This window comes from Pezoporus wallicus, unplaced genomic scaffold (assembly GCF_028554395.1).
Source record: "Pezoporus wallicus isolate ANWC-B61680 ecotype Strahan unplaced genomic scaffold, APGP_CSIRO_Pwel_v1 contig_227, whole genome shotgun sequence".
Lineage (NCBI taxonomy): Eukaryota > Metazoa > Chordata > Aves > Psittaciformes > Psittacidae > Pezoporus > Pezoporus wallicus.
This window is the reverse complement of record NW_026635704.1, coordinates 12,560,023-12,670,312: the sequence shown is the minus strand read 5'-3', so window position 1 is coordinate 12,670,312 and position 110,290 is coordinate 12,560,023. Positions and strand designations below refer to the sequence as shown.

Here is a 110,290-nt window from a genome sequence, read left to right as displayed (position 1 = left end):
ACAAAATTTGTGAGAACATTTTGGAATAGCTCTGGGGAACTTCCAAATGTGGATAAACCATAAGTGCAGAATGTTGGCCTTCACCTTGTTCTAAAAATCTATCAAAGCCAAAATATTTTTTCCTGTAATATTTACCAGCTTTTGGATTACATTCACAGGAGTCAATCCTTAAAAACAGCAATTTATATGGCCTATTGCTTTTTTTCCTTACATTGAAGTAATAACTAATTTTTTTCATTCACAGATGGAGCTGCTGGCCCAATTAATATAGATGAATAAGTTAACACTAATCTCCAAATTGCGGAATTTGTTAGGGAAGACAACTAGATATTATTTTTCTGAGTTTTATTTAGTTTTCAATTAGGATAAATTAGTGTTAATTCTGTAATATCAACTATAAAAATTTACTATTTTTTTTTAAGGTTCTTACACATGAAGATTTACCACGGAAATTAGTTGCACTAATTGAACTGTACTTCTGGCAATGGAAGAAATAATGCGGTTTAGCTTCTTATGCCTTTGTAAATCATGCATCTGAAAAATAATGTGATCTCCCACTGAATCTAAGCAGTAATGTCTCTGCCCCTGACATCTGCATTTAGGAAGGAGTGATCTCAAGTCTTCTCTTAGAATAAGCTCTCTCCTGTACTCACCTGCCTCACTTCAGTAATTTGTAAAAACTTCCTGATGATGATAGTCCTAATACTCAGAAATTGGCTAATGATTTCCAAACTCTGCTGTTGAAATCATGCTCTATTATAGACTTCTGAAGCCTTGATTTCCAAAGACATAAGGGCTTTCTTGTGATGTTTACAAGGGCCCTGTCTTAAGGGCTGTCCCTTGACGCAGTGTTAAAACCCAACCCCACTACAGCACTCTGTATTTGTAAAGAAAGTATTAAAAATTACTCATTCTTAATTGTCATTGATCATCACTGTAGTCTCCCTTCCATGTCACTTCCTCACTCAGGTTACAAATACTTTAGTAGGGGAATCTTCAAAATGAAGCTGTTTTGCATTATTTTAATTTTCTGCATAAAGGAAGACTCAGACTGATTTTGGGTTGGAAGGGACCTTAAAACTCATCCGGCTCCAACCCCCTGCCATGGGCAGGGACACCTTCCACTAGACCAGGTTGCTTTAAGTCCCATCCAGCCTGGCCTTGAACACTGCCAGGGATGGGGCAGCCACAGCTTCTCTGGGCAACCTGTGCCAGTGCCTCAATACCCTTATAATTAAGAATTTCTTTGTAATATCTAATTTAAATCTACTGTCAGCTTAAAGCCATTCCCCATTGGCCTATCACTCCATGCCCTTGTGAAATGTCCCTCTCCAGATTTCCTATAGGCCCCCTTTAGGTACTGGCAGGCTTGACATATCCCAGTTGAGCAGTGACAGGTCTGGTAGAGGAACCCCAAACAATTATTTACTTTTGTTGGCCCCGGCGCCCAGCCCCACCGGGGTTTACTGGGCAGCACAGCTGCCGGCAGCAAAGGCCAAATGCCAGCCCTCGACCTCCCGCAAACCCACTCCCCGGAGTCAGCGGGATCCCCCGGCGCAGCAGCAGCCGCACACCTCAAGCCGGTAGCGGACACTGGAGGCGGCTCCCCACACCCAACCCCACGGAACGCACCAACACCTTCCAGGATGCGGAAGAGAACACACAACCACAACCCCACCCGGCCACCGTCGTCTCCCCCTTCTCGGCCGCTTCCGCCCGTGCGCTCCGAGTTCATCCAGGACTCGTTCGTGCCCTTGGTGGCCGCGCTGTGCAGCGAGGAGGCGGAGAGGCTCACCCGCAAGAACAACCTGAGCTTCGCCGAGCTGGTGAAGCCCTTCTGCCGCCTCACCTCGGAAGGTCGGTGCCGGGAGCGGAGCGGGGCTTGTTTACACGGGGAGGGGAAGGCGGAGCCGTGCCGCTCCCTTCCGCCCGCCGGCCACCTGAGGGGCGAGGGGTCCCAGCCGGCCCGCTGGCGCGGCCACGCCTCCTGCCCTGCGGCACGGGGAGCCTGAGCCTAGCGGAGGCGGGAGGCGAGACCCCTTCCCCGGGCCACTCGGTCGGGAGTTACTAGGAGCTGTGGCTAATGCGTTTGCTGAAGACCCCCGATAGCTATTAAGTCCGTTTAATTTTACTCGATATGTACTCTGTGGAACCTTGGAAGTTAGGCTTCTCCTGGAGACATCAAGGAGCACATGGCTGAAGAGAAAGGGGTCTGTACATCTGGCTTTTCCAAACAGATGTTTTCTTGCTTTAAAATGACTTTATTATTGTCTGGCTAATACTTGTACCTGACTCTTGCTGTAGATCTTGGGTTTGACACTTATAGTAAGGCTGTTAGTGAAGTGCCCAGCCATCAAAAGTATGGTCTGCCTTCCAGAAACGTTAATTGTAATTTTAGTTCCATGTCTGTGCTTTCTCTCACTTGTACTTTCACTGTATATACTTCTTTTGTTGACGTTTCTATAAGCAAGACCTGTGCAAAGAGAAGGTAGGAGCTGAGCTCGTTATGTGGCACAGGTGAAATAACTATGTAAAGTAGCAGCAAAACTGGAAATTAACCACTTGAGAGGTGCAGTAGGGTTCTTTTACTGTGATGCTTTACCTAATTATCTGGATATATATTTTTTTGTTTAAGACATGCTTTCCAAGTCACTGTTCATCAGAGTAGTATGCACGACAGCATTGGGATAGAACTACTTGTCAGAATGGCGGTGCAGTGACACTTGTCAGACTTGGTTTCTGATAGACACCTAGCTCAGACTTGAGTCTCTTCATGTCATGTGTTGAGGAAACAGTGCAAGCAAATGGAGCTTGTACTGTCACTTGAGTGAGATCTTTGAATTGTTGTTTAAAAAAATGGCATCAACTTAAAAACTAGTATGTGTTAAAAATCTGCCTTAATTCTCTGGCAGGTCTTAATAACTTACTAACCCTAACTTGTTTATAAATGTTTGGCTTTAGCAACACTCATGAGCTACGTAAGAATGCAGCAGAGATAAAAATACTAAGCACAGAAGCTCACATCCTTGGAGTTCTGAAGTTTCTTAAATATCTCTTTAGGTTCTTTGGTGAAAGGGTTTCAAAATTTATCTAGCAAACAAAACCAGACAGACTATTCAAAATGCAGCATTTATCTTGAAGAATGCTTTATTCTGTTGTTGCCTTGTTATGACTATTTTTGTTCCAACTATTGTGGCAGTTAAGGAACTTGTGAACCTGAATCATCCCTAGTGTTCCTTGTGTAAATGCAGACCTCAGTAGTATGATTATAAACCAAAGTAGTCATCATCCTCTTTTAATAGAGGAGTTAGTTGTGGCTAAAGATTAGACTCCCTCCCTTGATGTAACATAGGAATTTCAGCTTATTACTTGAGATACTGTCAGGACTTGATTTTGTGTTACTGTAAAAACTCACGGAATGGAGGAAAGCTTCACACTTTGATTTTCATCATTTTGTAGTAGTTTTTCATGTTTGTGTAATTGGTCTTTTGCAGGCTCTGTCATGGAGTAGTATAAGTGAACATCATCATGAACTGCATCTAAGTCCCCAGGATACAGTTTTAATTTCCTGATTTTGCAGCTGTGGCTATTGTAATGAATCTTCGAGAAGGAGCATCCTTGCTGTTCTGTGTAGGCTGCCTGACTTTGGCAGTCTGAACCATCCTGTTCAAAACCTGACCTGAAGGTCAGAGAACCAAGAAGCTGAAGCTGGTTCAGTGGGGTTTTTCACTACTTTTCTTTATTTTGATTCAACAGGCTGCAAGCCTGACTGCAGTTCTTCACTCGAAGTGTGACTCCCTCTTCCAGCTTCATAGAAAAAAAGTTACTTTGTGCTATATGTAACTTCTTGTGGTGAAAGCCAGCATATGTGAGTGTAGGGAAAGCAGTACTAGGCATTTGCTTTGGGCAGAAGAGCAGTTCAGTGCAGTGAAATTTCTCATGAGCTTGTGTAATAGTAAGCAGTTTCTCTGCCTCCAGAATTTGTGGAGCTCTATGGCAGGGGAGCTACTTGTTGGAGTCTGCACATACTATTGCATAGTGACACTGCTAACTGTATCCTCTGCACAAGATGTGGAAATGTAGCATAAATTCTCAAATGGCTTCACCTTAATAGGTTTGGCCAGACTTAGAAGTAAAATTTTTGTGGTGTTTTTCATATTCAGTTAAGAGGAGGAGAGGCATGATTAATGATCAGCATGGTACAGCAGAATGTGTGTACATGCATGTCTCCACAACTGCGTGTTTCAGTGCTTATGATTGTTTTGATGGTTTCACTTGAAAGCACAGCTCTTTCTTAAGAGAACATGAAATGGTGTCCTTCTTTAGTAATATTTCTGCCTTTACTTAGTGGCTATTTGACTGAATTCATAACGTAAAATTGGGTTGATTTAGTATTTCATCTCTCTAGAAATAAGCTGTCCCTTGTAACTGTGCAAAACTTTGTAAAATCCATGTGTTGCTTCCTGAACTCTTCTATAATTTGAAGAGCTTGGTCACTGGTTTGCATTTTTAGTCCTGTTATAATATAGATTTTTTTTTTCCTGAAGTTTAGGATTTACATAGCTTATGAGCTTGTTGAAGGCTGCATGTTTATCGGTAGTCTCACTTAGAGAAGCAGTGCAGTTATGAAATTAATATCCTGTTTATGTGTGAAGCAGTTCCGAGACACAGAAACTAAGTTCTCTACTGTGCATGTGTTGATCATCCTTCACATGTTAACAGAGATGTGAAGGCCCAGGCTGCTGCTTGGTTCTTCAGGTAGTGTTAAACCACATGCTTCTTGTGGTTGCTCAGTCCAAGGAGACCAGATTATATTGAATTTCAAGATTTCAAACTCAATAAATACACATAATGTAGATGGGAGATGGGGCGGGCCCTACACTAATCGGTATTAGCCTACTCATTAACTTTTGCCTATCAGCAACTTGTTGATGTTGGTGTAGCCAAAAATGCCCTTACAATATAGCAGATTGCGATGGTAGGATATCCTGAATGCAGCGTCTAAGTGCTCCATACTTTAATTTTTAGCTTCTTCACTTTCATAAGAAAGTTTCCTTTTATTACTGAAGGACAAAAAGTTAAAAAATTGAGAGAACAACTTTACTGTCCTTCTGAGTCTTGACTTTAGAGGAAAACAAAGCCCTCCCCAAAATTCAGTCCTTCTTTAATAAAGGAAACCGAAAGTATATTGTGGATTTTAGACCTTAACATTTATTTTCAAAGTGGAAGTCCTTCTTAAGTATTATGTTTGTTAGTAACAATTGATGCCTAATTTAACAAATGTATATATTGTAAAGGTAGATTTTCTTTAAAAAACATCCAGGGCTTAAGAATCTTTAAAAAATACTATGTGAACTAATACTGATTATTTTCAGCTTCTGATGAGAAAGAATGTTACTACTTCTGCTTTTGTTGAAATTCTTTCTAAACACTTGATGGAAACGTATAACCATTGAAATTTTGTATTAGGGTTCCAGGTAAGAGTTTTGTGGGTTCGCAGTTAAAGCTTTGTGTGGGGCTTTGGGTATGTTCTTTATGTCCTTAGCATCGCACATGTGCCAGAAATATCATCTATGTCCTGTACAGAAATGTTTGCTCTTCATTCTTACGGCTATTATTTTTTTAGGAGAGACACCTAGGATGAGTTTTACTGTTAGAGCTGCACTGGTAAAGGCAAATTGGCTTCTTAGTTTTTTTTTTTTTTTTGTCTGTCCCTCTTCGTCTACATTTGATCTTTTCAGTAATCATGTGATAGTAGGGTTGATAATGTACCTATATGATGGGATGGAAAAACAGTTCCTCCCCTTCAGCTTTCTGACAGAAAGGTTGAACTGGATGAATTAAGTTTAGCCAGCACAATTGCCCTTGACTGCATTGATGAACCGTTTGAATCTGAAAGTTACAGCTGAAAAAAACGTGTTTTCTGGTCATTTTGGGCAGGATCAGTTTTCTAAACTCGTTCACTATGTTTTTCCATGGGCTTCACTGCTGGCTAAAGGTTGGGAGTGAATGTGTGAGTGAGGAGGGCAGAAGTACACCAGTCCAAACTTGAACTGTGACAGGCACCTGCTTTAACAGCTAAGGTGGACTGTAAACACATCTAGTGTTATCTGTCTGACTTGCATAGTTGTTACTTCTGAAAAGGCTTGTGTAAAAGGTGTGGAGTGCTCTCCAGGCTACTCAGTCCAAGACCTGCACAGTGTAAATTTTGTGGTTGGTTGCAAGGTAAGGAGAAGATGAATTTTCCTTCATGCTGCCCTTTATATGCTAAACAGGGATATGTGAAAATAAAATGCAAAAGAGTCAAGGGCTGTACACCTGCTGTCGCCAGGTGTCTTAGGTAGCTATACTCCGTCTGTCCCGCTTGCATTTGCAGTCTGGATGGCTTGGTGATGCTTGTGGTTTGAAATAGGGAAAATATTACTTTTTGCTCTCTACAACTACCTGAAAGGAGGACAGAGAAAGGAGGTGGCTGGTCTCTTCCCCCCACCCCTGAGTACCAGGTTGATAGGACAAGAGGTAACAGCCTCAAGCTGTGCCATGGGAGGTTTAGATTGGATATTGGGAAACCTTTCTTCACCAGAAAGGTCATCAGGCATTGGAACAGGCTTCCCAGTGAAGTGGTGGAATCACTGTCCCTGAAAGTGTTCAGATAATATGTAAATGAGGCCCTCAGTGTTATAGCTTAGTGATGGACTTGGCAGACCTGGAGTGAAGGTTGGACTTGATGGTCTTAAAGGTCTTTTCCAACCTAGTTGATTCTATGACATGAAAAGTCAGAGCAGACCTAAAATTGTAACATCTGCTGAAAATATCATGCATGCTTTTTTTTTTTTTTTAATGTGTCTTGAGGCAGCAGGTTTCACAAAGATTCTACAAAGGAAGCTCTGCATTTACAAGTCATGTGAAGCTCCAATTATTGCTTATGGTAAAATGTAACTTTGTTGTAAGATAACTTTGGGCTGCAATCTCTTCTTTTAGTGAAAAGATTGCAGAGCTAGGCCTTAAGTAGAAAGGTGGGGCAGTACACAAAAGTGTAAAAAAAAAAAACAAAAAAACAAAACAAAAACAAACCAAAAAACCAACCTTAGTTTTCTTCTGATTAATAATATTTTGCTCTTCAGGGGACTGAGACTATATTTATGAAAAACAACAAAAACACTGAAACAAAACCGGGGACTTAGGGATCAAAAGCCATCTCATATTATTAAAGAAAAAAGTGAAATTTGCCAGGGGTATTTTCTAAACATAGAAAATAAAGGCCCCCTTCTTATAGCTGTCTCAGTTATGTGGAATTTCAGCTTTACCTTTCAGTTAAATGCCATTGTTCATTAATCATCTTCCCAGATTTGCTGCTGCTTTATCCTTTAGGATTGATATTGACCCCTTTGCATGGGCTTGGGACTCTTTTTGGTGATACTTTCTGTGTGATGGCTTTCTTCAGGAAGTTGGTCTTAATGGAAGAAAAATATTTAATTTCTTTTTCTTTTTATAAGTAGCACAAAGCCAAAACAGTGTAAATTACTGTATGCTAATTACATTGGTAATTAGCAAATTGGTTGGTATCATCCTTTTCAAGGCTTAGCTTAATAAAGTATATTTCCTTTTTTGAGTGTTATCTTGATGGGTAACAGTCCACTTCTAAAAAAGCAGCATCTTCACAGTAGCAGCTTAGATGCTTGCCAGCTGCTTGTAGTTCTGTTAGAAACTTCAGGTCCATGGACACTTTCACTGCATTGTCGGGATTGTTTTTGAGGCTGCTTGCAACAGTCGAGTATTCATAGGCAAAACTCTCATGCCTAATTCTGAAATAGGTATTTAATACTCGTAAGGCTTTTTCTGATTTTTAAACAAGTATTTAGGAGTGAACAAATACTGGTGTTACCAACCTTGACTTTGATAAATTTTAACCAAAAGCTTGTCACTCAAGAAATGTAACTTCAACTACATTGTTGTAAAATAAAAGAGTTGGGTGATGCTGTTTGGAGAAGAGTGGTGTTCTAAAACCATTTCTTATAACAACAAAAAAAAATTGAAACAAACATAAGATAATCACACATAATTAAAACTGGTCATGTTCATTTTGGGTGAACTAATCTTATGCTATCCTTGTCAAATTTCTTGAATGCTGTTGGGTACAGAGTTTTTTCTCGGAAACTGGTGACTTGTGGGAAGATGAGATGTTATGTGAAATCCATATGTGGTTACTACAGGCTTTCTGCGTGAGTACGTTCCACAATGAAGGGGCTGCAGCAGTATAGAGCATGCATTTTTGAGTACATTGTTATTCTGAGTTAATATTCTTACAAGCTAAGATACTGTGCTGTGTTTTCATCGGTCTGCCTAGATGAGCTTGATGTTGAACACGAGTAAATTTTTTGTCCTTGCCTTCTCCCCCTCTCTGTTTTTAATATTCAGGTGTTGTGGACTGTGACCTAAAAATGATGATAGAAGGGTTTAGTAAAGAAAGTAACTTTTAAAGAAAAAAAAACTGTTGGAGAAATCCTAATGTATGGTAACTGTTTTAACTCTGTTATATTCCTCAACAATTTTTTTTGTTTTTTTTTTTTGTGTTTTTCAGTTCACATGAGAGATCCTAATAATCAGCTTCACATAATTAAAAATTTGAAGATTGCTGTCAACAACATTATTACTCACCCACCTCAACCTGCTGCCATTCGAAAGCTTTTAAATGATGTCGTGTCTGTCAGTCAGCCTGCTGAAGGACTGGTAGCTAATGTGATCACAGCTGGAGATTATGATCTCAACATAAGTGGTATGTAATAATATTGAATTTTTCATAACTTATCTGGAATATACTGTAAGGTTTCTAACCTTGATTTCAACTTCATGGCATGTATTAAAATTGCTCTGAGAGTTGATCAGTTTTGAGTCATTATTTTTACTGAAATTTCAGAGTTATCAAATAGTTTTGGTTTTGTATCATGCCACAAGAGTGGTTAAACTTAATAATTCTTAATGTGTCATAATGTAATTTTCTGAACTTGTGTTAAGTCATATTACTTTAATGTAGAAAATACTCATGCTTTGGTTGTTTTAATAGCACATCAAATGAAAAGTTTTCTTGTTACAAAACTGATAATACTGACTTGTTGCACTTGGCTGAATAAATATCAGAGCTTATTTATAATGTTGGTACCAAAGTACAGATTTATGTTGAAGCCAGTCCTGCTGACTTCTCCTGTTTTTATTTTTACTTAGTTCTTAATCCATAGAGTTCATGAAGTTGTTATAGCAAGTGTCAGGGGAAAAAAGGTTTTTGAGGCAAGGTGTGTGATTCCTTGTCTTCTTGTTTTTTTTTTTTTTTTTTTTTTTTTTGCCATGAATCTCAGTGCTTCATATTTCACTGTCAAAATGGCTAGAATATACTAAACATGTTGGTTTTATATCTCCAAAGGATGGCGTGTTGTGAATAATTCTAAATGAGACCTGATCTTGAGAGCTGGGAAGATTAAACTCCTCCCAGCTAAGACCATAATCCATTAAAGCCTTTGAGTACATACTTAATTCAAACATGTATGCATTGCTCTGTTTAAACATGAGTAATTTCAGCATGCAGTAAGGAATTTGGCAAAAGACTGATGAAACTTCAAGAGAATTAGTAACTGATGATGTTGGTTTGTATTTTATGTTGATGAAAAATTGCATAGTTCTGCATATTTGATACCTAATTTATAAGGCACATCCTCAACTTGATGTGAAATATTGATAGTAAAGGAAAAGACTTGAGCCTGGAAATTCTAATTTTTAAGGGCTATTTTAAACTGCACCTTTTTCCAGTTTCCATGCCCTTGTTTATCTGTGACAGTGGTGAATTGCCTTTATTTTTTTGTGAATTTTTTTTGAGGGGAAGTCTGCTTCAATTCTAGAGATTGGAAGACCCTAAGAAAGCAGAATGGTTTCAGTGAAGAGACTTTTCCACAGTATTTCTAATGATCTCAATTTAAAAGTGAGGTATTGGAAGAAGGGAAGAAAAAGAGTGGCTATATCAAGCTGTGCTTTGTAGCTGTAGAAGCAAGTAACTACTTTTGTTTTCCTTGTTAGCTGCTGGAGCCTCAGATGTGCATATTGTCATACTTGACTATCTTCTGTCTCTCAATGATTAGATTTTTATTTCCATATGGACTGGCTATATGCTTATTTGACGAAAGGAGAGATGTGTAAGATCATGGAGAATGACAAAATCACGTAACAACTTTCTAGTTTTGTGGTACCCGTTTTAGGACTTCAGCACAAAATACTGGTACAGTGTTATTGATGATGAAACTTGGATCTCATTACATTGTAGGAGGACATGAGGAAGTCCCTAGCTTTTTGGCTAGAAATTTTTTTTTTTTCCTACTTAGAAAACTGTGAGTGTTTACTAAGAAACTTACTTTTCTCAACTTTGTTAGAGCATTTTATTGAAAACCAATGGAAGCATTCATTCCTGGCAACAAAACAATCTTTTGGCATAGAAACGTGTAATACTCTATTTTTTAATTTCCTCTTTTGGTGGATTAATTTTCTAGGGTAGCAGTGTTAAAACATATTTCCTTAATCTTTAACGATGATCAAGTGCAATCTAATTTGAAGGTTTTGAAGGAGGACATAGTCTTTAAGAAGCTCACATCTGAGTGTTTCTAGCACTGGGAACATGACCTGCTCCCTTTTAGAAAAGGTTTAGAACTACTGTAGTGAATTGGTTTCATTGTTAGTAATCCCTCTTTATTGCACTTGTTTAATAAGAGTCTCATAATTCCATATCCTTGGACTGAGAGACCTGGCTGGTTGCTGAAGGGGTGCTGATGTACAGCCGTGGCTGCTTTTTCCATCTGCTGGTGGATGTAGAGAGTGAGGAAAAGTGACTCCACTAAAAACTGATTTTTTTTCTCTCGGATAGCCAGGGAAGTGATCCAGCTGAAAACCTGTGTTTGTTCAGGGCTGCATGATGCTAATGCTAGCATGCAGCAATGCAGGAATATGATGTAGATAAGGGAGAATGGTGGGACAGCCACTTTTGGCACCTAACATCTTCAGTTATTTTAAGTGTGGTACTACAGGCTGAGAAATCTTAGAAACAACTGTTTTATTTATAGTATCTTCCAACTAGAGAAATAAAATAGTATCTAAGTATAAACTTAATTATTGACTACTTTATAGATTTCCATTTTTATTCAAGCCCAGAGTTCTGGCTGAACCAGAAATTAGTATTGAATTCTGTTAAAGTACACTGTCAAATGTTGAGGATCCTGAAATGTTCATGATTAAGGTTAGCTGGAATCAAATATCTTCAGTCCCTGATAGGCCTGCATGGTATAGATTTTCTGCTTCATGCTACCAGAGCGTAAAAGCCAACAGTGTGTTTTTAGTATAATAATATCGTGTTTTTTCTATCAGATCGCTCTGTTAAAGCTAGTGTTCCTTGGTACAATAATTGGAAAGAGACACTGATGGAACTGAACACATCCACGTTTTATTCAGGTATTTTTTTGTGGTTGGTGCCAACTTGCCAAATTGCCCTTTATTCCTTTTCCATGTGCCCCATCTACCTTTCCTTACCATCTGCTACAACCGTTTAGCCCTCTTCTTGGCGTAGATGTGTGTTCCTCCATTTTTTCCCCCCTAAATGAAAAATTGTTGGTGATGGTTGTTTAATTTTTCTTTTAGTCACATTTCTACTGCTGTTAATCTAAATCATTTGGTCTTTCCATACAATCAGTAAGTCCAGAGTGGTGGTGGGAACTGACCTGATGCTGTAAAAGCACTGTCTTGTTTGATCTTATGGAACTGTTTTCCGTCACTGTTACGTATTTCAAATGTAAATACTTCCTGCTTCTCCATAGAACTTCCCTCTCAGGGTATAGTAGTGCTTTTCAAATTGGAATTTAAGTGCTGACTGCACTTAGAGCACCTGTGCCTCTATTATATTGACGTTCTTTCTGGAGAATGACTCTTCCCAACAAACAAAAAAAATCTTTCTAATACATTTCCACTTGGTTTATAAGACTTGCTGCTACCAAAATGCATTGTTTTTTGATCTGTCTTCTTAGAGTGAAGCTCTGTGTTATGGGCTATAAGCCAGATCTTTATGATTTTCAGTTTTAGGTAGTAAAGTTTATGCCTTTGGTTAGTAATAACTGTCCTTTCAATAATATCTGTCCAGATGCTGCTAAATGCCCTCCTTTTTGAATGTGCTAGAGTACTCTTATCTATGAAATTCATCTCCGTCAGTCAGGTAGCTGAAAACTACAAAACTTCATGAAATAGACTTTGCATTCTAAAGCTGTTATATATAAATATTACTTACCAGATTTTTTTCTTAGCAATTTCCGAACATATCAACAAGTTTCCTATTATACTTCAGTTATGCTTGTTTAGTATAATGGAAATATACTAGTGGAAAAAAGCAAAACATAAGATCTGTGTGCCTAAATGACAGTGTTGCTGTGCACTACAATAATGTGTTATGAAATATGAATTTTTAAAATATTTTGAATATGGTGCATGTTTATTATTTTAAGTATGATAAATGCTCGAGTGAATACTGTTACATGTGTTGTGGTTGTGTAGAGAGGATTCAGTTGCCTCTGTATCCCCTTTCAAGGTTCTTAATAGGCTGAAAGAGAAACAAGAGGGGAGTAACTCCATCCCACAAAACAAAGTAGTGGTTCCCTGTTTATAGCTGTGTTAGATTTTTAAAAGCTTTTTTGCTGTAGTTCATCTGTAAAACAGAAACAAAACTGAAAACAGCTTGAAACTAAAATGTGGTTGGAATTTCGGCCTTAAGCAGTTTATCATTGTTTTGAATCTGAGTTACTACAAGGCTCGGTTATACTTGTGAAAAATGTGTATGAGAGTCACTTTCTCATGGTTTGTTTTTAATAATAAGCTGTTTTCCTTGATTTAAGTAGTTGTCATATTTACATGTAGGACTCGGTAAAGCCAAGGGCTTTTTATACCCTAGATGAATGCTGAGAGCAGTTGCAAAAGAGGCTATAATAAAAAACCAGAAGTTTGCCATGTATAGATCTTTTTTTTTTAATGTAAGATGTCCTAACTGCCAGGCTGAGTTCAGTTATGAAGTGTGACTGTATCTGACTTCTGTGTGGATGAAGCTGATGTAAGAAGTCCTGAATATGTAGGATTAAACAAAATGTGTTAGCTTAATGTATGGTAAAATGCAATGTGAAAGTGAAACTCAATTTACTGAAGTCAGTTAAGAAATTGAGATAGTGTGTTAGGGGGGCATTGGAGTGGGGGCTTACAAGGCATTAGAAATTCTGACATGAATTAAATCAAGAAATATGTTTCTTGGGGCCATATAAAGAAGATATCTTCGTGATTTCTCAATGCAATTTTTTTCTGTTTAAAAATTGTTGTTGTCTAGTTTGCAGGTGAGTTTACACTGGATTTTAGTTAACTTCAGTGTCAAATCAGGTTGATTTTGCTCTGGGGTCTTTTTTTTTCCACTCGAGGGAAGGAATTGCATTATTGAGATGGCATAAAACAGGCTTGAAAGAAAAAATACTTCATTACTTGAATGAAAGTTGGATTGCAAAGAAACAGACAAGATTTTTAAGTTCATATTTCTTTGAATGTCCCAGGCATACTTGGTTCCTCTTGATTTGTCCATATTGGAAGAGGGCATTTGAACATGGCAGGTTAACATTGTAAGGCATTGCATGGCTCATCTTAAATGGGAGCTTTCAGCTTTTTTGATCACTGCTTTGCCAGCTGTGCTATTTTAGCAGGGCAGAGGAAAGGGGCTACTGTCAAGTCACAACACTTGTAAAAAGCTTTAGACAGAATGGCAGGCTAGGGTTTTAATAATCCTTAATTCCTCTACATACTCTAAAATCAAGTTTGCTTTTCAGTCAATTTTACATCCCTAGTGAGGCAAATTCAATGAATCTTCAAAGAAATTTTAGGTTTTCTTTATCTTTCCGAAGTGTGTGTGTGTGTGTGTTAAAGAGGTGGTAGTTACTCTAGCAAGGACTGAATACATGTGAGCTTATATTGAGGAAGTTGGTACTTAAGATACAATTCAGTTTTATAGGATTTTATTCGAGTGTTACTGTTTCTCCCACTTGTGTATATTTTAGGTGCTTTCTCCTTAAACTGTTTCCCCTTCTTTGCTCTGCCCTTGTCAGAGTTTACAAGCTGTGCTTTTAGGTGAAGCCTTTCATATTTCCTTTTCATAGAAGAGTACATAGAAGTGTTGCCAAATATTCTAATTTGACCTGTCTTATTGTGTATTCCAGCTACTACTCCTTGGTTTGAGAATTACAGAGAGTGTTTTCTTCAGTCCATGCCTGCATCAGATCATGAATTCTTAAACCACTATGTTGCATGTATCCTTTGGGTGTTAGAGATCTCTAGTGAAGGCTGTAACAGCTGGCTGTAGAAATGGAGGCTTTGAAATTTTGCAATAACTCTTTTTGACAATAAGATTTGAAATATATCTCCCCCCATTATGTCCATGCTAATTTAATAAGGCAAGTCAGGGTTTTCCTTTTTGATAATCTTCTTTTTTTTTAAACCAAAACGTTTTTGGTTTGTGGGTCTTTTTATTTTTTTTTAATTTGTTTGGTTGTTTTTTTTCTTTTTTTTTTTTTTTGTCCCAAACTTAACTCTAACCTAATACCTGTAAACTAAACTTCCTCATCCTAAAATGCTTTCTGCTGTAGATCTTAAGGTAGCTGTTGACTTTACCTTACGTACAACAGAGACTTATCTGTTTGGGGTGCACCTGCTGCTTTTGCTAGCTTTTTCTAGCAGATGGAGAGGGGAGGCTGGGGAGGGTGTTTTGGAAAATCGGTGAACTTTGAGCTATTTTGGATGAAAAGGAGCCTGGAAAGATGCCTAAATGCTTTAACTTCCCTTCCCTACCCCACCTCCCCCCATGAAAACTTGTGCCTTATTTACTTGTCTACAGGGAAAATAAAAATATGTACTGTTTCATGATGTTTAGCTTTACAAAAATTATAGCACTGCACGTTTCATAACACCTGCTCTGTTCTTAACCCTTTACTGTACTTTATCATTTCAGTATGGTGGAACAGGTAGGTATATTAGTAGCCATTACAGAGAACCATTTGCGCAGAATTAACTTGACAAAATATTGATTCTGGCCTTTGATGTCTAAATTTTCATGACATTTAAAGTACAACTTGCTTTCTGGGTTCTCTGAATTAATGTCTTTGGTTTGGTGAGTATATGTACCAGAGCAGAATGTTCCTTGTTAATAATTGTGTAGTTGCAGGGAGGTAAAAATCTGAACACTTGTTTTTTTTACTCAGATCTATTACTGTGTTTATAAATACCAGCTGTTATTATTTCTCAAGTGATACCTTGAAGTCCCAACTCTCATTGGAAGTTGAAGACTGGAGGTTAATTTCAGCTACTGTTTCATATGTGAACAGTTGATCGATATCTAAAATCTTGGATGGACTATTAGCTATTATGTATCAGCTTAAGCTTGGATTCAGTGCAGACTCTTGTTTCATCTCATGTTCGGATATTAGTTAAAGGAGTGCTTAATAGTGTTTGTTTTATAGTGACTAAGGCCAAAATCTAGTTACACAGACTTTTGTGAAAGCGTGTTTCACAAGCTTAAACATTGTACTCATCTGTCTCATTTTATGCACTATTTTATTATATGATCAGAGGTTTTTCCTGGATTCTTTTGGTAAGTGTCCTTAACAATGAATTTAGGTATGCTTGTAGTTTCCTCTAGTGAACCAGAGCCAGTGGAGCAATTTCTGAAGCTGTCTCAAGAACAACATCGAATTCAACATAGTACTGAATACTTATATCCCAAGTGGTTTATACCAAACACGCTCAAATACTATGTGTTATTGCATGATGTAAGCACAGGAGAAGAGCAAAGGTGGGTCTTCTACCTTTACTGAACTTATAGATGAAAGTTTTCACTGAAATGTTTGTGTTATAAATTCTGTTGAGATTAGACATATGGTAGGATCCAGTAACCTAGTATGCTGGCTGTTATCAAGGCAGATATCATTATTTTTGGATCTATTGTTTGTGTTCATATAAAATGAAAAGAGTTAGTCTTAGCTTCTTGAGGCAGGTGCTTTCTTTGCTAGCTCACTCATTCTCAAAGATTCTCAACTTCACTCTTGCATAAAACACTGCTTTAAAAATAGGATAGTTTTCCTTTTAATCCCTGTGAATAATAGTCTAAAATAGCTTGTTGCAGTATGCAGTTAGAATAGAATTGTTTTGATATCAAGGTAGGGTAAGTGTTTTATTTTTTCAGAGCTGTATCCATTTATGAAATGATGAAGCAAAACTGATTCTCAAAGATTTTCAGTTTTACCCTTTCATAAAGGAGTGTTTTAAAAACAGGAGAGTTTTCCTTTTAATCCCCCTGGAAGATAGTCTGAAATAGCTTGTTGCAGTACACACTTAGGATAGAATTGTTTGATATCAAGACAGGACAAATATTGTGTGGTTTTTGATTTTTTGATTTTTCCTCAGGGCTGACTCCATTTATGAAGAGATGAAGCAGAGGTATGGAACTCAGGGTTGCTATTTGCTGAAAATAAATTCTCGGGTGTCTAATAGAGGAACAGATGAACAGATACCAGATCCTTGGAGTCAGTACCTTCAGAAAAACACTATCCAGAACCAGGTATTACAGTATTATAAAAACAATTTGTAAGGTGCATATGAAAGCCTTAATTGTGTTAAACTTTGCAATAGTATTATGTGTGTGTTTCTACAGAATGTGCTAATAGGCAGTCAAGATACTTCTAACATAGCTGTTAATTTTTCTGAGGGCATAAGATGAGTCCTCTCTAAGAGCTTTCCTCCATGCTGCTTAAGTTGACAGTAAGGAGTGCTGAACTGCTAGTCTGTCTAAAATAGACTGACAGGAGCCCTGAAATAAGAGACTTGTGTTTTATGCACTGACGAAAGTGAGTAATCTCAGCAGTATACTATTCATAGTAACTTTTTACCTTCTTTTTGATTAATTCATTCTTAAATCTCTCCCTTCTTCCCCCATTATCTTCTGTACTTCACTAAATAGTGAAGTTTGAGAGTGTGGCTTTTTATGGAGCTGTATGTGTGTTTTCTGGTACCTTGCTGCAGTCCAGTCTGTTCTGTCATGTGCTAAGATGGCAAATGTGTGTGTGTGTTAGCTCAAACTCTTGAGTTCAGTTTGGCATAAATGTCTGTCTTTGGCTTCAGGACCAAAAATATACCTCCTTGAGTTTGCTTTTGACTGACCTGCAGTTTTAACTGCCTCTGATTAAAAGGTTGGTTTGTGGAATTATAATTCTTTACCAAATCTAGCTGGCACTGGGAAGTCAAAACATCCTCTTCTGAAAGCTAAGAGGACCACCAAGTAATGTTCTGCCATAAACTGTTTTCTTTTTTCTGTCCCATGTCAATTGTCCGACGTAGGTGATTTTTTTTGTATGAGCTTTTTCAGGTATTGCTTTAGGGAGCATATTTTCACCGCTGTAGGCGTGGCTATGTAAGAGCTGCTTGCTTTAGTTGATAGCAAAGCTATCTGAGCAAGCCAGAAGATATTTGCTTCATTTGGTGAATTTAACTTGGCTCTTTACAGTAGTACAACTTTTTAAAGCCTTACAAACCACTTAAAAACAAACCTGCTTTTGTAATAATTCAGTTAACTGCTCTGAAAGTTAACAACTACTGTTGACCAACTCTTGCATGTGCTCTAGTATTCTTAAAATTGTAACTTTTTTTCTTTTCCCCCTGGCAGGATTGTTATGAAGACTGTCCTTATACTGTCATTTCAAACAAGAGTAGTGATCACTTAATATCAGATGGCTTAGACAATGAAATTGAAGGTATACTTACAGCTTCTGTCAAAACACTGGTATGATAGCATTTACACAGTGGTCTCATGGCTTGGACTGTAATCAAGTGATTTTTGTGGGAACTTTGAAGTAAATTTTCTAAATGCTCAAAGATAGTGTAACCTGGTGTTCAAAGAAAAATGCTGTGGTGCTGATCTGCTGGAGTGGTGGTAACTGGTTGATACACTTTTAATGAGATGGCTCTTAATGTATTTGGCTTATCTTTTGTACAATGAAGCTTATTGTCTGAAAACTCTGACAATGAAATAACACAGGTTTAAATGTTTAATTTTCATCATAATAGAAGTTGTGGTTAGTGTGAATGATGAGAAGCACTATTGAATAGGGAAGAAGTGACGTATCACGCACTGCCTGGCCTGACTCGGCCCAGACCCTTCATACCTGATTTGAAAGGCATGGTGAGACCTAGCATATGTAGGAGACTCTGCAGTTGCCTAAAAAGGCATTTTTTTTATAGGGCCTTACAGCTTGGATGTAGTCTGCAAGCTGCTGTTTGAACTTCACATACTGAGCTTTACATTTCATGAGTAAAATCCTTCAAAGATTTCTTTCATGACTCAGCTTTGCTCAGTGCTAACTAGGGCCAGATAAAGCAAGCTGATTTTCTTATATAGAAACAGCTACAACAGTTACAGCTACAGCTAGGTGAACAAAGGAAATAATAAATAGAGAACTACTTAAGTCTTAAACTGAGACACAGTTTCACTGTAGTTTGGATAGCTAGATGCAGTAGTGGTCAACAGCCATTCTCACTGAACTAACCGGACTTTGGAGAAGGTTGTTTTACATTGTGATTGCTTGGAAGGCCATGGAAAATGAGGTGTGTTTTTTTTGTTTGCTTGGTTGTTTTTTTTTTCTCTTTTTTCCCTTTAAATCTTTAAACATAAACAGAAAAGAGTGAATAGATCCAATGGAGCCATTGTAATTGCTGCATTTCTGACTTTTATGAATGTTTGACTTTGAGTTTAATGTTTACATAGTTTCCTTCAATGTTGTTGTGATACAAGTCAGTGTATTTGGGGATTCTTTGCACTGTAGTTCAGAACCAATATACATATTTGGTTATGTTGTTTCTGAGGTTCACTGAGCTTTCTGAAGAATTTCAGGAGTGATGCAATGCTGGGGTAGTGCTTTGGTGCTGTCTGCTCTGCATTGATCTGTATTGCAGAATAACTGGTGAATAGCTTTGCTTTTTAAGAGTTCTGAATAAGAACTACTTTGAGGGAGGGTAATAAAAATTACATTTAAAACAAAATTGTTTAAATAACATTATGTTTACTGGAGGTTTTGTTTCAATCTTTCAACAGATGGCCTGCCAAATAACTTTAAGACTCACCCACTTCAACTGGATCATCCCAGCGGCAGTTTAGATAGCACTGATTACACAAAGGCTGCCACATCATCACAAGACTCAAAGAAATCAAATTCTGGAACACCTCATGGTGCTTGTTTAACACTCACAGATCACGATCGAATTAGGCAATTCATACAGGAATTCACATTTAGGGGACTTTTGCCACATATAGAGAAGACAATTCGGCAGCTTAATGATCAGGTCAGTTTACTCTTAAAAACACCTTGTGCCATAGTAAGAAAAAAACAGTTGGGGTATAAATCCAGTTATACAAAAATCTGGTCTGAAATTAGTACTCCCTTCTGCATCTAATGCTCTTATTGAAAACTGTAGGTAAACTTAAGAGAAAAACACAGGTTATCATTTTTGCTTAATTTGTCTTAAAAAAAAAAAAAACCAAAAAGCAGTTTGTATCAGCAAAGCTTCAGTGCAAGGTGGCTTCTTTGTGAAAGCCTGTGTGAACTATTATCAGGGATATTTGTCTTCTCTTCTAAAAAAGGTAATGTTTTATGCTTTTGGGTGGTTCTAGTCCAGGAAACAAAATGTACTTGCTGTGTTTTAGCATAAGAATGCACAACTAAAGTTGTGTACCTCAGTTGTTAGTTTTTGACAGGAGAGAAGTGCATGGACTCCCAAAATCAAGCAGTTCTGTTGTGATCTCAGCAGTTTTTGCAACTGAATATTCTGCTATCGAACTATGATATTTTGGAAGTATGATAGTATCATGCCCATGTTAAGTCAAGGACATGCATTAGTCTTATTTCTATCACAGTACGGTCCTAAGTGTTCTTCTCTATGGTCTTAAACAGTGGAAAGATGAATTTGCTTCCATTAGTACAATGAAATTAGTATATTTAGCATTAGACTTGGACCCAAATACCAGTTTATTGCCTAAACTCTGTATTTCCATTTAATTGTCCATTCAGGTTATAGCTTTAAGTATGAGAAGTTTTGATTCATCATATGTCGTAAGGAACACCTCCCAGAATTGACATTTGGGAGTTAGTGTTTGCTGACCATGTTTACACTTGGAAAATTTTATAAACAAACTGAGAAGTGAATATAAGGTGTAGCAAACAGCATTACCATTAGGACTTAGGTTTTTGTATTAGTTTAACTTAGTATCTTTCTTGGAGTGTGGTGCTCTAATTTAGTATCCCTTTGCAGTTAATATCCAGGAAGGGCTTGAGTCGATCACTGTTTTCTGCTACTAAAAAATGGTTTAGCGGCAGCAAGGTTCCAGAGAAAAGTATAAATGAACTGAAGAATACTTCTGGGTTGCTGTAAGTAATGTCAGTCCTTACCTTTAGATCTAAACTGAAAATGTACCTGTTTTTTGCGGGGAGAGAGGGCCTGTGTTGTTTTGCTGGTGTACTGCAAAGGTCTAAATCAGCAATATTGTAAAAGACTTTAACTGGAGAAATCGTGAAAAGTACTATGCCTAAATATGTACAAGAAAGAATTAGCAGAACTTAAAGGGTTTAAAAGGAACTGTTTGCAGAGTGATCTTCCTTTTATATTTATAGTGAAACTTTCGAAGTTAAGAATGTAATTTTAAGGAGTAATAGTAATAAAAAGAAGCTATGGTCTGTTGTAAGGGTTTGTTTTTTGTTTTTTTTTTTTTTTAAATTAGTACAAGCTTTTTCTTTTCTTATTTAAGCCAGATTAAAGACACCTATATAAAGGTGTGTATTTTGGTTTGTGGGGTTTTTTTTGTTTGTTTAGGTAACTATGTAATTTAATGTAGTTAACAGTTAAGTATATTGCTTTTGTAGGTGCGTTTCAGAGCTCAATTAAGGGGAATTTTGTACTTTTTGTACTTGCAGTTTACACTAAGACCAGGTTTTAAATTTCACCAGAATATTCATTTTGTATGCTTTGTAATTTCCCTCTGTGAATGAGGATGTATAATCATGTAAAGCACTCTTCAGCTGTCATAACCACAAAAGTCTAAATAGTTCCTGGACATTGTTACTGTCCCTGACACTTACATACAGCTGCAAATTTGCATGTTGTGTGTCTTTGGATTCATAATAAATGTTGTTAATTTCTGCTTTCTGTATTGAACTTGTAAGCATGGTTTATCTCCTACTAAGTTTGACTGACAAGTGTTTGTGGAACTGTATTTGGTATTCATTGAAGTGATGCATATATATTTGACTAAGTGAAAGTTAGACTGGTGCCTGCAGAGGAGAGGTACATGCCCAGTGTTTTTGCGTAAGGCATAGTATTTTTAGTGTTCTTCTTTTTTTCTTTGAAGAGAAATGGGCAGAAATAACTACAGCTAGGTGAACAGTCCAAGTCTTACTTTTCCTTCACATACAGCTCTTTTGCTCTAACACTTAACCTTACTGAGCAGTTTCAGCAATAGCTGCATCCTTTTTCCAGTATTTCTTGGCTTAGAAGAATCCCTGCTTTGAATATTAGTGGAACAGTGAATCTCATTAATCAGAAAAGGCGTGAAACTAAGTTATATAAGGCAGAAAGGCTGCAGTTTTTTTTTTGGGTGAGGCTGAAGCAGTGCTGTTTCTATTTCTACTTTGTGAACAGAAATTAAAACAACTTTATAGAGCATGTGTGGCTATAGTTATTAAAATTATTACTTTGAATTTAAATATTTGCATTTATAGGTATCCACCTGAAGCACCAGAGCTTCAAATCCGGAAAATGGCAGACTTGTGCTTTTTGGTGCAGCACTATGAACTTGCATATAGCTGTTACCATACAGCAAAGAAAGACTTCTTAAACGATCAGGCAATGCTGTATGCAGCTGGAGCGCTGGTTGGTACTATACATAACATAACCATTCTGTGAACTCTTCCTAATAATTTCTAGTATTTGTCTGAAGGTAACAAAATGCAATCTCTTCCCTCCACCTCCATATTTATAAGTGCCTTGACAAATTTGCTGAGTATCTTTAGCAAATCCTACAGTGTTCTCAAATCTATTTGCTGCTGTTTTGTGAAGGGAATGAAGGTGTGAATAAAAATTGAAGAGTTAATTCAATTCTTAAAATGTGAAATATGAAAAGGAGAATACCTGGAATGCAACCTGCAGCAAAATTTATCTTTAAACTTCTAGTCTGATAACTCAAAACCAGGTGTGATATAGTTTTATCGTATTTAAGATTTTGACGAAATACTTATTTGCCAGGAAGTCAAGACTATGTCACTATAAATATGGTGCTGTACCTTTTTTTTAAGACTCTTTGAGGTATATATTTTGAGTATGTCACTGCTGAACATCACTGTAAACACTTATTCATTAGTTTATCTTGACATTGAAGGTATGAGTGACAAATAATTTTCAGCAAGGTAAAGGGAAGCACTGGGAAAAATAAGCTTGGTTTAATACTTTATAGAAGCTGTGTTTTGTGGGGTGTAGTCTGGTTAACTTGACGAAATTTAAAACTGCTTTATAGAGCTATGGAAGCATTCTATGGAAGCACTGTGCCATCTTGATGTAAAACCTTTGTAAAAATACACATTTATTTAGTACAGAGAGTTGCTCAGCATTTAGATTACCTGAAATGTTACCAAGTTCTTAATGAATGGTTTGTAGAGGAGTTAATTATGAATTCTTACAACCTGCAAGTCTTAGCCTTACTGCAGGAAAAAAGTAAAACTTCAGAGTGCATGTTTACTAAAGTTCCCTTGGAAGCTGTGAATGTAAATTAATTTAAGCGAAACTTGAAAACCAGTAATCTTAAATTAGATAGTACTCCTACTATATCAGAAAGATTATTCCTGCAACAGGGAATTATCTTTGACTTGTAAAGCTGTACTGAATCAATGCTTCTGCATAGTGTTCAGGTTATTCTGTGAGTGTGTATAACTCTTATTGCTATCTGGCTAATTACAAACAGAGCTGTAAATAAGCTATTGTATTAAATCTGTTATCAGTTAGTGTATTGTACACTTTTATATGTTGGTAACTGTTTAGATGAAGATCTTGAACTAGTTGCTGTTGAAATATATTCTTCAGCATTTTGAGGCTTGCAATATGTTGAAAACGCTACAGTGACAGTACTGACTTTCTGTTGCAGGAAATGGCAGCAGTATCAGCTTTTCTTCAGCCTGGAGCTCCTAGACCATATCCTGCTCATTATATGGAAACAGCAATTCAGACCTATCGAGATATCTGCAAGTATGTTGTTTACTTTCGTATTGATCCAATGAAAGTTGAAAGTCCTGGTGGCTTAACTTTCTTCTGTACAGTGGTAGTGTCAGATGACTACAAGAACACAGAATGATGGTAACTTTTTAAAGAGTAAGGTATGTTAGTTGATCTAGGGTAAGATGGAAGGGGATCTATGCTGTTCGTAGCAAAGTGCTTACTAATCTTGTAGGTTGAATTTACATGATAAGATTTTGGTAATGGGGTGAAGACAGCAAGAGCTGCCCCTGTGTTGGGCAGAGCCAGTTTTCACCTGGCTCTGGATATACCTGCTGCCCAAAGCTCATCTTGTCAGCAATGGTGGTGGTGCTTCTGTGGTAACATACTTAAGGGTAAAAGCATCTGTGAGAGAGGAGTGAGAAACTTGCCTGCACATACCAAGGTCAATGAGGAAGGAGGAGGTGGAGGTGCATCATTGCAGCCTGTGGAGAAGACCATGGTGAAGCAGCCCATGGAGGACCACAGTGGAGCAGGGATGCACATTGCAGCTATTGGAGTACCCAGTGTCAGAGCAGGTGGATATGCCCATAAGGTAGCAGCAGCCTGTGGAGAGCCTTTGCCAGAGCAGGTTCCTGGCAGGAGCTGTGGTGCGTGGGGAACCCACACTGGAGCAGTCTGTTCCTGATGGACTGTACCCTGTGGAAGGGGCCCCATGCTGTACCAGGGGAATAGCATGAGGAGAAACTAGTGGCAGCAATGAAATGTTACATACTGACCAGAGCTCCTTTTTCCTGCTCCCCTCCCCTTCTTGGGGGGAGTAAGAGACGGACCAGTTAGAAGTGAAGTTGAGCCTGGGAAGACGGAGTCAGGGGAAGGAGTTTTAGTTCTGTTTTTATTTATCACTGTCCCATTCTGTTATTAATTTGCAATAAATTAATCGTCCCCAAATTAGGTTTCTTTTGCATGTAGCTGTAATTGGTGAGTGATCGCCTTGTACTTATTTTTAATCTAGTTTTCTCCCCTGTTGTGCTGTGGTAGAGTTGTGATAGAGTAGCTTGGTGGACACCTAATACCCACCAAGGTCACAGCACATCTTGTTTCTGACTGTCATTTATCATATTATTTTAGTTGACATTTTATAAATACACTACTGTCCACAAAAATGCTCTCTAGCTTTGACTTCTGAAAAGCTCCTTTTATAGTAGGATAGCACAAGAGGAGTCAATCTGTATGGGGTTGTTTTGCAGAGGATGAACTTTCATGTATTTTACTTTAGGAAGGATAAATAACAGAACATCAGTCTGATGTGATGTGGAGAAAATTAGTCAGATTTGTGGTGAAAAGTTTTCCATGCCTCGCTTTGATAAACATTTATTAATACATCTATATTTTTCCTTTAGGAACATGGTTCTGGCTGAGCGCTGTGTGCTGCTTAGTGCTGAAATCTTAAAAAGTCAAAGCAAATACTCAGAGGCAGCTGCTCTTCTGATTCGTTTAACAAGTGAGGTAAAACAGTAGCTTTTTCCACTCTTGTCCTCCCCTTACTTACCCAAGCACTTCTAGGTTACATTCTAATTCTTGTTGTATGATACTTTCTAGCAAAAGGTAGCAAATTAGCAGGTGTAAAGCATGAAGTGAGGAAAACTGCTTTTGCTACAATGAAGAACCCAGTACTGTTAAGTCTTCTTTCTGGTCAGGTGACTTGCTTGACTGCTTTAAACATGCCAAATATACATTTGTTATCTTTGGCTTTATGACAGTTTTTTGTTGACATGTGTTGACTCTTGTATGGAATACTTTCAGATTAAGGATTCAGGGGTTAAGAAAATTAGCATGGCTTGCCAGAGCCATAATGGATACTAGTCTGCATATGACCAGCAGCACCCAATAGTTTAAGTAACAAAGGTGTTTACTGTAGCTTAGGTGGTATGAATCCTCAGAATCAGTAAGTGAAAGCTAGAACACTTCTGTAATATTGATGGAAATTAAGCATTAAGTTAACTTCTAACAGCCCAGAAAGCATCTTGTTTGAAAAGGAAACAAATATCTACCAGTAATAGCATACTATGTAGCTTGGAGGAAAGCCTAAATGGTAATTTGTTCTGGCTTTGTGGACAGCTTGCACCAGTGTGATGCTTAGGACAGATGAAGCATGGAGTAAATTTGCTTAGTTAGTAAGTTTCTCTCTCAAGTGTCTTTGTAGCTTTATTCTTGCCCTTTCAACTTAGCTTGCTACTAACTTTTGTGAGCAGTATGTTATTTAAGCAAACTAAATACTGTTGGCTCTGCATCATATTTATATGTAGTATGCTTGTTTGTATGTAAAAGAATCTTCAACTTCACAGCTCTTACAGCTTACTGCCCTTGTTAGCATTAAACAAGGCCACTGATATCTTTGTATTCAACTTTGAGGCTAATTCTCCTTTTTGCTTTTAAATAGGATTCAGATCTTCGCAGTGCACTTCTGTTGGAGCAGGCAGCCCATTGCTTTATAAACATGAAAAGTCCCATGGTTAGAAAGTTTGCATTTTATATGATATTGGCTGGCCATAGGTTTAGTAAAGCAGGCCAGGTAAGTATTATCTTTCCATGTGGAAAATATACCCGGAATTTGATACTTAGTCTGGAAACCATGTTAAATGTGTCATTAGTCTGGAAAAAATGTTTGGCTTCTAATGCTTTTGTGTTAGTCAGCAGTATATACAACTCTGTGATCTTCTGAAAATGACTTCTGCATTGATCAGCTTAGTCTTTTACTTTCGAATTAGAAGTAATGCTGAAGATCACTGACTTAGGCTTCAAGTGTGTTTTCATTTCTCTGTCTTCAATTTTATACACTGAAATACAAGGCTTTTTTTATGTGGGTAAAAGAGCATTTTTACTCTTGAGTGAGCTTGCCGGAGTTAGGGATTTCTTAAACTCCTAATTTATTAAAATAATAGCAAAATTTAGATAACCTGTGTTTCCTGGTGCCTCAACTACACGCTTTTTAGTGGATGTGCAGGTGTGTGAGCAGTTACTACAGTTACTGAAGTTCAGGTGCTTGCTGTAATACCTTATTTTAAAGCGTCAGTAGTACCTGCTGATGTTAAGGATTTACTGCTCATACTCTGCTGTGATCACCATACCAATTTGAACACATCTTAGATTTTTATTCCCCCCTCCTCCCCCATTTCCTCTATAAATGAGGGAATGCTGTTCCCTTTTTTTAGAACCTGAGACTTGCCTGTGAATTACTATGCAGATGTTCAATACCTAGACTTGGGATTCAATGCCCAAGTCCTGATACATGTGTAGGAAAGGAAGTGTGGAGCTGAGTGGAAGCAGAGCAGCTGTCTCCAATGGCTGATGCAATTGGTAATTTTGTCTTGTATGTACTGTAGGGCTGTGTTTTTGTTGGTTTGCTTGGCATGGATTTTGTGCCAGGTGTGTCTATGAAACAGCAATTGACTGGAAGTGTCAGAAAGTTCAGTGAAATGAAATGTGTTAAATCTCTTATCTCCTGAGGCCTTTGCAGAAGAGCTCTGTAGACTTCAGCAGTCAGTCCTAAAGCAACACAACACAGTTTTAAAAGTAGTCTTCTCTTGTTATTTGCTCTTTTAACTTAACTGCCTGTTAGACCAGTCTGAAAACATGAACTTAACTTGCAGGCTAGGCTTTATACTGTAGGAACCAACACTTCTGTGTTTAGGTAATATTGACCAGATGCCATGAGGTATAGTTCTGCAAACATGACAGTTAGCATTGTGGGGGTGGTGGTAGAGACTTCAGTGAATTTTCTGACTTACTGTTCAGTCTTACTGTTATTACAATTACAAGGGCATTATTTGAGAAATCAGCTTGTTTTTTTTCTTGCAGAAAAAACATGCCTTGCGTTGCTACTGTCAAGCCATGCAGGTTTACAAAGGGAAAGGCTGGTCTCTTGCAGAAGACCATATTAACTTCACGATTGGTCGCCAGTCCTTTACGCTTCATCAGCTTGACAATGCTGTGTCTGCCTTCAGGCATATTTTGATCAATGATAGTAAACAACCTCCAGCTCAGCAAGGAGCCTTTTTAAGAGAGTATCTTTATGTATATAAAGTAAGTGACTTCCATTTGTATTTATCCCTTGAGTAATCGGTGATTTTTATTGCCAGTAATTTTCTGTTAAGTCATTGAATTATTTTTGTTGAACCTGCTTTGTTCCAGGATTGTGTTTTTTATCTAGTTGATGTTTTAATTTTTTAATTAGGCTTGAAGAAACCAAATACGCTGCATTTTGTGTGTGTAATAAGTGTAGTTCCACTGATAGGTATTAGTGTGACTCTTTGTATGTATTTTTATTACAGTAAAATGAACTCTTCCTTTTGAGGGTCATGGCTGAATTGCAGTCTATAATATTTCAGTTTCTTCTAGAGTTAGTGGATCTCTCTTGATCGACTTATAATGATTTTAAGGCTTTTGATGATAAATCTTTAATAAAGACTTGGTAGCTCTGTCACCTTTCCTGGTTCTATAAAGTACTTCCCATCCATGTTGTAGTGAATATTGTTTTTTAATACGAGTTTCTGTTGATCAAGTGACTCATCAAATTGGCTGTAAATTCATGACTGATTCTGGATTGTAGTATACCATATATATTGTGGGGTGTTTAGTACTGATACCACCACACAACTCATAGCTGTGTAGTTAGTTACTGTATTAAAGTTTGCAAGCAGAATTCCTGTGCTGTTTGCTACGATATAGGAGACTTTACTTGAGACTTGTGTTCAGGTCCACAGCTCAGCTGTGGTGAGTCTTGTATAATGGTGGTGGTGTGGTGAATGTAGTTTATCAAATTCTGAGTTAGAGAGTAAAGCTTTGCATCAAATAAAGCTTGTAACAGCCATGCAGCCACAATAGTGATTAGAGTGTTGGATTAAAATCATTATTCTCCCTTTTTCCATAAAGATTTCACAAACTTTAATCTCTTATTGAAGAAAATATACTACTTCAGAATGTCAAAGCAGAAGAAACAATCAAAAAAATTAATTGAAATTATTGATTCCATCTTAAAAATATTACTTATTCAAGCACTGAGTGCTTATAACTTGGCTTCCGCATCATTCAGATGTTGGTAATGTGTAGCATGGACATCATGTATTTGCATAATGGCATGACACTCTTGTTTTTCGTCTTTGCTTCAGAATGTAACCCAGCTATCACCTGATGGTCCCTTACCACAGCTTCCTTTACCATATATTAACAGCTCAGCAACCCGTGTTTTCTTTGGGCATGATCGAAGACCAGCAGAAGGTTAGAAAATTTTATGTAAACAGATTGAAGTCTCTTTTTTACAGAAATAAAATATTTGCAAGAGCTGGTGTAATTAAAAAAAAAAATAAAATTAATCTATCATTACGTAAAATTAATGTGACCAGGTAACTTCTTAAAAAAAGATTTCAAAAGAAAAGCTTAAGCTTAGTATCTACTCACTAGATGCTTCCAGACTTCCCTGTAAATATGAAATCTGCATATGCGATGGGCTGACTTCCACTGTTTTTCACAGTTGGAAAGCTTCAATGCAAGTCTGTAATGAACTTCATGAAAGAGATTATTAATGCTAAACTCCAGTGCCAATGCTTGAAATTAGCTTTACAGTTAACTTTCTCTTGGTGTTTGAAACGCTGTGATTCTTGAATATAAAGTAAGCTGAGTGGAAATTCTTAGATAAACCAGGGCTGTATTGTGGGGCTGTAGTCTGTCATAAAGTAAAAATAATGTGTAAAATGGGAATACCATGTAGCATTTTATAATCTTGGAATTCCACAATTTGCAAATAGACTTATACTCCATGTATGTAATTTGAAATGTCTTGCAGTTCACTGACTTAGTGTCATTTTAATGTTATAATTTATGTAACTGAGAATTTAAAGTATTTTAACAATACTTATCAAACTTCCAGTCCTGCCCTCTGTTGCAACTGTTGCATGCCACTGTTCTCATCTTCTAAGACTGCCTTACTCGTACTAGGTGAAAAGCAGGCAGCTACGCATGTAAGTCTGGATCAAGAGTATGACTCCGAATCATCACAACAATGGAAGGAACTTGAGGAGCAAGTTGTTTCTGTGGTAAATAAAGGAATGATACCTTCAAACTTTCAACCAACACAGTTCTGTTTAAATCGCTACTCGGATAACTCCAAATTTCCACTTGCTGTGATAGAAGGTAAAGTTATAGTTGTATAAACTTCAGAAATGAGTTAGATTTGTACAATAATTCCTGTGTTATTGTAGATTTAAACCAGTGTTCTTCTGCAGGTTGTTTGCACAAAAATCCTTTGAGTTAGGTGAGCCTTCAGATTGTGGTGGGGATAGCCTGTTGTCATTATTTTCTTGCACTATTTAACAGAACCAATAACTGTAGAAGTGTCCTTCCGAAACCCTCTGAAAGTTCCGCTTCTTTTGACTGACCTTTCGTTGCTGTGGAAGTTTCAACCTAAAGACTTCAATACAAAGCATGAAGGAGAAACAAAAGAGCTGGTAAGGAAAGCTTCATCCTTCTTCAACCAAAACCACACAGTTCCAGTTGTGGAGTATATGTTAAGTCTTAAATGCTGTAGTATGAAAACAGCTGGTTTAAGTGTAAATCTGAAAAAAGGGAGGGGTAGGGGGAGGAGGAAATGACCACTGAATTTTCTTATGCATTGTTTAGATTTTCCTGGATCCATAGGGCATGAAGCAGCCAAGTTAACAAGCATACTGAACTGAGTATTGTAAAGCTTAATGCAAAGAAAAATACTTCCAACATCTCACTGTATGTGTAGTACATCTATTTTGAGTCACTCTAGCCTTCACCAGCAGAAATCACTTGCAGTGTCAGTAAGAGTATTATCAAATACCTATAGCTACTTGTATGTAGTGAAATGTGTGATCTGAAAAACTGTGCTGGTATGGTGTAGAAACATCGTGGTATCTTAATTAGAAGGAAAAAGAAAACTTATCATATTAAAATGAATGTTTTGAATACTTTAGATGAACTACTTAGTACTGTTTAATCTAACACTTCAATTGATACTGCCAAAACTTCCCTCTGAAGGACTCTTCTCACATTCGTAATTTTAAGGTCTTAATGTGTTCTGATACTGAATATTACAGTAAATTCCTTAAGAGTTTGGTTTCCTAGCCAAAAGCATTTGAAACATAGTGATCTCTAAAGGTGCTGTGTTTGCCAGAGTTATAAACATAGTTTTATGTAACTAAGTCTCAAGGATTACCACCTGCTTTCCCTTCTGGTCTGAAGTGCTACTTTAATGATGTGATAAATACTTCTGTGGGTATCAATGAAACTGATTGGGAGTGGTTCCAATATAGAGTGATAAATCTTAGATTTCTCTCAAATAAATGTTTACTGAGCTCTCTGGCTGTTTCTTTAATTTGGAAAGCCTGAGAAACCGGGCATATAGCATCTGCTGGTCCTAACTGCCTGCAGTTTGAGAGTTGTATGCTTTTAACCTCGAACACTGTAGGAAAGTTGTGGGAAGTAATATTTATGGCACTTTTTCTGCCTGGGAGTAATAGTATCTGAAAAGCTGTTTCTTCTTTTCAGGGAATGTGTGATGGTGCCATGATAGGAACTGAAGCAATAGCAGAATTTTTAATTAATAGTGAGGAGACAAAAGTGGTAAGTACTGTATTTTGTTTCAAAAATTATCTTCTTAGTGTTGAACTTCAGGGTGGAGTTCAGATTTGTGATCTGAACTTAAACTCTCAGAAGATGTTATTTATATGAAGTACTTGAATTTCTGAATCTCAGTGTGTATAAATATCTGAAGGGAGGATGTGACGGGGCAAAGGCAGCGGGCACAAACTGAAACACAGCTGTCCAGAGATTGTGGAGTCCCCATCCATGGAGTTTTTTAAAGCCATTTGGACATGGTTCTGAGCAGCTGGCTGTAGGTGGCCCTGCTTGAGCAGGCAAGTTGGACAAGATGACCTTCAGAGGTCCTTTCCAACCTCAACCATACTGTGATTCTGTCTCTGTTAAAGTTAATTTTTGTTATAATTTAGGGTTTTTTCGTAATGTAATGAGCACCTCTTGGCTGTGGATTGGTTTGGTAAATTCTGTGTATATGAAATTTTGAATCCAGTAAATAACTTGTAGTTACTGTATACAGTTATATCTGACGTGACTGTAAAGTAAATGTAGCTGTGAGTGTCTTTAACAGTTGGGCATAAAAATGTAATAATACTTTTTTTTCTAGTAGCAACAACAACAAAAATTTAACATATCTCCACAGGCAAGACTAAAGCTCTTTCCCCATCAAACAGGGGAGCTACATATTCTGGGAGTCGTTTATGATCTCGGCACTGTTCAGGGTGCTGTGACATTAGATGGGATAGATCCTTCTGTTGGACTGCAGACAGGTAAGTGTATTATTCCCTTAAACTGTGTGTCACTGAAAGGGGGAGACATGGTTTCTGCAGATTAGAATTAAATTCTAGTGTTTAATGTTTAACTATTGTGATGCAAGGCTTTCTTTCAAGTAAGAACGTAGAAACAAGGAAAACAACTGAAACAGGAAAAGAACGAATTGGCGCCTGTATGAATCTCATAAGAAAGGAAATAATCACTACCAAACCCATACTTACTCTTCCTTTTAAAATCTAGAAATTATGAAACTATTTAAAAAAATAAAATCAAAATTTAAGTATTCTGTCTATTGCTGTGTTGAATGTATAACAACCTTCACTGATTTTTGCCATTCACTTCTGGGTCTTGTTGCTTTGTTAGCTTTCAGTTTTTGTCTAAATGTTGCACTTCAGTTCTTAGATTTCCAAATTTAAACTTGGCTGATAGAACTTCTTTTAGCATCTTGACTTTATTTTAGTTCTCTTTCCTTCATATTAACATACAAATGCCTTAGTAATTGCACGTTACTTGATCTGTTTTGTTGAGTCATTAATCTAAAACTGTCTCTCACAGGGAAAATTTAGAAGTTGGGGGAAGTGGGGATTAAAGCATGTTTGACAGTGTCTAAAAGAAATAATGAAGCGTGTTTAGCTATCTATGAACTGTAAACCTTTTGACTAAAAAAAAAAAGTTTGGAGAGTAGTGGCCTGTCTTTTGAAGGAAATAAAAATCTTTTGACTTTTCCAGTTTGACAAAAATTGGGAAAGGAAATAAATATTTCACCTTCATGCTCCATGTCCTTCCCTAAGCCCCCCACTCATCCTGCTGCACTTGTAGGGACCTAAAGGGCAGTAAGTCCACATCATCAGAATGATTTTTGAGATTGAGTAGGGAGCTTTGGCTCACTTAGGAAAAAAGAATTATTAAAAAAACACGAACTTTTTATAAATTGTTTTAGGAAAGTTTGTCTCCAATGGATTATCTGTACGAGGACGACAAGATTTAGAAATCCAAGGGCCTCGACTTAATAACACAAAAGAGGAAAAAACATCTATTAGATATGGACCTGATCGACGTTTAGATCCCATTATTACAGAAGAAATGCCTTTGTTGGAGGTATGTAGCTACTTTCTATTGGCAGTTTTGAGCAAATGTCTGAATCTAGAGTTTATAAATTAATTTCTAACAGTGAAGTCATAGGCTTTGTTAATGTCTAAATCTTTTGAGTTAATTTCTGATCTGTCAGTGTCAGACATGTATGTTGGGGGTTTGAGGTGTTTTTCTTGGGTTGGTGTTTTTTTGTTGGTTTTTTTTGGGTGATTTGTTTTGTTTGTTTGGTTTTGGTTTTGTTCTTTTTAAGTGGAACTTGAAGCCTCCAAATTAATACCATTTGGAGGTTGTTAAATTCCCTTTTAAATTTTAGTTGGCAACAGCTTTTTTTTTCAGCCAGATATCAAGGTGAGGGGGAACAGGCAAAGGAACTTTTTTCTGTTGCTTGCCATTTATCTAGAATAGTTCTTCAAGTTAAGCTTAGTAAGTAAAATCACTGTTTTATGAAATTGGTCTGCTTAATGACAACACTTCGTAGAACAGAATTTTTTCATTTGGGAGAGACCTACATCAATCATCTAGTCCAACTGCCTGACTACTCCACGGCAGATAAAGTTAAAAAGTTAAAAGTATGTTAAGGGCATTGTCGAAATGCTTCTTAAACACTGAGTCTGGGGGCATTGACCACCTTTGCAGAAAGCCTGTTCTGGTGTTTATCCACCCTCTTAGTAGAGACATGCCTTCTAATGTCCAGTCTAAATCTCCCCTAGCACAGCTACAAACCATTCGTATCTGTCCTATTGCTGGATACCAGGGAGAAGAGATCAGCACCTCACCCTCCGCTTGTCCTCCTCAAGAAGCTGTAGAGAGCAATGTAGTTTAAATAAGTTGATTGCTCTTTTCATGTGCATTTGTAAATTGGCTCAATGTTCAGGTTTTTCATTTCTCCTGTTCTCTCCCATACAGGTGTTCTTTATAAATTTTCCTACAGGGCTTCTCTGTGGAGAAATCAGAAAAGCATATGTAGAATTTGTGAATGTAAGCAAGTGTCCTCTTACCGCACTGAAGGTTGTGTCCAAGCATCCAGAATTTTTTACGTTCGGTGGAAATACTGCTGTTTTAACACCACTAAGTCCTTCAGCTTCTGAAAACTGTAGTGCTTACAAGACTGTTGTGACAGATCCTACCTCTGTGCGTACAGCACTGCTATCTTCAGCTTCTTCTGTAGACTTTGGGGTTGGCCCAGGAGGTCAGCCTGAAGTAATAAACGTCCCACTTCCTGATGCTGTTCTTCTTCCTGGGGCTTCAGTGCAGCTGCCAATGTGGTTACGGGGACCAGATGAAGAAGGTGTTCATGAAATTAACTTTTTGTTTTACTATGAAAGTATTAAAAGACACTCAAAAATGTGGTAAGTTTTACTTACTTTTGTCATAATTGTAAGACGCACTATAAACATTGTAACCATAAATGTGAATTTCTTTCCGTTTCTGTGGTGATATAGAAATGTCCTGTTAACTGCTGTTTTAAACAGTATTTTTTTCTGCTATCCAGTCTAATCTCTGTATGAAATTACATAGTGTACACTGCTTCTATCAAAGTATCACTTGCTGTTAATGCAAACTCTGTGTTTAGTTTATTTGGAAGCACATCTTTGACATTTTTTCCAGTATTTCAAGCTGGCTAAGAGACTGAATGCTTGAACAGCACTGGCCCGTGCAGCATGATTGTTAAATACAATATTTTTTTGATAGGAAGCTAGAAAGAAAAGTATCTCTTTGGTAGTTGAAAGCAATAATTTGTCTAATAGGTTTGATACTGTTAAAAGCTAAACTTCTTAATGACAGATTCTGGACAGCAGTCTTGGTTGTTCAGAATGTTTTGTTGTTTTGTTTTTTTTCTTTCTTTTTTCCTTCTCCCTCCTTCCTAGTCATAGAGTATTAAGGCACACTGCAGTTATTTGTACTAGCCGGTCTCTGCATATTCGAGCTACTGTCTGCAGAAGTAATGCACTTGAAGACGAAGAAGGCAGAGGGGGCAATATGTTGGTGTTTGTGGATGTAGAAAATATCAATACTGTAAGTTCTTATTTTTTAACAATAATGTTATAAAGCTCAAGAGATGTCGAAGTGTCATCAGTAGAACCAAGACTTAAGTATAAGCGTTTTGGCAACTATTTTATGAACACCAAGTAAACCTTGTGTATAGGATCAGATATTGCTGGAAAGAGAGTACTAACATCAGGTTTTATCTCGACCCACTGGAAGTCTGCTATACCTTACCTATCTCTTCCAGTACTGTAGCTTAGATTTATTTTTTTTTTCTTTTATGAAGATTTGTTCTAAAATCCTGAATGATCTTGATGATCAGAACTTCTAAGATAGTTCTAAATAAGCCAACCAGGTTTCCCACTCCAGCCTTTCAGTGAAAACACTGATAGAATTAGTGGTAATGTGAAGTCAAAATTTAAGCTCTAACTTAAAGAAAGCTTCTGTGTTTATATTTATTGCCAAACTCTAAAAGACATTGTTTGCTGATGTACTCCAAATACAAGTATATCTGTTGTAGTCTGTTGGCTTAGCAAGGCAGATGAAAATATTTTAGTTCTTTTTACTGTGCTAATCTAAGTTTACTCATTTTCTTGGTAAAGCTGCTCCCATTTTTTCAACTGCAAAGCAAGGTAATTGAATCCTCTGTTTATAAAATTTCTAACCACTTAGCTGGTAGTGGAAACACTAAGCTAATTTGTCATTTTGTTTTAAAGGTGTATACACTCTATTTTTTTTTGAGTGAACAGTGTCTACTAAAGTGAATATTGTCCACCCCTTCTTTGACAGGGAAGGAATATTTTTGTAAAGCACTTACCAAGGTAACAGTTAACCTTGTATGAGACTTAATTTTCCACTACCACCTCACTCTTTCCAAGAAATGAAACCACCCCCAAAAGCTACTTTTCATTGTGTATATATATAAAACAAAAAAGTTTCTAAAATTACTTTAGGAACATTGCTAGGTCATAAATCCCAAGAAGGGAAGAATTTTTACTAAGTGGCTTTGCACACAGTGTTCTGCATTGGAGTTAAAAGCCTAGCTTTTATTATAGTCCTCTTTATCCAAAATACTAATTTCCAGGTATTTTTGGGGGGATCTTTGTTTTTTGTGTGGCTTTGTTTGCTGGAATTGGAAGTTGCTGTGAACTGGGACTTGTTTTACATTACAGTGGGTCTTAATTCTCTTGTCTCTCCTTAATACTGTGTTTTGGAAGGTGTGAATAATGAGTTAAGATTCTAACAGTGCTGCCTTGCAGTGAACACTTATGATGTGAATGTAGGATGTTATGACTGTGATTGGTCTTGACTTTTTTTTTCTCTTCCTTAGAGTGAGACTGGCGTTAAAGAATTTCATATAGTGCAAGTTTCAAGTAACAGCAAGCACTGGAAGCTTCAAAAATCTGTTAATATCTCTGAAGACAAAGGTGTGTGTCACCAATAGCATGGCAAGTCTAGCTTCTGCTTGACAAGAACAGTTAAAAAGAATCTTACAAATAGCTTAATTTGGCTCTCAAATAAGTAATTTCTAAAAGCTCTGTCACTTTCAAGCGTGCTACAATCTTTCTTTTGCTACTGTTTCAAGAAACATATTGAAAGGGAACTTTCAGACTTCATCAGTTTTAAAAATGGCCTTAATTTACAGGTAAAATTAATTTCTGTGATGTAGAGAAATCCATGTCACGGATTTGTTTTAACAGACAAATTTCAGTGTTCTCTTAGTTATATATCAGTGTTGAATTTAACTGATAAACAGTATTTGACAAGTGCTTTTTATTATTAGAAATTAGAAATGCACCAGAATTGCTAGTGCAGTATCCTGCCTTCACTAATAGAAGCTGCTAATTTTTGAAAAGGCTAACTATACCAGGCAAAAAGAAAGTGCTGTTAGATACAATAACAAATGTAATCTTTACTTGTATGCTGACATTTAAGTACTTAGAAATTAATCTAGTCTTAGTATTCCTCTTTTGTAATATTTGGGGTGAGCCAGTCAGGTAAACTGAATCTTGTGTTCTGTTCCTTCTTTTTCTGTATCTCCTCATTGTGTTATGACTTGCTTACTGCTCAAGTAATAGATGGAAGGGCTCAACAGATGTGTCTTCCTGACTAGCATACAGTTGCACTGCTTGATCAGTTATGCTTTTTGAGTATTATCAGTGTGGTTCTTACTTGTGAAGTTTAAAGGCTGAATTTTGGCTAATGACTCACAATGTTGGGGGTGGGGGGAAAATCTTGCAAAAAAAAAATCTTGCCATTTTTTAATTTTTTTTTTCCAGATACTAAACTTGCTAGCAGAGAGAGAGCAAAGTTATGTTTTAAAGCAGTAAGATGCAAAAACTCGGAAGGTAGGTTCTCTCCTGAATGTGGTGACCTTTGGAAGAAAATACTATTTGGATACTGTATGCTGGAATTGTGACTCCTCATAATGCTGAAATAATTCTTTCTCTTTTTATCCTTTAGAAAATTACACATTTGCAGACATTGTCTTTGGAAATGAGCAGGTAGGTGAACTGGTGTGACTGCATTCTGTCTTGTACAGGGTATCCCTGTCATGTGCAGGGAGGAGACCCTGCCTTCTAGACAGTATGAGTATTTTGCAAATGCAGCAGCAGCTCTGCAGTAGCACATTCTGGAAAGGCTAACCTTTTTGAAAAGGAGAGGTTAGGAAGCTCAAGTTTGTTACTCATCCTGGTGCCTCCAAGTATCACTGTTGTTGGTCTTGAAACCACTACTTCCTTATCAAGCTTTGGTGTTGGAGAAGTGCAGCACAACGACAGACTTGACAAACAGCACAGTACTTCTGTCTATGCCAGTTATATGCAGGGAATATCCTGTGCAATCTGTTATCTGTGCTATTGCTAGCAAAATGTATACTCCTATCATGATAAGTAACTGTAGCAAACCTGAGGAAAGTTATTCATAAGAGTGATTTGCACATGAATCTTGTGAGTTAGTTGGGACGCATCAGCTCTCACCACTACAGTTAATGTATCACAGTAGTCTGTCTTGTAATAATCAAAGCTCTTACTTCCAAGTCTGTTATTCACAGTTTTAGGCCGATATTCTGTTGCTTTGTTTCCCTGTGTTACCTTAGCTTATTAGGTAGGGCTGATCTTTAACAAGACAAGCATGGAAACCAAGATGTGTGGCATCCTGCAGGTTTGCAAAGGGAAACAAAGCAAGATAATACTACAGTGATGAGTTCTGTTAAGAGTAACTTGTGTCAGCTTGAATCCTTTTGTGAAAACACTTTCTGGCTTTTGTTTTTCTTGCAGATAATAAGCTCAGCCAGTCCATGTGCAGACTTTTTTTTTCAAAGCTTGTTCACTGAATTTAAAAGAACGCATGTGCAGTCTCATACTCACGCATCTCAAAGGGCTGGGAAACAATCAGTTGATGAGACAGTCAGATTGATACAAAGGTGCAGCGAAGTTGATTTGAACATTGTCGTACTGTGGAAGGTACGTATGGTTATGGCCTTTGTGGTAATTTAGCCATGAAATTACTGTTACAAAAATAATTTAATACAGCATCCTAAACATCTAAGTGTACTCGTACAAAATTTGAATGAATTTTATTTTTTCTGAAAACAGGCAAATGAACTAAAATGGTGTTAAGAAGCAAAGACAGTCTTAACAGCTGTTACTGTAATAAGTATGCTTAAGTGGTTTTACATTACTCTGGATGCACCCAGTTCTTTTAAGTTCTTTTCTTAAAAGAGAAAAATCTGAAATCTTGGACATTTGTGCTTTCTTTTATCATAGACCTGTAACAGTGATCCCGGCTGTCTTTGAAGGAAGATCTCGTTTGCCATAACACAAATATTAAATAGCGGAAATTGGCAGTCTAAACTTCAGCAGTTGTCTGTGCTTGCAAAATTAAAGGCATACACATAAAGTCAATATGTGTCATGCTAGCCTTTAAATTTTGAACAGTACATGTTGTACTGTTGTACTTCCACTTAAGTCAGAGGGAAAGACAGTAATTCTGTATTATGATGCTTATGATAGTTTCTGGTCTGCTGATGTCTTTGTATTATGTTCTGTAGGCATATGTTGTGGAAGACAACAAGCAGCTTATTTTGGAGGGCCAGCATCATGTTGCCCTTAATACAGTTGGGAAGGAGGCTTTTTCATTTCCTCAGAAGCAGGTAATCCAGTGTGAAGTTTTCCTTTACAACTGCTTCTTTCTGAAAATAGATTTGATGTGTTTTCTGATAAATGGAATAGCGTTGGGTGCTTTTGTAGAATCTAACATCAGATTTGTTATTACTGAATAATCCAGGCTGACTTCAACTTTGATTAGTCATCTATATTGGAATAGCTAAGCTCAGTTTAAAGATGAGAAAAGCAATATACAAGTAAGTATGCTGCTATGCAGTTGGACTGAATTGTTCTGTGGCATTTCATGGTAGAATTAGGAGCTTATTAATAGTATGAAGACAAAGCTAACAATTATTTCATAGCAGAGTCAATAGTAAAGTGGTGAAATTGGTTTTGAGTCATACAAAATCACTTTTATAAATTCTGCTACTCGTCACAACTTTTAAGTGACGAGCCTTAGTGTAAAATGTTAGAAAAGCAGAAACACTGGAGCAGTTAAAGACATTGAAAGCTTCACTGGAACTGATCAACTAACAGTATATTTTCTCACTCTGAAGTTTTGTAGCCTGTTTGATTGTTCAAAGAAAACAGTGTCTGTAAGAAACTGATGGATGTCTCCTGTTACATGAATCAGAAACATCAATGGAAGCTATAGACAAGTTTCTATAAAAACACCTGTCTTAGATGCAGTGCAAGTGTTTAAAGAAGAATGTGCAAAATGAAGTACAAGTTTTGTACTTTTTTAGTCTTCTGCTGAACAGTACACTGCTGTTCTTGCTTTGGTGCTGATACTGTTGTTTTTACTAATGTTGCAAGCATCATATATAGTTTTTAGTGAGCTCTTGCTCAAAGTTGAAGCAAAAAGTACTACTATACGTTGTATTTGTGAAGAAAGCAATATAGGACAAATGTGTCTTTTTATAAATGCTGTAGCATTTTGTGAATTACTCTGAAGTTTTGTGCTCTTGACTTTGGTTCATAAGCCTTTAAGTATTTGCACATCATTAAGATGTTTTTTCCATTTAGTTCTTTGCGCTGTGAAATAGATGAGAATAGATCAAAAGGGGAGTGTAGTTTGAGCTGAACTGGTTGGTGTTCATTAGTACTGAAAAATAGGAAAATTCAAGTACTAATGTTTGAAAACTGTGTTTTCACTTAACACACACCCCAAAAAGAAACCTTTTCACATGTGAGCTCAAGATATGCTGAGCAGTGCTATGTGTATTAGTCTAGTGACAGCTGCCCACTCTGGTACATACACCTTAAGGCAGAAAAAATAATACAACAGTAGATCATTCTGTAGACGTCTAAAGTCAGGAGAGAAAACACTGTGGACTTCTGATCTCCTGGAGGTCTAGTTCTAGCAACTGGGTGGGAAGAGAAGTAGGATTGAACTGTAACTGCATCCTAAAGTAGACAAACAAGTGAACATGCTAGAGGTAGAAATTTACATTTCTTGTTGACTGCACTGAAACTCTAGTTGTTTCCCTCAAATTCAGTTTCAAACTAAAAACTGAATCCTGCCACCAGCAACAAGGATGATCCAGATGTACTCTCAATTTGTTTTAAGGAATACATGCTATATTAGTATTCTGTCTATAATCTTTCAAATCTGTTATTACAGCTGTAATCAGATGCTGTATTGTTTATGGTATTCACTTGAGCATAAGGAACATGCTTCCTTTGAAGTATTCTGTAGCTTGGTTAGAAGCCAAAATACCTCTGTGTTGTGATGCACTTAAAAACAACCACTATTACTCTTGCACCAGATTTCAATAAATCTGTAGATTCTGTATCCTTATAATAAGCAAAGCCCAGATTTAACTTGGATTTTCAGAGCTTGCAGTCTTAGGACTGTTAAGGATTGAGAAATTGCATGTGCTCATGTACTACTTCCTTTTAATTGGCACTTTATACTGTGAGGAGAGTAGATACCTCCCATGTCAGAGGGGTTTGAGGAATAACAAATTAATTGTTTTGCAGCAGTTTACTTTGTTCATGTTTAAAAATTAAAAGAATCCCCAAAATAGGATTAAATGAGGCTAGGTAGAAAAAAATGAACAGTTAAGGACTGTGTATTGTCTTGGAATGATCTTGCTCGAGTTAAATTTTCACAAGTAGTGAAAAGCTGGGAGTGGAGCGGGGGGAGTGGGAATCCCAAACCCAAACTTTACTTCTAACAGTGTTTTTAGTATGTTGTTTTGAAGCTTGTAACATAACATTCACATAATTTCTTACAAAAATCTGTATTTATTCTCTAAATCATAAATGGGACTGGTAACTAGACTGTTCCTGACTGTCTTGTGCTGTCAGTATGGAAGTTAGTTGTTTTCTGTGGTCTAGACAGCAGAGGGAGATGGAGATGTGTGCCTTTTACCCAATGCATGTTGGTTAACAGTTCTTACATGATAAAGGGCTGCTCAGATCTGGGGAAAAAATAAATAAATTATTTGCAGATTCTGAACAGGGTGTCACCTAGGATGCAAGAGTCTGCTCTCTATATTGCTTCATGTGTTCTATTTGTTGCAGCCCTTCAGTGACTTTCTTCTTGACTTGTGCTGCTTCTGCTTCATGCTGTTGCAGCCAGCAAAGGAATTTTTGTCTGCCTGGCAATATAGCCATCATCAGCCAAGAACGGGGTCTCGTACACTTGGGAAAAACATGAACAAGTTTTCTTTCTGCATCTTTATTTCTTCTAGCCCACTGAGAAATTACTCAAATCTTAGGTGAATTCATCAAATAACTACATTGAACGGATCAAGGTAGCTTGCTTTGTATTTTGTTTAAATTCTGTGTGCTGGTTGATTTCTACTGCTTTGTCAGTTCTGGAGTATCTCACTAATTCTTTGACAGCTTTTAAGGATTTAGTTTGGATTTATGGAAACTTCCAGAACTGTTCAGGGAAACAAAGCTGCAGTAAAGCACTGAGGAGAGGAGCGGTAGATCAGTATTCATTGTCAGAGTAATGTTGAAGTTCTTCCAGTCTACCAGCAACTGCTGGTAGTTGGGTACACTGATATAAAGTCATCTTTATCATATGTTTAAGCCAGGATGTGAGACTACTGACTGAGATGCAAGGACAGGTTACTTCTGCTTGGTTCATTGTGGAACATGGTAATGTTTGTAACAGGGATGAGGAACAGATAGCAGGTCAACTTAGATTGCATCCAGAATAGTTCGTCTCTTGTTCATGATCCCTCTACCTTCACTTAATAATAGGACAAAAACTTCAAATACTTCAAACATCCATTCACATTTGGGGCTGTTCATCAGTATTCTTATTGCTGTCTCCTGTATTTTTCTACTCTGGTGAATTCAAAAGATTCCAAAGGAAAAGCACGGTGTAATACAGTGGCATGGAAGTGGTAGTGTGGAGCTGGGGCATTTGCCATACTTCTGACTGGCAAAGACTTCATTCTTATGGAAGTTGAGATGCAGTCTAGTAGAGGCTTTTTCACTTGGGCATGCCAGCATGTTTTGGAATAGTGCATCCATACTTCTAAAACATATTCGAGAATGTAAACTTAGTTTTGACTGAAGTCTAGATGAGAGAAAGTGCCTACGACTGTGTTTTAGATCAGGTTGCTTTTTTCAACATGCTGTCCCCATTAAAGCCCTTTGTTTTCATTGTGAAGTGGTTGTGTATTGCACAAAGTGTGTACCTTCCAGGTAGATTAATCCAGGTATGCTCCGTGATGGCACATGATGTGCTTCTGGGCTGTTTGTTCAGTCCTGTGGATTAGACTGTGGTAGCCTGAAGTAAAAACCCATAAAATGCATACTGCGTGGATGCAGGTGTTTTGGCAATGTTTCACTTCAGAGATGACAATTTTTGGTAACACTGCTTCTTAATAGAGTTGGAATTAAGAAGATCTTAAAAGTAGGAGAGGGTAGGATTTAAATAACTGTATTTTTCCAAACAGTGAATTACTGGAAGTAACAACCTGTGCTAGTTCAGGAATTTCTGGGTTTTTTTACAGAATTAAAAAAAAAGGGAAGGAGTACTTAAATCGAATACAGATTGTTGGAATGGATTGAAGACTTCGCTTACCCTCCACTAATCTGATTTAAAGAAAATTCTTATGGGTAATTAAACATAAAGAGCTGAAGTGGACATTTTCCACTCTGTATTAATTGATGTACTTATTCCTGTACCAGTTTTGGAGGACTGGCCTATGTTATTGCCATGAATGAAACATTTCAGATAGCAAAAAAGAAATCTGCTGCTTTGCCCATTGATAGACTGATGATATTTTGTGTTTTCAAATGCATTATTGCTGGTGTTTTAGCAAAATGTTGTTCCTGGAGTCATCATTTCTATGGTTAGGAGCTAGAATGAATATAGATGAATCACATGGTGAAAGTAACCAACTTAAAATTGAGGTTTTAAAATGGAAATTGCCTGATCTAAAATGAGAGAAGGAGAAAGGCACATCAGTTTCTCTCCCTCTTGCTCTGCTGCTTTCATGTACTCTGCTTTTATTTATGCTTTAGTGGTGTTCCAAAGTTTCCTGTTTGGGTTTTATTTCTTGCTGTGCATATTTGTCCCTCATACTTGACTGGGCATGTCAATAATTATTCTGGCTATGAGTAACTTGAGATTTATGGGGCAGATATGCTGAATTTCCATACAACTTGGAAATCAAATTGTGTTGTTCAGGTTTGTGTGTTTAAGAGCACATTGACCCAGTTATTAACAAGAGTGTTTTTGAAATTGAAAACTTTTAAGTTGTCTAATATCACAGAGAAAAGTCCTTTAAAATGACTGCATGTGAGGGTATCATTATTTCCATCTGTCTGGTAGAAAGGAAGAACTTTACAGTTTGCTGCAGTGTGTTCTAAGAAATTAAGGAATGTATTATGAGCAGACCTGTCTATTAAATCTATTAGATAATGGAAAAGCTGCTTTGAATGGTGAAAATTTTGACTTTTCCAACTTTAGCTTAGTACAGTTGCAGGAGATATCTGAACAAGCGTGAACAAGTAATACGCAATTTCAGACATATAAGTAGGGATGATATGTAACTTTGTTTTGAAATAGCAAAACGCCGAAGGTCATGGCTCTTTTGTACCTACTGAATAAGAGATAATGTTGAGATTATTCTATTGGAACAGCAGACTTATGTCTAGTTTCAAGTGTATTTGTTTGAAGCTGGCCTTTTTAGATGTCTTTGGGCAATAGAAAGCTTTATGAAAATAGTAACAACTTTCCTAGCACCAGTTGCACAGTTCATAGCTCTTGGAAGGTAACTGTGGGAGTGCTGTGGTTCTGGTGCTACTGCATGGTGTGTGTTTCTAGTTACAAATCAAAAGCTTAAAAATACAGCTGTGTAATTTAAAATGACAGCAAAAAGCACTTCCCTTTCCTCCCTACCCAGTTCTTCCAAACTCTTCTTATGATGAAGTTTCTTAGAGTTAAGCTTTTTGTATCTCTACCAGTATGTTTGGATGAGGCCTTAAAGTTACACCTTAATCATTTTTTTTAAAGGGAACATCTTAACTATTGTTGTTGCCTTCTTGTATGCAGTATATGGTGTTTGCTGTCTAGTGGAGCCTGTGGTATTGCTAGAAGCAGACTTCAGGTGTCAGAACTTCAGTATTTGTCCATTTGGGCTGCTGTTCTGGGAGTTCAGCGACAGAATACCACCTGTTTGATTCTTGATTTTGCTTTACTCTGTTTCGAAGTGTAACCACAAGTCTTGAGGCTGTTACCTGCTTGATCCATGTTCTTGAAGAGAGGGTACAGGTGTCCAAGTAGGCATGGGCATTTTTTTTTTTTTATATAGGCTAGATCCAGTTTCCCAATTTCCAGAGCAGAGCAGAAATTTAATGCATCCTAAAACTTAGTATTTATTAGATGTTTCTAGGTAACTCCCTGATCTGTATGTGTATCTTCTTGGTTACCATTTGCAAGTGCTTCATTTTGTCCAGAACCACTAGGTAGGAGAATCATGTACTGAATGTCAAGTCTTAGGCTTTGTTTTAGGTACACAATTACAATAAACCTAGACTTTGAGCATCTGAAGTTGGAGGCAAAGACATCTTTTATGACTGGGACACACCTAGGCTGGCTGGAACTAAGGTTTAGCTCTGTGATGGTAAATGGTTTAATCTTGCTGTTTTCCAGTCCTTCAGCAGAGCTGTAATATTAGAACTAAAGGTTTGAAATATTAACGTCACTCTGCACTTTCACCAGTAAATGTTCCTGCTGCATTTTATGATGCTTTTGTCTGTAGAGATAAACGTTCATATTTGTCTTTTGTAGGGTTTAAAAAAAATACTCTGGAATTCTGATTGGGAGGACTTGGAACAGGTAATTGACTCTAGGGCAAACTACAGTGTGTAGGATATTGATATGTGGTTGAAGAGGCCATTGAATAATTGGTTGACTGTGACTTGAAGGGAAAGATCAATTAAAATGAAAGCCTGTAATCTCATCTCTTGTGCATTTCATGCTGTCATAAGGTAGGGTGGAAATGCCAGATGCATTCAATGCTTAAAATACATTTCATTGTTACTGTGAAATATCTTTTTTTTCTTCTTAAATTACTTTTTAAGAAAACTACTCTTCCTTTCAAGAAGAAAGAATCACAAGCATTATAAAACATTTGATGTCTTCCTGGTATTACCAGCACAGGTGAACAGTGATTGAGATGTTCATACATACTGCAGAACACCCAGCATGTCTGTTACTGAGTCAGGTTTTGTTGCCTGTAGTATTTCTTTTCAACTTACAAGGTACAATCCATCACTGTTAAAGTATTTGTTACATTTTACTGACTTTACGTGGCTTTCTAAAATCTTCTTTCACATCCTTTCAGCAGTCGGTCACGCTTGTTGCTGCAAATTGTTTTCTTCTAAAGGTAGACTTTTTGCAGAATAGATTTGTAAAGGAATACTAAAAGGCAGCCCCTTCCTGAATAAATCCGGCTCATGAAAGAGACTTGTGTTTTGTCCAACAAAACCATCCAGATGATGTTGGACAGTGACAGTAGTGCTGTAGTGCTGGGCCAGATGAAGCCCGATTGCTTCGTTTGGTGTTGCATCTTCCTATGTCATCTAATTTCTTCTGCTTCAGAGACTGATTCTGCCCACAGGCTTAGGATGAATCCCAAGTAGTGTGTCAGTGCTTGACTTGGGTTTTCAGCCAGGGACAGTTAGCTTGTATCTCTGCAAGAGCTTGCTATACAATTTTTAAGATATTTTGCTTTATAAATTCTTCTGTCACTGCTAGCATGTTCCTGTACACTTCTGTTTGCTTTACTTTGGATCTGTTTTGGGAAACCTTGGTGTTTTCTTTCCTGTTGTGAACTTCCCAGGGTAGGCGATGGATTGTTTGGGGTTTGTTTTTTTTTTTTAGGTACAGCTGCTGTATATGGAGCTGTGTAAAGGCTGTCCCTTTTTCTTAGAAACCAAACACTAATAAACTCCTGCAACAATGGCATGCTTTTCTTAAACTTTTACACATAGCGTTTTCACAAGCAGCTGTGAAATCTGTCTCAAAGGAAGGTAGCAGATAAATCATATCAGTTCTTCATCTACCACGCTTAAATACAAAACACATAGGAAAAATCCGAGCTTCATGGTGCTGTAGATGTACTTCCCTGGAGTTACAGTTCATAGTGGTGAATTGTAGCTTCTATGGTTGGATTTCTTGTGTTGCATTGCACAGTACCTTATGTCAGTATTTTAAATGTAATTCTGAATTTGTTTCAGGAATTACCAGAAATGGTTCTCCTGAAGTTTTTTCGACCGGAAAACACACCAGCACCTGCAAGACCAACACCAGAGCAGCTTTCTAATCTTATCAAGACAAGTCTTCATTATCCAGAGTCTTTCAGTCATTCTTTTCACCAAAAAAGGTTAGTACAACATTCATTAGGAACTTCTGAAATACTGTTACATTTGACGTAAATGCCATGATGCTATGTGGGTTATGGTGCCTGAGATGCAGTTTGGGTTATGATATGAAAGATAAAAGTCTGATAAGCAAGGGTGTAATCTTACTCAATTCTTAAATTCACTGCTGCAGAATTTTGAAGGTAAAATAAAAGTTTCATGTAGGGCAAAATACTGTAATACCACAGTTTACAGTTTTGATATTAAATACTAATGTGATCAAACTTACTGAAAGGAAAATAAATACTTTCCTGCATTTGTGTGTATTTTTGATGCCAGTGTAAACAATGTGACTACTTTGAGAAGCTAGACAGAAAGTAAGAGGTACTTTTAAGTGCAAAGAACTATTATATCTACAGCATCTGACTTGCCAAGATTAGCTGCACATGGCTCTGATTTATGTCAGGATGGAAGGCGGTAACAGTTTAGATCACTGGGGCTTGTCTCGTGGAAGTATACCAGAATTAACCTGTCAAAAAGCAGACTGCTAGAGTGAATTAATTTGAGCCTGTAAGATCTATGAGTCTTTCAAAGTTAGCATGATGTGAACAAAGCCCTCTGGGTTCATTTCCAGATATGGAAGGGTTTGTGTTTGAAACAAAGATATCTATTTAGGTTTGAGGTGTTTTATTTGAGAACTCTACTGTTAAAATTTTTCTAAAATTTCAGTTGATATAAGTAAGTTGTTGAAAGAAGTGGATTTCTTCTTTTAAAAAACCCTAACATTTAAACACTTTGTAAGGTGGCATATTTTTAATTGACAGTTACAAAGCATGCATCGTTCCAGTAACAAGTTCATATCTTATTTGTTACAGTTGCTAATTGTTCTTTTCTTGTTAGTCTAGCTTAGGATATTTAAGGTGATAAGCAATGGCAAGGAATAGGAGTGATACGAATCACTTGCTATATACATAGATCTGTTTCAACTCTGGTAGTTTGGTTACCTGCCTGTAAATATCTTGGGGTCTTTCTTGCTGCAGCATTATTTATAAAAACAGTCATACTAATTGTGAGCAAGCAACTAACTCTATTAGTTTTATTCAGGGTAAAGTCTTAAATTAACACGAATGTGTATGTGCTGTCTGATTTGGGCACTGCTCTGGCAAAAACTTTAGGCCAGATGCCAGCAATTCCTCTATAGGAGGCAGTGCAGAAGAAAAGTATCTAGGCAAAATGTGCTGAACACCATACTGGATCATGTTATCCCATTCTGAAATATCTGTTGTCATAATAGACAACTTTATGCTTTTGCTAGCCTTCCTCTGCTGGATGAGGGGAAATGGGTACTTCATTTGGCTCAGTTGAGCCAATGCTGTTTGCCTCAATCAATAGCTTTTATTAAAAGTAACTCTAGTCAGTGTGATTATATTGCTCTGTACTCTGACATGTTGCATAATAGCTACATGTTACATTATGTGAAAGTCATTTTAGCTATTTAAGAGTATAATTAAAACTGTCAAGGATAAGACTTCTTTGTTCATTATGGAACTATTTCCTTTTGCAGCCTCTGTCTGGTTCCTGTCACTCTCCTACTTTCCAATTGTTCCCAGGCTGTTGTAGATGTGATGATTGATTTGCGGCATAAAACAACAAGGTAATGTGTGAATATTAATGAAACAGTATTTTCTGAGAGGGCTTTCTAGTTTGGGGAGTCTTGTAATGAATTTCTAGAATAGGATTGTTTTTTCAACAGTGGCTTCTTTGAGGGGATAAAGGCTTCATACAGTCAAATGGGAGTCTTCAGTTAGGGCTCAATTTTACTTTTGACTGTTGCTAAGACAGGACCTTGAATTGTGATTTCTGAGTAGTTTAACTCTGCAGTTTTTTTTCTAAAAAAGCAGAAATGCTTTTGAACTAGTGAAATATGGGCTTCAGCAACCTTACTTTGTTAAAATTATGTTGTTGGGGTTTCATTTTTATATGTAAAGTAACTTGTAGAAAACTACTTTTGAAGTTCAAGTCCTTCCTCCTGCAATTTGGCATAGTATAAAATGTCATATAACCTTAGGTATTTTTAAGAATTCCTGTAGGTTTATCAGCTGATTCTTAATGCCTGGCTGTTTGCTTAGTAGTATTTGTAGTATTATGTGCAGAAATATTAGCACTGAGGAAATATTTCGTGAATTGCTTTTAAGAGTTTTACTAAGGATTTCTGTAGGAGAGAATTGAGAACCATGAGATACCGTTGTTATTTCTTCCACTTCTGTTAAAACAAGGCAATTTAACTCATGTAATTCAGGGGACAATTCCATCATGCTACTTGGTATGCTTACCACAAAATAGACTGTAGGATTCTTGACTGAGTATTCTAGGGGGATTGTGAAGACAGATTGTGAGGAATTGAGGTACACTTGGTCATGGGAAACATTGGCTTTTTGCCAGCAGTCCATTCATGCAAGTAAGAAATTAAAAGCCCAGGGCCTAATACACACATTGAGAAATAGAGAATAGAAGGCTTAAGTATGTTTTGGTTCTCAGTTAACATTAGGAATCTATTCACTGAACTGATATTTTTTAGGAGATGATCATGTCTTGTAATAGTACTGTTAAAACATGTCTTTGGAAGGATAGTGTAGTTAGTTGTGCCTTGAAATGTGTTTAAAAACAAGTACACCCCCCCCCCCCCCAGTTACTAATGCGGTGTGTCTAAAGCAGTGTCTGTCTATGCTGACTCTGTGTGTGACATGCATGCTGATTTAACTGTAGCTCAAGGGAGAGGCCTAAGAATGCCTTATGTAGGAATTCCTAAAACTGTGACAGTTTGGGTTTTGTTACTGTGTCTATTGTTAGTGTATCTGATGGTTCTGTAGAAAGCTGGGAGTACGCTGGAATTTATCAATAAACATACATGTATAATTGATGTTCTGTATGTAGTATACACTGTATTAGGAATCAAAGAAATACTTTAAGTATCTATACTGATTCATCTGAACCAAGGGGAGAGCTGCTGTAACGAGTGTTAAGCGTGGGAACATTAAGACGTATTTGGTAAGAAGTAAGGACCCAGAGTTAAATTGGGTGGACATAGGATCCATAAAGGTACACAGGGATAACTTAGGTACTCTGTCTCAGAGCATGTAAATCCTTGTACAGATGGGTGTGTGTGGATATAATAGGAAAGGGAAAAAGGGGCATATAGACTTCTTTTTTGAAGTTGCATTTAGAATCTTGATAGAATGTTAAGCACAATTCTGTCTATACCTATGATTGCTACTGTTATCCTTTCAAAGTCTGGCTTTGTCGTGCTATAGAAAAACTTTAATCTCTTAGAGATAAAGACTAGGGAGGATGTGTGAAACACAGCACCATGCATTTGGGGAAGGCATTGACTTAAGGGAAATTATTGTAGGCAAGCAGTCAAAAAGACGTGGCAATTCCTAAGACAAATGGCAGTGGGCACTCTCACATTCAGAGCCTGCCAAAGTAGTAGCTTCATTTCCCAGTTCCTGACTTCTGAAGTTTTCAGAAACAAGCCTATCTCTGTAAGGGGAGGGGGGAAGTGGGGGGAGGTGGTGGACACACAGTAGTTTCTGAAATCTTGGGAAAACTTGAATTTGGAGGGAATCATGTAAACTGGCAATACATGTTTCAAGTGCAAAGAAATAATGTTGTATCCTTCTTTTTCAGCCCAGAAGCACTAGAAATCCATGGATCTTTTACATGGCTTGGGCAAACACAGTACAAGCTTCAACTTAAAAGCCAGGAGGTCTATAGCTTGCAGCTGAAAGCTTGCTTTGTTCATACAGGTGTCTATAATCTTGGAACTCCCAGAGTATTTGCCAAGCTAGTGGACCAAGTTACTTTGTTTGAAACGAGTCAGCAGAACTCCATGCCTGCACTGATTATTATCAATAATGTCTGACCACTTTCTGAAAAAAATCACGCTAAAAGACAAAATAAATGGGATTCTTTTCTTATATTGCTGGTTGACATTTTGCTGCAGTTTTTGGAAATAGCACCTCAAACATCTAACTTGTTACTAAAGATTGCGTAGGAAAGGAAATAGCAAAATATTTGGGCGACTTGTCGATTTGTTTCTCAATGCAATGCACGTTGGACTGAAAATAAGTTTATCCTTTTATAATGTATTTCTTCTCTGGTAATTAAGGTATTCATAACACAAAATACTCTAACTCGAGGTCTGAACTTATTTGTATGTCATATGCCCTGTCAGAAATGCAGCTTAACTGCTGTTACAACTTCCAGCATGGTGTGTTTAATATTTGTGGCTGTATTAGGATATGGCTCAGGAAGAAACCCTCATTGGCTTTTTCCTGTCTGAAGCCATTAGTCATGATAAATCCCAACCTTACTGTGAAGCTCAAGAAGGTCGCTCAAATCCACTTCTGTTTCTCAGTTCTTTAGTTCCAGATTTTGTTTTAAGTTTTCATGTTTATGGAAACCAGTGACCTTTAAAGGTTTATATACACGTCCACCTAAGGTGTTTAAAAAAAAAAACCCACAATGATTTCTTCAACCAGTTTGAGTATTTTCCCATTCATCTCAACACAGAATGCACTATTTCACAACCATGAGATCATCACTGAAGTTGTCACGTACTTTATTATGTAACTATAACAATTGATCTGTTTAAAAAAATCTACTCAAGATTTTCAAGAAATGTATTATATTTATAACAAATGTACTGTAAATAGAATAAAACATACACCATATTCACTGTATGGACATGTGGCCTTTTTTATTTCCTATACAGCTGTAGCTACCTACAGGTGTTGGTACTGTGTATATATCCTGCACTGTCTTCATTGTGGTCTCTGCTCATGTGAAGCTCCTGTTGTGCTGCCATATGTTGTGTTGGGTGTACACTGAAACATGTAGTGGCTGCTGTATTTGCCTTTGGAATCCCATTCCCAGGTACAGTGCAGAATTCAGATGTCTGGAAACTCTTGATTACTTGCTGCATGCTGGGGATTGTTAATTTGAGTAACAGCAGCTAAATGTAGGGCAGGCTGTGTGAAGCAACTGAGCACAGCCATCCAGGTAAGTTAGGAGTTATGGTTTAGGATGGGTTAGCTGAGTACAAGGAATACTGAGCACCTAGAGCAGACTGACACAAGCCTCGGGTTTCTTGTGGCTGAAGGAAATACTTTCATAGGACAACACTGGCTTATGAAACAGCACATCTACCATTTTAGGTGAATTTTCCAGTTTTACTCATGTTCAGCACTACTGTGTGACTGTCTCCAGGACTTAAGACTTCTTGAAGAGTCTTAAAACCGCTTCACAGCATGTGACCTTTCATAGTTGTATTCACTGTGACTCTGGATCAGGTTGATAAAGTAATGGAATACTTGAGTATTATCTAACAATGATTATGTTGCTTCAGGGGTTGAGTTTTCTGCTTTTTGGGCAGATTGGACGGCTGACCTTTCTAAATGATTCATGGCATTATGACCTTATGCTATGTCATCAGCCCTTTTTCTGTCTTGACACTCTTTTAGAGAAAGAAAAGTCATTATTGATGCTATTCAGCTGTCCAGCTGTAGGCCACTCTTCTAAGTAACAATTAGTGTATTTTTAAGACTTCCTCAAATACTCGAGTGGCATAAGTCACATTATTCTCATAGAGGGTGTTTCCACAAGAGTTCTGTGAGATACGGGTTAGAAAGTTAACTGATTTTCAGTCTATCAGAAGAAACTGATAAGAAATGGTATCTCCTGTGATTTTGAAGTTGTGCTGCTGTAAAGAGCAGGCTTGCTGAAGGCTTGACTAACTGCAGAAACTACCAGACTGTGCTATCCTGTTGATGGGATCACTTGTCAGTGATCCTAACTTTCATATTAAGTAAACCAATGCTTGGCATGTCCATTATTGCTAATGTATGTAAAAACCTGTGATAACACACATTATGTAGCTTGGCTTCAAGGAAACACTGTGTCTAGATGAAACCTTCTTCATGTTTCTGAGAATGCTTATAGGATTATGGTGAGCTAATGATGTGGCTGGAGGCTAGAACAGTTGAAGTTATGTTTTATTCAGCATGGCTAAAAATAGCAGCCTCTTCAGCGTGCAGTTTTGAGATGTGTTTCTATGTCTGTGTATCTAGACATGAGGTTAGATGGTACAGATACTAAGTGTTCCCAAAGAGTTCTGCGAAGCTCAGCAGTGTAGGCTGTCAACCCTACAAATAAGCCAACTGGTTATGCTATAGACAGAGTATCGCATACCTAAAAATACCCCCAAACCAACACGCTTGAACAAACCAAACTTGCTTTCTCTTCAGTGAAATTCTGTGCATGATGGAGGATTTGGGAATAATTTAACCTTGTATTTTTTATAAACCACAGAAATAATTCCATACATTAGTAGACTAAGAAAATAAAAGTAAGCTTTTTATTTGAGCTCAGTCACCAATAAACTTGCTCCTGAAATGAGGTAAATTCTGTCATCACTTTGATACTTCAGGGCATGCACTGCTCCATCCTGTGCTGTGGGAATTCAGGTGGTTCTAGGCTGCTTTGCTGAAAATTGGTGAAATGCTTCACTGGGAGAGTATCTTGTGCAACACAAATCTGGAGTAATAGGATTTATAGTATCTTCAGTAGGCTGTAGATGTGATACAGAAAGCATGCAAAGTTTCTAAAGGTATAGTTTGAGAATGAGACGATCTGTCGGTCTGCAGCTGACTTCTACACTTCCTATCATTTAAGTTTCTAATACTCGAGTCCATTTTATGTAATAAATGTAATTCAAGATGTTTATTTGTGCTACTTCTACTTTCTTTAGTAGTTCAGCCAACCTGAATTCTAACTCTCTCCCACAGATCAGCAAAATAATCTTCCTTGTTTAGTTTTCATATTTTTAAAGTAGGATGCCTAATACTCCATGTGGTTTGGTTACAGAACTTGCGTACATTTATTAGTATGTGTGACTTCAGTATCTAGTGGTGTGCTGCTTGTATGAATGGTCATCTCCAAAGTACTTAGAAAGCTGCTTAAGACTATTAAGAGAAGAATGCCACCTGGGGTAACAGGATAGGTGCCTGGGACAAAAATTCAGCTTAAGTTGCTCTCAGCCTTGTGTGTAGTGACACTATGACAAAGCTGCATGCCGTAAAGAGTGGAAGAGGGAATGCAGGAAGTGCACAGAGGGAACAGGTGTGGAGTAGTCTCGTGAAAGAGCAATAGGAAACTCGGCCACTGGGAGGGAAAGGAGGAAGAGAGGAGTGAGCACAGTTGGATAGAGCTTTCCAAGTGAAAACTGAGGTCCTTCGCTGTAATGGGAAACAAGATCATGTCCATATGATGCCTGTAGGCAGAATGATTACCAAGGGAATGAACTCGATTGCTGCTGCTTTGAACCAAGAGGACCAAAATTTGGCGTTTAAAAAGAGGTTTGCTGTCATTCAGGCAACCTCATGAAAGCATGCAAGCTTGGCAGGAGTACTGAAAAGGAAGGGGAAGTTTAGAGAAACTGGGAAGAAAGATAGCACTTTTCTGGTTGGAAACCAGGCAAGAAGGAAGAAACAGCAGAGCAGCCCAAGGGACAGCCTCAGGAGACAAGAGGCAATACCTGTTTGCAAAAAGTGTGTAAAAGTCTGCGTGCATTTTGAAGCTCCGTTGAATTTGTTGTTTGGGCTCTCGGTTGCAAATTATGGAGTTATCCTAGTTGGTGGTTGCTGAGAGAGATGAAATCTTTAACTGTGTTTTTGGGCAAGCAAAGGGTGCTTTAAGTGATTCTCATACGATCAGGCTGGCCACTAGTATAGCAGCAGGAATGCCCAGAAACTCCTAGGTAAGCTTGACAAAACAGCCCCATTTTGTGCTTCAGTTACATTTACCTGGAGGGAGATTTCTTTGATTCCCTCTTACTATTATAGGAGATGACTGTGATGTTACAGCAAGATCTTGTGCCATTTGTAATCTGAAGCGTCAATCCCATCTGCCTTCTCAGAAATAGTATAAATCGTACTGAATGCTGTATTGCCCTTGAATTGTGTACTTTAGTCTTCAAATTCTTCAGAAGGACTGGTTATGCTGCTGTACCTGTGGAGTTTTCAGAACTTGTCACCTTATCTTGTAAACTAAACTCTTCTGTGCATCAAAACAGGAAAAATAATCTTTGCTTTAAAGTTTAAATCACAACAGAATCACCTATAATGTTTATTTTCATCCTGTTTAAACATGCTGTTTACTTCTTACAGTAGTCAGAAGTTGGAAGATTGCTTGATTCTGCTGTCTACTGTGTTCACAGCACTTTTTCAACAGCTTTGTGGTATTTATTTATGCTGTCTTCAGTATTGAATTCCTGTCTTAAGTGCCATGGGAAAGACATTGAAATCGCATTGCAGAGTATAGGGGGCTACATTTGTCTTCAAATGAAACGAGTTGAACACTGCTGCCATCTAGTGCGATCTACTTCTAAATGTCTGTTCTTCTGTCTCATCAGTAAGTGGACATCATTTTCTTTTCTTCAGAGCTGGGTACTGCAGGTGCCAAGAGGTCCAAGCCAGCTACAGGAGAGACCATGGAATCTATGAGTCTCTCAGTCAACCTCTGTGTGACAGACAGCTGTAGGAGTTGGCTAATTGGAGGGACCAGGAGGTCTAGGCCTTCTGCTTTAAGACTGTGGGGTCCCTTGGTCAACCAATTCACTTTCAGTTTTGACAGTGACTAGTTATTGCTGAGATACAAATTCTCCAGTGAACTGTGCCTTGAAACATCAGCTTTTCTGTAATTATGAGCATTATGTGTTTCTTGCTTGGTTAATACACTTTCTAAGACTTTAGTCCTGGCTTTGCTTACTAAGTAGCTTGGGACTTCTTCTGGAATTACATGTCTTCCTTCTGGGCAGGGATGGTCCCCAAACTGTACGTACAATTTCTTGATATTTGGGAAAAGTTCTTAGTATATCACTTCCTAATACTTTCTTGAAACATGGAATCAAAGTGCAGTTGAGTTAGCCCTTTGCAAAGTTCAGTAGCAGAACATGGTTTTGAAGTAACTGTTCTTAAGTAGTTACTTATATCATGTGCTGCTCCAGAAGAAATGCCCAAGATGCCAATATAAGAAATAGAATTATTTAGTGTTTATATCTGTTGACAAGAGTTCCAGTTCAGTAGAAACAATACTAATATCCACAGCCTGTGTGGGTCCCACTGCATAGCTGTTTTTTGAGCTGTTACCAAAGATACTCTATGTGTAATACAGAGCCATTTATGTATAGCATAAACTGTGCATAGACAAAGAGATAAATATAATAAGTTGGTTTAGGTTGTGAGAAACATTGTCAAAGTGCTAAAAAGGGAGAAGAAAATACCTATGCCTTGAGGAGGGCGATAGTGTCTAAATAATATGGTGAAAAGGAAAAAGGAAATTGTTTTCATTATTTAAACTGAGGTCCCAATAGCTACGTAATGAGAGGAACCTCAGTAATATACCAATGCTTTCGTATTGATCTAAAGTAAGTTTTCCTTCCATTGACTAAACAAAATTAACATTTATGTTACTCTTCAGTTGTAAGAAACAAGTACTGATGCCTTACTGAAAGCAGTCACCCTGCCAGTGAGATTGTACCACATAATTCCACTCCCCCAAGCAATCACAACTATGCTCACATTAATATGGAAAGAATTTCTCTTCAACTCTCTTCCCAAAGATCATCATAAAATATAAAGCCACAAGTCCAAATTCACTCAAAAGATTTAACTTTAAATCTCATCTTCTAATTCATCTTCTATCTACTGTGATGTACAGCTGTCTACACTAAAGTGTCATGTAGCCCATGTATCAAAAGTCAGCTCTCTGAATTGCGGTGGGTACAGTAGGGATTCCAGGATGTTTTTCACTTACTCCAGTGAGACAAGGGATTATTTCTGAGTATATTAAAATATAAAGATGTCTACAGTAATGGAAACCCATGGAGGGAACTTCAGCCTGCCTTCATATGTGCATTGTTGCTATTTCAGTCACTTGAAATCTTAATGTTTGCTGTCTTTTCAGAATTACCCTTGAATAATTTCATGGACAAAATTAATTCTGTAGAGTAAAATCTAGGCTGGAACATAATTTTTTCAACACTTCTGTTGTTTTTTTTTAAAATCCATGAATGCTGATTAAACATATTCCAGGACTGAGTGATTTCCTGATCCCATTTAAGTCAAGATTGATTGACTATGCATTTCTGTCAGTTCACAGGAGTAAATCATTAATTTGTAAAATGTCACTTGGCTAATGAGTCCTGCTAATTGCTTTAGTGGTAGCTGGAAAACAAATGAAAAATTAACATGGCTTTAAAATGTTGCTTATAGACTATAGCAGTCTACTAAATCAGTTCAGCTGATGCTTGCAAGCGTTATTCTTTTGGGTATTCCTCTTTTAGAACAGCTGTGGTGTTTTTCTCATGATAATTGTGGCATAGTTCCTTACCCTGTTTTCTCCAGGACAATGGAGTAACTTAGTGATAGTCTTTAAACAGGTGCCTTATGATCCCTAGGTATCTTGAAGCCCTAGGATGAAGGGGGTATTTCTGTATGTTGAGGAGGTTGCAGGTGAAAGTAACAGATGCTTCTGACCAAGAATATAAATACTTTTTGAAGTTCACAGGCAAAATGTTTCTTTCTTCCTTCCTACCCTTGTGAAGAGGCCATTGGGTGATGTGCCAGCTTTCCCCACCTCCCCCTGCAGATGCTATTGTCAGGGCGTGCCAGATGGGAGACAAGAATGTGCGTGGGACATGGGCTCCGCTTCCTGTAGTTGCTGACACTGAGTTGTATTAGTGACATTTGCTGTTGCAGCTAAAGCTTGAGCTCTTGGGGCCAGATGACAATTTGAGACTCTCAGCTTTTTGTAATGTGCACTGCTAGCTCTCATGGTGTCAGGGAAATACTTCAGTGTGCCAAAAGCTCTGCTGCCATAAGACAAGTTTTTAAACAAAATAAATGAAAAGGATCATCCCTATTGCAATGCCATAGGGAGCTGCTGAGGAAGGAAAGGACAGTGGCAGCTCAGAGCTCTGCTTATGAGGAATGGTGGGAGGCTGATTAAGGAAGACTGCCCCAGAAAGTTTTCCTACTGTGACAGAACTAATTGAATGTATCAGTCAAGTTAAAGGCTCAGAAATCACAGCTAATACCATTCTCCATCTTAACATCTGTCCTTAAAGATCACAGTTTCTATTATCCAGACCACAAAGTGGAGATGTCACTGCCTTTGAGGTTCATGTTGTGTTTCTGGCTGCTTTTCAAAGTCACTCTCTTCATCTGTAGGTCAAATGAGTTCTAAGCCTTCTGGATGAGTTGTGTCCTCAGCTACAGTAAAAACACTAACAAATGTAACTATTTTTATAGATGCAAATTAGAGCAGAAACATCCTAATTGAATGACATTGTTAACTTACTGAAATGCCAGTTAAAAATGTATATGTTTAGATTAATATGTAGAAGTATTTCAATAACAGAGCCATAAAAGAGTACAGTGAGATCAGCAATATTTTATTGTTGCTTGTCCTACATCTTTTCCTATCAAGTAAGATTTTTATTTCCCTCTGCAAGCCAGAGTTCGGAGAACATGAAAGGGTGCTGAACATACTCCTCAGAACAGTTTCCTTCTGTCCAATGCAATACTATAGGTTTTTTTCAGCATGCTTTGAACATAGTCACTACTGGCTAGGATTTTTCTGAAGACTTGGTAGGCATTTTTAGCATTTTACAATGCCCTTTCTAGGATGTGAAACTTGGACATGGATGAAGATTGCCATGAAAATACATTCATTTTCTTAGCATTGAGAAATTCCCATTAAAAACGGGATGTTCAAACCCCTTTTGGTGAAGGTCTTTGCACGGGCTATCTTCTGTTACACAAAACAAATGAGAATGCATGCATTAGGATGACAGTGGAAAGGTGCATATGTAATGGAAACCTTCACTGTGCGGCCATTGTCTTCCTTGCTTTGGCTGCTAGGTGTTGGCGGAAATGAGGGGCATTTGTGAAGGAGCAGCTTTGTTGCCTTCCTTTTCTGGTCTTGAAAAGAATCTTTACAATAAAAACTTGTAAATTTAAGTGTGGGTTTGAATCAACAACCTTTATGTGAGCTGATGGTTTGCCTGAACTGTCAGTCCCATGCGCCTCAGTGTGAGTGAGGACACTGCCTGATGGGGAGGTGCTAGCCTTTGGAAGCCCTTCAGTGCCCAGTAGCTGTGGAAGAAGGGTATGGGAACAAGAGCTCAAGAGGCTGCTCCTTCATTGACCACATGAAACAATCTCAGAAACAGCTGTGGGACCAACATATCAGCTTTAGCATCCTAAGGAGCAGATGGGACAGGGGCCAGAACCCCCTGCTTGCTGAAAGAGCTATGTTCCCATGCTGTCTGGTGGTAAATAAAAAGTGGACTGTGCTTTCCATATTCTCAATTAGAGCAGTTTAGTAAGTGGAATTGTCTCTGCAAGGGTATTTGGTCCTGCTCATTATGAATGCCCTGCATCAACTACCTTAGTAAAAATCCTACAGGCTGCTGTAGACAGTTAAGTTTGTTAAACAGGTAATTGTTCTTGTCAGGAGTGTTTAGTCAGGTATGGCTACTTAAGAATGATTGATAATACAATTTCAGCACAGTGTTACTTATGGAGTAGCTATATGTGGATGCATTGACCAATGTAGCATTTCCAAAGAGACTGAAACAAGGAATAGATCCAACATTGAAAGCACCACAGTGGGTACTGGCTTTTGCCTGAGGGGAAAAAAGTCAATGTCTTGATTTCAAAATGCTGCTTTTATGCATGAAGAATACAAACCCAACTGTTTGACACACTACTATGGTTTGACACTGGATGCTACTCATTAGTAGAGTCTCTGTGTTTATGAAATTAAGTTTGTCATATTTCTTTAAGTAGCAAGGACATAAATACCCAGCTTCTTTTGGGTTCAAATTTTGTCGAAGTCCAGGAGAGAGATATCTGAATAAAACCAGAATAAAAATCTTTTGGTTTTGGACTAATAAGCAGACATCATCATTCCCTTCCCTCCAGCAACTTTCTTTCCCCAATATTTTTATGGGATGTTTTTCTGCTCGTAATTCTTCATTTTTGTTGGGTTTTTTTTTAATCATGGTTCCAATCCATGCTTTAAGTGATAAAACAATCCTAACAACACTTGTTTTACTCAATGTACAAGGCAGAGGCTGAGATTAAAAGCAACTGTAGTCAAGTACTTTTAATCTTTCACTAGCTTAGGCTGCTTTTCTTCATGTTGTTTGGGGATGCAATTTTGTAAACAGATGAGGCTCTCTGAAAAAATCAGCCACAGTATTTGTAAGTTTCTTTGAGGAAAAGAAACCTTGCTGCAACCAAGGTCTTTCATAGGAAAAATTGTGCAAGAATATAACAAAGCACAAAAAATAACATATTCTGAGCATAAATAATAAAATAGACAAATCTGTTGTTTAATCAAACTGTAATTTTTATTCCAAATTGGTATCTTTCGTTTTATGAGTGCAGTTGGGGCACAGGAGAAAAGTCTAGAAGTGATAATTCAGATCCCTGACTTTAGGATCAATGAGATACCTCAAAGAGAGTAAGTACAGTATTGGTTTCTTAATCATTATCTTGAGTAATGAATTGACATTTACTTAGTCGACTTAATTTACATCTGAAAATCATCGCTTCGGACACCAAATGTCTCTTCATTTGCTGCATTTGGCAGAGACACATACTCTGCTAGTGAAAGTACAATAACTCAGGTAAAAGACTGCTCCAATAATGTCCTCCTGAACATAAATAGACTAAAAATTAATTGGATTTGACTGTAAAATATCTTACATATCTTGTGTTGTCTTACTTGATCTAGAAAGGAAGCTACAACCCCAGTGAATAAAAGGGTCTTCACTCTCATGGATTTTAAAAGCCAAAAGTGAAACGCCCAAGAGGGATAACCAATGGCTTTGAGTGTGGATATCCTTCCATAGAAAAAGCTAACAAATATTAATTACAAAGGGGAAAGGCAAATTCATAAATATACCTGGGCTAATAAGCGTGAGGTCAGTTATGCTCAGTTTAATGAAACTGCCAGACATACAACAGTGTTGGGTCTATGATGACTTCATGGTCTGCAAAGTAGAAAACCAATGGCACTCTCCACTGCCATGGCCTCAGGGCTATGCATTGCTGTTTTGAGGGCAATTTTTATTTGCAGAGACACCTTGGGTTTGGCTTGTGCTGATTGTGTGACAAATCCAGCTGTCAGATGTAGATGTGTGTGCATTACTTCTATAGCTGTCTTGTATTGTACATGATGGCATCCTATGGAGCCTGGGAAGGTGAGAAGAGTTTGACTCTAACATAGCCTGGTGTACTTCTGCTCAAGTGTTTGTGGAGACCTGGGTCCCTGCTGAAGCTGTGGAGCAGCCCCAGTTCCACTGCAATGGTCCTGAGGTGTGGGAGTACCAGAGCTCTTTGTATCAATTGGGAGAGTCAAAATCTGAAGTAAGCGTTCTTTAGATCTGCCTTGGTTATTTTAAACAGCTAGGCTGCCTCTTCACCTCCCTGTGTACAGGAGATTTTCAGGGATGGGCTTTTAAAAAGTACTGAGAATACACCAGTTTTTATGGTGAAGATAAAGGGGTTTGTTTTGGTTTGTTTTGTTATTTTTACCCCAGTGCTGTGGAGTCCAGGGCTGAGATTTTTCGCAGTGAGACACAAACAGCTACAGCTCTGTGTTGTGTGTGTGTCACATTGTGTGGATATAGAAGCAAAGGGTCCCATCAGTCTGGGAGAAGCTGGGACCTCAGGCAGCTGTAATTGGCCAGCTTTTGCTCAGCCAGCTGAATGCTGTTTTCTTCCTCTCGCAGCAACTCGGAGGACTTCGTGTGCTGCCTCACTCGGTGGCAGTGCTGCACCCAAGCTTCACCTCGCCAAGGTCAGGGGATGCATGGGGAGTGAAAGGGGGGTACGGGGTGGAAAGAGGGCATGGGGTGAGCAGCACAAAGCAGTAGGTGCCGTGGTGGGGGCTGCCCAGCTCCCCAGCCTTGAGGGTGGCAGCCAGGAGGGAAACGCTTTGGGTGCTGACACTTGTGGGGTTTAGTGATTGTTAGGGGATCTGCGCACCAGGACTGGATCTGAGTGAGTACCTCTTCTTCTTTTTTCCTTCTCCCCCCCTCCCTGACTGCCTCAAACCCTGCGAGTTCCAGCTACTCAGCCTCAGCCAGGCTCAGGACACAAGAAGGGTGTTCTGTGAGCAGTTTTTCTTCTTTAGGTTAGGGAATGTAAAAGTACTCATTCTGGGAAAGAAACCAGCTTGTAAAACAAGAGTGAGGAAAGAAACTGCTATATAAAGGAGAATTAGCTGAGGTGGCTAAAGTCATCTGTTGAGGAGATAAAACCCAATGTTAAGTTATTCCCTCCTTTGTTTCACCATCCTCCTCTTCCCACAAAACTGAGGAAGTAATTCTTCAAGGAATAGGTATGGAAATACCTGGGAGGAGATATAATCTAGATGGCATTAACTTTGCTGAAAATGTATTTATGTGGTTCAATATAGGTCTGTGGCAGATTTCCTTTAGCACCCTGTAGAGTTTCCCTATGGTATTGTACATAGAATCACTGAAGTCTCAAGAGCCTCTTAGAGCTCCAGAAACTGCCATTAGTGAGAAAAACCTTGAAGCAGCTTTTCAAGTGTCCCGCAAGACCTCAGAAATACCATATGAAACATAAGAAATGCTATCTTTAGTCACAATTAGAATCCATATAGTAAGGATTTACTTTAGGCAGCAAATGCCTCTAAGCCTGATGCCATGGAGATGATCTGGGAGCTCTTAGAGCTGCCTGGGAGGAAAGTCATGAAAGAAGAGTTCTTACGGGTTTTCTTCTGTGACTTGATGCAAGTCCTATAATGTCACAGCCACAAAAAGCTGTAACAAAGGAATGTTACCATTACTTTCTGTGGGGAAAAAAGCCAGGACAAGGAAACTTCTAGAGAGCCATTATTTGTGAACTGATTTGCTGGTTTGAGGTTATGGACCACTGAGCTGGGCCTGCTTCATGATTAATTTGTGCTTTCTGCAAGTGCCTTCAAATGATGTCTTTTGCAACTGTAGAGGGACTGTACCAGATGCCTGTTGAGAACAGTTAGGTGTTCTTGTGGTGCTTCCTATCTCTCACACTTCAGGAGCTTTCCCAGCCCTGATAGAACAGTATGCAGAGGCAGCTAGGTGTAGTGTGCACAGTTAGTAAACAGGGTGATTTGGATATCGTCATGCCCTTTATATTTCATTTGGGTAAAGAAGAGGAGATTGTCGACTGCAGAGTTTTGTCTCACTGGTAGTGGTGGCATAGAGTAACTCATGGGATGTGATGGGTATAGAAGGGAAAAGCAGTCCGACTGTGAGTGTGAGTTGTTAAATTCTCATTTAGACAAAAACAGCCCAAAAGGCTTGCTGTTCAGAGAAAATGGCCTTGTTTGGTTGGGCCATTGGCACCTGTTTTGCCTGTTCTCTGAGCTCTGCACAGTGTTTATCTGTCAGCAGTGTGACTGCTGAGAGGGATGGCAAATAGATCAGTGCATGAGGTACTAACATTTATAACCCGCTGTGTCTTTTAATGATCTTTGTTACACATAAGGGAAAAAAAATCTGATGAAAGAGTGGAACGTCTATAAAACTACCCATTTCCAAAGCCACCGATGGCTGCAGAGAGATTCCAGTTTTTACAATCAGAATAAAAGAAGCAAGCAGACCTTTTCCTGAATTTGTGCCTGGGTAAGGAGCAATGCCAGTGTAACAAGGATTTTATAGTGCACAAAGAGACGGTATGGATACAGTGTAAAAACTGTAAAATGAAAAGAGGATTTGGCTGAAGGTAACTAACTCCCAGACTAGAATTTTGCCTATGTAGAGTTGGCAGTTCCTGCTCCCTGGCATCCTCAAAAGTGCTGTGTATTCCTGGTCATTTTTTTAAAAGGATGACAACACGAGGGCGCAGCGCGTCCTACGTTTTGACTTTGCTTTTGTTAGTGATTCAGATCAGGAAGAGTGGTCTGACATTGCTGCAATTACAAGGGAATGCACTTACTGACAGACACTGCGACCAAGCTTAGTGCCTGCACTCTCATAGACAGAATGAATGCAGTGTGTTTTAAGGTAGAATCACACGCTCACATGGAAGCAGAAACACACTTTGCTGCCTAAGATTTTCATTAAGTGTTCTCATAACACTGTATAAATGCCAAAAGCAAAATCTGGGGAACTTGGCATGTTAGCTCAGATGATACTTGAAGGAAGTTGTTTTACTGTCCAGTTTTAGTGGGATATTTTTCCCAAGTATAGGCATTCTGATTCTCGTTTCCACAAGAGAGTGCCTAATGCTTATCTGCAACTAATGAGCTAGAAACATTTTTATGGGCCTAACTTCGTAAGTTGTAGATATCTTCAAACAAAACAAATTTGAGCTAAACATTCTGCTTAGTGAGGTTAACGTACCAAAGAAGTGAAGGAAAAACACAGGGACTGATTCAACCAAAATGGGTTTTCCCATTTATTATCTAGAGTTATTAGTATAAAATGTTCTTTGAAATTTGTGTTTTTTTATTCATAGAATAAGACAAGGGTGTGTTTTTTCTGTTTTTAATTCATTACAGTAACGGCCAGAGGGAAAGGAACACAAAATCTTTGCCAGTCCAGGCTAACACAGTCTAATGACAGGAGTTTGAAATTGTCCTTCCAAACATCCTGCCTCTCCACATTGCTGCCGCAGTGCCTGAAGTGTGGCAAGAGTAGGGCTTCCAGGTAAACACTTCTGCGCTCTTTTTCTCTGTGTATTGTTTCAAAGGGTAAATGGTAAAACCTCACTGGAATCGGTGCTTACTGGCTGGGTTGATCTGAGATCTGTTTAACTGTACTTGTTTATTCTTTAACAAATAGTTCCTTTTACAGGCTTTGAACACAAATTATTTGAATCTGAGTCTGGAGTAGATTTGCCAAACTTACTTAGTGTTTTATTCATATGCTGGGAAAAACGGATAAGCATTGGAAGTCTGAAGAAGTCTTTGCTGCCCTCACCTGCCAAAACTGAATTGCACTGAAACAGAATGAGATTGCACTATACCTCATCCAGAGTTGAAAACTAATAAAGTTGAAATTAAGGATAAATTTAAGAAACTGTAACTGGGTGTCAGGTTTCAGTGACCAACACTGTTACAAAACAGGGGGTATAGCCCTGAAGGAGTACTTCAGAAACTGCAGTGTGAAGTATAAACTTGTCACTCCCATAAGAAATGCAAGCTTGGCTTGATTCACAGTGCGGGTGGGTGAAAGTATTGGTCTAAACTAGCCCCATTTAGGATGCTAACGTGGTTTATGACATAAAAGGGTTAGGGTAAAAAATAAAAGTAAAGATGTAAATGAAATCTTGGATGCTTTGTAAATCTAGGGCATACATTGTGTCAGACCAGACAGAGCAGCAGTGAGGTAGGAAATTGGCTACACTGGATGTATTTCCAGCTACCGTCTTGTAAATGAAAAGATAATAGTTTATTGTTGCCTTGATATGACTTTCTGCCTAAGCCATAGTGACAACAGCAAAAGAGGTGTCAGGCTTGTGTCTTGGTTTCAGCTGGTTGGCACTTAGTTGAGAGCTGGGGTTAAATCATGACAACTTGCTAGTTCAGCTGTAGTGGGACAGATATCCCGAGGTTTTGAAAGAGCAGTGCTGTTAAGCAAAGATGCATGTGCAATGGGAAAGAACTGATAGTGGAGCAAAAGGTGCGGTTACATAAAGTCTTATGAAGAAGATAAGTGTACACTATTCTAAGTGTAAATGTGAGGAAAAAAATTAATGAGAAGAAAATAGCTTAATATATGTAACAGACCATAATAGCAAGACCTGATGTGCAGCTTGGATTACTCTTTCAGGGTCGTAAGGAGGCGCAATATTTCTACTATCTGTAGCAAGCAACTTTGTCAGCCACCTTCTTCAGTGCCTTGATCACCTCAGCCCTATACATGTAGCTACTGCCTTTTCCCTTTCTTCAGTTTGATTTGATCTCTCCTGGAGAAACAGTGCTGACAGAATAAAATTCTGCAGCAACTCACAGTGTTTAGTTGTTCTGAGCTTTTGCACATTCAGCTTACTTGTTTGCAAATAATAAAGTTACAATAAGACCTGGTTATTTACTTCATTTATTCAACAATATAGTAATATGCTTCTTTATAGTGTGCCTAGATTAACTGAATCTGTAAATCAGTCTTTCTTTGGTTATAGAGAAATTGAAAGGCTGAAAACATTCTAATTTTGGAAACCAAGGACAGACTGTTCCAACATAGATTTATAGAACCATTGCATGGTTTGGGTTGGAAGGGACCTTAAAGATCATCTAGTTCCACCACCCCTGCCATGAGCAGGGACACCTTCCGCTAGACGAGGTTGCTCAAAGCCCCATCCAGTTTGGCCTGGAAAATAATGGGATAAGTTCCTAAACAGTCTGTAGATAACGCTGCATTTCCAGAAGAATGCTTCTTGAAATGTACTCCACATCCATCAATGTTCCTGGCAGAGGTAAGGGCTCAGATTCCGTGCTTTTCTGAATTTGCAAGATTTTGATCAAGCGTTTCCTCAAGAAAATTTAGAGTGTAGAGTTTAATAATAAGGCAGCACTATCGGACATATTGAAAACAAAGGCTGGTGGACCCAAAGCTCCTAAGAGATGGTGATGATCTCAATAAGTTCTAGATAATGGATTGGTCTGTTGTAGAAGGTGGAAGGCAACAGCCTCTGTCTTAAACCTCTGGAGTTCATTCTATTTAAATTGTCAAGGAAAGGTTAAGAGTGACTTATTTTTTGTACTTTTGTGCCGATGTGGGAATTGTGTTTGGAAATTTGGGTAAGACAAATGACAGAACTAAAGCTTCATCTCCTCCTTCCCCAGCTAGCCTTCTGAGTGGCTTCCTAAGGCTTGTGCTGGACCTTGTGTTTTAGGTCAAGCTTACGTGATTGCTTCAATGTTGTGAAGTACAATATCTTATGTCAGATGGTGATCATGTTGTGACCTCCATTAGTCTATTATGAGAGGTTGTTTAGGAGAGGTCTCTTATGTGGTCACTTGTATCTCTGAATCTGGGATAAATTCTCAGTACAGAGAAGCTTGGTGGAAAATTTGTTTTGATTTTTGGGGGTGGAAATGTAGAAATACTTACTCTGGTCTTAGCAATGTAGACAGCGGGTTTGTTTTGGGGGTTTGGGTTGGTTTTATTTTTGAGTTTTTTTTCTTCTCTATTTTATTCTGTTCTTATTTATTAAATTCAACAGATCTACTTAAAATTGCCCTCTTCTTTCAAGCTGTTCTCCCTTTCTGTAGTATGGTGCATATGTAGCAGTACTGCTACACTGGGGCTTAGGGATTTCTCCTGATATGCCTCATTGCAAGCATATAGGTTGTCATTCTCTTTGTACAACTTTTCGCATCATAATGTATTTGATTCATGTGGATGCCTTTAATGTGGTTAGAAGGACAAATAGAAGCTTATTATCTGACATTCAGCATTAAAAAAAAAAGAGTAATTCAAGGTAATTTATTGATATTAGAACTTTTGAAATGTATCCTTGTTTTTTCTTGCAGAACAAGCCCTTGTGCATTCGTGGATAAGATTCTGCACACAAGGCACAATGCTCTTTGACTTCTAATTAGTCCTTCCAGCAATTGTTATTTATAGATAGTGGAATGACATGATGTCGGAGATGCGCATGATTGCAGTCCTGTGCTCAAAAAATATGACTTTCTATAACCAGAGTGAAAACTAAATTAATTTCCAAAAGAATTTGCCATAAAGCTGAGCAATGATAGGACCTCGCATGTGCATGCAGAACCAGCCCACCTACATACTGAAATGGCAATGGGAGTGAGCAAAAAGACAGAGTAGAAATCTGTATACAGAAATTTTTATTCATCCATGTGAACGGGTAATTGTTGTCTAATACAGTTCTACAGCAGTCGGTATGATGACTTCCAAAGTCTTCACAAGCATGGCTGTAGCAGAAGAAGAAAACAATCCCATGTTTGTTGGTAACAGCTTCTTTTGTGCTACTTATTTCGGGACTTTCATGCACTATGAAATCATCAAAGTTGAAGTGTGTATCTTCTGTTGGCTCATTCTTTTGGGTCAGAGATACTAAGAAGTAAACCTTTCTTTATAAAAAAATGAGATTTCTGACATTTTTTTAACTGGAGCAGAATAGTTTGGCTTTATGTCTTGTGTTTAATAGATAGAGGTGATTGAAGAGAGTTCAGAACCCATTTTGAAATGGGTTTTTTGAAAAAGCTTCATACAAGTCTGAATGTAATACTTCTTTAGTATAAAAATAAAATTATTACTGAAAGTGCATTTGGAAATTTTTCTACTTGTAGTTCTTCTGTAGTCATATGTTGATGGCAGTAGCCTGATTTGAAGTAAAATAGTAACTACCAATTATCACAAATGCTTTGCGCGTAAAGATGAATTATTGTTTGTATTAATTTCTTAGAGTGAAATAGGCTACAACGACCTTGAAGTGACTTTCATTTAAGAGATTTTCAGTGGCAGGTGAAAAGTGTGATATTACTGGAGCAGGGGAAAAGTAAATGAGAAAAGCAAGAGCCATATTATCAGTGAAAACAAAAAAACATCTTGGCATTTCTGAGTGAGAGCTTTCTTATCTACTGAGGGAAGTGGGGGCTACTCTCATCAAAGCTAAGTTAAGAGTAGGGTTGGATGCTTTCTTGATGAGGGACACTGCGTATACCAGGGATATCAGTCCAGTTTTGTCATTTCTGAATGAATCTCATGAAATATGGAAGCTCTGGCTTAAATGCTCCTCCGCCTACATCCAGCCAGCACTGGGCACTTGGAATAAAACTTGTTTTTTCTCAGCATGGGATTTGATTCTCCAAAATTCATTCAAAGAACAACACAGGTAAACCCCAAGAAAGTCAACCTCTGACAAGGCAACAGACTGCTTTGGAAAATCAGGATCTAAAGTAGCTTTCCAGAGCTCATGATAAGCTGAAGAACTGTGCTCTCTACAGTAGAATATCTTTCCTTTTAACAAATATGAAATTTGCCTTTGATAAGAGAGAGCATTGAAACCCCAGCACTAACGTCTGATATGAGCTCAGCCTTTGTTTGTGAATAGGTTGCCTCATGAAAAAAGTAGATGGATGTCCTGTCACTATTTTTGTTACTGTCTCTTGAGGGCAGTCACATGCTGGCAGCACTGGCCACTGGGAAAATGCTAGATCTGTCTTTTCGTGTGGAATCTTGCTGTTACTGCTTTTCTTAATGAATGCAACAAATATTGGTATAAAGGTTAAAATATAATTATCTGTAATGTTTTGCATGAGTCTTGAACTTTTTCCTTTGTGAACACTTGGTGAGCAAACATTTAGCCCCTTTGGTTTCAGTGGGGGTGTCTTGTATTATAGCAATTGAGCAAAGAGGTTTTTGTGTAGAAACAAGTGATGGACCACTGGGAGAATAAGCAGCTTATAGGAAAGTGTAAGGAAGATGAACAAGCTGAATTTAGATACTGTGGCTTATTACACTCCAGGAAAGAAATGCAGCTATGAGATTATTATTTAATGTGGATGCACAGCAGTCAGCTAAAACACAGTTGGTTTAAGTGCTGTGTGAATTGGGTGCTCTAGCTGTTTGCAAAGATTACTTCATTTCTCCAGGTTCTTTTAATTTGACATTTCCCATGGTGCCTTCAAGCTAAACATGTAAAGCTGTGCTGCATCCTGTTTTGTTTTTCAGATGGGCCCATCTTTTGGAAACGCAACATTCCAGTCGAAAATAACGGAGACAGCTGATATATTTGTCGGAGTATGTTATATGGTTTTTGGTAAGTGTGATTTCATGATATAGAGGTATGGCCGTATCTGAAGTGGTAAGGAGACTTGACTGTAAAAGTAAAGTTTGTTTCTTTCTAAAAGAGAAATTACACTCTTAAAATGGAAAAAACCTGTTTCAGATAAAACCTGTTCCCATCTCTCCCTTCAGGAATTTCACAGTGGAAACATGTGAAAAGGGATGGCTTTGACCATATAGACAATCAGATCCTGGAGTGACTATAATGTCAGTTGATGAATGCTAGAAAACTGTATATGGACTTGAGCTAGTAATCCAGGCAAGAACAGACACCGTGGGAAATAAGCTCCCAAAATGAAATAGAGGTTTTTCTAGGAAAAGTTGATTAATTCTTCTGTAATATAGCCACTGATGATATTTAGTATAACTGATATGTCTGATATGGCTACAACTTTTATGTTCTAGTTAAAATTAATCTTACTCAGAGCAGTAAGAGAGCATATTCTGGTAGTCTGATGATCTGTGCTGCTTGATCTCAGCTAACCTGATTCTACTTAGGAAACGTTCATTTTAGAGACACCAAGTGATAATCAGACTGAAATGTAACTGAAAGGTTAAAAAAATACAAAATATGGAAAAAAAAAAGGAAATCATCATTTAAACAAAATTTTTGTCTTTTACTGTCTTTTTATTGTTATTTTTTGAAGTCTTGGGAAAAAAAAATCTTTGGGACAAAACTATTACACATTTCTAAGAGTAGAATTCAGGAATATCTTTTCTCTCTCCAGAAGATTTTAAATTGTAAATATCTTAAATGGGTTTAAGGAGATCAGTGATGGAAAGAAATTGTATCACTGTCTAACATTACTTCCTAATCTGCCATTTCCTTATGAAGAATTATAATCTGTAGAATATTTGGGAAATTATGCCTTTTTTTCCCTACACAAGTATGATTAAATGAGGCATATTCTCTTATGGGCATAATCCAAAACCAATGTTGGTTTGCGAGCTCTGTGCAATTTGTTTACCTCAGTCAAAGTGCTGCTTTTTCCAAAGATATGCAAGAACAGGCAGTAAGGTTCACAAAAGCACTTGGTTTTTCTTCAACAGTTCGATTTCACATTGCATTATTTAAGGGACCCTCCCATTCAGTCGGCATTCTCTTGTCCTCTGAAACTTTTACGTTTGAAAGTGTTCTTGTGCATCTATGAAAGGCTGCCTAAAATTCTGGGTTTTGATTGTTGTCTGACCTTCTAAACTGATGGTCACCTAACTCTTGACTAAGTTTGTTTAACCACTGTAGGTTTTGATACTGGTAGTTTAAAGGAAGAAATAACTGCAAATATAAGAGAGAGATAAGTTTATCTGATGAATGCTACCTATGATGACAGCACATTATTTTCTGCAGGGAAAAAAACACAGATGGCTGACAATAACTTTTTCTCCGTATTCTATGTTTCTCTGCAGGAATATGCTCCGTGTGTGGGAACAGTATTCTCCTATATGTCTCCAACAAGAAAAGGAGTTTATTGAAACCAGCAGAATATTTAATTATTAATCTTGCCATCAGCGACCTTGGCATGACTCTGACATTGTACCCTCTAGCTGTAACCTCCAGCCTTTCACACAGGTTTGTTCACTATGCACGTGATATTTAACACCCTCTGCAGGCTTTGGGGGGCTGTGTCAGCAATGAAGACTGAATTACTCTGCCACTTTGCTTGTCATAAAAGTGGGAATTAATTATAGGGATTGAAAGCAGCATGCTCAGTAACAGGAGATTTATGGGCTGCTGTTGTTAATTAGTGTTCATGTCTATTTGAGGTTATTATCTTTCTGATTTCTGCAGGGCTGAAAGGACTTTATTTCAAACATCCGCTTCCTACTGCATTTATCCTTTGTGGGTAGTATTACTCAAGTGATGGTTAAATGCTTCATTTTCTTTCTTTCATAACTGGACAGTGAAATTTAGTACTATATCAAGAAAACCCTGAATTTACTCATTATGTCCAAAAGTAGTGGTAGTGATGGTGTGTAGAAATGTAGAGTTCTGGATTAATTTTTGGGGCAGCACTTTGAATGTGGAGCTTCATCTTTCCTTCCACACTCTCTCCCCTCTATCCACATGAATGCAGCTTTATATCATTATGCAAGATCTATTTGTTGTGATCTTCTTTTAAAATCAGGGAGGCTTAGGAGCTCATTACTAGACCTCAGATAGTATTTGTGCTATGCAGGCAGTATGAAAGCCTTTGAAAGAAGAGAAATAGGTAGGAAAGGTGAAGGAAGACCAGAACTGGCTTTTACTAGTTGTTCAGCAGGGTTTGGGATAGGATGGTGTTGGTAATATTTTGGTATTAATTCATGACCTAGGCCTACTAATGACAGGAATTTTTGTTTTTTTTTCTTTTCAGAATGATTCTTATTAAGATAGAATTTGGTTTATAAAAATAGCTTAAATGTGAATCATAAAAATAAAGCAGATCATGATTACTTTAGTGGCTGTTTTTCAAATGAGAATATCCTTTGTAGTTGATCATTGACCAAAATATAACTTTATCACGCAGTTTTATTGAATTTTTAAGGCTACAACTTTATTTCTACAATTTAACATTACATTTAAGAAAGAAGCATTGCATACAATAATTAACTTTCTTGGCTGTTTGCTAGGTGGCTGTATGGGAAACAGATTTGCTTGTTCTATGCATTTTGTGGAGTGCTGTTTGGGATCTGTAGTCTCTCAACACTGACATTACTGAGCACTGTTTGCTGCCTCAAAATTTGTTTTCCACCTTATGGTAAGCTAATATTTATGTCTTATGTACTCGATTTTTTCACACATATATAGACCGCTATTTTTAGGTTGTATATCCTAGAGAGTATTTTTATAGAAGAGACTTTTTACATCCAGTCAAACAATTCTTATTTCTATGATCACTGAAAATAAACTGTAGGGTTAGGTGTATGCAGGTGGTTATTTATAAGCTCTTTTAAGTCAGATTGATAATTTGGAAACATGGAATAAGAGTTCTGATCTGAAACCAAAGCTAGCCTGAATAAAATAAGTTTTTCAGAACTTAGTGGTACATTTTGATATGTATTTATAAGGTCTTCTGTTGTGCTAAGTGTTCTAGATGTATCAGCAAATTCAGCTACTTGATGTTTTTGCAAATTGTTGCAAACCATGCCCTTTTCTTACAAACCTTCCATATGGTATAGTATTTTGAACATCTAGTAAAGTTAACCTACTTACTTACACTGCTCAGTCGCCTGCTTATGGGAAACTCCATTCAGACACGTCAGCAATGCTGGTCTTCACTGATTATTTTGTGTCTTCTAGGGAACAGGTTCAAGAGAGAACATGGACAAATCTTGATAGCCTGTGCTTGGACTTACGCAGCAGTTTTTGCCTGTTCTCCCTTAGCTCACTGGGGAGAATATGGAGCAGAGCCATATGGCACAGCCTGCTGCATTGACTGGCGTTCCACCAATGTAGACGCCATGGCCATGTCTTACACATTAGTCCTCTTTGTTTTCTGTTTTGTTCTCCCTTGCGGAGTAATTGTGACTTCCTACTCTCTTATTCTGGTAACTGTGAAAGAATCCAGGAAAGCAGTGGAACAGCATGTCTCCGGCCCTGCCAGGATGAGCAGTGTGCAAACCATTACTATCAAGGTATTTGAAAGTTAGTCTTTGGCAAGCTGGTTTTGGCACAGCTGGGCAGCACCATTTAAAGACCATGAAAGTTCCTGAGAAGGGAATAAGAATGGAAAAGAAAATTAGTCCTTAATGCATTTTCATTTTGGACAACAGCATTGTCTTGTGCAGTTTTGGTGACACATTTGGTGTGGGAGCGTTATCCTTGTGCTTGATTGACAGACAGGGAAATTTTTTTTGTCATTTTTAATTGTTTTTATTTGCCTGTTCAGGAGATATTTTGAAGAAGTTTTTGTATATAGGATTTGCCTACACACAAGGGCAAACTTTAAAAAGATTTTTGAAAGCTCCTTCATGCCAAATCATCTTGTTCACAAGCTACAGTAAAGTCCTGTCTAGGCTAAGAGGCAGAGCAAGGGTGAATCACAGTTCTTGCCTCACCTTGGGAAGTTATTATGTTACTGTATCCCTACACTTACATAAATTTTTACGTGTTATGAAATTATTTATATTTTGCAAAGTACATAATTTACGTTAAAATTCTCAGTCATAATGTGTGCTGGATGTATAGAAGACACTATGTATCCTGTGATCAGATTTTTCTCACATCCCTGTAGAATGAGTAAGGCTATAGGGATTCTTCTTGTCAGTGAGACCTTTGAGTGGAAATACAAATGATAAAAATCTGGCTTGCAAGATGTGGGAAGAAGTCATTCCCTTTTCTTCATACTGCTGCAGAGCACAGGACTAGATGGTCACTTCGATAAGAAACAGTGTTAGAAATTTCCATGCATATGTGCAGTTATGAAAAGACATCTCTCAGCTGTCTTTCTACTTCCATGGTAAAATAAATAATTACTGAGAGTCCATTACAGTTCATTAAAATAATCTTCTTGTTAACTCTAAGGGATTTGAACTGTAAACCTTTGGCTGTACTTGCTATAAACTGTAATGAGTTACTTTAGTGCCTTTTGGAATAGTGTCCATAGCAACATTTGTTTTGTTGTTGTTTTTTTTTGTTTTTTTTTATTTTTCTTTTATGAGTCCTGAACATATTTTTTTAAGTCACATCATCACGCTGTTCAGACACGCAACTTTATGCTTGATTTCCTTGTGTTCTATACACTTTGCTGTTAGTGCAGTTTTAGTAGCTGCGTGTTTATGGGCTGAGGCTAAAAGTAGGCAATATGACTCTTCTTCACTTTTATTAGGGATGCTGGGCTCAAGCTTAGAGTGAAATTACAGAAAGGCTTGGCTGTAATCCAGCATGCCTGTTGTCCTCTCCAGATCTCATTGTGTAGTGGTGCACAGGTGGCTGCTGCCTTAGGTGGTATCACCTTCATAGGCGGAAATCCAAGGCCAGAACTGACATCTGTCCATCATGTACAGCATAGAGATAATTGAATCAATCACACAGAGATGTAATGAAATTGTGTAGTTAAACCGTTTCACAGTGTGAAAGTCATATTCACTTATGAACCTTTCTCCTTGCTGTTGATGTGTGGCTTTTTTCTCTGAATGTTTCAGGTAGAAGTAGGTTTCAGACAGAATTAAGTTGCTAGAAAATGCACATTTGGGGAGCAGCTGAGCTGTCGTGAAGACTTGGGGGAGACTTTTAACAAAGGGGTTCAATCAGATGGTATTTTTATTAATATATTATTTTGTTGGCTATTTTCTTTATGTGTGCAAATTTTAACTTGCTGTTTTGTCCTTTTCTCTGCAAGCTGAGTGTTGCTGTCTGCATTGGGTTTTTTGCTGCCTGGAGCCCTTATGCAGTCATTGCCATGTGGGCGGTTTTTGGATCAATAGATAAGATTCCTCCATTAGCCTTTGCTGTGCCAGCTGTCTTTGCAAAGTCCTCCACACTCTACAATCCAGTTATCTATCTTCTCCTGAAGCCCAGTTTCCGAAAGACCATTGCCAAAGATTTCACAGTTCTTCAACAGTTGCTCACCAGGAGCTGGTTTTCTGTCAAGGCCCCGCAGAATTACAGATCAGCTATGAACACCACCCACAGAACTTTTAAGGGCAAAACCGAATCCACTTGTAATTCTCTGCCAATTGTGGAAGAATGTTCTTATTTCTCCCATGCAAAGTGCAGCGATAGTTTCAGATGCTTTCTAAGCTATCCAAAATGCTGCCAGGGAAGCCTAAGTGATATGGAATGCCCTCCTCAAGAAACTGTGGCCTTGGAGAGCAACCTCCAAGCAAAAGTGAGACAGAGCAATAGGAAGTCAGTAAAGTTGGTTGTGTCGGGAGGAAAAAGCACTGAAATCGATTCCTTGGAGATTGCCTTGGAAGCAGTACCTGTGTGTCATACATTCACAGACCTCTAGAGCTCCTTGCATGAAGCCCTCTGGCAGTGCTGTTCTTATATTTTCCTCATACTCTTTCATGGGACACGTGCTATGGCATTGACATGGTATAAATGCTGTATGACTCTTTCTATGCCAAACATTGTGCTGTGTTCACATGGTGAACTATGTCAGACAAATCCTCTCTGCATTTCATAACATCTTTTTACTCCGTTTTCAAGAGAATACACTAACCATTGAGAAGTTCTTCATTAAGTGTTATTACCCTTACTAGACTATGTACATCTTGTATTCTGTCTGGTTAAAAGAAATAATTCAATATAGAGTTTTAAAAGGGCAAGCTCCTGTTGATTAGATTGTTACAGCAACTGAAAAGAAAAATCCTGAATAAAAGGCCTGTTTTCCAACAAGTGATGCTGAATGGCAGCATATGTTGCATTTGCTGGGAGGTATAGGTCACTTTGTTCCTTGCTTTGAGATGAACAGGCAGGTTCTGACCTTGTTCCACATGAATAAAATCAAAATATTTCTAGTGAGTCAAGACAGTATGTAAGTTTTGTTTACATTTTTATGTAATTTTAGAACTTGCCCTGGGACATTATTTATTATTCTGAGTTTCCTGAATAGGAACTTGAAATTAAGAGGGTGAAAGTCTGGCCCAGAAATACCTTATAAGGGGAAAAATCTCTGCTGGTGCAAACCACCGAAACCTGTGAAAACTACCCTATATGAAGATCACAATCTTCCAGGAATTCTTGAATTTGGCTTACAAGGACAATGCTGCAGAGTAAGAATAGGCATGTCTCTTATTTCCCTTGTTCTTGGGCTCCTTTTTCCTCCCTTGTAAGAAGAAGGAGAAGAAAATGAAGTGGTGTTGGAGAAAGAGCTTTTGAAATGGCTGCTTTTACTGGTTAGGGAGGACTTGTTTGAACTGCTGCTCTGTTTTGTGGCTTGCCAGAAGCACCATATCCTCTGCTGCTGCCGTGAGAGCAAGGACATGCTGGAAGTGCCAGGCTCTCATCTGGGCCAGGCTACAGCAAAAATTACCATATCTTGGTTATTAAAATGATTGTAGCTTTGTTTTCCATCTGGGGTTACTTTGGGAAATAAGGCAGTCTTCCCCTCAAGGCCATCTGCAGAGCCAGTGCATCCTATGCTCCCTGAGAGACAGTACCGAAACCTCGGGGGAATACCTGTATCTTTGTAGTCATAATGATTCATCAACAATGCATTTTGCTGCTGTTTCTGTGGTGACTTGAAGGAGATGTACCTGATTGATTGAAAAAAGGATAGCTGTGTTAAACTCTATGAGAATCCCCAATTAACCACTTTAATGGAATTTTGGTTGCTATTTGACATATTTACTTGGGATATACCTTGCTCTTACCTGCCCACCACGCCTCCTTTAATCCTCAATGATTTTGTGTATGAGCAATAATTGGTACATTTAATTGTATTTCCACAGATGAATATATGTTCAAAATATATGACCTGATGAAGAGCACAAAATGTTTACAGAGCATTACAGAAAAGACATACACCCTAAGACAAAAACTACGGTGTTTGTTCAGGAACTCTGAAAAAACCCTAACATAAAAGACAGGTGGACCAAAGAAAGTCCTCTAGTGTGTGCTTTCTCTAAGACTTCCCAAGACATAGAGGTCAGCAGTGCAGCAGAAACAGGAACTTATTTCTGTGGAGCTGTGAGTATTGTGACTGCTGTCTCTGATTTCAGATGAGGAGGGATCAAGCTTTGAGGGCCTTTAGGCAATGCTGACCTTTTCAGGTGGTGAATCAGTGAAAAATAAGAGTAGAAGCTACATTCAGAGGTCATCTGGTCCTTCCCACTTCAAGTCCCATTGATGTCAGTACACAAAGCTAGATAAATCTCTGGAGGACTTACGAAGGTGTGTGTTCGGGGATTTTAACTGGTGTATCCTTGCAAAACCTAAAAATGCCACACTATCAAAAGACTAGAGGTTATAACCTGCATTGTCAGGGGGGACTGCATGCCCAGCTACCATACAGATTCTTGAAATCCCAGCTGTACCATGCATCTGTGGTGGGTGCCCACTAAAGCCACTCTGTCACTTCCCTCATCAGCTGGACAGGGGAGAGAAAATATAATGAAAGGTTCATGGGTTGAGTTAAGAACAGGGAGAGATCATCCAGCAATAGCTGTCACAGGCAAAATAGAGTCAAAATGGGAAAAAAATAATTTATTACTAATCAGATCAGAGTGAGATAATGAGAAAAAACCCAATTCTTAAAACACCTTCAACCCACCCCTCCCTTCTTCCTGGGTTTAACATTACTCCTATTTTTTTTCTACCTCCTCCCCTCACAGTGGGATGAGGAATGGGAGTTGTGGTCAGTTCATTATGAACTAGTAGTCTAAGCCACAAACATAATATTTCTAATGCATCTACATAGGGAAATCAGGAAGTTTGGAGTCTCCATGCCTAGATTTATAGTGACTTTCAACTTAGCGTTCCCTATAGTGGGAGCCAAGGCTGACTTGTACTTGATGTGAGCATGTATTTTTGTAATTTCTGTTAGTGTGAGGAAAAAAACCTGTATTGTCTTAGGTTCCTTCAACTTGGCAGTGGGCTGTCTGAACCTGGCTCTCAGCTCCAAGTATAGAGTAAAACATTTGCAGAGAAGGTTACATTCAACTTTGACTAGAACATGTAATGTTTTAAGGATGACTGTTGAATCCATGCCAGCTCCTTTTATAAATTAATGGGAAGAACACTGTGCCTGGACAATTAAAATGGCAGGCACTCGGACCAGGTTCCCACTATGTGGAAGGGAAAGGTTTCCCTCTTGTACAGATAATTTTTTTGTAGCAAACAAAGTCTCCAAAAAGCTTTTCAAACCTGCCAGTTTGTTGTTTGTCAGAATTAGTAATAAATTACTTCCAGTAAGTGCATGCATCAAATATCACTGATTGTGGAGACTCTATTATTATACATTAGGGTCTGATGAAAGAATTAAAGGATTGTTGGAATTTAAAAAAATATATAAACATAATACTTGTTTTTAAAGGTTAAACAATAAAACTTATTCTCACCTCGATAATGAACTTGTTTTTGTTGCTAACAATATATTTAAGTACACTGAGTACAACACTTAAAGTGGGAGGGCTGGTGATACTTGCATGCTAACAGGTAACTTGACTTCATTGCATGCACACTACTTACCAAAGACCTAGTACTGAAAGTGTGCAAAAGAATCCCTCTTTTCTCAGACTTATGGAATGAAGGGGCTCGGATGGCTGAGCTGAGGAGAGCAGGGCAGAGCTGGTGGCTCTGGGTTGGGGACAGCTAATTCTTGGCCCAGAACAGCAGGAATTGGAAGTGTCTATACCTGTGCTCCATGATCACAGCACCTTTGCTCCACTCTGTAGATACCTGTCTTGCGTTAATTTATGGCTTTGTCTTACAGGATGGTATGTTCTGTGGTGGAAAATGCTTTGTCTTGTGCATGTGAAGGATTTCAAACCAGGTGGGAGATGCTAAGTCTTTTCTCACTGCTGCAGGAAAGCTGAGGAACTTGCCTGGAGTCAGTGTGGAGAGGCTTGTGCTGCTCTTGGCTTTGCTCTGTATCCACTGTGCACAGGCAATGTGTGCTGCAGGCTGTTGATTTGACATGCCTGGGGAGCATTATGCTTGCTGTTTAAGCCATGGGCTGGACAGTGATGGAAGGAGAGTTCTGCCAGGGGTTGTAGAAAGCAAGTGAGCTAGCTGGCCTACCTCTACCAAAAAAGCTCTTCATAATCTCCCTGCCACTTTCTTGCTCCTCCTGTGGCACTTTTACTCCCTTCCACTGTGTCCTTCCCTGCTGTGCTCTCTCTCCTTCCTCTCTGCTCCACTCTCTGCCTTCCCCCAGCTTTCTGTTTCTTTTCCCAGTCTTTCTTCCCTTCCTCCCCACTCCCTGGCACTCAGAGCACCCCTGGGGAGCTCTGCAGCAGGAAGCTGGCACTCTTATTGCACCCAACATAGTAGTAAAAAGCTGTGAGCAGCCCAGTTTCTGTGTGCAGTGTCAAACCTCTGTGATTGATGGCTCTTGTTTTTCCAGTCATCATCAGAACTGAGCTGGTCTGTGGAGGCCAGAAGCGCATGCTATGTGTTGTGTTGTTTTGTTTTTCTTGTTGACTCTGGCTCTATTTTAGTAAGGTGCCATGAAAGCTTTCCTCTAGCACATCTGCCAAGGTGACATGTTCTTGCAACAGGGTTGGAAGGGAGGCTAGGATTTCCCTATTATTTTTTCCCCTTTAGACAAAAATACCACCTGTAGAGAGAAGCAGTAAAGGCATTACTGCACTATAAGCTTCTCCTGCTGTTGTCCCTCTGTAAGAGAAATATGCCTTTTCCAAGAGATGAGTTTTTAACAAGGACCTCAGCGATGTTTCTCCTGTCATATCACGGGTAAAGGACATCTGGAAAGAAAAACCAAGAGAGGCTCTTTAGACAGGAAATCTATGATTGGCATGATGGGGCACTACATAGGGCATCATGTAGTGCTCTCTGTAGGGGCACTACAACTTTAGTGCCCCTAGGAAGGCTAGAAATAGACTTTTTGCATACAGTCTTTGTATAAGCAAGTGGGAGCTGTAGTTTCTATCAGTTCTGTGTGCTCAAACAATGCAAGTAATGTGACAATGAGACAGAAGGGTACTTCGTCGCCAAAAAAAGAGACCATAATGTATGGGATATATTTTGCAGTGAATTACAAAATCCAACTGTGAGATAGATGAAAGCAATAAATGTTTTGGGTGATGCTGGGGAAACACTGTTGTATATGTCAAAACTGTTTAATACAGCAGTTTTTCAGGGAAAGGCTTTGGCTTTGCCCATCTGGAATCATAAGGGTGTTTTGGTACCATTCAGAAGATGTCAAGCCAGATGAACCCTTTGTCCTTGAGTGATGTCTGAAGGTGTCTGGGAGGGTGGTGGGGGCAGCTGCACAGTGGCCCTGCCATCCAGTAACCTGCAGCACTCACCAAACTGGGGGGGTCTGGCAGGGGAAGGGTTAAGACTGCACTATCTGCTGCATGCTCCTTCCTCCAAAGGACACCTCACAGGTCACAGGAGCAGAGCTAGCCATAACCCTCCCCAGCTAGCTGAAGGATGCCCCAGTGCTCTTTGGTAAGACCCACTGAGACCACTGGACTCCTAGAGATTTAGAGGTGATGCTCCTCTGCTGAAGAACAGCTCCTCTGCTGGTGCACCAGTGCTGGGGAGAAGCAGACAACTGCTGAGGCCAGCAGAGTTGAAGAGCCACGCTGTGATGTGGCCTTGTCCCTGGTTGTCCTGGGTTCAGCAGTAGCAGTCATTTTTTCTCCTTCTTGGTAGCTGGTGCAGTGCTGTGTTTTGACTTTAGGCCTGGGCACAGAGCTGATAACAATGATGTTTTGGTCTGGCCAAGGACTTTGTGAGCCTCATGCTCTGCCAGGGAGGAGGGGAGGCTGGGAGGAAGCAGAGACAGGACACCTGACCCAAACTGACCAAAGAGCTATTCCATACCACAGCACGTCATGCCCAGGAGGTAACTGGGAGTTACCCGGGAGGGCTGGGGGCTGCAGGGTTGGAGGAGGTATCGGTCGGTGCTTGGTCAGGATGGGGAGGGGAGTTACCGGTCTGCTGGTGGTGAGGGGTTGTATTCTCTTCCCTTGTTATTTCCTTTATCATTATTATTATTGGTGGTAGCAGTAGTGATTTGTGTTATACCTCAGTTACTAAACTGTTCTTATCTCAACCCATGGGAGTTGCATTCTTTTCGATTCTCCTCTCCGTCCCTCCGGGAGTAGGGGGAGGGAAAGAAGGGGGGGGAATGAGTGAACAAGCTGTCTGTCTGGGTTTAAACCACAACACTGGTCCATAGTCTTCTTAGTGCAATCAGTATATTTTTTTTTCCAGATGTAAAATATCTGGGACCAATCCTGTCCTTCTTGCGCTGTGGTGATTGCATTGTTATTGCCAATTACACTTTGCAGTTACTCATGGATTTTAATCTTATTGTTTTATGAACTGCAACTAATTAATCCTCTCGTTCCTCTCAGCTCAACAGACGCTATTGAGAATCGTCTGCATTTTTGTTTCAGATGAAGAACCACAGCAGAGATTTCAGGAGACTTGGTGGTGTAATTAAAGGAGTCAAGGTGCTGGAAATTGGTCTCCCGTCACTTGGAATCTGGGCACAGCTCTGGCTATGCATCTGTTATTTGGAGGAGTCACACTGTAAAATTAATAGCGGTGAGCTGAAATGAGGATGAGTCTTGTTGCCTTTTGTTTGATGTGTCTCAATTTCTGAAAAGGGTCAGGGCCAACTTATTCCATTGACAGAGAGACACTGGCAGACACTGTCTGCCAGTCAGTTGTTGAGATTTAGTTCAGAAAGACTGACAGAAGTCATCCTTAGTGCAGAAACATTTTCCTTTTCAATTATCTTATTTCTCTGCTATGACACTCTGCTTCCTATCAGGCTTCATGCCAAGACAAGGCTGCTGCTGAATGCTGATTATCTGCTGTTCGGGGAGAAGGATGCTTTTCCTTCAGGTAATTTTTCCAATTCTACATGCATGAACACAGCTTCTCTATGGACTGTGGTTGCAGTCGGGGTAATCTCTGGTGCACAGAAGTGTACAACAGAAATGACTAGCCTGTTTTAAAAAAAAACTAGTTAAGTGTAGCTTAAAAACACTTCATTTTTCATTCACTGTCCAGTCTGTGGTTCCCCTACTCCAACTCACCACAGGTGGGTTTTAAACATCTTTCTACATCTGGCCAACCCCAAATAGCCTAATTGCCGGGGGAGGGGGTTCCTGCAGCCCTGGCTCCATTTCCAGCAGTCAGGCAGAGCCAGAAAGCTGGAAGACAAAAAATCCGTATAAATTCTTTTTCAGGGAACATTTGGTCCAGGCCCAGCATTTCAGGAAGCATTCTGCACAGCTTGAGGTAGGTGATTTCTCCTCCCAAAATATTTTATTCTTTTCAGTTCTTATTTCTATTGGTTCCACTCCCAATTACAAATGGATTTTCTCCATCTTTCCTTACAAAATCTGTAGTCCTGAGTCAGGATATCTGTGGTATTAAAACTGCATAACAGTTTCGTCATGCTATTCTTTCCAGTTTTCTTGGTGCAGTGACATTGTGAAGTCTTCTCTGAATGTGGCTTTTCCAGGTGAATTTTGCCCACCTTGCCAGCTGGCTGCTTTGTGAGGCAGCTCCTGCAATGCCCACACCAGAGCATTGCCTGCTCAGCAGATCAAAATGAAGAGCACTCCCAGATAAACTCAGTTTGACCAGGCCAGTGAAACCAAGTTGTTAACCAAATCATAAGCCAGACTGATTTCCTAGAGAGTACACTATTAGGTCCCATTTTCTTTTCAGTCTGGTCCCTACCCAGCCCAGCTGAGTGAGACCTGATTTTGTTCTGCATCTTTCGATTATCATCTCCCCACCTACAGCATGTTAAAAGAAGGGCAGCAAAGCTGGTGCAAGGTCTAAAGCACAGCCCTGATGGGGGAGTGACTGAGGGAAGTGGGGTGTTTTAGCCTGGAGGAAAGGAGACTCAAGGGAGACATTATCACCCTCTACAACTGCCTGAAAGGAGGTTGTACCAAGGAGGTGTCAGCCTCTTTTCCTAGGTACCAAGTGATAGGACACAAGGAAATGGCTTCAAGTTGCACCGGGGGAGGTTTAGATTGGATATTAGGAAAAATTTATTCACTGAAAGAGTCTTCAGTCACAGGCTGAAGTGGAACAGGCTGCAGTGGGCAGTGGTTGAGTCACCATCCCAGGAGGTATTTAAAAAATGTGTAGACGTAGCACTTAGAGACTTGGGTGGATTTGGCAGTGCTGGGTTAATGGTTGGATTTTATGATGTTAAAGGTCTTTTCCAACCTAAACAATTCTGTGATCCTATTTGTGGTCTTGTTCTTGCAACTCACTCTGCACTGACAGATTGCTGTGTTGGCACAAATGCATTCATTGGTGCCAGCTTTCTTGTATCAGTATTCGATGGATTTAGATTAGAAAAAGAAAAAGAGAATTGAAAGGAAGGAAGGATGTTCTCACTGTACAGACTGTACTGTCTGACATAAGACAGACTCATTATGACTTGTGTTACAAAACTGTTATTTCCCTTTTTTGTAACACTATGTCTTCTGAATGTTTCCATAGTGAACTTAAGTATCACCTAATATTAAAAAGCTATATAGTCTGTGATACATGAGAGTGGTCACAGCTAGTTAGAAAGGTGAAGCAAACCATTAAGCTGCTGAGTGATCTATGTAATACACTGCAACAAGACTGAAAAAAAGAAAACCATTTTAGTTATGTATTCATTATTTATCTAGTTGCAATAACAAAAAGTAGAAGAACATGGTTTTCCTCTGTGAATTCCTTTGGAAAATGACTCAGTAGTCAGTGTTTGAATACTGAGTTAGAGAAATTAAGACAATGTCTTCTATTTCAGTACGAGTGAAGGATTTAAAATCTCTATCCTTGTTAGGTGGGCTGTTATGTATAAAGAAGGAATATGTGAAATCTGAAAGGAGATCAACAGGAATTTTTTTCTTGGCAAGAGCTGCAGACTGCCTAAGCTAAGTACAAAACCCCTCTGCCTTTAAGGTCTGCCACAAAAGCTTGATTCATCTCTTGTATTTGTTAAAACTTTAGCAATGCATTTCTGATTTGAAAGCCTGAGGATTTTATGTGCCTAGAAAATCCCAACACTTGCATGCTGGGAAAACTAGAAGACTTGGCTAGTCCATTTCAGTGGTAAAGAGGATGAACATATCCTCACTGACTTCCAAAGACTCACGAGAGTGGAAACCAGGGCTGTAGAATTGTTATCTGCATCTTCAATGACTGTACATTTACCCTGCCTCTGAGATGTGTTCCTGAACTGGTTACCTCTGCATAGAGTGACTGTTTCAAGCTGCTATGTTAAATAAGCGTGGATTTGGTATGCAGTTCTAGGTATGTGAATAGATGTTAAGTATTGGGGTGGCTTAATTTACTCTGGAGATTTCAAAGGTTATCACAGGCTCATTGGAGATTAAATTACTCATCTATTTCAGACCTCTGCAGAACTATATTTTCCACATCATTCTACCTATCACAGATTTTAAATCAGGGTTATACTGCAGGTAATCCAAAGAGGCTGAATTGTACGTTATTAGCAGTGTTAATTACTTTTGTTTCCACTATACTTCAAAGGATATGTTGACATTTTAGAAGTGAAGAAAGAGGAAGAACCTTTTCCATTATTATGCTTTTCTGGCTTTAGGCAATTGTAATTCCCCTGGCAGTAAAATAGGGTGGAAGAAAGGGCTCAGAAGCTGTGCGTTTTCACCGATCCATCACAATCCTTTAGTCTGGTACACAGGAATGGTCCAAGGCTCTGGCATCAGTATCTGCATAGCACAGGAAGGGAGGGATGCCTTTTCAGCCCTTTGGATATACTGATCCTCCTTAATTTGGAAAGAGCTTGGAGCATCTTGGAAGCTTGTCTGAATTATGTTGGTTAGCTCTGACCATTGCAGGACTCTTGGCCACTGGCTTGAGTTAACCAACATTTAAAGCAACCTTGATGCGGGTCTAAAAATTCTCCAGTAACTTATGCAGCATGTAAATGTATTTACACCAGGTGGGCTATTACTCTAAATGGGACAGCTGAAGCTCAGCTCCTCTGAAAAGCCATATTTACATGAACGTTTCCTTGGGAAATTGGTGGTCTCCCTCTACCACTGCAGTGTGCCCTGAAGTATAAGCTTTTAATTGTCCTTAGAGGAAAACAATAGCAATTATCTACAACAAACATCATTGCCAAAATGTAACTCTGCCAAATTCTACCAACAGGTACTAAATTAGTATAATAATAAAAATACAGCTTGAAGTTCTTTTTGAAGGATTCACTTCTGTGTGAAATGGTTCATAGAACATACAGGTATTTGCATCTTCTGAGGAAACAGGGGAAGATGGAATAGAAATGTACACAACCTGAGGTGATGTGGTAGGATAATGCATGCACTGTAAAGGATGGAGTACCTAAGTCTGCTGAAACTGCAGATGTTGAACTAATTCTGTGGCACGGACAATCTGTAACTCTTACTTCTTTGTAACCTTAATTTGGAAACCACTTATGCTAAGTGACTTCAATCTCTCTTAAACCTTGTACTGAATATCATTTCTTGGAAATTATATGATGGTTTTACTAGTACAAAATTCAACTTTGCTGGTATAACAATGCCTGTCTGAGCAACACTTTGTGTACTGATATTACTACAAAAGTAAATTGCCTTGGACACAAATAACAGCCTCTGTCTTGAGGTTTTGAGGTGTACTGAGAGTACCTCTCTGCTGCTCTTCAGTGTCAGCCTTGGGAGTGCAAAGGATCACAGCATTCTCTCACATCCATCTGTTGTCAACCTATATTTCTTTGATGGTTCATCACAGAAACATCTGTGCAGAGCTTGCAGACAGACAGGCTGAGTGGTGCTGGGAGCATCCAGGCTGTCTAGTACCCCACTACTGGTGTGCCCCAATGCAAGAGCAAATGCTCCAACATGCAGCATTTTGCATGCTGTGTGAGATGCCATGCATCCAGGTTTGCCTTATGTCTTACTTAAAAAGCAGCATGGGCATTCCTAGAGCACTATGCACTTTTCAAAGCAGACTTTTTTCAATACCATGTTAAATGTGGACATTAGAAGCTAGTGGATGTTCAAACTACTTTGTATGTTTAATATACTGAACACTGGATGTTTTCATGTAGTGAAAAAGAACCTCCTCAGACACTGTTTTCTCACTGTTAGCTAAATGGAAATCTAGGCCCAACCACTGGGGGAAAACTGGAGATGGGAATTGCAGGCAGCTCCCCTGGTTCCCTCATGGGATAAACCCCTCATTCCTGTAGGTGTTATTCTCAGTGTGTGTAGATGCTTCTACAAACACTGGGGAATGAGAAGAATCCAGAATGAAAGGTATGACATAACTGGATCACAGAGAAGTGGCACAATCAGTCTGCAGGACTAGATATCAGCATAAAAATGTGATGCTTTTGGGGGAAGGAATGACAGAAGAATAAGAGAAATTTGTGCTCTGTGTCAAGATTAACAATATCTGCTTTGTATCTCAGTGAGAAAAGGCTTGTTGATAGCACTGAATGAAGGTAGATAGAAATGAACATGTATAAGGTTGTGGTAAGAAACTGGCTACAAGTCACCTATTTGGGAAGAAGTGGAAGGTGTTTGATTTAGCTTGAACTGACAGACCTACAGCACTAAGTGAATTAAAGGCTTTGAACCAGTTGGGAAATAAAAAAATTAAGAGAACACATTTTTCAAAACAAGTTAGCCATAAAGTCTTTTTCAAACTATGGAGGAAATTTTATGAGGTTAAGCTATTTTCTGTGTGGTCTTAAGTAATAAGCAGGAATTAATTAAAGTACCACAGGGGAAGAAAGTGTAGGTTGAACATAATGGGTTTCTAGTCATTATTTTTTGGCTTTTTAACAGAATTTTACATAGGAATAACAATAGGATAAGGAGAATGGGTTTTAAAAAAGCAGCACATCTATGAGATTGTCAGGGAGGGAACTTTTGGCGTAAATCTGAACCTGACAGACCTAAAAATAAAAAAGATATGTCAGAAGTTAAAATAAGCTGTGTTTATGAAGGAATAATTCAAGAATGTAAAGAAAGCAGAGATGTGTAATAGACCTCAGATAGTAAGAGAAGAACAAATAGAAAAGATCCTGTTGGACGTGAAAAAGAAGCAAAAGAAGTACCAGTCCTTAGCAAAAAGAAAAGCACATATAAGAGGGGAAGCAAAGATTGTTGAAGAATTCAATTATTTCTTCGCTTCAGTCTTCACAAAAATTAAATGCAGTCAGATACTTTTAAATGAATGGTTATGGAAGCAGATAAGTTCACAAGAAGCTGAAGAGCAGAATCAAGTACATTTAGCTAATGGACATGTGTTACAGTTTATTGGCAAAGCAATATTAAAAAGCATCTTATAAAGGAATTTAAAGAAGAAGCCAATATAGTCTGTGAACCACTAGCACTTATCTGGAGAATTATCAGAGGACAGAGAAGGTCTTGGAAGACTGGAAAAGGATCATCATAATGCATTTTTAAAAGGCAGAAGGTCCATAACTTTCTGTGTTTTTTAGGCAGAAAAGATTTTGCTCAAATTACTAATCTTGATTTGCAAGGTGATAAAATGGGTTTATTGAGAACAAAGCATAACAAAATGATCTAATTTCCTGACAAGGTGGCTGTCCTGGTGAATTAGAGAAATGTGGCTGATGGACTCGGACTTGACTTAGTATAGTTTTTAGCAGTGTCTTCCATGATATTCTTGAAAGGAAACATTCTTAAATGCAGGCAAAGTACATAAAAAGGTACTAACCAAAACTTACCATCACTATATGGAAGAATATAGTTTTCAAAGAGAAACAGTTATTTTATGTCAAACTGGGAAGGTATTTAAAATATGTAAAGACCTGTCAAAATATTTGGACATTTTAAGTATTTTCATTCCCAGGTTGTACATCAGTTACAGATGACATAGTGTTTTGGAAAGCTATGAATCGGCCCTGCTGAGATGTTTACTGAGTTTGTGACTCCTCTGAAGTATGAAAAAAGAGTAAATTGGTATCATGCCATTGCAGATGTTCTTCCCAGTTAAATTATCTAATTATCTTTATAAAGGATGTGCCTTACAGTTTTAAAACATGACAGTTAAATCTAGAGGCTGCTGATTAATTTCTACAGTCACACTTGTAATTTCCCCCCCCCAGAGAATGAAACACATGTTCTTTGATATCCACCAAAACTTACTGTATCCAAAAGGCCAGTAGCCATGAATAAAGTCTCCAGTCCAGGACATTTGTGTATCAATCACTCTAGAATGAGTTTTTTCTGAATTGACTTTGGCTAATTGTCCTGCTTTTTCTTCTCCATGGGCTGCAGAGGCACAGCCTGCTCACCATTGCCTGCACCATGGGGAACTTCTGCTCTGGAGCACTTCCTCCCCTCCTTCTGCACTGATGTTGGTTTCTGCAGGGCTGTTGCTCTCAAATATTCCCACTCCTCTGTGAAGTTGCACAGGCTTTCCCCCCCTTTTTAGCTATGTAATCCCAGAGGCATTACCACTGTTGCTGATGAGCTTGGCCTTGGCCAGTGGTGAGTTTGTCTTGGAGCCAGCTGGCATTGGCTCTATCTGACATGGGGAAATCTGACAGCTTCTCCTGAAGCCACTCCTGTAGGCCTCCTGCTACCAAAACCTGGTCATGCAAACACAATACAGCTTTTCTCCGGGTACCAAAACTGTGCCACATAAACCCAATACATAGGCCTACAGACGGCTTTTTCAAGTAACAGATACTCATATCAGAGATGAAAGTGAAAAATGGAGCGAATAGGATGCTAATTTCTCTTCATGGTCGTTTTCCAGAAGGCATTCACAATAGCTCTGCAATTCTCAGTGAAATGACATTTCTCATTTTTCCTGGAGTTGGGGACTAGAGAATTTGATGCGCTTCAGGTCCAAAGCAGTTCAGATGGTTGGTTTATCTGGATACATAACATCAGAAATCTTCCAGTCTCTCTGCAGTTCTTTACCCTGCCAAGTATGTTGGCAGAAAACAAGGTGGAGTATGAAAGATGTCTGTAAAGCACATTTCCACAGGTAACCTGCCTGACTTTTAGCCTTGAAGTAACTGAAGTTGACAGTCTTCCGTAAGGTGTTTTGATTTAAAAAATATGTGGCTGTAGAACATCTAATTGGAATTTTTCAAGAGTGGCAGCTGGGAAGGAACATAAGAAATCTTCTCATTTCCATTCCGTTTGTTGCCCTATGCCTTTGTCTGAGACTTCTGATGTACAAGCTTGAAGTGATGAGAGAACCAGTTCATCTTAAATTGCCATTGCCCTTTTCCAGGGGTGAGAAGATCTAGGACTCGGTCTCTTCTAAAAGCATAATAAGCAGGTAAAGTACACGGATACAAGTTAAAAAAATCATGTGTAAGAGTGAGGCTTTCACAGGTAAGGGAATTATCAACCTAAACAAAGGTGCGTTTTTTTTTCCCAATGTCCCATATGAATTTAGAGAATTTGCTAGAAATGGGTAGTTAGGTACTGCCTAGCTCTTCTTCTATAGCAGAACTTTTAATGTGAGAAGAATAGTATAATCTACCATAGTGCCACGGTGGCTGGTATAAGGAAACAGGAGAAAGTAAATTCTCTGGGGCAAGGCAGACTTTATTTTATATATACTGCCCATGGATTAATGAAGTCAAAACATCTGAGTGCTGAAGAGGAAAGGAATTGTTCAGGTTGATTCAAGGCAGTGCATTTTATGAGAAAAGAGGTTAACTAAAACACTCATAACAGTGAGACTGAGTGACTTGGAGGAAATATATTAGAGGGAAAGAGGCAGTTCTTTGCATGAATCAACTAATCAGAATACTTGTGAGTGACCTGGAGGATTACACATGGAGAGCTTGGCTATGGAGGATTTTATTCAACAATAGCAAGTTAAAAAAAGGAAGAAAAGTGCAACCAACTGTCTTTCCATCCCCTCTCACAGATTTTTCCATCCCCCCTTTCAGATTTTTTATGAGGCTGAGGGGTCAGAGCAGGGTCAATTTGGCAAGCTAAACCTTACCAAACTCAAATTTCTCTGAACTAACTAACAGATCATAAAAGATGGTGGTGTTTTGTGTGAAAACCTTGTTTCTTTCTGTTTTTCCCTTTCTTTTTTTTCATCAGACATAGAATCATAGAATCATAGAACAGTTAGGGTTTGAAAGGACCTTAAGATCATCTAGTTCCAACTCCCCTGCCGTGGGCAGGGACACCTCACACTAAACCATGCCACCCAAGATTCTGTCCAACCTGGCCTTGAACACTGCCAGGGATGGAGCATTCACAACTTCTTTGGGCAACCCATTCCAGAATCCCTTAAGATTCTTTAAGAGATTACACAAACCACAACAAACCACCCCTCAAGATCTATTCTGCATAACAGATTTTGTATGTTAGCTCAAGTATAAAAGAAAACCTCTATTATACATGCAAAAGGATTTGTCAAGCTTGCACAAACTCACTTTGCTTAAATGTATAGAAATTCCCAGTTCTAAATTGTGACCTTTCCATATATAACTAAACTGGGCATGATTAGAGACACCCAAAAATCTCACAGTGTTTATCATTTCCACACAAACTCTGTCTTCACTTTTCTTATTAGATTTAAGGTAGCAGTTTCCAAGGCTCTCTTTCCCATCATTCTTTGACTGGGTTGCTAGTTTTTGTCCCAGAATAAACATATACCTGTTTATCTCTTTCCTTTATGTCAATAAGTGACAGCTGTATTTGTAAATCAGGGCAAATGACTTCTGTCAGCACTCAAACGCTGCTGTATTTGTATGGCTTTGTCACTTCTCAGTATTTTGCCATATATGCTCTTTACAAAAATTGCCCCATTTAAATATCTATTAGTGGATACTGCTAGAGTAATATTTGGACAACAGTCTCATGGTTGAGAAGATATCAAGAGCTAATCTTTCAATGAATCACCTTAAAATCTACTTGGCCAGAGGGACAAACCTATAGGAAGTTATATATTCACAGGGAAGTGTTATGATGGAATGCATGTGCCTGGGAGCAAGGGACATACTCTTTGATTTTACTGCCTTAGCATTTATCACGTGATATATCTTGAGTGGCAGCGAGTTCTCAGTTATAGTAAAACACTGACATCCATTTCTCACTTGTCACTGTTGTCTGTCATTCACACTGAAGACAAACAAGGTCTTTTTTGTTCCTTTAAAACTTGAAATCATTCAAAAATGTTCAAAAGAATTTGTAGGGAAGAGCCTACTGAGGAATCACTTAGGAGACATCAGTCTCTAATCAAGTACGAGGCTTTGCAGAGCCTCTGGAATATGACTTCATAGTAATATAAAAGAACATATGTGTATTTGCAAAATGGAGTAATTATGACTGATTTCCCCAGTGCCCTGTAGCCTATAAACACAGTAACACATTTTGAATAGTCATATTCATTAAAGTTCAAGCCTGAGAGTTGCTTCTGGAGGCAGGGACATTGACTGTCATAACAACAATCCCCCCCGCAGAGGGCCTTGGAGGCTTCTCTAGGCTATGGGAAATGAACAGGGAGAGTAAGGGTTGCTGGCCCCAAGTGAGGTGTTGGTGTCTGAGATATGATGGAGGGTATCATTTCACAAAACAGGAACCCAGCATCTCAGTCAGTCCTTTGGATGTTTAATGAACCACAAGAAATATGGCAATAAGGTATTTTCCTTAATACTAGCAGCAAATTAAGGGCCCTGGTGCAATGAGCGCTGTCAGGTTTCAGTGTCTCCCTACCTGGTGGGAACTTTTGACAAAAGGTGTGGGGAAGGTGCACTGAAATCAGTTCCAGCAACTCTTGGACAAACCTGCCGAAGTCAGTCATTATGGTAAGCACTCTTTCAGCCCTGGCAGAAGGAATACCTACAGTCCTTTTGCCTTAAAAACCTCTTTTTAGTAGTGACTAAAAACTTGGCCCAGTCTGGCAACTTACCCTGGGGAGTATTTGGGCAATTGTAGTTGTATTAAATTCTTCCCTGCTAGTTTTGCATTCAAATGGTGCTACTTTTGTAGATAACATTGGCAGGAAGGGAAGAACACCACTTAAGAATGGCCCTTCTAATTGCTACTTTGGGATAGAGAACATGGGAAACCTGCATCTCTGCAGGTTCATCTGCCTGAAGTCTGAGTGGGGTCAGCAATGGCCTCCAGCTGCCTAATGCACACAACTGGTCTGCTGAGAATGGAAATCTTCATGCCAGCTTTACAAAGGGATGTTTTCTCAAAGAACTGAACAGTCTTTCTTTATTAGGATTTTAGTCGCCTGGGCAGGTGCAATAATGTAGTAATAATACAATAAATAGGAAAATAATGTAGGAATCCTGACTGGGACAGATATAAGCTTTTGTTTATGTAAGCAAATACATAATTCTGACAAAGAAGAGGCATATGCGTGTTCAGATACCTGAAAGCATGCTGGAAATGCTTTCCTGGCTCTTGGACTCATATTCACAATTGGCTCTGTGCATTTACATTTGAAATATCAAGTTAGAGGATTTTAATTCTGGTATTTTAAAATTGAAATTAATTCATTGATTTAGAACAGCAGTGAGGAGAAAAAGTAAAAAGATGTGGTAGGGAAGATACACAGGAACCATGTTGTTTGCTCCACATCTTCGTGTACCCGTGTGAAGTACCTCTCATCTGAATCTGAGTTTGATGCTCTGAAGCTGAAGAGTGGATGAAGTATTTGAGGTCTGTGTGTATCCACTATGTGTGACATAGCTGTTTCATGATTTTGTCACTGTATCATACTAGTAAGCCAATTTTTATGATGTGTTAACATTAATAACCATGCCTGCCAGAACCAACATACTGTAACTAAGCCTCCAATGAAACTCATAGAGCATATAATGACTTGCTACCAGTCATCCTGAAACAAAGAGTCTATCCAATAGCCATTCAGGGGGAAGCTGGCAGAGATGATAGGCTGAGATACCCTCTTCAACCTTGTAGAGACAAACTGCAGTCTTAGTTTCAGTTAAAGGTGACAGAATGATCCGTAATGCTTTGCTGCTAACCTTTACTCTGTGCAAAAGTGCAGTTCAAGCAGGCCAAGTTAGTCCAGCCAGAATGTCCCAGTGTCACTGCTCTACAGTGTCTGTAATTACATAGAGCTCCTGATGATCTAGGCTTGACCCAGAGAAAATCCTGGGAGAGATTTCTATGTGAGATACTGTGCTATCTTCAGCATCTTATCATTCCTCAGGGTCTGGTTCTACCTTGCATCCCACATAAGTTTTAGGAAACTAGCAAGTCTTGGTATATAAAATTATGGAGTGCCAGAAACTCCATCAAGAATGCCAGAGAACATTAGGGAAGTATTTCCACTGAATTAAATTAATGGGAAATAAAACTTATTATTAGAATCATACCTAACACTCTCTGATAACCTCAAGAAAAGCCTATCATTGTGATATGATTAAAGAGGTGATGGAAAAATCCAAGCCACACAATTTTTTGCTACTGAAGTTTTAAAATTAGATGGAATCTAATTAGTCCTTAATTGAATGAGAGGTAATGAATTATTCTGCTTAATTGTTAGTATTAGAAACAATTACAAGTCAGAAGGAATTATATAGAATATAAGGTACTTGCAAGGTGTTTGACTGGGGACTAGGTTTTTGTTCTGTGCTTGTTTGGTCTTTACCTAAAATGGGGGGATTCAACTGCTACAGGAATATAGATTCGTAGTAATAATGGATTCTTTATTTTCTTCAGTGTTATGAAGATTCATGGTAGATCCTTTTAAACTGAAGCAAAGTTACCAGAGCTGAGTATATGGGTTCAGTTCCAGCAGCTTAGACTAACTCCCTGTTAATGCTGCTCAGCTGATAAAACTAGTTATTACTGTGCTCTGTTCTAGTGAGTGCCACCAGATTAAATATTCATTAGAAGCTCAGCAGTATCTTTACAGCTTTGCTGACCTGAGAAACTGCAGGCTCCTATAAACCTGCACTGCCTGCAGACTGCACCACAAGGATGCAAGCCAGTGCTAAACTATAATGCAAGGGGTTGTGATGCCCTGATATTGAGTCTGAGCTGCTAACTCCATGCAAGGTTTATAATTTTAAAATGGGTGCTGTACTATTATCGTGGATTTGCTTATCTTAGAGAAAAGCAGACTAAGAAGAGGTGGGCTTAAATGCAATCTTCAGTGACCTAAAGAGATTTTATAGTGAAGACAGACTCTTCTTGGAAGTATAAATGACTCAGTTCAAGAAGGACAGGGACCTGCTGGAGAGAGTCCAGCGCAGGGCAACTAAGATGATTAAGGGAGTGGAGCATCTCCCTTATGAGGAAAGACTGAGGGAGCTGGGTCTCTATAGTTTGGAGAAGAGGAGACTGAGGGGTGACCTTATTAGTGTATATAAATATATAAAGGGGGAGTGTCACGAGGACGGAGCCAGGCTCTACTCAGTGGCAAACAATGATAGGACAAGGGGTAATGGGTACAAACTGGAACACAAGAGGTTCCACTTACACTTGAGAAGAAACTTCTTCTCAGTGAGGGTGACGGAACACTGGAACAGGCTGCCCAGGGAGGTTGTGGAGTCTCCTTCCCTGGAGACATTCAAAACTCACCTGGACACATTCCTGTGTAACCTTATCTAGGTGTTCCTGCTCCGGCAGGGGGATTGGACTAGATGATCTTTTGAGGTCCCTTCCAATCTCTAGCATACTGTGATACTGTGTGACAAGGGTCAATGAGCACACACAGCAGCAAGGAGCAAACGAAATCCCAGCTGGATGTAAGGTAAAAAAAGTTATTCACTGTGAAAGGGGGTCAGCACTGAAAGAGGAGGCATCTCCACCCCTGGGGACATTCAAAGGTAGACTGGACAAGATGTGAGCAACCTACTCTTACTTTGAAGTTGGTCCTGTTTGAAATAGGAGATTGAACTGGGGGACTTCATAGGTCCGTTCCAATCTCAACAGCTCAGTGAGAAGAGGCCACATCCTACAGATCCTGATGTTATACACATTCTTTTTTCCTCTGTGTCCCTCTGACATATTATTTTTTTTGCAAAAATATATCTTTCAGCATTGCGGGATTTAATTTAGAAATTGTTCTGTAAGAGAAACTTCCTTCTTACTAGTTGTTAAGTGCAAAATACCACTCTAATCCTCAGGTTACTGCATTTGGGAGGAAAAGGTGTTCTTGACCCTCCTGTCATGCTACAGAATTTTGAGCTGGACAGCAAAATAATAAAATAATACAATAATTCTTTGCTGCATGTAGTGCATAGAAGCAGGAGGGCTGAAGTTGGTACAAGAATGGTTTTTCTCTTAGGTCAAACAAGGAGAGAGGCTGTTTCATAGCAAACCTTCCTCTTCTCACAATGATAATTGTCTGGCATTAGGTTCCCTGTGCAAAAATATAACTCTTTTCCCTGACTGCAGTCCGTATGAGAGGTTAGGCCCCACAGCTGGGAGGCTTTTCTCTCTCCTTGATAATACTTGATGGTTTATCCCCCTTATTTTCTGTGGTACATAGAGCTAGTTTGCAGAGCATTACTACATGTATATGTGTGTTTGTAAGTATATATATATATATATATATATACAAATATATGTACAAAAATACACACATGTATTTGAATAATGACCATCTAATCAGATCAGGTTTTCTTTCACCATCCCCTTTATGACCCTTTTGGCCTACATCTTCTGAAAACTGCCACCAGCAGTTTTCTGTTCATATCTAGAAAGCTAATTGTTGCATCCTACTGTGCCAGGCCAAAAGGCCAACCTGGAGGCCCTTCTGCTTACAAGCAGATTCTGTGATTGTTGATGAGGTCTGGCCTCCTGGAAAACCTGTTGTCTAGCAGCCATGATAATTTTAGCCTTTAATAATTTTTTATAGACAAATTACTGTTACACTACCTGACTTAAGACCTAGCTAGACTCACAGGTTTGAATTTGCTAGCCATTTTTTTTTCCCAAACTTCATTTACTATATGCCAATATCTATTGTAGAATGTTCATTCTACTCCCTAAACTTATTTCACCCATACTAATTTTCTGAATTACTTGTTTCAGCTTCCATGTCTCCTTTTAGCCGGGATGGCTGCTTCTACATTGCAATCCCACTGTGGCTTTTTTGAAGGCAATTGGTAGTGTATCTAGGAACAAGTCTTGTGTTTCACTAACACTTCTTAACAGACATATGTATTCCCAGTCACTTATGCCAGAATGGGGTTTCAGAGAATGGTTTTTCTGAAGTCCCAAGCATGTATATTACAATGGGGGCACGCTTAAGAAATGTAATCATCACCAGGAGACCAGTGCAATGACTGATTTTAAGTTTTGTATTAATGGTCTTTCGACAGTCAGCATGGATTCAATAAGCAGTTACTACAAAGTGCAGGACTTCTTATGTTTACAATTAATCATCTACTACTTTTTGAAACTGTACAAAAGCCACATGAAATCTCTATGAATGCCTCCAGGTTGATGTCATTTCAAAGTACACTGCTTTTTTTCTGTTCTCATACAGGAAAGTACATATAGTGAATGTCCAGTAGCAGATCATTTTTTTTTAGTTAATGAAGTGAGGTGGACAGTAAAGATGCTTTCTAGTTTCCCATGTAATTAATTTATTTAGAAATTTTTTCCATGGTCATTAAAATTCCTGAGATCTGGAATTGTCAATGTCTCTGTAGAAGGGAATAGTATTTTTTATTTTAAAACTTTTTGTCCCCCATTTATACATATGTATCTGAAATAGATGTAGATACATAACACTCCATCCCACTTTTCTGTTCTAGTAGAACAACTTCTAACCATCAATGAACTTCAGGTAACCAGTTTTCTTTTCAGATCTGTTTCTACTGTCTTGTTTGTCTTCCTCATATGTTAATTACATAGACTTGTAAATATTCTGTTCTTTCTGTGCCCTTTTTTACTTGCCATTGTTACAAGCAAATGTGTCAGTATTTCAATGCAGAAACTGTGGCTTACATCAACACAAATATGGAAGAGAACTGGAGACCCTGGTGAAAATTGATTGGAAGGCAAAGAAATGGAATTGCAAAATTCTGCCCTTTATATTTAAGCATCCAGTAAACCTTTTAATCTTAATCCAGTTTAATGAAGAAAGGTTTTGGTTTTGCTTAGAGGCAACACTGATGCGCTTTGCACAGTGCAAATTTGTACTGCTATCCCCAAGAGCTAGAGTCTGCTGGAATGACCACAATGTGCAATGCCATATGGAGATAATATCACAGGTCCTAAGAGATGTACATTTAGGCTAATTAGCTCATGACTTTACTGCTTGTGCTGCAAAATGTGCTTCCAGCTTTAGCCATAGCTCATCTGGTGACCTTTGTCTTATGCTACATCATGCATGTATTCTGCACACATAGTCAGTTGTAAAGCAAACTTCTTCAAGAAGTTGCATCTTATCCAAAGAATCACCAGTGAAAGTTGTTCAACTGTGTTTGACTTTGGTCAGTAGCAAAATATATAATGAGAACAGGGCTCAAATCACAAAACAGTATGTCTTTCAGTTTCATCCAAAGCCAAATTTGATTCTGCTGTTTAATTATCAACAAGATATAGAGGTCTTTAATTCAGAACTTTGTTATATTAAAATGAACCAACTCATTAAGATTTCAACTGGACCTTATTCAAAGGTCAGTATGAATATTTATATTCATTTCAGTGGACTATACACAAAGTCAGCCAAGAAACATTTATCTACTAATTTTATGTGTCTTTCTCATCTGAAATAACCTTTTTTCCTGCCAGCTTAACTGATCATTATCAGTAAAATGTCAGACATTAGCCACAATTAGCAAAGTGGAGCACAGCTACATTAATTTCTAGCTAAGTAATATCTTTTCTATGTATTTTCATGCAAACTGCTTTCATTTTAAGGTAGTTACAATTTGCAATGCATATTTTATAAACTGCATTAAATGCTGTTGGCCTGTCTGGCAAGAAATCATGTTTGTTTACATAACAAGAGGGTGGAGGCAAGTAGTTATGAAAGGGAAATGGAGAGGTAGCTGGAAACCCCAGCGAAAATAAATTTGGATATGAGTGTGTGAGTTTCCATTCCTCCATAAACCATCAATCACAATCTGTACTAGTAAATCGAAATTCCCAGAGAAGTATCAAACACCTATACTGAATTTATTAGAAGTTTTGTGAAAGACTTCACTGTGACAGCACTCCAGGCTGGGCTTTTGGAGTCGTCTTGGATCTGTTCCATGCAAGCACCTTGACTCTACCATCTTGTTTCTGAGTGCCTTATGTCACTACCCAGTGGTTGTGGTTGTGCTATGCTACTGCATGGCATACTACATTAAGCAAGAGATGAATTTTAAAAGCTGCACCTTTCTGTGGGCTTTTCTGATTTTTACATGTACTTTTAAGTACGACAGTTTTATAACTTAACACCCTAAGTCTGTGTGGATGCAAAATAGATTAAGCCAAAGTAATCTCACCAGAATAATGTTTTACTTCTCCCTACATTGGTACATTTTACCAATAACTTGAAAAGCATTGTACCTTGGCTGGAGATGCAACCAAAGTAGAGGTATTGCCCCATTTTGCACGTGTTCTCTCTAAAGTTGGGCTGGACATGCAGGTGGATGCAGACAGAGAAGATGGGCAGAACTTCTTCTAAATTGAAGGTAGCAGATAGCTGCCTGGAATGGAAAACCATTTAATTAACTACAGAAAAACAGAATTACTAGTAAAATTATTGAGGTAAACAGTACCTTGACTTCAGGGAGACACTATGCTCCCTTGCTAAAGGATTAGCTCTGTAATGCAACTGAGGGCAATGGGCTTTTTATCTTAGTACCGTGTTTTTGGCAGTGCTCAAGAGCATATATTTTGAGAAAAACATGGCAAGGTGAATATACACTTCTTTTCCACTTCTGTTTCATGTGGTCTGCCTCTAAAGCAGTTCCTAAGCCAGAGTTTGGATTTCTATCATAGAGTTTCACAGCTCTTGATGGACTCTTCTTCCATGAATTTGTCCAGTCTTTCTGGAACACTGCATGAGCAGGTAAAAACGATTTCCTTTGCTTTCTTTTAAATCCATTACTCAATAAAATGAGCTTCTGTGCCAAACTCATGTTTCAAAAAATTAGCTTGGTTGCAAAAAGAGGTTCTGTGTAGGGAGTACTTCATAACTGTCTCCTATGCAGGGAGAGATTTTGGTTTTCTTAAATGAGTCACTGGACTTATCTGGGAAGGCAAAAGTTTCTTTTTTGACCAACAAAACTAGACAGTTCCAGTGCTCTTTCATATCAGCAGTTCCATGGCAGAATTTTATGTAACTTAATGCATTCTCTTAACACATGCTGAGCTTTTCACTGTTTCTCATTAGTCCACAGTGGTTTCTGGGGTGAGTAGAACAACTATACCAGTCCCAGATCACTTATACACAAATAGTACAGTATTTGGCTGAATAGCTGTTAGTCTTAATTGAGTTTCTGTTGATGGAAGGTGATATCAATTCTTTACACTTTTCATCCTTTTAGCAAAGTAGGAACCAACCTGGGGATTCTTTCTGTTCTTTTCATTTTGTCTGTCTCTAGCTCAAGCATGAGCATCTACAAGGGAAAATGCCAGAGAAATAAGATCAGGGTTTTTGCCACTTTCATGTCGCAACAGAAAAATAAATGCATGGGGAGAAGATCCTTCTACATATCTTCTTATACAAGAAATGCAGTTCTTCATTGCCCTAAGCATTGAGTTGAATGCCTACTCTAACAGACTGAAATTACTACTATGACTCCTTAAAAATTCCAGTACACCTTTGGGTACTTGATATCATTAAACTAATATTTGTTTATTTGACTCTGTCCCCTTGTTTGGCTGCAACCCATTCACGAATCAAGAATGAATGTGGAGACATGGCTGGTTAATACCAGTCCAATGTTTGTACACACTGCTTTCCTTCCGACATTCAGGCTTAATAAAAATGTTTGCATTATAACTCATCTCTGTGAAGTAATTATGTGTAATTGCATAATTACCCGTTACAGCTGTTTGACTTACTGGCACTTACACTAATTAAACTAATGTGGTGCACAACCACAAGTTAATTTAAAACAATGAAACCATAGAACGATCCCTCTTGAGGATGTCTACACAGACATAGGTACTGTGGTTGAACAAAAAGTGGAATGTTGAGCTTACATCTTTATCTTCAACCTATTACACAGTGTACATTTAACAAGTGATAAAATATAGAATTAAATAATAAACTGGGTTATAATTAAAAAAAAACAAAACAAAATACAAGGCTTTTGAATGGAAATAAACTCTCTTGCTCAGTAACACTTGCCACACTGACTAGTATGAAGTAAAATTACTTGCAGACAATTAATCTTACCTTGGTTAATTATATTTCTCAGTGGTTGTCAAAGCTAAACTTGGATTTAGCTCAGTACCTGCAGGTATGTTTTATTTCTCTCCAGATTAAAATCCACTATTTGAGTCTTGTGCTCAGTCACTATTCTGATATGCAAATTACCTTAATGGACTGACTTTTTGCTTATACAGTGAACAACCAAATCATACAGACAGGAATAATATTCAGTATAGGAACTTAAATGAAGGAAAATTCTCCAAAATTATCACTCTCTTGCAGCATGGTTATTGTAAACAAGTTAGTGCAGCCCTGAGAACAATAAATGTTCTCCTAAGAAAATTCTGACACCCAAACCCACTGTATCACATCCAAACCTTGCAAGAAAGAGCAACAAAATTTATGTGGCTTTTTTTTGCAAAGCTCTCACGGGTTTTGCACAAAGAAACTCCAGAGCTGGCACAGCTGTTTCCTATAACTCCTCTTTTTAAATGTCCTTGATAAGCAACCCCTTTTCTGGGACATATCAGAGACTTGACTGGCTATTACATTACTCCAATGGTGCTCCAGAAGCTGAAATGGAGGTTGGATCACCTCTATCAGAAAACCATAAAGGTAAAAAGAGGTCAAGTACTTTGAAATTGAATTTACCAGCATCTTAAGCCAAGAAAAAAATGTTTCAGCATCATTCACAATATTTGATTGCACAAATGCTGTCGGCAGAATGCCGGCAAATCTAATGCAGTCTTCTCCATTAGTGTTCAGGACTGGATTTTTAGAATTTGAGCTTACTAGAAATTTTGTGAGTTGTAGGGATTGCACCACCAAAGCAAATGCAAAAATGTTACTGAGTCCTGCTACTTACATTGGTTTTAATAGCAGACAGCCCATTCCGTGATACAGCACTGAAATGTTTTACACAGGACTCATGATTTTGACTACACAGTGCTTTTTCCAGATGGTTGGGCAAAGGCCAGTACATTTGAAGTTGTAGTTGCTCCTTTACATGCAGTTAAGTTTAACAATATGCATTGGAATTAATTAGCATTAAAGCATCAATTTATTTATGTTAAAACCCTTATTAGCAATTCATTCCCATATAAACTAGGAATTCCTTCTTGTCAATAAAGTTCCTGTTACTGGTATCCTTTTATATTTTATGTTAAATGATGTGGAACCTCATACAGTTTTAATGGGATTGTAATCAGCCATTCTCACGACTTGAATTTAGTCATACATACTGAGAATGAATCTTCTACCGATGTATAACTCTATAGTTTGACCAACACAAAAATCTTTTTTGCTTTGAGAAACTGCTAACCACTGGCTTTTTAAAATCACATCATACTTCTTTCTTTGAGTCACAGATTTACTTTTCAAAGCACTTCATTATGCATATGGAGTTTAAGCATGAGAATCATTCTACTAAAGTTGTTACCTAAACTAGCATGTGCTCAAGTGTTTTTCTGAATGTCATTATAATTAGGAGAGCAGTACATACAGGAGCTATGTGACAGATGTACATTTCTTTGCTGCTAGCATCCCATTTCTTATTCATCGCCACACCAAACATAGGGCTTTTTCTAGTAATCACAAACATAGGGCTTTGCTTTGGCCTACAGGTGTTAAAAATCTGACATGGCCTGGGTGTTATAAATGCCAACAGTCATGTACTGAGGTTGCTGTCCTCATTGACATATCTATCAGACACAGAGAGGATGTGAATGAACCTGCTTTTCCTTTTTCAGATCTGAAACTCCTAAAATTTTCAAATTTATTGTGTGTTTTGTCTTTAAGTGTTCCAGAGTAAATTCTTCTTTACACCTATCAGCTTTAGGTTTTACACAGATCTAAACATTCACGATAACGTTCTGGTCTCCTTATAAATAGTAGGCAACAGGCCAACGATTTCAAAAGGGCCATGATCTTACCTGTACAACACACAATCCTGTTCAAACTGAAAGACTTCTATGCTTCAATATTTAATCTATTGAAAATAGATTTCAGTAGTAGCACATTAAAATAAAAATCAGTCCATCATTTTTGTTCTCTCTATAGATGAAATTCACTCATGGAATATGAAAAGCATAAGTTTTCACTTTTTTATACACAATTTTATAACAGTGGGAATCATAAAAATAGCTTTTCTCATATTTGCGGATCTGCTGTGAGCATGTGCTTTTCATGAGGATCTCTAACAGATAAGGATCTTTTGTGGATATATTCTTCTGTGTAAAAAAACCACTCCTGAAGTTTGAATATATTACCAAACATACTCTTCCTCCCGAAAATGTCTTCAAGCTTCAGGTGTCATGTGTGCCTATTGGCAAGCATTTCTTTTGTTATGCCCACCAACTGTAACAGGCTTATTTGTGGATTAGCTGTGTCTCAGCTGTAAAATTAATTCAGGAGCACAGCCTGCAGTTCCAAATGAAATTGCAACAGAAGGAAATGTTGTTTCCAGGAGTTTGTCTTTTAAAGATTTGTATAATTGGTTAATGCTGTTTTGTCTTTTTGGTTTTTTGGAGACAATTAATCAATACTTTGTCATGCATAACTTTTATTTTGTATTTTCAGTACATTGCAGTATACAAACAGCAAAGTCAAATGATCGTGTCCTCTAGTGCTCAAGGAACCAGAGAGCCCTAATTAACTGATCTTATTGTGGTAGCAGTTTTAGCAATTAATTTTGAGCTACAGACCCATGAACCAAAGCCTTCAGTTTTCAGCTTTCTGGATTCTTAAAAGTTTAAATCCATTTTTTCAGAATAAATGTATATTCATTTTCACCGTTTTCTCACTATCAGTTAAATAGAAGACAAATGGTGCAATGCCTAAAGCCCTGCTTTTGCACGTGGCAGGCTTGGCTCTTTGGTCAGCCTTTATGCCTGACTGTAAGGAGACCCACAAGATGTGAGGAGACAGTTCAGACTTCTTTTATGGATGGCTTCTTAATGAACCTGATATAACTTTTTTGGACACACTGAGTCTGCCTCAGTTTGTCAAATATTGCTTTTAGCTGGAAAACAGTAGTTCTCTGACAAAGGCAGTGAGGGGCCTTTCAGCTGTAACTGAGTGTGAGTACCCCAAGCCAATTTCAGTGAAAAATCCAAGAGATGAGTTTAAAGCACTTTCAATTTACATAGTTGAACAGTTTTGTGCTCTGTGGACACCACCAGGCTGAAGCAGCGTGTGCTGCGTAGCAGCATGTGCAGGGTAGCTGCAGTGCTGATGGCCTGTTCTGTCTGGAAGGAGATACTGTGAATTAGCCTGTATGCACATGGTTTGCCCTCAGCTGGGTGAGATCAGGCTGCTCAGCTGCATAACTCAACATGGTGACTGTCAGCAAATGCTTCCCTCAGCTGAAGCAGTGGAAAGCTATGTGTTTAAAATAAACACGACTGTTTTTTGTCTCTGTTGGCAGAGCTAATTTAGTGCAGAATAATAGCAGCTGAAGTCTTTAGATGGCTAAAGGATTACCACTGGGTAAACGGCTTCCTTTTCCTTCTGCCAGTGGTCAAACCAGTTTTTCATGCGAGTTTCTAGCACAATAGAAGACAAATGTATTGCAAATTAAAGTAACTGCACTATGAAGGCTCTTTCTTCGTTATGGTAAGAATCGTTTTGCATACACGGAAACCAAATACATGATGCTTGAGTTTAGACATACTTCCCCAGCTATCAAGTAAGTTTTCATTCACACAGTTAACAAGTTTTTCCCGCAATTCTTCCTCCGTTTGTCATATAGCCTGTACTAGGACAGGGGCTCTGCAGCAGCACGCTCCCAGTGCGAACCCCTTCCCTGTTGTGATGTGGTGAGGTCCTTCCTAGCACAGTGGGTCTTTGTCTTAAGGCAAAAGATTGCCATTTCTGAAAACACTGCTCTCTCTTTTAACTGATCCAGCCTGACGACTTTTATTGCTGCATAACCTTGAACAGTAATTGTAGCTCCGTTAGAAATAACCTACATTACCTTTTCCTGCTATTCTATGAAAAGAAAAAATACAATGCAAAGCTTCTCTATGCCTTCCTTCACCAACAGCTGCTACAAATAGTCACTTGAATGTGAGCAGGTGAACTTCTAGATTGCCTTCCAGAACCAGTTCAAACAAAATACAGAATTGTAGAAGAAGGAAAGGAAGGAGAGTGTGTGCATGGACTGTCTAATGTATGTGTAGAAGGGTATATCCACCTGGTGGAACTGAGGAGGTGGAGGATAATTATACAGAGAGACAGGGACACTCAAAGCTCTTTGCATGAGGCATAAGTTGAAGAGAACACAAGGGAGTAGAGGAAGGGGGAGAGAAAAGGGACTTAAGATAGGATGCAAACCAGTAGAATAAGCTGCTGTGTTTATTTATGTCTGTCCAGGTGGTAATTTAACACAAGCTAGCAACTTAATGAAAAAATTCTTAATGGTGAAGCCAAAGTATGAGCTGAACTTCTTCACCATCCTTGCTATTTTTTGCAATCTTGCAATTTCTTCTTAGATGGCACTTTTTTTTCAATCTCTTCATGTTCAACCAGGGCACATTTACCACTCTGAGTCAACAAAATGAAGACATACTCTTAGTCTAGCTCAGGTTCCTGTTACTCAAGTGAGCCTCAACCCCTTGGGCTGCATCAGTTGGGTAATGATCATCAGCAACAGGGCTCAAGGTAATTTAACAGCAGAACAGGGTACTCCAAGGTAAGCTATTAGAACCAGCCATCTTTTCATGCGCTCATTAATTACAAGTAATAGTAGTTTTAGCAATTATACACGTAGCCCAAGAGATTTGACTGGGTCTCACTTGCACAGGAGGAAGATAGCAAGTCCTGAAGCTTTCACATGCATGCACTCACGTACACTTTACATAAAATAAACCAGTGAAAACTGGTTTATATGCTGAAGTCTCCTTCAAGTGCTTGTCCAAGTCTTTAAAACACCTTGTATAAAACCCCCTTCACTTTGACTAGCATTGACAACATGGGAATTTTTTGCCTATGATAAAAGTCCTGAATTTCTGTTCTCAGTATGAGAATTCTGGTGACATGGCTGTGTCTGCAGGAGCAGAGAGAAATACTATCACTTCTGTCTACAGCACTCAGATTAAGTGGTGTTGGCCTAAACTCTAGATTTATATCACCTTACCAGCTAAATAACGCCATTGCACACCATGCTTATAGCAAAGCTTAGCTGCTTGTAGATTTTGGAGAGGTAGAAGAGCAAATATTACATCTCCCCAACTCAGCTGTGTTGGTATGGCTACACCAGGAGCATCTCTGTAATAGGGAAGTAAAAATGGTCCAGACCAGAGAAAGCTGAATATGTTAAAAAATCCCATGTGTATCTGAGAATTTAATTTAAGCCCTCAGCCTTAACTATGTGTAGGTGGGAAGAAAACAAATAATTGTGCAGACTTTTACAATTGTTAGATAAAGGCCTGAATTACACTAATACAGAGTTTCTCTTCCACAAAAGAATGAAGCTTTTGTCTGCCAGCTGGTCATGATTATTGCTTGAAAGAATGGTTGTCTTCTTACATAGCTCTGCACTGGTGGATTTTGTAAATTCAACATGTAGTATTTCTGAGACACTTTCAATAAATTGCTGAGATTGCAGTGTCCAGGGTATAATCATTTTGTTGCCAAAATTAAATTGACAAAGGGAGACAAACAACGCTGTAAAACTATACAATTCTACTGTGTTTCATTGGAAAACTATGTAGTTAATCTCTTTGATTCCTGTTTAGATTCTGACAAGTGCTGCTAGGAGTACAATACAATTCCAGGGAATTTTCAATCAGATTATGCAAGTTCTATCGAACAGAAGCTGTGATTTAAGAAAGAATAATTTAAGACAGTTAACTTTGCTGGTTTCAAACTGCGTTAGCACAAGTCATTCAGGTTAGGGCAATGGTTCTGTATTGCCTCATTTGAAAGGCTGGGAGACGAAAACATTTCACTGTATCTGAAGGATTTTTTTTTTCTTCATTGCAGTTCTTGCATTCAGACTTTCTGTTTGTTTGTCCTCTTTGAAACAGCATGAGAAACATTTTTATGTAATGGACTCTCATCTCTGTAACTCTTTCAGTTACAACCCTGAAATATTTCAGTGATTCAACTAAGACAATTTCATGCAGAACTGGGCATGGGCTACTCCTGGCCAGCCTGTGTTCTGGCATACACAACAAAAATCATAATGCGAGTTTTAAGATCAACCCCTGCTCCCCTTCTGACCCACGCAAACGACTGTTCCAGGTGGTATGGAGATACCTGCTTCCAAAAAGGCTGCGTCCCATATCAAGAAGGCAAAGTTTGGAATACACCTTTCAAATATGCGGCAGGATTTTACATTACTGTCACACTGGTTTACCTCACATCCACCAGAGGAAATCCATGGAAATGAAGATGAAAGAAAACCTCATCCTCCTTTTTCAATGCTAGAAGCAACCTCTAACACTGCGCATAGTCTGGGAGAACGCTGTGCCCAACAATATCTGGAAATAGAAATTCCAAAAATTAAGAATTAGCAGCATGCATGTATAAAGTCTTAGTGCCTCTAGTTCTAGGCAAATCTACCAGTGAGCTATTATCAGCTAATTATTAAAGTACAGTTTTAATTTCTACATAAAATACAAATAGGCTAAAAGTTAGTCTTCCTTTCTTGCAACAGTACTGTCCCTTCTCCTCCTTTATCATGTGTCATTATTATATTTTACTTTATGTCAATTATTAAACTATTTTTATCTCAACCATTGGGTTTTACCTTTTTCCAGCTCTCCTGCCTATCCCAATATGGTGGTAGAAGAAGTGAACAAGAAGTGACTGTGTGGTACTTGGTGGCTGGCTGCGGATAAACCTCACCACCTGTAAACAGTATAATTTTCATAGGAAAGGAGTGGTTGCACAAATTAAGAACTGGATAGAAATGCAAAGCTTTCAGGCTGCTGCTATGTCCTTTATTAAAACAGTTAAAAGTAATTTTCAGTGTAGAAATTGTTCTATAGCAAAACAATTTCATGGACTTTCCAGGTGTCTGTAAATCATCAGATGTCACACTGTGGATTTACAATGTCTATTTTTGTGTGTGTGTATATATATATATATATATATCAAAAAAAGGCAGCAAGAAGCAAACCCAGTGAGTTACAACTCCAGAATTCCCTGCTATTATGCGCCTGCAGTGCCCAGTCTTTCTCCACTGCAGAATGGTGACACCACATAATGACATTTAATTTCTCTGACCTGCATAATGTGAAGAGAGATTGAATTATTAATTCTACCAAAAAAGAAATAAAAATAAATCAATAAGAGGGTTGTCCCTGTGACTATTTATTCTAGTGGCATAATGGTCACTGAAGTTGCACAGTGCTGCTCTTGCGCTTTGCTGGGATAGCTGGTACAGTGAAATAATAATGAATAATACATTTCCAGTATGAATTTTCAGACAATGATGTTCAAACATGCTGGTATTAAATCTATCTAAATTTATGAAATTTTGTGAACTCACAATGGCTGATTATTTAATGAGACTCAACAGACACTGAATGTAATGTATGAATTGCTTTTGCTAGTAATCACTCAGCTCCAACGATTTTATAGATTTTTTTTTCCCAGAACATTGGAACACTGAATTAGCTGCAAGCTGCAATGAATAGAGATTGCAGTAGAGTAAGCATTTAGCTTTAAATGGAAACTCTATAGGCAGGTAGGTAGCATTTATGGTAGAAAACTGCTTAATTTCAAGGAAATTATTTGGTGTGTTAGAATGACATCTAGTGACTAGTTCAGGTTTTGATGCTGAGTTATAAAAATAGAACAAAAAAATACTTTAATCATCTGATTCTTCCTTTGCTGCCCCCTAATGAAAGACATATATTTATGGAGAACACATATAAGAACTGCACATCATAGCCAGATACAATAAAACTTGAAAGAAAATTAAGTTAATTTAAGGTTAAAGGCAAACAGTGCATTAGTGTAAAAGTGAAAGCAATAACATACTTCAAGTTTCTGATACTCCAGGAATTCAAAATTAGGATTGCATCTCACTCTTTAGTATGAATTTACTGTTCAGGAAGTAGCCTATCATTTCTCTTTTATATGGAATCTACCCAGGGAATAAAATGTTAAAAGTCACTTAAAATAGGTTCCTGATCAGGAATGGAAATTCACCCGCATAGTGAAAACACAGTTGGACACAGGGAGGCCCAAAGCCTCCCTTTCAGTAATAATCAGCAGTCTTCTTCCATTCAACACAATCACACCACTGACTCACAGAGCAGGATGCAATAGGGAAAGAGTTCATAAGGTATCCCATGCCAGCAGAAAGTCTGTATTTGGATAATTCTAAGATGCAAACTATTTTCTTCCATGTCTAATACTGGAGACAGAGCTACAAGCTCTCGAGAATGGAAGTGTGAGAGAGAAATTGGATGTTAGAGAGATGGAAAGTAATTTCTATTGCTAAAAGACAAAAGTAATTTTTAATCTGACTGATGATTCAAATAATTTTCATCAAGTATATAGTTTCATATCTGGCTGAAAAAGATTGCACTGAGATTTTCTCACTGAAAACTGCAAGTACATTCACTACATTACAGATTTTTTCCAGTCACGTTTCTTCCTCTGAACACACACCAGACCAGTGTTCCTAAGAAAGGAGAACATGTCCTTCATAGGATAGGCACCTACACAGAGCCAAAGATTATATTCCTCGTGCTCAGCTTCTTTTCAAAAGAAAAGCTGACTCTCTAATTGAGGTGTTTAAAAGCCAGCTGTGAGAATACAATGGACATGTAATCAATTACGCGTGTATCTGCCTGAATCTGTAGAGAACTGAAACGACACTGGTGAAGTACAAATGTCAGTCATGAAACAGTAAAGATCACTGTAAATTATTTCAGTGCTCATTAAAATATAGGGCAAAGAATAAAAGCAAAAGCTGTAGCTCGGGTTGGGGATCTGTACCATCTACCCCAGCTGCGGTCAGTGCCTCCACTCGGGGAGCTGCTGGGGCAGGGACAGGCAGCAGAGAGCAGAACTGCCTGCAAAGGTGTGCCCAGGCAGAGGACCTCCTGCAGAGGGTGGCTGAGCTGCAGGGGGTTGTGAGAAGGCTGTGTAACATCAGGGAGGCAGAGAAGGACTTAGATAGCTGGTTCCAAGTACAGTCTGCAGGGGACCCATGACCAAACTGCCAAAACCTTCCCCACAGACACACACAGAAGGGAGGGGGGCCAATAACGCAGAAGAATGGATACTAAGGGCAGCTCTAACCCTTAATATTTCTTAAACTCAAATTCCCATCTGCAGAGTAAAGAGAGCTGTAAAATGCAGGGGCATTGAGAATAAATCATTCAATATTGCAATACACTTACATACAGCAAGGCTGGAGAGACAATACGTGCTTCAGATAAGAAGGCATTCTGCATAGTCAGTGCACACAAAACATTTTTTCACCCTTATTCATTTCCTAAGTGACAGCAATGGGCACTGCAATATATGAGAGACAAAGAATTTACAAATGAATAGGCAGGAACAGAGAAAATGAGACATGAACTGGAAGCCTGGAAGGAGCATATTGGGATTGGCTGTATTTTAGTGTTTGGTTTGATTCACTCTGTGTGGGCATTGCTTACAAGAGAACCAGTCACAGAAAAGGTCAGAAAATGTCAGTATCAGATAGTATGGGTCTGATCAGGCAGGTTTTCAGAGAAAAAAACG

At 38.5% G+C, this 110,290-nt stretch overlaps 2 protein-coding genes across 3 annotated transcripts; both read left to right on the top strand.

Moving 5' to 3' along the window:
• The first annotated feature begins 1,733 nt into the window (after positions 1 to 1,733).
• TRAPPC8 (trafficking protein particle complex subunit 8) lies at positions 1,734 to 51,502 on the top strand. 2 transcript variants are annotated; one of them, XM_057397683.1, is made up of 31 exons: positions 1,734 to 1,857; positions 8,582 to 8,776; positions 11,401 to 11,484; positions 14,265 to 14,354; positions 15,718 to 15,892; positions 16,504 to 16,657; positions 17,759 to 17,846; positions 19,184 to 19,431; positions 20,398 to 20,513; positions 21,861 to 22,011; positions 23,276 to 23,376; positions 24,747 to 24,852; positions 25,787 to 25,918; positions 27,205 to 27,429; positions 28,515 to 28,623; positions 29,341 to 29,535; positions 29,719 to 29,849; positions 30,916 to 30,990; positions 31,607 to 31,733; positions 32,678 to 32,835; positions 33,736 to 34,178; positions 34,698 to 34,845; positions 36,146 to 36,242; positions 37,095 to 37,163; positions 37,279 to 37,319; positions 38,094 to 38,279; positions 38,867 to 38,968; positions 45,187 to 45,234; positions 46,638 to 46,783; positions 48,325 to 48,414; positions 50,448 to 51,502. In XM_057397683.1, exons 2-31 carry the CDS (start codon positions 8,587 to 8,589, stop codon positions 50,680 to 50,682), a joined length of 4,260 nt encoding a protein of 1,419 aa, XP_057253666.1. In that variant the 5' UTR covers positions 1,734 to 1,857; positions 8,582 to 8,586; the 3' UTR covers positions 50,683 to 51,502. The 2 variants fall into 2 exon arrangements, with proteins under 2 accessions (XP_057253666.1, XP_057253668.1); XM_057397685.1 differs by lacking the exon at positions 11,401 to 11,484.
• An 18,050-nt stretch (positions 51,503 to 69,552) lies between these two features.
• On the top strand, positions 69,553 to 75,599 carry LOC130592811 (opsin-5-like). Its single transcript, XM_057397382.1, has 5 exons — positions 69,553 to 69,640; positions 71,074 to 71,236; positions 72,277 to 72,404; positions 72,947 to 73,281; positions 74,988 to 75,599. Exons 1-5 carry the CDS (start codon positions 69,553 to 69,555, stop codon positions 75,597 to 75,599), a joined length of 1,326 nt encoding a protein of 441 aa, XP_057253365.1.
• Positions 75,600 to 110,290: the final 34,691 nt, after the last annotated feature.

Excerpts from the sequence above, each read along its gene's own strand:
- TRAPPC8 (XM_057397683.1), top strand. The coding sequence starts at position 8,587 with ATGAGAGATCCTAATAATCAGCTTCACATAATTAAAAATTTGAAGATT. Across the intron at positions 27,430-28,514 it reads AGTATCTTTATGTATATAAA|AATGTAACCCAGCTATCACC; the intron begins GTAAGTGACTTC and ends TCTTTGCTTCAG. Across the intron at positions 48,415-50,447 it reads TTGCGGCATAAAACAACAAG|CCCAGAAGCACTAGAAATCC; the intron begins GTAATGTGTGAA and ends CTTCTTTTTCAG.
- LOC130592811 (XM_057397382.1), top strand. The coding sequence starts at position 69,553 with ATGGGCCCATCTTTTGGAAACGCAACATTCCAGTCGAAAATAACGGAG. Across the intron at positions 71,237-72,276 it reads ACCTCCAGCCTTTCACACAG|GTGGCTGTATGGGAAACAGA; the intron begins GTTTGTTCACTA and ends GCTGTTTGCTAG. Across the intron at positions 72,405-72,946 it reads AATTTGTTTTCCACCTTATG|GGAACAGGTTCAAGAGAGAA; the intron begins GTAAGCTAATAT and ends TGTGTCTTCTAG.